The sequence below is a fragment of the Chelon labrosus genome (assembly GCF_963514085.1).
Source record: "Chelon labrosus genome assembly, chromosome: 16".
Taxonomy (NCBI): Eukaryota; Metazoa; Chordata; class Actinopteri; order Mugiliformes; family Mugilidae; genus Chelon; species Chelon labrosus.
Genome location: NC_140349.1, coordinates 16,807,242 through 16,951,420, shown reverse-complemented (window position 1 = coordinate 16,951,420; position 144,179 = coordinate 16,807,242). Strand labels below are relative to the sequence as shown.

Below are 144,179 nucleotides of genomic sequence, written 5' to 3'. Positions count from 1 at the left end.
CTACTTTCAAAGATCCGAGAGGCAAATCCCAAAGTGATAAGAATCTGAGACGAACTTTACAACAAAGTTTCGACACAAACCTTAAGGGCAGTGAGCATATTAATCATGTAGGGTCAAGCTGTTTGCATAGGTGAATTCCTCACTGGGAAATCTCTGATGTCAGGTGCTGGTAGCGCTCCTGGGAACCGGGTGGGAACGTGTTAGTGTCACTAATTATGCAACTGATAGGACAGTTCATTTGCATACATCATAGTGGTTATATTTAAACTTGTCTTCTTGAAATGAAATGGATTTAGATTTTTATTTTTTTTTTATAAAGATGGCTCCCTCTGTCCTCATCAGCCTGCAATTCATGTTTGATGATACTTCAAACAAATGGCAGCTGAAAACAAACCACACCTCAAGCACAGACAGGATGCCAAGGAATTGTCCCTGTGATTGTAGAAATCAGACAAAGGACATGCTCAAGGCCGAAGAACTTGGGAGAGGCAATTGTTCAGGATTTTAAAAGGAATGGAGACGTCCACTGTGTTACCTTGGGCACCAGACATAAGCCCAGTTTTTCTTCTGCTCAAACTCAGGCTGTGGCTATGAGTAGGGAGAGATAGCTCAAAACAGGCAGAGCGCTATATTACTGAAGTCTCCATTAAAATTACTATGGTTGGGTAACCATGAGTAAGTAAAGACCCTTACTTACTCATGGTTACCCAACCATAGTAATGGTAACAAGAGACAGAGACATACAAACTCATTCTTCAAAGGATGAGTCGACATTCCTTCAATAATGCCGTTTTCTCTTGTTTCCCATCTTTCTACTAAACTAATGTACTCGACTAGGTTTGTGTTTACACACAAAGTGGCTACTTTTTGAATGTATAGATCTTTTGGGGACCTTGGCTGGAAGACAGCCTTACTACCCAAGCCTATTTTCTTTTTTTTTCGCCTGCAGAAAATTGGTCTGGAGTCAATCCATTGGGAACTGATTATGCACCGGCAAAGATCTGCCATGGCAATAGTTTTGGCGGGTTTTACAGCAGACAACAAAATAACAGTCTGTCATCTGAGTGCCAAAGAGCTGATTTTGTTTGTAACAAAATGGCTCTAATTGGTTGACGGACTATCCAACTGTATGCAGAGTTTATGTTTCTTTTTTTACCTCTGTATTGGCTGAAACGCTCCATAATCCTATGGCAGGCTACTGGGGAACTATTTCTTTGACATTATTATACTGCAGTCAAACTCACTTTAAGTGCTGCTATTGCTACCTGTAAATGTTACTGAGTTGGTATATGATGTAGCTACAGTGCAGAAAGGTCAGACATCAAGTATATAACCTAATAATAGCCTAGAACACACATTGTAGTGGAGTACCGCAGGGATCCCCACTTGTCCCCAGTTTATTTTTTACAAGTCCATACAAAACAGTAATAGATAAAAGGTGCAGCCACATTCAAGATCCACACTTTTGTGATCAGGGTCTCACCTTCAGGGAAATTGTGTGTGTATGGTTGTACTGGAGGCTGGCCTCTGTATTATCCAGAGCCTCAGCCGGGGGTAAGGTGGGGTAATGTGATAAAAACAGCATGCAATATTAATGGATGCAGGCAGCAGGATATGTTATATCTAAGGCAGCTGTGGATGGTAAGTCAAAGCAGCACTAGCTCAAGTCTGTGAGCCCTCAAACTGAGTGTGTGCGCGTGTCATTGAAGGAAGTAAGTCCTTTTGCGGATGTCTCAAAGAGGATGCAAGCCCGTGTAAGCATGATACAGTCACACACAGCACTTGAAATTAAGAATAATACCAAAAAAAGTAGAAACATACAGACAAACTCACAAATCCGACAGACTAATCCACGAGAAAAAGTGCGTTCATGACGAGGCATGTGGGTGCGGGTGAACACATTCCTATAGCACGTAATATTGTGGCATTTTGACAAACAGCCTGCCAGAACTGGTCTGTCCACAGTGCGACCGCAAAGTGCTCAGAGGCAGCGCTCTCCTCTGGGGATGAAATCGGCTCAATGTCGTGGAAGGCTGCACAACTTCAAGGACAAGCCATGTCTGAGCACAATGAGTACTCGGGCTTGTGCCTGTCAAGCCAAACTTTAATTTTGGATCACGGATTTGTCCAAAACAACGTTTAAAGTTTTCTGTAGAGCAGACGGCGTGATAAGCAGAAGAGGCAGTTATCAGAAAATGGACTCAAATTAGGGCTTTTCATTAAAACTGTGATTTAATATGAGCTGCTAATCGTGAATGAGGGAAGGCTGCAGTGTTTTGCAGAGTCTTGTCAAACTCTGATTATGTGAATGCACATTTTGCGTGTCAGTTTCTACTGATCCAATAAAAGTTTTCTATTTTAATAAGACAGTGAAAAGGAAAAGACACGTCCCATGTGGGAGGGAAATGCATTTAAACATTTTATCCACTTTTTCTGGTGGTTTGACAGTGTGCTTATTGTCATTTGCAAACAATGGACATTGCTTTAATAAAGATATGGCTTTAGATACAAGATGCTGTAATTAACTGGGCCAGATATGGTGAGATGATTTTCAATCAAAACTAACTAATTGAATCTTTTCAAGAGACCGCAAAGCTATTTCGAAGGCATTCAGTACTGGGTAAAACATTTCTTACATTTCAACAATTTTTTAGCTCTGAAAAACCAAATGCGTTTAAAAAAAAAAAAAAAAAAAAAAAAAACCTCAATCAATTTGTGGGTGAATCTAAATAGCAAAAGAAGTTCGGATGGAGTGTGAAAAAGTTGCTTTTTTGAATGTCAAAAAAAAAAAATAAAAATAACAAAATGGTAAACATATTTTTCCCCAAACCCACTCTCCCATCTCCTCGGCCCTCGTCAATGCAGCTCATTCCTGCTGAGTGCAGATATTTGGGCTTGTTTGTTATGGTTGAAGTGTATCACTCACTGAGGCTCTGCTGCGCTGCATCGCATGAATTAATGATGAACGGAGGAAGGGAGAGACGGAGGGAGAGAGAGGGCAGAGAGCTGCAGAGCGACAAAAGAGAGATGGACGGGGAAGAAAATCAGGAGTCGGAGATTACTCAGAGACATTAGCCGAGGCTCATTTTGAGAGGCAAAATGAGAAAAGGGATTGGAAATGAGAATGAGACAAGATAGAGAGGGAAAGAGTGGACAGGACAGAAGGGGCGATAGCGAGGAGAAGGGAGGGACAGCCTCTCTGTAGATTAGACAAGGTCTTATCTTGTTGTTGGCGGAATAATCATGGAACTCATTTGATTACAAGTGTCTCATTGAAAAACATGGGTTTTCATAAGTGGGCATCCAAATGCTTCAATCACAGCTGCATGGCATGTTGTAACTGGGGAGTTTGTAATGAGGACTAACTTCACATCTGGACAGGCTCACCTCGGCCAACATAGTCCCATGATCTGACACTTTCTGGTGATTCGTTCTTTTACACTCCAGGAACTGAATACATTTTTATTTTAGCCTGTGCGGCCCTAGTGACGGAAATGTCAGTCTAACACTGGTGGTCGGCTGCTATAGAGCTCCACCATTTCGGTCTTCACTGAGAAATTCGCCACACTGGTTGGAGGGATTGACATTAGATTTGGTATAAATATCCATGGTTCAAAGAGGTCGAACCCTAATGACTTTCATGTGACGTATTTTTAACATCTACTTCTAGACAGAGTAGATGGTATTTCATTTCGAACGCGAATTTGTCATTTCTAGATGATACATTCCAACAACTTTGAATATCCCAGGAGGAGATTGATACTTGTGTCACTGAATGAAATATTCCAGCAGCGGTTAAAACATTGCCATGAAATCTGATAAAGAACACTTGCATCCCTCTCCGCATTACTTTGAAAAACGCTTGAGGTTTAATCTATTACTGTCAAGTCAAAATGTTTATTTCTCCAAAACATTGCTTTATAGATAAATACCTCTCAAAGGTAACAACTCACTTGAGTACTACTGAGTGGCAAACATTACACCCACTAAATGTGGAACACATGGCAGCCTATTTTGTACATACCCAACAACAAACAAGAGCATTTTAAATAATTACAGGTATTAAACAATTAATTTTTTTGGAAAGAAAGATCATTTTCAAAAAACACTCAAATGCACACTTTACAGACCTAAGTTTTGTGTAATATGCTTCAGCAACTGACCGCCTGCCAAACCCTTATACATGCAGGTGGTTTCAGTACCGCCGTGAAAGAAAGTCTGTTTGACAACTGAGCATGTTGGCTCGGTAGCATGCTCTATAAAGTGTAATCAGAAAATTACACGTGTACAGTACACCGTGTATGCAGAGGTTTGTCACAACACTGCAGAGTACTTTGCTTTATTACTCACTGAGATAGCAATAAATCTGGGACTCAATCGCAGAACCCAGCTGTAATTGTTTCAGCAAAACGTGACTAACTTGTAAGAAATGTGACTATTTCCTGTCTCATTTCGCTGTATAAACCGTCCCCCTTCAAATTGTACCTGATATTTCTTTCTGCTCTCGACAAGTGCAGTCTCCCTCAACGATTCTGAGCAATTTTCTCTTCCAATACTTGTGGAATTCATTTCTTATATTAAATCTTTGACCTTTTGCTGGGATACGTTTGAGTTCTATTACTTTGAGTATTCAACTGGAATAAATCCATTATTGTCACCCATCCTGTGACGTCCCTAAAATAGTTAAGATAACTTATCTGCGACTGATCAAGTTGTCGTTTGGGAAACAAACATTTCAGAGACGGAAAAATCGAGAGAAATTGTTGTTAATTCCATCAGTTAATTCAATTCAATTTCATTTTGATGAAAGCACTAATAACGATCACAACTGTAACACCTGAAACCCCTGGAACAAGACCTGAGGTGACAATGGTAATGAAATATTCCATTTCAAGAGGATGAAACCTTGAGCAGAATTCAGCTCATATGCGGCGACACAAACGCTCGAGGTCAGCCGGGTTGACACCGGAAAACAAACAGAAGTTGGATGGAAGAGGAGGAGGAGGAAGAGGAGAAGAAGAGAGAAGAACCAGCAGATAAATACATGCATGCATCAGGATGAAACATATTTGCATATATGTCGCATGATACAAACATGATTACGTGATACATGTAGGCGGTGCATTACATTTCGTTAGCCTCATAGCATAATTCTTTTGGCCACTGTTACAATATCAATAAAAAATACCAATGTGCTTACTAAAAACTGTGTTGTTTTTTTTTGTTTGTTTTGTTTTCTGAAAACATTCAAATATTATGCTATGAGGCTTACAATTTAGAATTGGACCAAAATATGGAGTCACAGACCACTATATCCATTCTCAACTATGAAACCATGTTCTGAAGTTTAAAGTAAACTCTTTGAATTCTTGAATGACATGACATTTCCAGAATGTCATTCAGTGTGATTGTTTTAAACTCCAGTTAAACACAAACAGTAAAACACCACGTGCGGTAAAGGTCAATCGTGTTGGTAATACTGCAGAGCTTTGGGTTTAAGAATCACACATAATGACTAATTGCAGAAGCCTGTCCTTCTGTGTGTCAGTTTGAAGAAAGTAGTCTTTTTAATGAGGCCTTACACGAGTTCATTTTATTCAGTCAATTATATTAAGAAACCACTAAGAAATAAAAGACAGTGAGAAGGTTAGAAAGAGTTCTTTATTCATGCATATTCATAGTGAGCCTTCACCACTGCAAGTACTGGGGCAGTTGAGAGCTCTTTTCTATTTAGCTTTTATCTAAAAGCATTGAAAGGAAAAATATTGAGACAATATTAACTAAATGAATTCTTAAAATAAAATTAGGGTCGGTCACGCAACTCAATGGTGATTAATAACGTGACTGATTAATCGCAAATTGATTTAATTTTTAATTTTACCCCATTAAAAGATTTGTGCAACAAGGTTATATACTGTAGAAAAGAGCAATACGATTTGAATTATGTTGCACAGAGCTTCATCCTCCACATTGTAAATCAGCCTGCATGCTGTGGCTGCCCATTTAATAAGACCACGCTGGAGGTTGATGCATTCGTTGTTTTTTTTCCTGCCAAAAACACTGTTGAGTCTACTGAATACGCAGTTGTAGTAAGATGTGTGCTTGGCTTCCATGCGATATCATAAGGTGAACGTACTCCAGCAATAACTACACACAGCCTTAGTTTTATAAAGCAAGACATCTGCCAAAGCTTTAAAATCAAACCAGTTAAACTTCAAGAACTCTTGGTTTAGCCTTTAAGATTCACCTAAAGGTTAAAGTGGCACTATGAATGATTCATATGGTCAAATACAACGTGCGTTCTTTTAAAAAAAATTTTGGCGGTTAGCAGACATTATGGTGAATTACCTCAACCAACTGGAAAGGAGTATGCAGTGTTTCCTATCCAACGTTAATAGTATGGCGGCTCACCATAGTATTAACGTTGCATTAACATAGTATGAACTAATACTGTCTCAAACAATGTTGTACTTGCGTTGTGTTTTTCCTATTGCTCCCACCAGACCCTCCAAACACACCAGTCACTCACCTCCTGTGTAATTTAACCTGACAGAGAAAACGTCACTCACATAGCATCTGAAGCTATTTGTGTTGTTCACCGTTACAATTTTACATTACCACTACTTTTTAAAACCCGATGTCTGTGCTCTTGATATTTTAGACTATGGAGATTTACAATTATTTAAAGAGAGTTGGTCAAAACCAGAGGAAACGACTCCAGATGTAACGTGAACTAGCTTTTAAGGGCTGGCTGTTTTCTTAAAATAAGTCTTATTCGCTGATCTTACATACATTTGTCAAACAGTTGAGATAGCATCATAATTTTGTGGGAAACACCGAGTAAGGATCAGGAATCAAACTCTATATTACACAACTACACATTTACAAATTCTACTGATGAATAACGGAAAAGAATAGAACCTGTGTTAATAGGTCTAATTTAATATACCTCATTAAAGTGAGACTGTGTGGGACGATATCCCTTTGCGAGTTGTGACATTACTCCTGATGTTTTCAGAAATAACAAAAATATTGTAATTTAGTCATGAAGCGTTTTCTTGATGATTTTGTAATATGTCTGAATATGAAAGTGTAGATAATCCCAATTGCCTCATCCTTGACATTTTAGTATTAGTTACATTAAGTTACCTGGTTGTTCGCTTGCAAAAACTTTAGTCTTCTAGATGCCAGTCGGTTAGCAGCGGCATATTCAAGACTTATAATTTACTATATGTCACCACTTGAATGCCAAGCAGTTTGTGTGCACAACCCCCCATGTCATTTCCATGAGCTCCATCACAATTACTAAAACTGTTCCAGCTGACAAGAGGTTAAATGAAGAGCTAGTTTTTAGCACAAAGCGTCATCCTGTTTACAACTGACAGACTAAAAAATGCAGGAATAAAAACATCTATTAAGTGAAATAACCATCTGATGACACACATATAACAAAAATTGAAACAATTTTCATGAACACGGATGTGTTTTCGAGAAGTGATATGACCAAACCTGCTTCAATTCTCAGGTGATGGCTGACATTATAAAAGACCAAGAAAACTGCTGGACATTTTTGCCATTATTCAGTTAACAAAATTGTTGCTGAACAATGAGGCTATTTTTAACTTCTTAAACTTTTGCTCTCAGAAAGGTTCGCCTTGTATCCTATTATTCACAGGAAGGATTTCTTTACTTGATTGACCCAGACAGAGGGACAAACATCCAACAGTCAAATGTCAAGACATGTTAAGCCTGAGAAGGTTGTCATTCTTATCTGTGGCATGCTTAGAATAGTATTTTCCACAGGTGAAGTATGTGTGTGCTTGGCTGTGAAGTTTGCCACAAGGCCTTGTCCTTTCCACCAATCATTGCAGCAGGGATCTATTACCTCAAAGCCTGCTGGGGGAAACATCCTGCTGAAAACACACTGCTCATCCGCCAGCATATTTTACTCTACGCCTCTAGAGAGGTCTCATAAGATGACAAAGAAATATGAGAGTAATCAATATCAAAGTGGGGTTTTTTTCTGTCTCGTGAAGAGTAATTACCATGACCACATCTAGAGAAGAGTGTGATTTTTATTACTGGGGAAACATGCTGTAGTCGCTAATGTCTCTATTCACTGTCAGACTTTCCTATAAAAACGTTTTTTTATATTGCAGTGATGGGGGAAAATGAAACAGTGCTAGTATGTGATCTCAACTTGTTGGTGTGAACATGTGTGTTTTTACATTCCCCTAAAGGCTGTGCTGCTTACTAGAATCCTAATTAGACTTCCATGGTCACATAGGGTTGTGCCATTAGACAAATATCTCCGGGGCTGATAATATTTCAGTCAATTTACCATTCATGAATTCAATTATTAGCAGACTTTCATTATTTATATGAAATTGGATTTACCCCACCATAGTTTAATATCAGCATCCGCCACATGTAACACTGACCAATAGACAGACACTCCAACCAAGTGATTTGCATAGACTAGTGCTGTTAAGGAAGCCACACTGAGACATCACGAAACTAGAGAAAACAGATGGTGTGTATTTCTGTCTGTTGGTTTGAGTGAAAAAGAAATGTTTTAATTAGAGCTGAATGCAGAATGTTGTTAGTGGGGAATGTTGTTTGGGTCCTATGGGGTACGGGCAAGGGCCTCTGTGGATCAGGCTTGTTCCAGTGCATCCCATAGATATTTGATCAGTTTGAGATCTAGTGAATTTGGAGGACAGGTCAACACCTTGTGCTGTTTTTCATGTTTTTTTTTTAGTTGTTCCTAAACCATTTTTGTGTGTATGTCTGTGTCAGTCTGCATCCTGCTGGGGATGGCTGCTGTCATCAAGGAGTGTCATTGCTATGGGGTGGGGGTGCCTGGTCTGGTCTAGGTGGGTGGTACATGTCTAAGTAACATCCACACGAATGCCAGGTCCAAACGTTTCCCCAGCAGAACATTGTGAACAAGATGATCAACGTTATTTGCGTCTCCTGTCAGTGGTTTTTAATGTTGTGGCTGATCGGTGTAATTATGTGTTCACGAAGACAAGCGCTTTGCTGCCACATGGTGAAAAATGTTTTGTCCATCAGAACAGATACAGTACAAGTGCACAAACAGCAGGGAATATAAATTGTGTCAGAACTTTAAATTCATACAATGCAATGCCACCAACAACCAGAGTGACACGTTTAAGGAAAAAGAAAAAATGCCATATAGCTTTTTTGTTGACAGTTAGGGAAGACATTTGATACCACTCTTATGTCTGCATGGTAAATATGATGCAGTAGCAGGTTAGGTTAGAGTGGCACAAAAACAGGAAACGGGTACAACGCATAGCCTGGATTTTTCCAAAGGTAACAGTTTAAATTGCATTAACTTGTTTTATCTTTTATTTTTTTTTAGTGTTATTGCACCAAATACCAAGACAAATTTCTTCTGTGTGTGAGCACAAGTGGCAATCAACAGAACTCTGATTCTGATAATAATTATCATTAGTTTGTGTAGTTGTCTGTGTGTTGTTACTGCACTCAAAGTATGAAGCTTCTGCTCAAAAGAAAACAAAAGAAAATACAAGAATAAGAATAAACGCGATATTAAGACTCTACTTCGGTTCAACCAGGGCATTTTTTTCAAGATCTGAAGCATTTCATCACATTTCATTTGAGAAAGTCTCTGGATAATTTTTAAGGCCACTGCACAATAATTCAATTCCAAAATATCACTCGGTATATACACAGCACACAATAATGAAGTCAGTGTTTCTGAACTTGTGAAATGCCATAACTTTCCTCAGTGTCTCGGTGTTACTCCCGGTCAGTACATTTCCATCGGTTCCCGGAGCTTTATTCCAATAACACGTCTTGTGAATCCCTAACAATGCATACTGTATTTTTATCTAGCAGTCTAGCAGTCTGGTGTCTACAGAAGAAATCCTTTTAAAAGCCTGTACTAGAACTATATACAGCTAATGTAGCTGGAATGATTAAACTCTGTCTATGTGTTTGTGGGGTAACGTTTGTGTGTGTCCACGTCCCCTTGTATCCCTCATCCTGAACATTAAATCCTTCCTCCCCTCTGCCACCTCTCCCCATCCCTTCCCCTTCATTCTCTCCAGCGTGTAAGAACAAAATAATATGAGCAATGTCAGATCCACTGAGAAATGCTTACCATTTGCAAAGTAATGAAGGGAAAGACAATGAGAGGGAGCAGGCGGCAGAGCAACCAGAGCGATGGCGAAAACACATGAGGCTCCAGGCAACGTTAGGAGCTCTCCACGTAATCAAAAGTGACAGAACAACACTGGCATTATGGATATTTGATCATGGCCTTAGATGCAATATGCAAGCACACAAGGACATGCAGACGCACATGTACGCACACATCCACTCTTAACTTTTCTGCAACACATTTCAAAAAGTGTTGATTTACCATAACATCTATTTCTGGCATATTCAAAATCTCCAACTTCAAAAAAAAAAAAAAAAAAAAAGTGAAGATGGGGGGAAACACTTCAGGCGCATTTCGGAACATTTTGATACTCATTTTTGCATAGTGTCAGCACCATCCCATCTCCCTCTAATCAAAATATGTCAAACTTAACTTTTCTCAATGCTCGACGGCAGTGTGAGAAGCCTGTAGTTGTATTCTCCTAGCAAGAAAATAGCAACAACAACAAAAATCCCTTGTGACATTTTCCCCTGCAAGCCATCAAGCCTTTGTGGGCTTAAAAATAACGCCTTGGCGTGGAGAATCCACCGGCGGTAAAGTGCATTTTCTCCCATCTCCACCACCAGAAGAAGGAACCTGAAAACAAAATCCAATATGGTTGCTGCTGCCAGCGTCGTATTAGAGCGCGGAGGTAATGCGGACAATACATCATCATTACAGAATCCGTGGAAAAAAAATAAAGTTTGAATAATGAAACTTCTTTTTTGCACTTTGCACTGGAACACCTTATTATAAATCACACCTAACTCATCATAAGATCGCTCATTTCTCTCCCCTCTCTAATTCTCTGCTTCTCTCTGGAGAGTGAGGAAAGAGTAATATATATGGAATCCAGTAGATGCCAAAGGTGTTGTTTTGACAGTGAGGGAACAGGAGAGAACAAGGAGGGGAGGTGGGGGGGGTGGAGGGGGGTGTTTCTGACATGGGATGATAAATGTATGGCAGAGGTGGAAATGACTTCGAGCTGATTTGATATGGAACACTCTGCCTGTCCCTCTTAATCTCACAGACCCGGTAACATATTCATTGGTACTGTCAGACACACTGCATTATAGGCTAAAGGTGGGGAGTGTTGCCACATGGCTCTTATCTGTATAAACCCATATGCAACTTTTGGCATTTCCATGCAGCACACATGTAGCGCTGTATGGGAAGTTAAAATGGAGGCCTTCAATTCACAGTGGACTTTATATAGATTTTTTTTATTATTATTTCAAACAGTGATGAGAGACAACTCTGATGCAGAAACGCTGCGGTAATGTTTATGATGTTCTGCAATATCTCCCATGCAGGACTATTGTTGTCGTCTAACAAAGCAACAGTAACAGGGAGTCAAGACTTGACTGGGGGTGGTCAGCAGACCAACCAGAAGCCCAACAAAGGGTCAATTAAACAACCAAAGGAGCGGATTGGTTCCTGACATGCCCAGGTAAATGAAGGTGGCTGCTGTCTATGTGAACTACAAACCTTGTTTGTCACACATATTTAGGTTTCTTAAAGTTAACATTGAACTCACCACATCTTAGAGGTAAGGATTCAACAAACTATATATTTTTTCAATCAATTAATCTGTTGACTATTTTCCAAGTAGTTAGAAATTCTTTGATTAATCCTTTGGTTAACTTCTCACTAAACAAACATTAATAATGGATAAATCAAGATATACAGTATTAATATGTACTTTTTGAATAGAAACACCATTTCCAAACTTTAACTTTAAATTATAACATTTTTGTAGTGTAGACCTAACGAAGAAAGGTGTTATTTTCTATATTTTGCCATTAATTAGCATCCACTGTGTTAATGACTTAACTTGATTTAGTGATTTGAGCCGATTCTAACTGTAAATGCAGCTGCATCACTTATCTGCAAAAGCTTCCTTACACCCATTTGGGAATGTACGGAACGTTCATGGACATCTATGTTGTTTAGTTTCATACATCTGTATGCACATTATGTATGCAACCATTTACAGCCTGAAAGAGCACCGTAAAGCAGCGCTGTCGTACTAGCCATTCGTTTATGCTCTAGGGAGATAACTGGAGATGCTCTTTGAAATAACAGAAAAGAACACAATGACGGCTTCCAAGAACTGACCACAAACCAACAATGAGACTAAACTTGCTATAATAGTCCAATTTCTGTCACTGCGGTCTCTCTTTTGGAGGTTGGAAAGCCGGCACATCTCTGTTGAAGCGCTTGTGCATGGTGTTTGTGCTGCTGTGGTTATTGGGTTCAAAGAATTCCTACATTTTTGATGATCAGGTTAGGGATTTCTCCATCCTTTTTATCATGCCTGGCAGCAGGAGCCGCCATAATTGGAAATGGTAAATTCCGTGTAAAACGGCATACAGTATCTATGTAATCGACATTACATTGATGCACTGTTGTAGTCCCACTTAAAGCTATAACTAAGAAGCTATCAAGAGAGGATCAGATTCTCATCAGAAAATCTCTATATTTATATCTATATTTCTGTCCGTCATAATAATTTTCTGACATACATGTTCTCTGCCTCTGCATGGAGAGCTGCAGAGGCCCCAACTGACCTGGGCTCCGCTACGCTATGAATCTTTTATCACATCACCTCTCCAACAGTTGCTCTCTCCCTTCCGCCCTCCCCCGCCTTCTCCCCCTTGCCGATTCCTCTCAATCATCACACTGCAAAAAACACCAATATAAATGGGTTGTCAACTTTAGAGAACACTTTAACACTGAGACATCATTACCATAGTAATGATGAGGCATTTGTGTCATTTCCAGAAGACCATCACCTTCTATCAGCCCCTTGAACACTATGAGAAAGCCCTCGCGTTACCTTGTTTCTGCTCGTATTGTGATAGGATCTTAACATGCAAATTCATTTTGTAAATCTCATTTGCACGAGGAGAGTGTAGCCAGCAATCAGCTACTACTTGTGCCTGCACTTTCTTCTATATTTGTATCAGCAGATAGAGTAACGGTACAGAGAAAATATGAATACTATTAAATACAACACTGGAACAAATGTGTGGTGTCCACAGCATGCACATTAATTTGAAAAAGAAAAGTGCTTTACCCTTCTCGAATACACCAATCAGGCATAACATTATGACCACCTGGTGATAATCACTGGTCAAGAGAATAACACTCATTATCTTGCTACAGTGAGTTCTATCAGTGAGTGGGCTACACTAGGCAGGCGAGTGAACATTTTGATGTGTTAGAAGCAGGAAAATGGGCAAGAGGAACAACCTGAGCAACGTTGACAAGGGCCAAATTGTGATGGCAGGACCACTGGGTCAGAGCATCTCCAAAACTGCAGCTCTTGGGGTCAGTATCTATCAAAAACGGTCCAGGGAAGGAAAGCGGTGGACCGGCGACAGGGTCACGGGTGGCCAAGGCTCACAGAAGCACGCGGGGATTGAAGGCTGACCCGCGTGGTCCAATCAGATCAAATTTCTCAAAAGGTAAATGCTGTTTCTGATAGAAAGGTGTCAGAACACACAGTGCAAAACTGTTTGTTTGGAGCCCATGCTAACCTCCATCCACTGCTAAAAGCACCTAAAAAACAATTAGACACTGGACCACGTAGCAATGAAAGAAGGTGACCTGGTCTCATATATCATGTTTTCTTTTACATTACATGAATGGTCAGGTGGCTGGAGAGTTTGGCAACCAGAATGCAAGGAATACCTCCTTGCTGTTGCCATGGGAGCGTGCTTGGTAGTAACAATTGTTGGGTTGTGGAACGTATCAAAGCAACATCCACATAAGGTAAAAACCTTGTAATAAGATCAATTAACTTCACTGGTTGGTGGCTCTAATGTTGCTGGACAAGATGTACACTATTCACATGTTACAGTATGGTGCGTTTTTGTTGCTATGGGAAGTGGCAAACTATCAGAGAGGCAGGGGCACCATCTGAGGGATGTTTTCAAGCTGGACATCTTGACCTGAAAATAAACCTCAACTTTTTCCAGTAGCAAAGACTGGTAGGAGCAGTCCACAAGTTTTGTTGGGTAACATTAATAAATCAAGCCCTCGTGAACCATTTATTAATGAACGGCTTGAAGGTATGATATATCACAACAGAATATGAAATACACACATTCCTTAATGATTTCATTTTTAGGCACACAGTCCTATAGTGTGTTATTGTGCAGGTGCGGATCTATGGTACAGCACATATCACATAGTTAAATTTTAATGAACAGTAGGTGGGATGTTTCACATCTTATTTTGAACAAATGAATAAAAATTCAGCCGTGAGATCACAGGAATAAACTACAATCAGTGCAAGGTTCAACACATCAAAGCTCAGACACTAGCCAACAGCCCTAAAAAAAAAACGACACCATTTGATGCGGCTTTAAATTTAGGGCTGAGGCAGATCAAGGAAAAGAGAGGTACTGGTCTAAAAAAAGAAAAAGACAACATGGATTTCCTTCCCATCCTATAGTCAATTTGTTTTGATTTTCCTGCCAGACTAAAAGAGGAGAAAGATGAAGGAGCAAGAAACAAGAGTTACAGAGAATGAAAAGCGGGATAAAGAGTCACCCTGAGCCCGCGCAAAACAGCGTAAAACACTCGGGCAACTGCAACACATCTCACAGGCCGCATTCAAATTCACATGCCTCCCTTCTTAACCTCGAGTCAATCTGGACTGTGCTGTCACTCCATCCCATGGCAGTCCGGAGAGAAGGTGTGGTGTTCAATTATCCCTCTCTTTACAGAACGAGTGCGGCGACCTTGGCCACCCCGGCTTAACTTTAAATGAACAACAGAGGGGACTTTTATGTGAAATGTGAAACAGTACGGCACATGACAGGCAATTACTCTTGGTGATGTCAGTCTGTCAAGGGGTCACTCCTGCCGCCATTGTTGTTATGCACTGCTCCTCCTGTTCGCCCGACTCTTGATGGACATTTCTTTAGAGTTTAGGCCAAGCATTGCTGGCAGTTTGTGGCCGTGTCTGGACAGAAACTCAATACGGGCAAGTACTAGTATGAATGCACTTGGAGAAAGAGATGGAGAGAGGAGGGAAGAATGCAATGGAGGGTGAGGGAGTGAGACAACAGCGCTAGAAGTGACACAGAGGGAGAGAGAGATTTAAAAAATAACTCCCAAATACTTGAATAATCTTTGTTTGGGGGTTTAGTGAAATAAAGCCATGATTTATTCATGACAGTGTCTTTTAATTTCTATTTACATGCATAACATATTATTCCACAGTAAAACACGTCCAAGTCCTCCGAGACATGTCAGGCAGCATGATGAAATCTTGACTGACAGTGGGACGCCACGGCTGATTTCAAAAGAGCCATGTCATTTTGGGAGAGAACGCAAACAACGGCGTTTTAAAAATACAAACATAAGCAGGCGTTTTATGAAAGTGCGCAGCGTCCTTTTTTTTTTTAGTCAACGTAACTGCATCTCATTTCCCTACTGGGCATCAGATTGCTGCTCTGCTCATCGCTTCCATAAAGAGCAGAGAGAATTTGCAAAAAGGGGAGGAGATCTTTTCCCCAGGGCCCCAATTAAAACTTCCTTTGGCAAAGTGGCAGCTTTTTATCCCTCACTTTCCCAATGTTTTTCTTTTTTTTTTTGCCACATCTCTCAACAAACCGCAGGAAAGAAGCAGCGAAGGCAGGCTTTTAGAAACGGAGAGCCAAGAGAGGGAGAAAAGAAGGGACAAGATACGCTAGAAGACGGAAAGAGCAAGAAAGCTATTAGTCACGCATTAGTCAGAAATTATGGAATAATTTCAAATGTTAAAACTCCATATCTGGTGTTCAGAGTCATTATTATACAGTTTGCTTGAACCTTAGGGAATGAGTGGACTGCTTATGTAGAACAAGAATGACAACTACTGAATTGATTGGACTTTATAATGCCAAGAAACCAAGAGGCAGCTGCAAGAGGTCTTTCAAGTTGAACTACGATTGAGCGTTATGAATATGGTGGCCGTGGGAAGAAAAAGTAATTTCTAAGTTTCTCATATTTCACACACTGTACAGGAGTTTGATACAGATGTAAGATTCATGCCGATATGTTTATATTCACAACAAGACGCTCCAGCTCGGGCTGGAACTGAAATTTCAGCAGATTGATTTAGTGCAGGTATATGCAGAGCTAGTTCATACTTGGTCATGCACACAGATGTTTGCGCATCTCACACAGTTACACTTCCAGTGCAGTTAACTTAAAAATCCCTACATGTTTGTGCTGCTTTGATGCAGCGCAGTATGCAATGATTAGTTATGCTCGTGGGATCTGGATGCCTGGATGGCTGGATGCCCCAATCATTTCTGTAAGCCAACAGCTCAGCTTGTTGTTCCTTACAACACACACAAAGTTTCCATCTGGATCAGACCATCAGATTCAATTACTGAGCACAAAGCCCACAACAGCACAAAACTCACAGCATTCAATAACAGATGAAAATAAATATGATTTTTTTTATAAAAGAAAAGGGAGCTCTGAGACAGCAGAAGTGACTCGTGACGTATTTTGATGAAGGATATCAGCTGCTTGCTTTCCATCAGTCCATCTTGATTAATCCTATTTCATTTCTGTGTAATTCTTAACAGTTTAACAGTTTAAAAACCCGTTAAAATTGGACATAACTGGAATCAAGGATATTACCAATTGGGTTGAAAAGTTTGAACACTTTGTGAACAGCATTGATTAGGGCTTGTTATTATACTTTCTTTATTGTGAATCTCCAGTACAACTGCACCAAATATTACTTTAAAGCAACTTACTCATAGAATCCAGGGTTACGAGATGTAACCAAGAGTTAGCTGTGCAGGTAGGTGGAAAAGGTAATGCACTTCCAACCACCAATAAATCCAAAAGCAGAAGAAGAAGGGAACCATTTCAAATGCAGAGGCATATAATTGGACATTTAAAACAACCCACCTTAGACTACTCCTACAATACATTTAGCCAGAGCTCAGTTAAACTTATCAAAAGACAACAGACAGAGAAATGGCTCTGGGAATATTGGGTACGAATGTGCACTTACGTAAAATCTAACATATCACCAGTGAACTCTTCTAGAAAAGAAGCTGGCTCCATTTGAGAAGTTAAAAGTGAGCTCATGTAATGCAAAGAAACAGACTGGGACCACAACTGCTGCATCATGCCACAATCTCTCATCGAGCAGAAGCAGGCTCTTGGGAGTATCTGGATCAGAATGTGGGCCCCCCACTGCTCACCAGTGGAAACATCAAGAAACTTTGTAATTTGGCTCCAGAAAAATGAGCTCCTGACAAGGACAATGGCATCAAAGCAATGAAGGAAACTTTACATGTATCTGACAAAAGACGCTTCACAGACTCAGAAACTCACATTTCAAAGTTAATTTCCCACCCAAGAATCTAGAGACTTTCGCTTCAAATAGATATAAGCGCAAACAACCCAGGAATCAACACACTACAGAGATCACATAATGTAAATGGACTTGTATTCCAAAATCAGTTTTACACAACATGAATATCCTGTTACATAACCGTAGCTTGCACAGTATGAGATCAAACCTAGAAGTTGCAGCTTCACAGTCTTCAAAAAGACTGAGTGAAAATTAAAATCAGTACGTAAGGACAAGAAACGCCTCAATTTATTTGAAATTTCCTGAATCAAAACAGAATCAATCCAACTGCAGCTCTCTACAGCATGTAAACACTCCATCAGTTTGAGACTGACATATAAACGACACTGATCCACAGCTATTTCACTCCAGCACAGATAAGAGAGCCACCACAGCTCCACATAAATGAAATCAGAGACCATATCTCACACTGGTACATGACACATTATGAAATATAGAGGCAACCATGCAAACTGGCTTGTTGTGTTGGCACTGAGTTGTGTGGATATATGTGCGAGTGTGTGTTGTAGGGAATGTGACAGCAGGGATCAGATAGCAAGGCATCCCAGACTGGATTTAGAGTCAGCCTGATATAAGGGTGAAAAGGGGAGATTGTCTCAGATATTTATTGACTGCAGCGCTTGTGCAAGTAGCAAAGGAAACTTACGTATTCTGCGTTTCTGCAAGTCCAAACTTGTTTTGGCCTTCATTCACACAGTTTGATGAAATTAAGCACTCGTGATGCTCTGCAATGCAACACTACGCAGTACAGAATTTCTGTGGTATAACATATTCGATGCTTGATTTCTGCTCAGAAGTTCCTTAAAGCCACTAATTTGCAGCTTGTCAGCAGATAATTACAGTTGTCAGAGCCACACTTGATCAAGTCAACATCCATGACACCCGTTTATGAAGGTTCTGCAAAGGGCATTTAAGGATGTAAGCCTTCTGAATCCTGTCACTTAAGATTAATACATGCCGCTCTGCCTTCACTAGAGATGGGGCAGGAGGACAGACTGAATGCCACGGGGAGAAAGACCAGTAAAAAGTATGGAGATTTAAGCCTTCTTCAGTGAGATAAGCAAGAAAAGGGGTGGCGTGAGAAAACAGAAAATGAACACCGGTCATGCTGTTGCCTTTTCTGCATGACTGAGTCCACCGCATGCAAACTATGTCTGAATCCGCGCTTGCCAGGGGTAACAACACAGTTTGTCACCAAGATTTTATTTCCCTAACAAGTGTTTGTCTGTAGGGGCAGACTGAAGCAAAGGTCTTTAATGGACAAGCAGACTGGAGACAGAGTCTGATTAGCTACAGGAGGCCGAGCCCCTGACAGACCTTTGCCGAGACCTTTACCGGTCTTCTTCTTCCTCCTCCTGCTATGGAAGACAGCTGACAAGAGAGCCTTATGTGACTGAATGCACACTCTAATAGTTAACACTGGGGAACTATGGAGTTTTATTTAGCAGGGATTACATCACATTGTCCATACATATATGTATGCATACAAAAAGCCCTGCAGGCCCGCACTTGCTGATTTCCCTTTCCCTCTTCAGTTTATTTCCACATCCTGTTTGAAAATTGCCTCCAACTCCAAGCTTGGCCCGTTCGTATTACCATCAAGGTGGTGCTCAGCACATTTGAGGAAGCACACACAGTGAAGTGGACTGACGCATTTGCATGGAAACAAGTTCATCAGTTCCTCAACCTCTCGTCACCCCCCGATTTCCTCCCCGGCTACTCTTATTACTTCCACCAACAGGAAACCTGTTATACATGTCGACCGTGGTGGGTTTTTGCCTGTGTGCCATGCAGTAAATGACTGGAATACTAATTAGGTTTATACGATGCTCCTATATAGGCTCTGCCGCAGAAACACGGTTGAATTATACATGCATTCAGAGATCACTGTGAATGTGTGTGTGGAGAGGACGAGAAGCAAGTGAAAAACAAAGCAGAAAAGGTTGGAGATCCGCTGTGTAGAATCAGCTGTCAATTATACAGGCCTCATATTCACCCTCTTCTCACTGCCTCTGGTGCCCTCTGTCAACTGCACTTGTTGAATTTGGATGCATTATTGTTTGTTCCCTCCCACCACCTCCCTCACTCAGTCCCTCTGATTGCAATCGTGATGTTTCAGCCTTCCGCCATTAAGTATGCAAGCCTTGCTGCATGCAGCGCATTCACTATCGGCAATCAGCAAATGCCACCATCTCTTAACTTTTTTCCTACAGATGGGGTGAAAAGACGAACATGTGTAAACGGAGGAAAAACGTAACCCTGACGAATGCATACGTTAAGGTACTCGACTGCATGCAAGCACAAGTACCTCGTTATATCAGTGCATGGCCTGAATCTGTACCACAGAAACAAGTGGTTTGCACTTATCAGCATTTGATTTTGCCTTACCTGGCTTCCACATTATAAAAACAGTAAAAACGATGATTACAGAAATGCAGAGGCGTGTTTCTTCACGGGTTCAGAAGGTTGCTGTCTAAACCTCTTAAGGAAGAGTAATGCACCCTGAGACTTTCTGGAGGTTTACAGAGATTAAAGGGTTTTTTCCAGACAGATGCAAGTTCTGTGTCACCTAATGAAAACATCAGCACCAATAACTTTATCTCCGGAACGGGTAGACATCGGCAGTGATCATAGCTACATACTGAAAGAAGCTGTGGAGCAATCTGCTACGGTGTGGCAGCTACAGTGGAGCTTCAGAGTTTGCTCCAGAGTTTCACATTTCAGTGGATTAGTGCACTTTGTTCTTTAAATGATTAATTCCCTGAATGCGTTTCTTTTAGACAGAGAACACAACATGAACGTTTTCCAAGCAAAGGAATGACTGTCATTCTTGTGACAACTTAATACCTTAATCCAAGGGAATGTTCAATATTTTGAAAATAGCAAAACAGAAAATTCTTCATTCTTATATACACATTTCCCACATACTGGTTTGTAAAGCCAATAGTTCACACAACTTAGGGTGTGAAAAGAATAGTTTGACAAGTTTGGAAATGCATATCTTCACTTTCTTGCAAAATAGACATCTCTGTACAGTAATTATGACGCTGTAACCAGCAGGCCGTGAACTCAGCTCAGCAGTTTGGAGACTAAAAGTAGAGGAAAACAGCTAGTGAGGAAAACAGGAAAACAGCTAGTGTTTGTTCCAGAGTACCAAAAGTCAGTTATATTTTTGGTTTTATTGGTACAAAAATCCATGTTATGTGCATGGTTTTTCTTTGGTACAATAATTTTCATCAAACCTCATAAAAAAGTTCCCAGGTACTTTGTGTTGTATATGACCCTCCCGGACAGCTTGTTGCTTTTGTGCAGATGGAGTCTATCACAATTTAACCACTGACTGTTTACAAAGATGGACAAACCATCTGTAATGTCACCCATAGGATTCCTGAAGAGTGGTTCTGAAGTTCAGTGTGGTGGCTCCGGCCATCACCATCTCGCAATATGGTAGACTCCTGGCTCCTAACTCCTTGCTAAATTAGCAACAGACAGCTTTAAGACATTTTTTTACCAGGCTGTATACATGTTTATTTCTGCTTTTACATTGGGCCTTTACCATAGAGTTCTGCAGGGATTTACTCACTTTTAGAACCAGCCTCAAGTGCACACTGGAGGAAGTATAGTATATGTTTTCATTTTTCAGCGTTGAAGGGTTTGGCTTGGATTGAATTTGTGACATAAAGAGGCTTCATGAACCAGGTTAGCAGTGTATCTAAGCTTCCAGTCTTTGTGTTAGGCTAAGCTAAGCATCTGCTGCCCACAACTATATATACGGTATGCTGTCCACATCAGTACCATGTCATTTTCAGCAAGTAAGTAATCTTTTTCTTTTACTATGTCTTTAAAATAGAACCATCTTATATGTGTTGCTGATGCATTGCAATGTTAACATTATATTGGTTTGCTTGGGCTTTATTAGCCCTTTTGAACTTCCATCTGATGATTTGGGCCAACAACCTTTCATGCATTAATGGAGAGGCTTTCATATTGCATTTGAGTATCCTTCTCTACAGCACATATCCAGAGGCCTAGCATAAATGCCACTTTGATCTGCCCACAATAGAGGAGTAGCTTAGGGATAATGGTGAGATCACCTCTCCAACCCCCTCTCATCCACTCCCTGGAATATCACCGGCAGTAGTCAATGAGCATTGTATCAAGAGTCAATAGTGGAAAAGGGCAGCAATGAAAAGAAAGCATCATTGAGTCAATGAATTCACCATTACTGTGAGATTAGCATTACGTGGTTCAATGCTGAGTCAAAACAAGTCCTATCCCGGAGACGTGCTCTTGTGAAGTAAGGTTGTAAATTAGCAGGAGGAGCATTTGTTGTACGCTGCGAAAGAATAGCTAATGCCTCTGTTTTGAATAGCAGTTTGACCCCAGAGATGGACTTGGCTCGCTTGTTGTCAGTGAGAGACTAGAGGGGGGTGTTGGCATTCAGACCGGATTCCTTGGCAGCCGTTTCACTCAGCAGGGATCAGCTGTCTGCCAGAACAGATTACACCGGGGATGCTGACGGCGTCTCCGGAGAGTGTTTTGACAGCTGCCCCGGAAAAGGTGATCTCGCGTGGAAACACCAGCGCACCACGGAGGAGTTGAGTTCAAACGTATAAGTTTTAACGCTGATTGAGGTGTGAGGACTGCATCAATACAATGCAAATGGAGCCTGAAACTTCGCCTCAAATAATTACTGAGCACAGACATGAACACGTGATGTTTGAAAGGTAACTTTTTGTCTTTTTTACTTACTTATTGATAAACCTCAATATGATCAGACTGCAGTGTTTGAATATTAAAGGAATGGTAAATAAGATGTGGATGGATCTGCCCCTGTGAAGATTCTTTAATTCACTAGACATATTGCAGCTTGTCTGTGGAGATTCTCAGTTTTAGAACTGAAGAAGCCACTTGGATGAGCAGTGAAACGTTTTAAAAAAAAAAAAAAAATACAAATAAAAACTCAACAAGTCCAGTTTCCTCCGTATAAGCTGTTTTTGGATATACTGTAACATGTGACGGGTGCTAATGATTACTCAAATTACCAAATCGTTGCCTGAAAGAAAATTAAACTAATCTGATATTTACCGAGTCATTTTTAAGTAAAGACGGGAAACGTGATGGTTCCAGGTTCTCAGAAATGAGAGATCTCTGCTTTTCTTTGATAAAATTAACGGTTAGCTGCTGCCTTAAGATATATCCTTCAGTGAATTCCATTTAGCGGATACCTTTTATTTTTATCTGTACACTACATGTGTGGATGTTAGCACGTACTTTCAAGCGAGAATTACCTCTCATTTCTTCACAGATAGGTAAGAAATGAAGAATGATTGCTACGTAGATAGCACTCGTGTGTGTGTGTGTGTGTGTGTGGGTGTGTATGGGTGCATGTGTGGGTGTGTGTGTGTGTGTGTGTGTGTGTGTGCCACATGGCACTGTTTGCACATTGGTTTTCAAAGTTAATCAGGGACCGTGCTGAAGTGGTGGACATGCCCATATGACACCTCCTGAGAGTCACAGAGCGCAACAGAGATAAAGTTAGACAAGTAAAGCAAGGTAGAGAGAGATACGACAGATTACAGATTAAAAACAAAAAAATGGCCATACCTGTCTACTGGAATGGCGTGACCCTAACTGCTAATGAATAGAGAGCTCAAACACAACCAATTAGTGGCAGAGCTTGTTAAAACAGCCACTTAACACATGCTGTGTCAGGATAGATTGGCCTTTCATGGCTGCTTTGGGGGCTATTGATATGGCCGCTGACAAGTGGATTAAAAAAAAAGGGGGGGGGGGGGGGGGGGTGCTCAGGGTGTAACCGAGCCCCCCACCCTTCTCTATTCTCCCAGTTTCTGTGAGCACATAAATGAGGGCCAGCTGGTTAAACGGCAACCAAAAGAAAAGCTGCTTCAGTTTTTGTCTTTCAACAGCTTTATGAAGAACTTAAGTGAACAAAGGGCGTACGGAGGAGTGGATGTGGTTGCTTGAAAAAAGAGAAAGGGACCACTGAATGAGAGATTGGCGCGGTTAGAGGATGATGCTGCGAGGCACTGCGAAGCTGCAAATCCACAGGAAAAGAGAAAATGGGAAGCAACAGCTGGAGATGGAGATGAAAGCTTGGCTGATAAGGAAACAGGTGAATAATGAGAAGAGAAGAGAAGAGAAGAGAAGAGGAGAGAAGAGAAGAATTACATAGAGATAAGCCAAAGGGGTGAACACTATAGGCAAACTAACATGCAGAAGCAGAGTAGGGCAGGCAAGACTTGGCACAGTAAAGTGAGTATGGAGGCAGCGTCGTGGAGAGATGCCTCATGGGAGAATGACACATATCTTATCCCCTGGGGAGTAAAGGAGAGGGGCCAGACAACCCTGCTGATTGACTGGCAGTGTCTCCGTCTGTCATTCACCATCTACTCACGCTGGCTGGGCTCCCTGCGACGGAGCCAAGGGGAGAAAGCTTGCACTGCACAATATAAATCACCCCACATAAAGCTGTTCTATGCCACATAAGAGGACCTCTTTTTTTAAAAAAAATAAAAAAATATGAGGCTCCCCATCCTCAGCTCTTTTTCAATAAGCACCCGTGTTATTCTGGCAAGGCATCTGAGAGCTGTGTCAACCGCTTCTGATATAAACAAACAGCATTAAAGGCACCTCAGTGAAGGTGTGTGAAAGAAATACGCTCACATGTCAAGCTGCAGACAGCTTCTGTTGGTGCAATCACTTGTTCTTGATTCAGGCTTCTAGTCACAGATTTAGATGGTGTTGAGTCACAGAGAAGTAAAAAAAATAAAAAATAAAATAAAAAAGGCACAATTTTTCACCCTCCTCTTGTTACACAAACGTAAATATGTGGATATTAATTACTGCGCGGCCTCTGTTGCTGAATCCAAACATCCTGAATACAGTGGCAGAATGACTCACCAGATTGGCGCTGTCCAAGGTGCTGCCAGAGAGAATGCATCACACTCCTCTACACTGCAGCCCACCAGTAGCATGTGATGTATTAGTACTGCACCCTTGTGGTCATTGCATGTATTACTTTGGCATTCATATAGGCCTACATCACCATCTGGTGGCAAGAGGAGTGACCGCATCAACTCTCACCTATTAACTTCATAATTGCAGCTCATAGATATTGTACCTACGCTGATAAAGGAAGCAAAACAGTACTTTTAGGCTAAAGATATCAAAGAGGTGAATACATTGATTTGCAAGCCTATAAACTGAGAGATCAAGTTCGGTATGAGCTGAAGTGTCAGCGCTGGAGTTAAGTGCGTATGAACAGAGGTAGATGGTGGTTTTAATTGTTTGTCAAACCAGGTGCAAAAGTCTACACTAGTAAAGTGAGCGCAGTTATGGCTCTTTCTTCTTTCCACTTGCATCTTTATTTATTAAAGATCTACAACACTAAAGAGCGTCAGCAAAAGTGCTTCTGGGATACATTTGCTTCATTATTCATACAGCTTTTAATTCAATGTTCCGATTTGATGTCAGCAAATGGAGCCTTGTAATGCCACTGTGCACCTTCTTTATTTGTAGATTCAGTTTATCAATCTTTTTTTATTATTATTATTTAGAAAATGTATTTTCAAAGCAACACGCTACAAGTCATTTTCACTGGAAGCCGGCAATATGAAGCCACAAACTGAGGCCCGACCAGACACGGTGCTTTTATTTCAGCACTCTGATGACAAAGTGTCAACCAGTCATGTTTTTGTTTGATCATTTCATTTTCTAACAGAAGGCAACATTACAACATCAACAATTGACAACATAGCTTGCCACACTTGGCAGGGCTGAGTATCTACTGATTTCCTGAATTGTTACCAAGTCATAAGCTCCCCATTCATGGAGCTTATCCCAGCTGTCATTGCGCGAGAGGCAGGGTACACCCTGGGCAATTTAAAATCACCAGTTAACCTAATGAGCATGTCTCTGGACAGTGGGAGGAAGCCAGAGTACCCAGAGAGAACCCATGGAGGCACACCTTCTTATGTGGTTTCAGTCATGAGGGGGGATTTACTGCAATACTGTTATACCAGAATGCATTCGTTTTAATCAGTGTACCTAATGTTTTTGCAAGCAATCGGATACGCACAGCCTACCATCCCCCCTTAAAATATTCAGTATATTTTTATTTTAATTGTAGGTTGTATCCCCCCTGGTTGCCCAGCATGCCAAAGTCCCTAACCTCATCTGCAGCTACAGCCTTGACTGTAGGCCTTCAAGGCAATACTACTACTCCATCATCACAGCTGCTATCTACCATACCACATTTGTCATCTTTGCATTCCTACGCTTTAATCCTTACAGGAAAAAAAAAAAAAAAAAACACACATCACAAAGTAACAATGGGTGAAAATTGATAATTACGATGAGTGCTCATAGTCATACAAGATGCTAAATCCCACTTTGAAAATTAAATGGTTGTGCTCCGAAGCACCGCAGCATGATATGCACCAGCGTAGCCTGTGGGGAGCTACTGTGCGGAAATACGCGGTCTGCATTCAGACAGAGACAATTGATCAAAACAGACTAATTAATGTATGTGTTTTACATATATTCATTTCCGTGTCAAATATTAATGGATATAAACGTATTTGTTTTTCAAATGAGCACCAGGCTATCAAATATTTCAGACACACCTCATTAAAGATACAAAGCCAAGAGCGAGCATGCATTTTTAAAGGGCCACGATTCACAACGGCATATCGCAGAGGGCTGGCTGCCAAGTAGTGTGGCCTAGATCAGCAATGCACAAGGATGGGAGCGGCGACAGATCAAGGTCTTATTGTCGAAGGATCGAAACCTTTCGGCCTTTTTCTCCTGCATTCTTTAAATCAAACATACACGTAGTCCTTGGGTTCTTGATATGCCGTTAAAAACAATTCAAGAGAAGCTTTGGCTAGGTAAATTTAAATTATATACATTTGGCATTACCACTAAAAAGCTGAAACGGAAGCCTCTTCTCTAATAACTGTCTTCTCTTAATGATGTACATTTTTAAACGTGTTTTTTGATCATATGGAATGGTGCATGTCTTGTAGCGATCCAAACTAACCTGAACTATATTTGCCAGTTTATAACTCTGACCTAGGTAACTATAACAACCTGCCTTGATGAAGGCCATGACGTTTGGTGCCTAATATCTGTCCTACCGGTTTATATCAATGTCTGTGTTTACATGGACAATATCTTCAACCCAAATGATAATTATTCTGATCAAAGATTCTAACTTAACTATTTACAAAATAAAATGAGCCAATAAGACATACATCTACATGCCCCAAAATATTACTCAGACTTTTAGACACGAGCAAAGTGGTTCTGCCCGCTGTGGAGCATCAGATCTGGCTGAAATATAATGGAAGAAGAAGAGGAGACAAAGTTGTTGGGTTTTTTTTCCTTCCATCTTTCCTGCCAACTATGAATTCAAAACTAAAACATGACCAAGATGCATGGAGTCAGGTACAAGTTTTAAGCTGCACTGCTCACACCAATTCAGGACCCACTATATCACCTCTAAAAATAGTGGTTTGTCACTCACTCAAACCCATTTAATACTACATATACACTGTTTTGTACATACGGCAGCAAAATGACTGGAAAAACATCTAAAATAAATTAAAATACAATTCATCTTGGTTAATAAGGAGCTAAAATTTGGTTTAAGAGGTAGGTCTGGAGTTGAGTTACAGCCAGACCTTTCTTTCAGACTGTGTTCACTCCTCTGTTGAATTATAGTAAACCATCCGTAACTCCATTGGCAGGCCTCTCGATACATAGACCGAGAATGAAAATGGCCTGAACGTGTGAGCTAAAGCCAGAAGCACAACTTCACTGAAGTCAGCATCAGTTAAGGCATCAGGGCTGGACGCAAATGTCAGAAAGCATGAACGAAACATATGTAGTTATTTTACTTGTAGGTATGTAAAACTGATCTGTGATCAGAAAATGCCTCGCAATAAATGGGTGTAGATGGTGAAGATGATGAAACATCCACTCCAGAAATAACATTACATTGACAGGATGGCTCTTCTTGAAAGCTCGAACAAAATAGGTGCAATATACACTACAGCAAGAGCTGACTACACAGTAAACTGACTGAGTGTATTAGATTAGTGTTCTATGAGATAGCTTAGCTTAAAGCCACACAAGACTGTGTTTCAAGCGTTTCCTAGCCAATACCCTGTGTACACTCATGTTTCTTGGTACTAATTCATACGGCATACATTTGTATACTGCTATTTTTTGCATACATTATTTGCATGGCTTGGATAGGCCTAATATGTGCAATATTATTACACCTTATGGTGTAATAACACCAGACTGTGCAATATATCTATTATCTGTTCTATCTCTGCCATTTGTACATGCTGTTGCAAACTGCAATTTCCCCATTGTGGGACAAATAAAGGTTTTCTTATTCTTATTCCTATTATTCTTATTCTTATTTTTTACTGTGTTTAATTAATGAATTAATGGATATGATATTATAACATATAACACACTTGGGCAACCGAAACACTTTGCCATCACAGTTTTAAACAAAACAAAAAAAAGACACAAACTACTCCTCAATCAATGCCAAGCATTCAGACAAACAATTCCTAACAAACATGGGCCCAGCTCCAGATATTTAGCCGCACACAAGCCCAACAAGTGTTAATAAACAGCTACAGGCTGTTAGCTAAAACAAGCTAGAAAGACACAAATTCAAAAGGCAGGCTGGCACGGCGGCCCACAAACCACTAACACCACAACACCGTAAATAAAATGGGGTTAGCACTTACTGTTGGTTGATTGAGGCTTTCATGCTAACCGTCGTCCCCGATGCACATTTTTGAAGCGGCGCCCTGAAAGTCCTCCTCGTCTTCCTCGAACTTCATTCGAATTGTATTAAAGTTATCGTTTCCACATTCCAATTTGCATTCTCAGGTCGAAGTTCGAATTTATTCTCCATGTTAGCAAAAAGAAAATGGCGCCGGCGAGCTGCCCCAAAGGTAGAGCTCTACCTGCAGCTCGAGCAAAGTAAAAAAAAAAAAAAAGAAAGAAAAAAAAAGTTATAAATAAAGTTAAATTAAATTGGTATTTGTTTTTAAATTTAGTTCAAGCTAAATATAAACAAGAATTCCAGGCGCTCAAAATAAAACGAAAAGAAGACAACAGAAAACATTAGCGCAACTATTATTTATATATTTTCAAACAAATCACTCATACCAGTTCAGTTCACAAAAAGAAAAAAAAAAAACGACAGGAATAGATTTAATAGAAGAAATAGCCTTGTTATAAGTTATTTATTTAAGAGACTCAACGTACACATCAACGTCTTTTAAAAAATTACCTTAAAGATGGGTTGTCATCGGACATTTGTTTTGTTTTTTTCAAGATGGCTGCCGGAAGTGACAACAAATATGGCGGCTGCTGTCATTGCCGTTTGTCTATAGTATTCTGATTTTCTGTGTTTTCCATGTTCACAACCTTCCCGAATAATCTGACAAGCAAAATATTTGAATAATATTTGAAAATTGTGGGCTGATAGTTAAAAAAAACAATACCAAATTTGTATTTCAAATTATTTTTATGAATGTCGATCTTGAAGGGGAGGCAGTTTATAGCATTGTGTAGAAAACAGATTTATCAATCTTATTCCTTTTAAGATTATAACTGGTAGCTAAATACACTATAGTGGAACCAAGTTGCAGTACTTCCTGTCTCCTTGTATTATGTGACAGGACTATGGCAAGGTCCTGCATCTATATTAAAATGTTGTCTTTTTAAATAAATCACCTTCTTTCCAGGAGACATTTTGATTTCGATGTAGTTTTCCCGTTAACCATGACAATGGGTCCGCATTTGCAAAACTGGGACCGTTAAACTAAATTAAATGAAGCCATTATTGTTATTACTTACTGTACACTTTTACTGTGTCCTGTTTTAAAGGAACTTTTTTAAATTTAATATATCATACCTCTTTATACACCAGATTCCAAAAAGAGATTATGTTGAGCATTCATTTGTTGATAGACTGCATGTGGTCAGATCACAGCAGGAAGATCTCTATATAGACTTGACTTTACTTGCAACCGTGTGGGCGTCCTTCAAGTGTGACCCGCTTCAGGTAGTTTATGGTATCCATAGCAACGCCCATCATTGGACCATACAGTATACAGTGTGTGTCATTAAATGTCAGAGCGAGGTGCATCTTACAGCGCTTACAGATATAGTGCTAATAGCAAAGAGGAACGCTTTCAGGAATAACGCCATTAACAGCCTTTATGTATCATTTCACTTCAGACAGGGCTCAGAAGAAAGAAAAACAACTGGTTTCTTCTTCCCCTCTTGTGCTTCTAATCTGAATCACCATCTTCTCTCTCGTCATGTAATCTCAGACGAAGCAGGACTCCTTGCTCTGAATACAGCTCTTTATGACTCTCAGATGAATTTGGGACTGATCAGACACTTTTCTGGTGGTATTTCATGTTGGGAAACAATCAAAAGTTGAGTTTTAAATCAAAAGTGACACAGTGGAATTACAAAACAGGGCATATAGACCCATGGATGATAAAGTGGACAATTAAAGGAGGAAATACAAGAAGTCTTCTTAACCTGGTGAAGGGCAAACACAGCATTCCTCTGTGTTGTTTGTTGCAACAGGTTTGTGGCTTAGATCGTTGTCTTACCCGGCAATGACCAAATACTGAGTCATCCCATCTATCCAAGAAGCTGTTACACCTCAGTGGCACCCACTGGTGGGGAGCACTTCATGAAGTGGAGGGATGAGAGCATCTCTTGTTCATGTTTCTGTTAACTTCTTGTTCTTTAGTCTAACACCATCTTGTGTTGTCTATTATTTTACAATGAAGCTTTTACACTTCTTAACTGGAACGCTGAGTAAAAATGTGGATTCAAATCAGAGGCTTTGATCGTTATAGATTTCAGAGTAAATTACATTCATATTATTCAAAGCGGGCTTTGTGGCACTGAAGTGGCAAGACAGGCTAATTTGTTTGTGGTTCTGCTGCTTTATTGTAAGCATTAATAACAACCGTCGCATTTCATTCGTGTCAATGCTTATTCAGTCAAATAAGACAAACCTTATTATTAATCTAGTGATTCCTGCCAGCGTGTAATTCATTTAATTTTACAGCACTTGCACAGTTGTGTGCCTACTGTCAACATTCCCTGAATTGCTTTCGCCATGACGGGACTTTAACAGCAGAGGGGGCACTTTCCAAATTGGATTCAGGTGGTGGCCGGAGTCGTGATCACCAGCAGAGGTTGTGAGTCATTTCTAAGTACCACGGTGTCCTGTGCCTTCCACGTGGAGCTGAGTCACTCTCCACTGGGGAAAGGACATGTAGGGCAGCCTTTGACTGACGTGACTAATGAGCACATACTGTCTGCGAATCACAGAGTATGAGTGTCACCATTTGCAAGGTGTCGCAGTTTTCAAAAAAATAATGGATGAAAATGATATTATCACTATGAAGACTGGCACAAGAATTAGGGCTTAAATAGGAAGAGCACCGAAAATATCAAAGCATATGTTGGGAAAAACAGGTTTTTAGCCATCTTGATTTGCGTATATCCCAGTTCCAACCAAAAATCAGCCCAATAAAAAACTACTCACATAAAAGACACACGTATGCTTTTTATTTCAATTTATTTATCTTTAAAGAACCAATACGAATCGGGGATGTTCTCAAAATGGGTACATTGATAAAAAACTGACCATTTTCATTCTTCACCTTGTCTTTCAGATTAGATCTTAGGCTCTGTGTACAAGTTTTAATATGCATATTTAGGGGAGTCCTACTGTTGCCCCTTTAGGGAGAGAATGAAAGCAGGAGAAGTACCTGTCGTAGTAGATGATACGTTGTTGTTTTATTTTTCTGACTGCCTGGATGAGGGTTTGACGTGTAAATGTATGTGCGTGTGTGACTGTGTTTGTAGGATGCTCAGCAGGGTTTGGTGGGCTTATCTGAGGTGGACTGATTATTGCACTCCAACAAGATTAACAAAAAAAAAAGAAAAAAAAAAAAGACATGGCTCTCAAAGGATTAACAAAAAAAACAAACAAAAAAAACTACTGGATAACAAAGTGTCCTTGCCCCTGCCAAACTCATAACTGCCACACATATCATATCTTGTGAATAAATATTGTAGACATATTCAAACTCAGTGACTTTAAGCGAGTGAAGGGTAAAAGGAAAACATTACTGCATCTTCAGGTGAACCTTTGAGTTTTGTGCAAAACAGACGGACAGCCACAATGTGTGTTCAAAGTTTAAAAATGCTTTTTAAAAAGGTACATTATTCTGGCCTGATCATAATGTCAATAATAGGTGGAAATAAAAATCTGAATATTCTACACATTTTCCTCTTTTCATCACCATGTTTGTGTAAAAATAAAAATTCACAAAATGGAAATTGGTATCCCATGATTACAACTGAAATAATATAATAAAAAAAAATAATAATAAAAGGAAAAACAAAAGGATGGACTCAAGTTGAAAAATTCTGACCCGTGGTTGGACAGTATAACCGGGAGGCGGGCCTTTCTGTGTGCTTTGACCTTCCATTCATTGGTTCGGCTGGTGGATCCCCAGATCTGGATTCATTCATTTGATCACTCGCTTTCTCTCTGATCAATTTAACCATGACTCAGTGTTAACAAATCATCACAATAATTACTGATAGCACTCTCTTCATTTTTTTTTTTTTTTTTTAATCTCCCATTGTTGGAAGATTCCCCACTAGATGCGCATAAGAAAGATGCACTGACAGGCAGCCTACTGCACACAGCAGTTGTGGCCGTTGGTATCCTTGAACCGCAGACGCATTTTGGGTCTGTATTTCTCGAGGTAAAGAAGCTGTTTGGAGTTGAAGGCTCCGCGTCTCTTCCTGTGGAAAGGAGAGGGGGTGGGAAAAAAAAAGGAGAGTAAATTAAAATGATGCCATCTACTAAAAGAGAGCAAATGGCACACCAGATTAAAGATGAAGCAGATTACTGTAATAATTAAAGGAATAGTTTGCCATTTTTGGAAGCGCACTTATTTGTTTTCTCATGTGTCCCAGTTAAACATACGGCTACAGTTAGCAGCTGTTAGCCCAAAACAAAGTCTGGCAACAGGAGACTTTCTTAAAAGGGGGACAAAAAAAAAATCACTAATTAAGTTATTTGTTTAATCTGTACCAAGTATAAAAGTGACAATATGTCGTTTTACTGGGTTTATGCATTGGGCTATGCTTTGAGAAGGAGCAGTAGCTTCCTAGCCTAAAAGCCAGCCCAAACTCCTTCCACCCACAAAAATGTTGATCTGCAGTCACCCTGTTGGGAACCGATTATGACTCGGCAAAAAGGTCTGCCAAGCCATGCTTCTGTGATGGACAGAAAAGTAACAGCGGTCTACTGCTCTGGTTGTGGGATTAGCCAATAGTCTGCAGAGTTTCTTTCCTATGAATTAGTTGAAATACATCCCATATACTGATAAGAATTAAGTTTGGCTCCAACAGCCTAGAAACTACCTGAGTATCATTCAGCTGAAAAGTATATTAAAATAATAATAAATTATATGAATATAAAATAGCTGTTCTATTCCTTTAACTTGCACCATTTTGCAGTTATTTATTAGCAAAATCAAGAAAGATCTGATTTAGCTGATAAAAGCTTAAAAAGGCAATAATCAATCTTTATTGAAACAGCCAAGTACAGGAGGTGAGGGAGAGTACTTACTGCCTTATGAACTGCACAGCATCCTCATACTTCATCCCAGACTCAATGAGGGCTAAGGCCACCAAGACTGGAGCTCTGAGAGGTAAAGAAATCCGATGGACCAGTTCAAGTAGGCGGAGAGAGCATGAAAGAGGGAAAGAAGGAGAACAGAAGATTAAATGCCAAGGTTCACATGGTTCTATAGTAATATATGGTGGTGAAGGTGGGAGGAAGGGGGGGGGGGGGGGTTAAACCTGGGAAACAGGCCTGGGAAATCAACAGGGGTGCACAAGTTCACTGTTGCCCTGCTGGGGCACTGTGCTCACACCCTGCGATAAGTTACAGTAAGACGGGCTTCTCTTTTCTCAGCAGTGGAGATACAGTGAGAAAAAATAAATACGTATAAGAACTATCTAGACCACTCGGCAGGTCAGATCTCAGTGAAGTGCTGACAGTGCATTTCCTTTAGCGGTTTTTCTCTCACACACTACTCAAGTGGATAAAAAGAAATGGAAAGAACTGTGTAAAGTGTGGAAGGAGGGGTGAGAATATTTTTATAGAAAGGACAAACAACAACAACGAGGCACATAGCTGCCGCCTCCTACACTGAGGGCCCCCCCCCCTCGGGTGTCAGCCTGCGTAAAACAGATCAGACCATAAGGCTGCGGAGAACCCAGCTGACTGCCATAAACAAGGCGCAGCAAAGAAGAGGAGGTGGATTCAGAAAATGCCAGTCTAACCAATAGTGGGAATTATATAACCTCTGGAATGCCACTGCAACGTAAAACGCTCTAAGCCATTGAGAACTGAATGGCTTACTGCGCACTTGTGGTCAGGAAAGACATTTTCACACTAACTTGCTCATCATGTGCTTCTGCGTTCTTTGTTTTTCACACTTATGAGCATGAGCTGTAATTCAGCATCACTTTTCTGCAAATACTTCTGTGCATATCTGCACATTAAACATGATTAACAGATGGCATACAAATGGAACAGCCTTCTATTCAAAGAGGCAACGACCGATCAGTTTAACTAGCTGATTATGTGAGCTCTGATGGGGGCAGGAAGATGGGTCAGCTATTCAACATAATGAATGAATTACTACTGCATATGCAAGATTAAAGCCAGAAGGGTAAATTCAGACGTAATCAACCTAAGCGGTAATGGAAGGTGTAGTGTAGAGAGGACGATGATAAGGGGAAAACCTACTTCTTTATATATACTAGTGACAGTTAACTGATCAATGCTTTCTGTGGATCTGTGTGTGAGCGGACTCCGACCACATCTCTCTGGAGACAAAATGAACCCTGCTTTAAGCAACAGAACAGCAGCACCACACTAACCAGATAATCCTAACAGGAAGGGGAAACAGGGGATGAGTTAAATGGGCTGAATTACACAAGGGAGAAGCAGATGCCTTGCTGCCTTTGAATTTGGTCCCAGATAAGCACTTTAACAGGAACAGATGGATGGAGAAAATTTGAATAAAAGTTCCGCACACCTTCCATCCTTCAAACATATCTGCCTTTGCATTTCTTGCATCCAAGCATGTATTTTATGCCCTTAGCATATCCGTGAGTTATGTAGCAAATAGCAAAAGAGGTTTAATGCCAGAGGAAAGCATACAGTAGACTGTACGTACCGGCCCAGTCCTGCAACACAGTGCACAGCAATGCAGCAGCCAGGTTCCTCTCGAAACTTGGTGTTGAGCAACTTGAGCCAATCATCCACAATCTGGGTGGGAGGAGGGGCGCCATCATCAAAAGGCCAGTCCTAGAGCAGAGAGAACACAAAACAAAAAGAGTGAGAAAAAAAAAAGCACAAATATTCATCAGTAAAGGCTGATACAAATGTGAAGTCTAAACTCTTACCAGGACCTGTATCCCCTCCTTCTCGACTGGAGCCTTATCATAGGTGGAATCACAAACTCTCACCAGTGTGTTCACCTCGAACTTTTTCAGCTCCTGGCAGATACAGGGAGAGAGGATTTATTTTAGACACGAGCGCTTGAAACCGGGTCACCGAGATAGAAACAAAGACAAATGAGGGCATACCTCTGTGAACTTGTTGAGTGTGGCATTGGTGGGGTTGTGGGTGATGAGGAACCTCATGCACTCGTAGGTGATCTCGACTGCAGCGGGGCGGTTCATGTTGGCGAGACGGCTTAAAAAAACAATTACAATACAATACTCTTACAAAACAAAAGCGACTTTTGGCTCAGAAGTCAGCAAAGACTGCTAGGAGATTTATGCATTCAAGGGTAGAATAAATAAAAATGACAACACGTGGAGAAGGATGGGTCAGGAGGACAACAGGTGTTCACTATGGGATGATGTACACAGAGAAGGGTAACTAAACGGATAAACTAGTCCACAATACTCCGGGATGTTAAAAAAAAAATAAAATAAAAATCAATACAAAACCAAAAATTAAAAAGAATTTAAAAAAACAAAACAAAAAAAAAAAACAAATAGAAAAAGACGAGGAGACTATCCAGGAGTCATCCAATCAGTTTACCCCATTCAGGAGAGCTGTTTGTGATTGGCTGTTCTAGGAGAAAGTGGAAAGCAAAGGGTTTTTTTGTATTGGTTGGGACAGGGTCAGGCAGTCGGGCCAAGGACTACGCAATATCCCAGGGGGGCCTTTGGAAAAGTCAGCAGTTCCTAGTGCGCTGGCAGTCAGGGGGGTTTCTGGGTAGCGTAGTCCCTCGGGGGGCGGCCGATTCACTTCTCCACGGAGGTGAGGTGCTGTGCCTGGCAGAACTCTCCGCTCACACACGCCATATAGGTACGGCTCAAGTCAACACAGAAACCCTGAGAAGAGAAGGGAGAGAGAAGACTTCATCACACGGCTAAACAATTACACTTCTTTATGTTAAAAATCATGATTTAAAAAGATACCCGTGATTTTAATTACATAATCAGTGTCTTAACACAAGCTCTTATCTCACTTACTATAATAACCCTATTAACTAAACTTCATTTGATAAACATTAATCATGGTTAATTAATAACTATAGTTTTGAAAGTTATGATGACATCTGATGAGTACGAGAAGTGATGCAAGCTTGAGTAATGGTAGCCACTGAAGAAAACAAAAGGCTGTCAAATAAATAACCTAGAAGAAGCCGGCCGGATGTTGCCCCTCCCATAAAGTTTTAGTGGAGGGATATCAGTCTGTTGTCGCTTCATTCAGGATTCATTATACCTGGAAAAGATCTGCCTGGCCAATCAAATCAACTGGGCAGGCTTTACGCAGTGACGGTGACACAGTCATACACGTCATCAGCCCTGTTTATTTGATTTGATTTACAACTAAATGGCTGCGATTACAGAAGCAAGATGTTTGAATTCCGCTATCCCGTCTGTTGTAAAAGGTATTGACAATGACCACCATTTGACGATAAGCACACGTCACATAACTTGTTGCTGATTGGTTGCTAGGTTGGTCCAATTGCATGCAGATGTATTTTTTTCTCTGCATCGATTGAAACACGCCCCATAATGAAACTCAAAAAGGTTTGCTGCCAGACTCATATTCTGAAAAGAATTAAGTTGCGTTCCATCAAGCTACCAAATAAAAGTAGTGACGTTATTTAACTAATACGGAATTTCAGGAATGACGGGTACGAAATGGGACGGACTGTTGTGCAGTGTGAAGACGGCAAAATGTTTACCAAAACTAAACATGTCAACAACAACAACCTGTGGCTGCACTTCAAACACCAGCATGCAGAGGAACCAGAATATCGACGAGATTCCAATGCTAGCTGCTCATCTAGTTCCAAAACCACAACTAAAAACCAAATAAGCAAAATTTTGCACCCTCATTTTCCAGTATTACCCCATATGACCAGATACGGAAATGATGAAAGGAAATTACCGAGCCCTAGTATTTTTATTAACGTACACTGTGGAAAAACCAAAGTTAGTAAAGATGCTGAAAACAACTTATCACAATTATGAACCATCGCGTAGCAAATATTTTCCCATTTGTACGATGAAATACGAGCAGAGTGCATCGCAGGTGCAGAAGGTGTTGTTTTACTCAGTAACACCAACGGATCTCTGGAGCAGCAGAATCAAGCGCTGACTGGTCAATTTGCTAAAGAGGAAGAAGAAAGAGCATACTGCAGATGTCCAACCATTATTGACTGAAACATGTTGCACAGCATGTTCTACAATCAAAATTTTAATTAGACCATTGGAAAAAAACAAAAAACAAAAACAAGACAGGGCATCATCAGTGTTTCTACCTTCCAGCCTTGGTTATGTCTGCAATGAAATGACTACACCTTTGGATTACATCCCTCCGTCAATTCACCACCTGTCTCACCAAAATGGAAAACTAATAATATGCACAGCATGGAGCACACACACACACACACACAAACACTCCTCATAAGGGTGTCTTTCAGAACAGGTAATGTCTGGTCTGTAACTAGCCAGGGAGCAGTCGGCTGAACTGTGCCAAGTCCTTGACAGTCTAAACCTAGCCGCCACAAACTGGCTGGAACCGTCTCAGAGCAACGCACGAGGGTGGTGGGGGGAGGAGGAAAACTGGATGACTGGAGCCGGCTATCAATACGTACCTACGTACACATGGTAGTGGGCGGTGAAGGGAGGGAAAGGGCTCGGACTTTAGCACTGTGTCAGAGGCAGTAGTCACAAGGTGAGGATTACAGGGTGGGCAAAGCTTCAAACAGCTCCGGCATTTCAGTCCCACGCTCCCTCCTTTCACCTCTTTGAGAATGACACAAGACTCTCTGTGCTCTTGGCGCTTCTGCTCGACTCAGTCACAATTATACAGGTTATTCAACTTAACCATATGACGGTATATGTCCGCTTTGCTTTGCCTCAAAAACTCAGCCAGCCAGTTAAAGACCTTTAATTTCTGCAACCCAAGGCCCTCTTCAAAAACCACACCAACTCTCCCCTCTTTTACTCCCACCCTCTACCCGACTGTCATTTACCCTCTCAGTTAACTGCCAACCACAGAGCCACTGTCAAAAACATGTATCAACCCACTCTATGTTCTAAATTTCTTTCCTCCCTTCCATCTTTTGTACTTGGCTACAAGAGCACTCAAAACAGCCTTGTTATTGCTTTTTCTCCCTCTGTAGCGTGATGGCCGAGATCCTCCGTGACGCCTCTAATTACCACCTCTGAGCAGTGGAGAACAGAGTGAGGCATAGCTGTATACAGACAAGTGAATCGCGGACAAAGAGTGAGTGGCTTTCTAAGGTTTGTTTTCATCAGGTTCTAATCCTCCAAAAATGAAAAAGGATAGACAAGTGGCAAGAGAAGAGGAATTTAACGTGTGCTTTTCACCTGTAACACCTGGTTGCGGGAGGGAGAAGAAGAAACACGGAGAAAACACTGAAGAACAAAAGAACCACCAGACAACCCAAGGACACCAAAATGACAGCTTGTGCTAAAAGATGAAAAGCAGCTGGACGGTGGACGGTTGCCCGGTTGCACTTAGTGACTTCGTACAGTCTGTGTTTTAAATGCAGCCTGTAGTAGGGTTACATGGGGGCAAAAAGGCGGACTGAAATGTTAACAGTCTAAATAATACAGAATTCTATAACCGTGTATAAAAATGAAAACTACACTGGTCTGTGGGAACTAAGGTTTAGGCAACTGGACAAATACATTGGCTGAATCCATCATCTGCCGCTTCTTGGGGCAGTTTCTGTCTTTTCATTTTGCAAATTTAATGATCTCTTGAGAATTCAAGTCGGGGGAATAATAAACCTGTAAAGCATGCATCACGGTGTGTGGCAATAGGAACTGGTAGTTGGGCTATGTTATTGCTGCACCAATGTCCGTATTTCAAAAAACAGAACAGTGACTAAATGACGTACAAGTCATCTTTAGTGGTTACTTTGAGATCGATCAGGGGTGACAGCAACAGTAATTTATAGATCATATTTCAGAACTATTCCAAAAACTGTATGAGGGATTATTTAATGACAAACGAATTCATCACCGGTTTGACATCTTCCATCTGTTGACAGACGTTTTTTATAGATTTGTCCTGCTTAACTGAACCAGAGAAGCCTGCAGGCTGTAATGTTTCAGTAAAATTACATCTCATTAATCATGGGTGCTTTCACACCTATATTTTAATCAGAATCAGGGAATAATTGATACTGTATTGTTGCAATGTTGCGTTTTACCTGTGTTTGGTTTGCGTTCACAGGGCAATTAAGTCAAAGCAATCTAGATAAGTTCTCACAAGGTTTTTGCAATTGGTCAATATGCAGTGAGAAAATTAGATATCAGAAAATCAGCAGTGAGTGTGGGCTCTGATATTTGTTATTGTACTGTGGTTCATGTGCCAGTGTTCTGTATATAAACTACATGTCAAGTTCATGCACTTAGGCTATGGGTGGAAAATGACACACTCATCAGATGACACACTGCTGCAGCCAGACACCTCAGAAAGACACGTGTTCTGGAGACGTACAGAGACCTATTCAACCACCCGTTTCTCTACTAACGGTGCCTCCGATAAACTTGGTTATCTAATTATAAGCTTATAAATAGTAGCTTGTATCGTCCGGTGCATTCTCTCTGCAGACAAATTGCTCTGGGGGGGAGATTGCAAGCGAGCTCAGACCACCCTCTCTAACCGATCTCAGCTCGGTTGATTTGTTCCTTGACTGAGTGTGAACGCTGTGTTCACACAAGCCTGAACAAACCAACCATAGGGGGTTTTGGAACAACGAACTAGGTGTGAAAGCATTCTTGCTAACTATAATGCATAATGTGGAGCATCTCTTTAAAAACTATGAACAAACATAATAAAGCTGTTTAACATTAATCAATGACTGGAAAAAATATTCAAATATGGCCAACCATAATGTGAACTGAAGCACAGCTGGTTGCACGAGCAACAGCAAAGAAACGTATTGAAAGCAGCCCCAATGGGACCAAAACACTTTCTGTTTTTGCTGCAATCCGTTTACCATGCAAAACTATTGCAACATACTGCTATTCCATTGTTCTCACATAGACAGTAAAAGTACACATTTGCGAGTACTAAATCTGCAATGATTAGACAATTGATTCAGCAACTGGGCAGAAGCTATTTTTCTAACAAAAAAGAATAATTTCCAAGGGTCATATTTTCAGCTGCAAGGTGGAGAAAATAACCAGCTGGTTATTAGCTGCAGCGTTCCAGTCAATTGCATTGCCTGGTTTATAAGTCAACTATTCATAAAGTGTGCATATGAGAAGACAAATACCCAAATTTACTTTGGACGAGCGACATTTTGGTTCATATTCTTGAGCAAGTTTCTCAAAAGAGAAGTGAGTAATCCGCGGCAAGATCAAGGGCTGCCCAGCTGCCGGCCAGTCTGCCATCACAACACTGCCGGGAATGCATGCAAATTACTATTGAAATTTGCAAACTGGTTCTGCAGTTCAACACTGCATAGATGCAGGAAGAACAAAACAAACACACAGATACACACTAAATCTGTTTGAAGAAGCTAAGCATGTTTAACCACACAGGAAGCCAGCAGCAGTGTATACAAAAGCCTTGAAGACTGTAGACTCAGAGCAAGTCAGCTGAGTAGAACATGCATGGATGGGGTATTTTTTTTTTTTTTTTTTTTTTATAGCTTTACTGCATCTCAAATAATTTGCTTCGGATCATTTTCTCCATTAATCAGATGCTCTTAAATGTCAAAAGCAGTGAGATAGCCCACAGTCACAAACATACTTTGCTCCAGTATGGGGTTTTGAGACGGTTATCACATTTGAGAAGCTACAACTACAATTTCTATGACAATTCTCCTCATTGTATTTGACAATCTTGTCATAGATGTAGAAGTCAGAATATCACCTGGGTTTTATTTACCAAGTCCAACTTAAATGATCTTCCTTTCTTTGTCTTTTTTTTTCTTTTTGCACAAATGGACCCCATTTCATTGTCATTTTTGCCAGGCCAAATGCAGATACTAAATGTCAGAGCCAAAAATCCATCCATCAAAAGTCCATCATAGTGAAATTCTGGATAACAAACTTACAGTTGCCATCGAGGCCTCCTTGTCTCTGTGCAGGGTGAGTAACCCAGCTCTGGCACTGGACCAGCCACTTCATCAAAACAAATGTCCCTAACGTAAAGAATATCTGGGCTACAGCCAACGTCTTGTGCTTGCATGTCTGTGTACAAACATATATTCTAAATTGGGAGAAAGGTCACCGAGTAAAGGCAGAGGCCCACGCAGCGGCCCAGAGAAAGCTCCCTTGGTGCCCTGTTCTACATCACGTGTTTCTAGTGTTGGAGTAGAGCTGCACCAGGATGAAGAGAAAGAGAGTCGGGAAGGGGGCTGACTAAGTTGTGTATAGCTTCCCAAATCAGCTGGCCCCTCCCAGAATTCTCCCAACAGTGACTAAAGAGAAAGAACAGAAGGAAACAGTGTCAGATGGTAAGTGTGAGAGAGCAGGGAGTAGTAGTACCAGCTGATAAGGGCTGCAGTATCTCGGAACAGTAAAGAACGTGCAAACCTAAACAGGTGATAAAATAGCAAAAGAATGAGAACCAGGGCAGGGGTTTCCTACATCTGCCCACTCATCGTTTTAGGATGAATCACCAGTCTATCTGAGAAAAGCCGAGTCAGGCTTAATAGCAAAACCTGTTTAAGTGCAAGAGATAAGTATGAACAATGCTAATTTTATCAACAATAGATGAAAGACTGCCAGTGGAGGCTGTAAAGTTATCACAGCTTGGAGAGAATAAATTGCTACAGTGAGAGTGCTAATTGAAAGCCTTTCACTGTGTTAAGGATTTTACTGCCATGGGACTCATAATTGTAAAGCTGAAGCTGTGGGCAGCTCTTGTTGACACCTGATAGCTGTCAGGTGGCCTATCTCGACGATTCTCCCACCACCACTAATATATACATACACTATGTACACCATGGACAGGGAGTAGATAGCCTGGAGCTGAACACTTGCCAGAAGGGCGAGGGGGTTGTTCTAAACTTAGAAAGACAAACACATACACACGTAAGAGCAAGTGAGCTCAAATGTCGGGATGAGGAACATGCAGACTGGACAGGTATGGTGACTTTTTATTAAAAATGTGGAATGTCCGAGTTCTTCTTCCCCTCTCCTGACAGGTGTTAGTATTGCATGCATCCATGTCTGGTGGTCCGGTTGTGCACCTCTCGCTGTTGTTTCGTCTACAGCCAGACTGGGCATGACCAGACTGTACTGAACTGAAGCAGCTGGAGAACTAATTTGCTGGGTGAGATGCAAGTCAAGAGGGAGGAGGAGCTCCCGTCACCCAAGGCAGCATAGAGATTCTAAAGAGGAAGGAGGGCCAGGTAGAGGAAGTTTACCCTGAAGTGAAAACAGCATGTACTGCAAGACAAAAATAAAGGCTCCGACACCAACATGTCTCTTTCAGACTATTTACTCAGGTTACAAGCTTCCATGAACACAAATATACATGTCTGTGAATGCAAGGTGACATGGAGGCATTCTCACTTCACCCTATGAGCCATGATGAGCATTAAAAAGCAAAAGTCACAGAGGCGACACCACTGACAGCGGTGAACAAACTTGCAGAAGCCATGACTCAGAGGGAACAGAACCAGAGCCAAGTGTCACAGAGGCATGTCTTCATTCCTGTGGCCTCTGAGGGTGCCAAATAAAAGATAACGGATATACTTGCAAATGTCAAGGAGGACACGGACAAAGGAACAGCAACAAGAAGAAAGCTGGTAAGACGCAATGCGTAAAATAAATCCGGTTGGAGGACATAACAACGGATTAGCAAAATTAAACAAGATAGAAAGAGAAACAAAAAGTAAAGGCATTAAACAATTAAGTGGCTTCCTACAGTGATGCCAATACTGCCGATAGGCTGTGTGGGCGGACCGCACCTTAAATTTGAGCTGTCCTGAAACAACCCAACACCGTAAATAAGAGAAGGTGAAACCATTACTTGTTCTTGTCAAATCTGGGTTGGGTTGAAGCTGAAAGCCCCCAGTGACTTGGTAAAAGGGGAAAGTTGAGCAGAGGCTGAACACGTGACATAAACACATACTTTTAGGGTGTTTTTCTCACTTATGATGTTCCTAGGGCATGTGTGCAGACTTTGGTACATCTGTTCAAGTGTGAAACTTGGGTGTGGGTGCAGTGTCTGGTCCATCTCAAAAATGTGGTACAGGTCACCAAGAACAAGCTTTGAGGAAGTCCGTTTTGAAAGACAACACACTAGAATCAACATGAAAGGGTAGCGCTAAAGTCAATAGTCACACAGCATGAAATCATTTGGAAAGCCCAGTTGTCGATCACTACCTCCGCTGCAATGAGTTTCACTTTGCAAAACTCATGTTGGGTGAAGCACTGCAGTCTGTTACGAAAAATAAGCAACTAGTGTGTGCAGGTGCAGCTGCCTTATAAAGTGCCATACGCGCACACATGATTGATTTTCAGTGCTGTTTTTGCATGCCAGCTGGGCGACAGTTACAGTATTAAAACAGTATTTAATGACTGTGACATGTACACCGTTGAGCAATCAGTCCACAAGTTAGGAGTCTTGTGCATTAAAGTAAATATTCAGCAACAACTCTCAAATCTATTAAAGTGTTTGGATCTGAGAAATCTGGGACTGCTCTTCATACGACGTTCATATTCCCGCAGTAGCTGAATAGCTAAGGAACACAGTCTGATACTGAAGGGGCCTGTCAATGTGGGGTATGGTCACAGGTCACCAAAGCATTCAGCAAACACTACAAACGCAAAAGGAAGTAGTGTGTATAACCCTCCCTTGCCATCAGTCATGGTTAAAAACACACAAGAGACAAAAGGGCAGGCACGAAAGCAAACACACGCACACAGAACTACAATAACCTAGTTAAGCTTCTATTCCTTTTTTTTTTTTTTTTTTTTTAAACCTCACCAGTTTATCGAGTGTAACAAGCAAAACACTAAAATCCTAACAAGCCTGGACAAGACAGGCTTTCGAGATGGCTGGTATGCAAAACTGAACTCCAAAGGAGATCCCAAACTTTTGTTGTGCCTCCCCTGAGCTGCACACTCCCGGGGATATGCAAACAGGAGGCCCGGGCTGAAAGTGATACTTCCAAGTCAGTAGATCCTGCGTGACTTCATGTTTTGTTGACTGGATTCTGGTTGTGCAGCTGCCCGCGAGTTTCTGAGAATGTAGTCACGGGATCTGGGAAGAACTGGTACATGCCCGTTCAAAATGTTTCTGAGAAACAGCATCTTTACCTCAACCTGCCATGTGGGTAGGGACTGTTTGGAGAGTCAGAGGTTGATTGTAGCGTAGCTGTCTGAGGTGCGTTGCCACTACTACCAGAACAGCAACCCCTGAAGGTTGTTTGCCATTTTTCTTATAAATAGAAAAAAATGCTTTTTGGAAATGTATCAGTTTAAGATTTCACCAATTAATTTCATTGTTTTGTAAAAACAACCGTTGGCAGAAATAGGAAACTACGAGCCTACTGGACATAATCATCTAATCAGGGCTTTATAACTGGTTTCTGAGTCAGAGCTGGTCATGTCTGCGTTTACCTCAGTCAGTGTGACACCCTGCGCAGACAGACACTGTTACCGAAGCTTGCGGCTGTCTCGGTTTGAAATATAATAAAGCTGGGTTTTTTATAGGACTGTTACCACAGGCCCCTAAGATATACAGTCTCCCCACTTTGAGTACAAATATATAAAATTAACTTACATGAAAACTATGGCGTAACTCATCTGCTTTCCTGCCCTCACTTCAAAGTTCAAATATGGTAAAAGAGCTACAAACATTTCCCTTTGATTAGTAACCCATGATTTTAGTGTCAGACTATGACAGTTCATAACACAATGATCTAGGGTTGTAAACAAACAACACAAATAGTACAAAACACTTTTCCTTCACACATTCCTCCTGTTCCAGCCTGCATGTGGGAGGACCGTGTTTGATCAAGCCTACAAATAGGCTGGGGGTAAAGAATGACCCTCTATAAATGTACGGCTCCAAACCAACAGATGCACAAATATCCTCGGGGCTGGCCGCAAGTTGGATGCCTGCAGCCACGGCAGACCTCTTTTACTCTTTGAAGGCTTTATAGATCCACCACCTAGCCTTGCTCGCATGCTTTCAATCCGTCGAAAACAATGGTGAATGTTTGTAAAGACCGTGGAATAAAAGAGGGTAACGTCAAACTTCAGAGGTAATTGACAAATGGCTTAGCACTAATTCACCCACGAATACAACAGGAATGTTGTACTGAGGTGTGTGCAGGTCTTTAAAGAAGAATGCTGTTGTAAGGACTGAGTATTCTGCTTAGGAGGGTAAAAATCATGTTTATTTTTTTTTTAAAGCGAAACTATCTTAATTACTGCCTATTAGTAACAGATCTAAGTATATGAATGAGAAGAAAGACATACGCTGGGATATATCATGGGACCATGACAAGAATAACTCGCCTCTGCTTTTAGCTTGACAAGCATAAAATATTCATACGCTTTGACGTTTGGTGGTAGTTTAACAGCTAGATTGTTTCCCTAAGAATAACTCAGTACTCTGTTGCGTCTGTCTAAACCATAAAAAGGAACTTTCATTTGGAATTTCACAGTTGACAGTGGTGTTATCTTTAGAAACCATTTTGTCAAGTGTAAAATACTGCAGCGCAGACACCACCGCCACCACAACAGCTAAATAAGACACATTTACAGAATCTACAGTAAGTAGCTTCAGCAGATTAAATTTAGCAAGCAAACTTGTGTTAAATGGCACATAACAGGTACAAACTTTAGTTGAGCCCAGTGAAACTTTCCACCTCTGGCAGCATAACTGTAAAACAGCCTTCCAGTACAAACTGTGTACATACGTAAGTCTGTGCAATGAAGTTTAAACATCCAAGAAAACTAAACAAAACTAACTTTAAACTGGAGGGAGCAGTCAAAGTAGTCTGGTCACTCTTCATTACATCTGTCTCTCTCTCTATTATTTTTTTTTAATCAATCCTGGTTGGAGTTCAGCTCCATCATTGTGGCTATCAAAAGGCTCAAAACCGGTTTTGCGACATTTCTTCTTCTTAAAACTTGTCATCTGCAGATCATGCCATGCTTTGCTTGTCAGGACAGCGACAGCAGAAGTGCGTCTACATAAAACAGGATGCTAAATACTGCTATAACATCTTCTTTTTTGCATCTACTTGATTAGATCAATTTATCACTTACTGGTAGCTCAGTGTGTTATGAGCAGGTAGGAACTTAACAGCGCATGTGATATCTTCTTCGGCTTTTTTTATGACTTTATTGATAGTGCCGGTGAAGAGAGACAGGAAGTCATAAGAGTGATAGGGGATGAGAGGCGGTAAAGGGCGCAGGTTGGAACCGAACCAGTGCTACTACAGTGAGGCCCTCTCAGGCTGGTGAGCTCAGTGCTATAGTATTTTCTGCTTTTATCGGGTCATTAGACTATTTGGAGGCAGGATTTCTATGCAAAAACACAAGGGAAAAAAATTAAAAGGCAATTGTCAGCATAGTGTTTAACTGCCCAGCTCAATCTTTATTCTATCCACTGTTCAGCACAACAGGTGTCCTCTCTCTCCTCCCAAAGGACAGGATCTATTGTGATGTACTTGTTGTACTGGTGTCTTGTGAAAACTGGGCTAGAGAAGGGAGGCGAGAGAACATGCAAACCCCCCCTGTATTTTCATGAACAGACAACACCCCCTACACACGCACATGGCAAAGCCCACTTATCGCACGGCTTTGCGGCCTCTGAGTGAGCACAGATAAACAGTGTGACGATCAAAGGCCTCTGATAGCGCTTACAGAGAGAGGGAGGGCGAGGGAGGAGGTGGTGGTGGCGGGGGAGACAAGGACTGATCCGTCTCTGGAAAGGACTGAAAGAGGCCAGGGCTCAGTACCTTAGTAATGGGAATGAAAAAGGGAAAACATCTGAACAAAGGCCTGTTCTGTCCTCGCCTAGCTGACCTAGCTGCACATTTAATCACACTTTTCACAACAAAACTCACTGCAACATCTGAACAATTACATGGACAAGAGAAACTAAGTCAAACAAAATTCTAAGATTTGACTACAATTTGGATAGGGGTGACGCATGCAAAAGCACAAAGGAAAACTGATGTGGTAAGACACAACTAAAAAGTGTTACAAAAACGTGCTTTAACAAAAGGTTGGACCAAAAGATTAAGTACACAACATTCTGGACAAAATGTAAAACTGAACAGCACTCGTTCGACTGTTTCCATTTGGACAGATATTTTATAATCGATCTGTTAATCCTCTGGAAAACTGGACCAGCAAACCAGCTGAAAATCGCTCACTACCACTGTGTGACCATGAGTAATCGCAGCCAGGAAAATTGCAGCCACTGATAAAGACAAACCATCAACTGAAAGAAAAAGGGGAGAAGATTCTGCTCTTAAAAAGTTCTTACTGAGATTTGGAGGAAGCCAAATGTTTGTTTACATTCAAGATTATATATTGAAAAATGTCAAAATGTCACCAAACGATTGAAACATTAACCTGTTTAAATCTAAGTTGTTTGAACATTTCCCCGATGTTTCAATGGATCACTAGATGGCTGTTGAAATGCATTCACTCAGAACAACTATGGATATTATGTTGCAATGAATCCACATTTTTAAATGAGGCCACTAACAGGGGGAAGACACTGCTTATAAAGTCACATTTTGCGAAGTTGAAATTACCATTCTCCCTTTTACCTAGTACATTGTAAAGTTCTAGTACCAGTAATGACATACAACAGGTTCCTATTTTTGTTTGTTTTTCCATCTGAAAAAAAACATCTGTTTTATAAGGAACTGCTTTCGGCTGGTTTCTTTAACCTCACAAAAATGAACGTGAAGTGCGTTTGAGACTGAATGTAAATAGGGCTTGTTTGTTCACAAGAACTCCACCTTTAATGTGCTACAAATATAGCTGTCTGTAATCATTTCTGTCGAAATTATAGTTAGTCAGTAGCACTGTAATCTCCCCATATGGGACAGTAAAGTTTTCTGCTTTGATCTGGATTATGGGTCATCAGACTATATTCGGGCATCTGAGCTCCTCTGATAAGTCATAATCTCATGTCTCAATCCTAAATCTGCTCCGGGATGACATCTCTCAGTTTAGACAGGACACATGGCAGCACTGAGCCACACCTCTGGCTGTCAGAAAACACATTAATTAAGCATGAATAGAGGATAATAAAGATGGGTTTTAACAATAAACAGGGTAGAGCGAAGATGTGCATAGCTATAATGCAGAAGAGGACAACACAAGGTGTTCCTTCCACATTCCAGCCAACAATTATTTCCATTCTAGCAAATGACTGACAGCTGCTCCCTGTAGAGATTAACCGGTTTGTTGTTTAAGAGACAATGGTTCTTGTTTGTGAGTGTGTCTGAGGAGCACATTTACTATGAAATGCAAAAACAATGCAAATTTCCATGACACTCTCAAATTAAAATAGGCTCCAGAGCAGGAGACAAACACTCGGACAACAGACAGAGCCAGACAAGAGAATGTCTGCTCACATTTTAGCCTGGAGGTGCAGAGGGCCACTGCACCATCAATTCTTCTGACATTTGGAAACTAACTTTGCCTTCTGACAACAGCATCAGGGGATGCCTGTTGCCATACCAACGATTATCTCTGTGGTAGCAACAAGTGCTCCTGCTGGGAATTTCCGTGTCCCTTGGGAAGAGATCAGAGGAGAGCTGTGGTGCTCTCTTTAAACATTCACCAGGTAAAGCTTAAGAAGTACTAGAAGATGCTGCACTAAAGAGGGTCAGGGTTCAGAGTAGGTGGTTGCACATATACTCTGAAGGAGGAACTTTTTAACTCATGTACCAACTTCCGTTACCAGAAGCATAACATATACCCTGTGATCTCAGATTAGCTACTGGCAGCAAATCCATAATTTTGAGATTATAGCTACATGTAGTCACAAATATCAAGTGTTTAATAAGCTGCTTAAGGGAGTGAAGAAAAAAACCAAGCTTCGAACAAAACAGTGCCTAGGCAATGGGAAAACACTGCAAGTTTGTTTATGTGCAATAACAACATTTTCTAGACCTCAGCTGCTTCAAAACTAGAATACATTCAGGGGCAGAAAAGGCGAGATCTGTACCGCTCTAATAGCAATAACAACACCCTTGAATGTAGCATGTTTTGGCAAGGCCCCGAGCTCTCCCGTGCTAACTGCAGCATTAGCAAGACAAGGCAGATATAAACACAAATAACAAAGGAAGATCCTATCCCTACCTGTTGCTATAGTTTCAGCAGGCAACCTTGCAGCTGCATCAAGAGTTGTCAATCTGTCAGACACTGCCAGCGCCACTGAGCCTGTGCCTTGGCTTTATGCGAACGCTGTGGCAACAACAGTAAACGAACACCGTGCCGACCGGGGCATGATTACCCAACACGCAAGACATACACAAAAGGTGCCCATGGCTACTAATACATAATTATATATGGTTCTTCACTTAATGCCTACAAAAGAGTAAGAAACAGTGGGCATCTAATCCTAGCTTTCCACTTTGAATAGATTTCAACAGAGCCAAAGATCTTTGTGGGCTAACCCACAGTAAAGCCAAAGCTTGTGTTCCATTTTCTCCACTGCCAGACGTCTAAGAGAATAACTAGGTTCTAAATTGGCCAGATCTGTTAAGCCAGTCAGTGTGGAAGGGGCCTCTTCAACTCTACCTTTCAACACTCACAGTCACCCTGTGGCTAGATGGGCTGGAAGCCAGCAGGCTACAACATAGGTGTTCTTCTCCCCCAGTAACCCTCCTTGGTAAGCTGGCGTCATGTTACTGTACACCAGGTTCACCTTTCACAGTTACGGTAACCAAGGCTGAGAACTTCCCTGCTTGTCAGAGTGAATTTTTATGCAGCCAGTAAATACAAAAAAAAAAAAAAAACAACAACATACTTTTATTGGTTTTAAATCTATTATAAACATCCAGCTACATTTAGCCCAGATATAATTATTTAATCCTAACAAATTTATTCTAGGTGAAGACAGTTAAAATATTATTTTTGCTGATGTTAGAAAAAGACAGTTAAGGTGCTTAAAGTGCAAAAAAAACAACAACAAAAAAAAAAAACCTAGTAGGTATTTTCACCAGAATTAAATATTACCACTTAATGTACACTAGTCAGAGTACTTCATTTGGTACACTTGTGAAAACAAATACATTCTAATACAGTCTTGCACTAAATCTCCTTTCACGACTGTTACATTGCATTTATACCGTAACTGTGTACGAAAGGTGGTAATTCAACTATCTGATCATTTTGGAGGAGGTAGTTTGTGGTGCTGTTAAACTGGATTGAACAACACTCAAAAGTGTTTCTGTTGTTCACCCTTGCACGCCGACTAAAATGGGGTTGTCAAAATAACAGAAATGTGTCACTGCAACACAATACCATTCAACAGTTCAACAAACTGAAGACTCCATGACAGAAACACACTTGAAACAACAGCTCTCAGTTTGAACGGAAGCTGAATATCATAACCTTCATGAAGCACAGTTTCGGTGCAGGACTGTTACATAAGAATGCATTTGTTTTCACAAGTTTACCTAATGAAATGGCCAGTAAATGTATATTTACGATCCAGGCGTTAGCCTTGCAACAGTGAACTTTACAAAGACGAACAAAAATAACTAGAGGCAAGAAATGGTTGACATGCAGTTTGGCATCTCATGAATGAGGCCTCCCCAACTGTATAGGACTGCCATTAGCTGCACAGTGTCCGGTAAGAGGACTGAAGAGAGAGAGAGAGAGAGGCTATTTCTAGACTGGCCAGTGCATCATGTGTCAATTAGCTATAAAATAAAGCAGGCCACCAGTGTGAGTGACCTACTTCCACAGTAAAATGTGAACAGAATATAAAGACATAAAAACTCAAAGTGCGATTAGGCGGAGGTTGTAAAAAGACAGCGTTGCATAAAGAAAGCTTATGTATTTGTTGCTTGCATTAGAGGCAACGGCACAATCACATGACTCATATACAAGGCTTCATATTTCCATTAAGGTCACAATGGCCTCGGTTTGTTTGGATAACGGCAATAAGGTAACTCATCTTTTACACACACTGCAGGAAAATTAGGTCACCTTGCAAGTGACTCATAAGCAGGGATGCATAATGAGCTTACCTGTTACACCGCTTACTCATTGACTGATCCACCCATGTTGGTAGGAAGGTAGGAATGTTCAGAGCTGTTGTATTTGTATTAGCCGCCCACCAGAATTTTACTACCAGCGGGCAGGCTGAAATCATTGGAAGGTCATAAATTGAAAACTGAGAGGCATGGGAATGTGCCGCGGCCTTTAGTGTCACAGCTGCTCGAGTCAACTTCCTCCCCGAGTGCATTTCCTCATTTCACTACAGCCCACATGGGTTAAATGGTCGGGTTGCTGTCCGTTTTAGAAAACCAGGCGAGGCTAAATTACATACCCTCGTAATCCCGGTGTTAGCTACATCTCTAAGTGTGGAAGCCCGGCGAGACTGGCCGAGTCAAAAACCCCAGAAGTTAACAATAAAGCAGACGGCGGGGGAAGAGCACAAACGTGCGCTCCCGGTGTCAAGTCGTGACAGGAAATATGGTTTTGCTCGTATTCTTGTTAAAACGTTAGCCCGACATATGGCTTCAGACAAATGGGTCAAGATTTGTCACAAAGGGCGGAAGGCAGCTGGCTAGCTCAGCCGTTACCCCTTAGCCAAGATTTTCACAACTACCGATGTCTGCGGAGACCACCAGACACCACAGCAATATGAAATGACTGTTTATACCTTTATTCGACGACTAAACAGTACCGCCGTCGTACACATTTGCCCACACAGCTGCTAAAACGTGAAACCAGTCCGTGTAGAGAGATGCTAACATTACCTGCGCTGACAAACCAAGAGCTCATTGTACGTTAACATTAGCTCTTATTATGAAATTCCAGGACGACGTTCACTTTGTACAATAAACATGGTGCTAGTCAACACCAAATGTGTGCCTTTTCAAAATAAACGCCAATTATAACACGGCGATACATGTGGTCGTAAAGATATTTACAAATGTTTCTTTTAGGAAATAGCCATAGCGGCAATAGCAAGCTAGCTTAGCTTAGCAGGGTAGCTGAGCTCCGCACTTTGCCAGCCCAGAGGTACGTCAGTACTCGGCAAGTTAGATTTTAGTGACTCGAGGTCCATAACATCGACCGAGTTAGCAATGAGCATTTGCGTTTAAACGTGTTAACACGCAAATTTCTGTAGCAAACGTTTAAGCCATCGCAGCCTTTCTCTGCAAGCTAGCGTTAACGTGGCTACATATTGGCTCGCTCCTCATGCAACTTACTTAGGCTGCCCCGTGTTGTGGTAATCAGCTAGCAACACACAGCTCAACTTTTAGTCGGGCTCCAGTCGAACAGAGCCGCTACAAACGAATATCAAACACACCAAAGACAAGTTCGGAAAAGCCAGTTTAGATAGTTGGGTCGTTAATTACTTACAAAGAGCAGGCTGAACATTGAAATCCCGTGACTACCCCGGAGAAAGTGGAGGGAGTGCAGAAACCGCTGTCAGGTCGCCTTTTTGTTCCTCTTCAATGTGGCACCAGGGTTGCCAGATACAGCTGAAGGCTTTCCAAAAAGACGCCAGAGCGCGCACAAAACCGCCCAACTATGAGATCGATGTTTTATTTAGCACCATAACCACTCAGGTTGGTTACTCAAGTGCAGCACGTCATAAAAGGCAATGCAGCGGAAGCATATAAATCATACAATAACAAACCGCAGAAGGCAACCACCTCAAATACTCTCATCTACTTACAATATGAAGTCGTTTGATGATGTCACTGATAGGTCTATGGGGTTTCTACAAACACAAACACACACAGGCAAGCATAGTATTTTTGAGAACCTACCTTTGCAGCGTGACTGAGAAGATGCTTCTTATCTTGGAATTAGTAAATGTACTGTTTTTTTTTTGTTTGTTTGTTTTATCAAATCAGTAAAAAAAAAAAAAAAAAGTAACGAGAAAATAAACACTTAAATTATCCAAAACCAGTCCGAATTTTGTACCCCCTCCAAACTATTTTTATTCACAAAACCCAAAATAAAATTCAAAACCGTGAAAATGCCCGATCTGGCAACACTGAGTGGCAGCTTGAATTCTCGTCGGAGGTCGGGAACTGCTGTCGGGGAGGAGCCTCCTCGGTTTGGCGAGACCTTCAGGGACAGTAGGAGATATGTGACACGAGGCATCGCGAGTTATTGGCAAGGTAACTTACAGTGAGAAGTGTTGAGCTCTGTAATTTTGAGATCGCACACAGAGCGAGGTGGAGACAGTAAGTAGATTCAGTGCGATTCTCCGAAGTCAAACATATGAATAAACATTCTACAAACGGTTTGACGTCTAATTAAGTCGATTAATTGATTAAATAATTAGTCTAAGACTGAGTAATAAAAGAAAAACTTGTGATATATTTTATTCATTTTGTACACTGTAGCTTCGTGTCACTCTCGAATTACTAATCACAAAATCTATTAAAGTACACCAGCAACATGAGCATCAACTCGTACGTTGAAGAAACAAGCGCGATGAACGAATTAACCGGTATCACCCGAATGCAACATGGAGGGTCTGGCGTCAGAAGGACGTAAGAAGAATCCGGGTGAATGATGACAGCTCACCATGGTGACGACAGTTCCAGAAAGTAATAGCGGCATATTATCCAAGCGCTCGTGGGCTGTTTCTAATATAGCTCTTATCACGAGTTCTCATCCAAACAGATTGCTGTGCATATTTTGAGATATCACCATTATAGACTACTAGACTGGCCAACGTGGGGGAAAATCAAAGTGAGTCAACTTGTTTTAGTTAATAATTAGCTTATTTGTTTACGCGCACCCTCTATATTTGAACGTCATACAAAGGTGAATTATGTTTACATCTAGTGATCTGACGTGTTTAGCTAACGCCCATTGTTGCATCTCTTTAGAGCTTTAGACCTCGAATTATTCTTCAAATCTGTCCTGAAGGCCTGAAATACTGTTTTTTTCTTATAACTGTATAGCTCCCTCTAGTGTCCATTCCTTTACCTGCAACGTCACATGCGCATTATAAACAGCTTTAAAAATTAAAATTGTTTACTACAGCTACTCTGGTGCTACCAATGTGATTTTCTTTGTAATATGACTGCACAGCAGACAGAAACTCAAGCTCAACACCAACATACAAGAAAGTTTTTATTGATGTGGTATCAATACAATCAAGTACTGTAGATTTTGTATAAGCAGACAAACATTTTCGATCAAAAGGAGTGCATTTTATACCCAAATTCTATTGCATAGAGTGCACGCAATAGCCTTGTATGACAAAAAAAATCCTATACGTTGATACATTGTACATTACACACATAGAAAATAAAAAGTCCACAAATAATCCTTCACAAACAACTCTAGAATGCTAACTACATGTTGTAAATGCTCATCAATGCCGTTAAATACCATATAAACTGCTCTAGGCTTCGGTGGTCGGTTTTGGCATCCCTATTAAATTATCATAAATGTATAAATACATCTTCATTAATTTCATGTGCAAATGGGAACGGCCGTTTGTATTTATTGAAACGAAAACAAACAAATATCCCTTAAGAACCGAAGCAAGGCTTTTGTGAATCTTTTTTTTTCTTTTTCTTTTTTTTAATTGTAAGAAAAACAGAAAACATTTCAGAACTATTCGTGATTGAGGCGGTACGCGGATCTTACTGACACTTGTTAAATGATTTGCACACAGGGCAAACTCAGCAAGCAAGTGACATTGTCTATGAAAACATAAGGACAGAGAGTAATAGCCACATGTAGTTCTCATCACCATTTCATATGTCAAAAAAGAGAAAAACAAGAAAAAGGTGATAAAAAAAAAGGCAACATACAGTACATAACGAGCCCCGGACTGCCTTGTAGACTCACGTAACAACAATGATACATAGCAGTTGTAGGTGTGTTCGTGTTATGAGACCAAAGGGAAAGATTAAGTGCATTACATAGATGTAAAATACTGATTAGGCCTAATCCTCGCACTGCTTTTCCAGAGCAACTTGAAGAATTGTTGTTTATGTGGCACCGTAGATGGTTTAAAAACTGTAGTAAGTCAAACAGTATACATTCAATCTAACTGCTCAATATTTGGCACAATCCTCCTCCTCCACATTGACATTCCTCCATCAGGGTGTAAGGTAGTCATAATTCAGTGTAACAATTGTTTGGGCGGCGTAAGTCAGACTGGAATCCCATCTGACCTGAGACACGTACAAAAGGCACACAAACAGTGATATAAGCACCAACCTTTCTCAACAGTTTTGCCCAGACCTCTTTATCTTTCGCCTTCCTGAACTGCAACCATTGAATCTTGCACATGTCATAGTTTGTCTTTTTTGATTTGGTAGGATTATTGCACGCTGTTATTTCCATTCATCGGACCAATATGCAAAATGGCCTGTTTTACTTTTCTTAGTTTTCCATGCCACGTTCATCACCTATTCCATCGCTCGCTCCCTTACTTTGCATCATTAGTAAAGTTAAACCCTCTTGTGAGATTCTGAATTGTCGTGGCACGCTGACAGGACGGTGAGCTCTTCCTAAGGTTTTGTAACGCCATTCAAGTTTAATATTGTCTCTGCTGAAGTGTTCATGGCCTGAATGCCAAGGGGACAATGTGAAACAGCTACACAAACACACACGTTGACACAATGACAGACACGAGACTACACCTACTAGAACACACAGGCCCACACATACACAGAGTGTATCTTTAATGCTTCATCCAACAGAAATTAGTAAATACACAGATCTCACCTCTGACCTACCACCCCTCTCAGATATCTGGCAGGGGTTTGTTAAATATTACACAGCCTGTATTTCACAACCCATAGGCCTCAGTCGGTCCTTTTACTCATTTATGGAGTAAATGCAAATCGATTTCCATTTCCAGCTGTATCGTTTGACATTATTCAGTTGCAAAATATCCTGTCGTTGTAGCAATGGACCCTCTCTTGAACGCACAATAATTCGGCTATTTGTTTGACAGCAATGCTTGGCAAATGAGCATTATGAACTACAAATGAGTCAAAATTGCTTTCATTTGCCCAGCAACAATCATAAGTCATGCGGAAAATGGCACTGAAGGACGGAATGGGTGTATTTTTATCTGTAATCCACCTGTTTTCTAAGCAGAATCGAGTTTTCAGCCTACTCACAGTTTTTGAAATGTAGGGTGTGTGAGAATGGGGCTTTTCTAAGTGTAGCAGTGCGGATTGCTCCCCTTGGAATATGGTTATGATTTATTAATAGGTAGTATACCATGAGAAATCAGCGAAGTCACGGTCAGAGCATGTGAAGACGATGCCTGCGACATGGTAATGGAAGCTGCAGTGCAAATGAGAAAAAGAAAAAAAAAAATCAGATCGATACAAAGAAACGGGCCATCGATCCAGATATACATGTGTCCTTGATGTCCATTTGCAAGTTGCTTTCGGTATCTGTTCTATGACATGTAAACATTGACTGTATGGATACATATGATTTTAATTAATATTGTCCTGAAGGTTCAAAAAAGGCATGGTAATGTTGATCCTCTTTAAAAGGGCAATTCAGATGTGATCATTCTAATACTGTAAGGCCATTTTGGATTGGTCGGATTGCAAGTTCAGTAAATTAAAAGAAAGACCCATCTTTTGAAATCTCCGGCAACTAAATATGGAAAGCAACACGAAAAAACAGCGCCCAACAGGTGCTTCTGCCAACTAATTGTCAAAATATTTATCTCACTCTAAAAAAAACTATTTAATCCTGTTAACAGTAACGTGATTGTTTAGAGTACCAGAAAGGTCAAGTGAAAGTAATGGTTTTACAACACCAAATGCCTCATTTTGGAATTGTATGAATATACCTTCTGTTCTGTATTGTTGCTCTTTATGTCAGTATTTCCATTCATGGTTTAAATAATGCACAAGGGGGTCGGGTCGTGACTGCAGCCAGGGAGCTGATCACCCCCCCCAGGGGTTTGGTGATGTTGTCCTTATGTCAGAGCATGTGGGCAGGATGTGCAGTCACACGGGAAGGTCTGTTACTAGCACATTACAAAGTAAGGCACTCAATAGTCTGAATCCATGAAACAACAACAACAATGATGACAGGACCAAATAATAACAATAAAATTATGACAAAATAATAATTAAAATATTATAAGCTAAAAAACACCAACATAAAATACAACCCAAAACACACATTTGAAGGACACTGAAATAAAGAACACAGTATTATATTCCTTCCCCTGTCTTTTAAAAACTTTCCATATGTCATTCACAAAGTTTGTCGTTTTCATTCACTGATGTTGCTGCGGGCGAGACAGATAAAGATGATGGCAATACTATTGAGAATTTCATGGGTTTGTGTTACTATTATGGCTGCAGGTATTTTACGTTTAGGGCTGCTCTGAGGTGCCAATACAGGAACATGTTTTTAAGAAAAGGACAGGGTTATGTAGGACAGAGAAGGAATCCTGAGAAGGAGGAGTGGATGTACTCGGTAGAATAGAGGCCATTCGCCTGATCCGAGGGCATCTGAACAAACACCTGGTCACCCTCCTTCAGCTCCAGGACGGCACTACCAGACGCCTGGTCCATGTAGCCTTTCTTGTACTCATCATAGGTGTAAGTGGCTGGTACATTGTTCTTGTACAACGCCACCCACAGGCTAGTTCCCTTTACATGCATGTGGTACGCAAAGTAGTAGACACCAGATAAAGGAGCCGTGAACATGCCAGTAGAAGAGCTGTAGGCATTTTGCCCGTTGTATAGGGTCCTGTCAAATTTGATTGGTATTCCAGATGGAGGGAATGGTGTGGTGAGAATTGCTGTGAAGGCTGGCGCTACTGAGGCAGAGAGTGGAACTTGACTGTATGCAGGCCCCTTCCTGTCCCTTGGTACTTCACCCCCTTCCAACTCTGAATCTGTTGGCCCTGCAACAACTGTTTGACCATTTCCTGGAGGCCCAGGGGGTCCTGGAGGGCCAGGAGGCCCAGGATTACCATTAAGCCCACCAGGGCCTGGTTTCCCCGGAGGACCTTGGGGACCTATAGCTCCCTTTTCACCAAACTTACCCATCCCTGGAGCCCCTGGAAGTCCAGATTCACCCTTTGGGCCAGGAACACCCTGTGGGCCCATGGGACCCATAGGCCCCTGAAGACCAGGAATACCTGACTGCCCCCTGGGGCCTGGAGTCCCCATAAACCCAGGCTCCCCTTTTGGCCCTTGAGATCCTGTCAACCCTGGATTCCCAGGTAGGCCAATATGCCCAGCCTCACCTTTGGGTCCAGGTTTTCCGATGGGACCATTAAGCCCAGGGATACCCTTTTCCCCAGGGATACCAGGTTTTCCATAGGGTCCACTGGGGCCCTGGTCACCTCTAAAGCCAGGCAGTCCCGGAGGGCCTTGTGGCCCCAGCTCTCCTTTCTGTCCAGGCATTCCATGTTTTCCTGGGAGTCCCATTGGACCTTGAAGTCCTGGCGCTCCTGGCAGTCCATCAAGGCCTGGCTCACCAATGAGGCCCACCATTCCTTGCTCTCCTTTGTCCCCTGGAAGACCTGGAGATCCACCATAACCCCTTTCTCCCTTTGGACCACTCAGACCAGGTTTTCCATAGCCAGGAATCCCAGGCATTCCAGAAGCTCCCTTGGGCCCTGGCTCACCTTTTGGGCCTAGTGGACCCGGTGCTCCAGGAAGTCCATCTATCCCAGGCTTCCCTAACCCAGCTGGCCCTGGCAGACCCTGTGAACCTGGGGCTCCAGGCTGTCCTTGTTCTCCTAGATCCCCTGGGAGTCCTTGATCACCTTTAAGACCAGGAAGTCCAGGCAAACCCTTTGGTCCTGGTTTGCCAATACCCGGAAGACCAGGCTGTCCTGTGCTGCCTTTCAGCCCAGGAGGACCCCTTATACCTGTAGGCCCTGGCTTCCCATTTCCATTCTCGCCCTTAAGCCCACGCTCACCTGGTTGACCAGAAATGCCTTTTATTCCTGGTTCACCACGGCTCCCAGGGGGGCCTCTGACACCTGGAAGTCCAGGTTTCCCATTCAGAGACAGACCTGCAGGACCAGGGAGTCCAGGCTGCCCAGGAGGACCACGGGGACCTGGCTCACCACGAGGGCCAACCTCACCATTCAGTCCTGTCATCCCCTTTGGCCCAAGCTTTCCAGGGAGACCTGGAAGTCCTGGTTTACCAATTCCTGGAAAGCCGGGAGGCCCCTGAGGCCCTGGCTGGCCATTGAGACCTGGCTTGCCCAGTCCAGGTTTTCCTGGAAGTCCTGGTGGCCCAGGAGGGCCTCTTGGTCCGGGTTTCCCCTGGGGGCCTGGTTCCCCTTTCACTTCCATCATGGGTGGCATATCTAGAAGAAAGGTGATAGAGTTATTAGTATTGCAGACAGTAAATATAAAAGCTGGCAAGGCATTCCAAAAAGAAAAGAAAAAAAAGAAAATACATGTCTGTTAAGATACACATCCACTGCAAAAGGCCAAAAACTATGACAAGAAATATGTTGAAAAGACAAGAACTTACATCTTTATCTGGGAAAATAAATATTTAAACTGTCATTTCAAATGAAAACATGGAAACTGATCAGTTCTCTTAATGTGCTCATGGAGTGGTTAAATATTACCCAAGCACAGACTGAACAGAAGGCAGAGTACATTCTGGCCAGGTCACAAATCTGATCTAAATATAGCACTGTATATGTTTCTGAACTCAACAGTTGTTATGTATTGACATATTTCAGCAAGGTTTAACTTTTCTGTTTTCCTAACTGACTAACTTGGAGGTCATATCAGGTTTGAGATTCCTTTGATTGTGTAACACATGGAAACTAAACTAAAATGTTTGCTAAATGTTATAAATTATCATTATTCTATCCTGGCATAGTGGAGCGTAATACATCCAGGCCCACAGAACAGAAACACAGGTCTGGTGAACAGGAAAATAACCTGTTTGAGATTGTTCCGCCTTGAAGAGTAATACCTGTGTATTACTCTTCAAGGCCAGCTTATCTTATTATTTTGCCGCACACATGTCAAATATCCATAGCATATTTTGAAAAATGTAGTGTTCAAATCAGCCAGGAAACAACCACTGTTCTGGCACACTGCCCTGAAATTGCGAAGACAATCCAAGCTGGTTGGGACCTTTTGTTGTGTAGATATTACCTCCTAAGAAATCTTCAAGTGATACGGGGCCTCTCAAACAGGGGATTGGCTCATATAATATAGTAAACTGCTAGCTGCTGTTTGTCACAGAAATTTCTTAGGGGGAAGAACTTCAAAATCATTCCCTTTCTTTGCACTGCCAGGGTAACCATGGGCCACTATCGCCCCCTAGTGGCAGTTAATGAGACATGCAGCACTACACGAGTTCACTAACACTAGTTCAGCTATGATAATGATAATTTTATTGTTTTGGTGGTTGTGTGCATTCTTATTATTATTCAGGCTAACCCACCACCTCTATTGCTATTATCATCCAACCGGTTGAACATAAGCGGTCAGAAAATGGTGAACAAACCACATAGATAACCACATTATCTTAAGAAGAATTTGGAGTTTATCTACGCCAGGTGCCATCATCAGGGTAAAGTACCCTTTGCCCTGCGTCTCAACACCCGGTTTTGAATACTGTAAATGCAAGGATTGTCGTCTAATTTAATCATTTGGTCAAAGGTTCAATCAGCATTTGGTAACAGATTGTGATTAAAAAGAAATTCATTGTCATGAAAATCGTAAGGTTGCTACTTTGATGTATCAACAACAATGGAGAAATTAGGTGTTTCACATTTGACAAAGTGCAATTGCTTTTTTTTTTACTTGCTGAAATACTCTCCAGGATTGAAATATTTAAGTTGTGCTTTCTAATACATTTGAACTGAAGAAGCAAAGACATGTAGTGAATGCTGAGTTTCCAGATGGTTCCTTTCAGTGAGCAGAGTTCTGATCAGTCATTTCAGAGGTGATGCAGTGCAGAAATGTGACCAGTAAGTGGCAGCAAAACCATTGCATCCAATGTGAGCCGCACGCATTAGCCTTGCTCTTTCAAGTCTGATGCATGAACGTCTTCCACACTCATTGCAATCCCATTTACGGAGAGCATGGCTTTAGATTGGTTGCACTCTTCCAGCTGGTCTTTTATGTTTCTGAGAGATTTCGTTTGTCTGAATCCAACTCGAATATTTCCGTGCCAAACATCATTTTATGACAGCAGTGCATTTTGCTTTGAAGAAAGGGGTCTCTGATAGTACAAGGCACATCTCATATGATCTAGAGCAGATTTGATAATGAAGGCGGTGACAGCGGACACATTTCACAGAATGATTCCCACCACCTCCTTTTCCTGGTTCCCTTGCCTGGGGCTTTTATTTAATCTATTCTGATTTCCTTCACACTCTCTCCTGAGGAATATGCAATAAATAGTGGGGTAACAGCATCCAGATGGCGAGAGGAGCAACGTGCCATGTGGAGTTCAGCAAACAGTGGGCAATCAGGCCTCCATTAGGCCCCAGCTGAGGGCCTGCTGGGTGTAGGTATGCATGTATGCGAGACACAGTGTTAAACCTTATTGAATCCCTTTAAAGTGACTGTTATCCATGCTTCCAGTGAAGTGTGAGCAGAGCAATTACCCTGCAGAGTTGCTGAACAGTGTACGAAGAGCAAAAGCAACACATACTGTACACCCACAGCGACTACTCACCAACATAATGTCCCTTGCCCTCTCGAAACGGAGGTCCAATAGGCCCTTTCATCATGGGCTGCATGTACTTCATGTGGGGTATGGGGGCGTAGCCTCCAGCAAGAGCACGCCCCCCGAGCATCAGTAGCACACAGACAGGAGCCAACAGCATGGTCACCAGCATCCCAGGCTTCAGGTATCACACGCAAAGAACTGAAAAGAACAGAAAGAGAAGATATTAAACTTTAGAGCCTTTTACACCCACAGTGATAATGGGCTATGAAACCACAGTGGTGTAAGTTTGAAATCTCACTCTTTAGAGCACATTACTTAACACCATGCAATACCACACATTCACAGGAATTTACTGCTGAATTCATTCAAGGAATCTCAAGGAAAAAGACGAGATGCAAACAGATAAATCTAGCTTATGCTTGCTAATTGCTTATGTAGCCCCCTGCTGTCAGGTACAGCATGCGGTTAGCGCTTGGCTTCAGCGGTATTTGGTCTAGATGGCTCCTAGTAACTGTGACAGGCATTTCTGTTGACTTTAATTTACTCCGGGAAGAAGTGACCACATAGCCCTCTGCCAAATATTTTCACACCCATGGTCAGGTGCAAGCAAGAAACCGCCAGAGGACAGCCAGCGTGTTTGCGTATCACATGCAGGGCTTGGCTTTAATCGGAGAAATGATGTGTGACAACGGAATGAATTGCCATGAATTGCATTTTTGGACAGACGACTGTCAGGAGATATTTCGCGATGATGTCGGATGCAACATGCGGTTTCAGGATGGGGCTGCTCACTTTTAAATGCCAAACATGCTTTCATTAAGCATGAAACGACTGGAGAATGTATTGCATAGCCTTGGAAAACTATATGCTCCAAGGCTTTCACCCCCTCATTAACCTGCTATCAAGGTTGCAAGGCAAGCAAACCAAATGAGGCAGATAAGACATACACTTTAATATCTGGCAATTACCTCATACTTACTCTGGGTCATTGATTTAAAGCAGCATTAAGTGCCACTCTAGACATTTCTCAAATAATATTAAGCTCTCAATCTATGCACGGCGGCAGCACCTTGCATCTAATCAAATAAAATACTTGCATGCATCCCTCTCCGCCGATACGGAGTCAGTTTAGATCTCAATAGTAAGACGAGTGTTCATGCTTTATTCAGGTTTATTCTGAGAAGTTACCCGAACAAGAGTTGACATTTGCTAATTTGAAAATTACATCACATTAAACAATGCCGTTAATTGGCAGCAGGATTGGGAGCAATCTGGAAGCTCATAGCTGACGTTAAATCACCAGTACTTAGAAAAAGGTGTGTTCATTGCCACCATATGTGCCGAGTTTAGGCCTGATTTACAGCTTTGCTCTTGCTGTTGTCTGTGATTGTTTAGTGACCGCAAAGCTAGATAGCTGAATTCTTGTTTTAAAGCCATTCACCAAAGCGTTTTTGTGATTAGTCATAACTATGCGTGTCTGTGGTTTTTGCTTGTTTATGCTGCTGTATGTTTTTGTGAGGCTGAAATTTTTTGAAGCCTAATCTATGAAAAAAAATGAAAAAGGAAAAGACAAAGATGTTAAGAGAAATAAACAGGAGAAAGAGGGAAAGGCTTTGGTAGGACAGTGTTTTGGTGGTTGGCCGACTTTCTGGCTGGCTGGCAGGGAAGCTCGTCTGGTATGGGGGTCTGTGGTTTCGGTGCAGACGTAATTTAACAGGCGGTTCTGGATGCCCACCATTCTGCAGGCGTCAAACCCGATCAACAACCGGAGCGACACACAACTCAAACACAGAAGCTGTGCAAGAACGGGGATCAGCCACAGACGGCCGGTTCGCAGACTTCCACAGTCTGTTTATCAAATGTTTTTGTTTGAAAAGCTCTGCAGACGAAAAAAAAAAAAAGTAAAATCTCACGCAATCCACTCCGGCTGGCCATCACGAACCACTGCTGGACCCGGGCTCGCACACAAGAACACCCACATAACCAAGAACACACTCGTGGTATGCATGAGAACTCGACACACCTCTGGTAAGTGCTTATGCAGGGTGTCCTGAAAATACTCGTTAACTTTTTGCCCATTTTCTCATAAAATCCACTGAAAACACACTCCGAGTCTGAAAGGGGAGAAGAGCTAATGATGAATCAAAGCCTCCTTCGGTTATTAAACATGAGCGGCATCCAAAGTTACAGGGAAAAAGCTTCGTCTGGCAGGCTGAGTGACGTTTTATATAAAACAGATTGAACTGATGAAAATCACTGCACACATTAAAGTAACAGAACCAAAAATACACAATGAAAGGAACAGCAGAAGAGAAAAGTACCGCTGATGAAGAAATAATGGAGTCTGACCACGTAAAAGACAAAACACTGTTAGACATCTGATAGGCATCACTTCCAGTAGTCGTTTGTGTTTTGTTGCAGTTGTGCATCCTTTTTTGGTCGTTTTTCTTGTCGTACTAGTTGTTGTAGATTTGCATGTCACTGTTGTTGATTCTTGACTCATTGTTGTTGTTTTTTTGTATCTTTGAGGTTGTTCTGTGTATAGTGTAGTTCCTTTTCATCGGTTTTGGCTGTTTTATATCAACTTGTTATATTTTGCATGTGATTGTAATAGTTTTTTTTGTCAGTTTGTAGTCGGTTTATGACTCTTTGCAGTTGTTTTTTTAATCTTTGTAAAAAACAAAATTGATCTTTTACATGAACATATTGTAGTTTTGCATCTCACTGTAGTTGATTTATGCCAGTTTGTAGCCGGTTTGTGACTCTTTGTAGTTGTTTAATGAATCTTTGTATTTGTTTTTTGTTAATCGTTGTAGTTGTTTTGTGTATAGTGAAGTTCTTTTGCATCTTTTTTGGCTGTTTTATATCTATGTGCTGTAGCTTAGCTTCCTGCTGTGGTTTTTTTTTCTACCAGTTTGTAGTCTCTCATGACTCTGTAGCTGTTTTATGAATCTTTGTAGTTGTTTTGTATTTAGCATAGTTGTCTTGCATGTTTTAATGGTTTTTATACATTTTCTGTTGTAATTTTGCTCTTGCTATAGTTGTTTTGTGCTAATTTGTAGTTGTTTTATGACTCCTTGCAGTTGTTTTGTGTTTAGTATAGTTTTACATCTATGTTTTGTGGTCTTCCATGTTTCTGTTTTTTGAATCTTTGCAGTTGTTATACGGATGCACACTGCCTTCAGAAAAAATAGGAGAAAAGGTAGGTCTTATCTTTTAATGTAAACTTCTACAACTCATAATTGTGACTTAATAAAATAATTATGAAATCCAGATGACACACATTCGAATATGACCATAAATATACATTTTGTTGACGTAGTATTGTATTGTACAAAATGTCCTATTTAACTTGTTAAATTACTCAAGAAAGCTTGAGACCCAGTTTTTTGTTAACTTCTATGAATAAACCATCCGATTGAAACTGCTTTTGCTAATCCTGCGGTGCTTTTAACAAAATGTCATTGTGTTTGTGTGGGAGAGTGCACACAAGGAGCATAGACAGACATCCCATTTCCTCACTTACAGTAAACCTCTCGGATCTGATGGTAATCTGAAGCTTGCAGTCGTCACCTCTCTCGAACATGTGTTGGATGGCACTTAAACAGAACCCAAATCTGCGAAGGCTTCCAAAGCAGGCTCAACGGCTTCCAAACCCGAAATTCAGCAGCATCTCAAGTGGCCTCCTCAGACAAGCAGAAGAGACACAGACAACCCTGCAGAGTGTAAGCCAAGCACACACTTCTCCGTCTGCCTGCTAATGAAATCAACAGCGCTGGGGAGGTGAGGTTTAAAGGTGCTCTGCCTCCATTTCCCTGAAGCTCTACATGTGTGGATCCAGACTGCCAGACGTTTCCTAAACCACGTGCCACAGAGAGATTATAGGTACACCGAGTGTGAGGGTTCGATGTCATGCAGGGAAGAGGAGGCGGTTGTTTTTGTGGTGAACATTCGAGCCGCTGCTTGAGTGGAGGAATCATCACTTCAACATCATGTACAGTGTAATGCCAGTTTTTAGGAAAACACCAAATGGTTCAACACCAGCCGAGGTCCGTGGTGGTTAAATAGTTTGGTTACGACCACAGAGAACTGCACTTAAAACCTGACCAAATTTTTTCGCTGATTCATCCAGTTCTGACAAACCTTGGCCACAACCATGACCATAACTGCTCCTAGCTCCAACCATGAACTTCCATGGCTGGCCAGCATTTAGTCAACCGCAGCCATCTTCCTTTGTGTGAATTTACAAAGCAAATGTTGCAAACTTTCACAAAGAGAATTAACTCCAAGCACTAGAGAGAAAGAAATTTGACACTTTACAAATTAAGTTCACACATTTGTGGTTTATTATTCAATCTGTAGTCTAGACCTGTGAGTATTAACGGATTATACAGACTTCTAGTGAAAGACATGGTCTTGCAGGTGTCAGGAAAACTCTACCTTGTATTGTACATACACAAGAGATTGAGGTAAAGACAGAGGAGAAAGTGAGCACAGCAGTTACACAACACAGCTCTTGTTGAGTCTGAAAGTGTGTGTGTTTGAGAGGGAGGGGGTGAAGAAATTGAGCACGTAGGGGTTTTATGTAAAGAATCACCTTCTTCTGAATGAGGTAATGCCTCCATCAGCCTGTGCGGCACATTGAGGTGTCAGCGTGCAGCATAATATTGAGTACTGGTCACCCTTTCTGGTGCCTTTGAACGCACATTGAATTACTCAGCACAGTGCAAATAAACATTCTGGGGAACAGTGCAGCCGCTCACATAACGCGACCATGTGTGCGTGTATAAAAGCGACCGCGAAGCTAATGCATATATGATGAGGCATTAACATCTGTTACTTAGGTTGCCACCAGCTGGAAAGAGTACTGAAGTTCCTGTTTGGTTGCTTCTCATGAAAAACTGTCCCGCCACAATAAGAGCTCCAATGTTCTCTTACTTCCACTGAATCCTTAGTAAAGTGTAGAAGAGTCACTTGAAATATTGTAAGTTGTAAGTTACATGTATTTGACCAGCTGGTCTGCAGCTGGTCCCATCAGAAATAAAACAAGTGGGGACAAGTAGGGAGAAAATAGAGAATGGGGAATGATCTGCACTTACACTGATGAGCCACAACATTAAAACCAATGGCAGGTAAAGGAAATAACAAATAATTTTGATGCAATGCAATGTTCTCCTAAGAAATCGGGTTTTGGTATACATTAGTTAGTTAGACACATTCCACCCACCTAAACATTGTTGCTGACCAGGTACCCCCACCCCATCACTCCGTAATGGCAGCAGCCATCCACAGCAGGACAATCCGGCCTTCCACACCACAAAAACTGCTTAGGAACAACTCAGATAACGTGAACAGTTCAAGTTGTTGACTGGGCTTCCAAACTCCCCGTACCTCAAACTGATCAAGTATCTGCGGGATGCTCTGGAGCAAACCTGACCCATAGAGGCCCTTCCCCTCAACCCATAGGACCCAAAGACTCCCCTACCGGCTGATGAGTGTATTTTGCGCCTCTACACTGTTTCCAAATGACACACACACCAATGCCAGAAGCGTATACACAAAGTGCTCACCTGTTTTTGGGAGAAATTTGGGAGTTCAATGTCTTTCCCAAGGACACTTTGGCCAGCCTTCAGTTGGCCAGGGATTAAACAGCCAACCCTGCAATCAGTGGACAACAAACTCTACCACCTGAGCCACAGCTGCCTGAAAAATGAAGCCAACGAACCGCAGGAATCAAACCCCAGTCTCTTGTCTGGAAGCTGTGTGTGTTGATGGAACCAACACCGCCACTTCAACTTTCTGTAGGTCTTCCTACCTTCAGATAATGCATCTTTATACAACTCATGGTCAGCGTCACCAAAAAAAAGTGGGAAGCCTGCATCCATGTACATGAAAGTGTTCAAAAGCTGAGTTGTGAGCACAAAGGTCTGCAATATACAGACGCACTGAATCAGACCCCTTAGGAAGCCGTTGACACACAGGCATCCTATATCCTTTCCTCTCTTGGTAGTAGTAATGATGATATAGCCAATGTATGCCCTGCAGTTGACACAAAGAGTGCACAGGTGCACACACGTATTGTTTTCTATCACACCTGCTTGTCTGCCATCTGTCTTGTTGCTTGTTGTCTTCTGAGGATTCCCATTTTTGTCTTTTGTGGGAGGAAACTCAATAGAAGACGGCCATCTATTACAGCGTGATCTGAAGACGGGAGTGAAAAAGGCCTCGCTTTGCTTCAGGAAGGGGAAAAAACTCATAAAGAAAAAGGAGATGGAGGACAAAAGACGAGCCTCATCAATTCAAGGAAATGGTACCTGCGGAGCGGGGATGTGTTTTCCTAACATCCCCGAAGGTTGAGGGCGGGTGAGAATAGAGCCTGGAGGCGTTCAGAGAGGGGTCAGTTTATGTTGATGGAGTGGTTAAAGAGGGAACAAGTAAGAGTTAGAGGAAACGGAGGGTGTAGGTCGTGTTAAGCGTGGGGAGAGAGACAGGTAGCGGGAGAGGGGAAAGGAGCGAAGAGGTCAGAAGGAGGGTTTTCATTTCTTGATGACTTCATTCAGAGGAACATGTTTAATACCCCTGGGTGTGTATCTAAGTGCAGAAGCAGACAGGCTAATCATAAAACAGGGGTGATGTATTGTGCATATGAACGGGGTCTGTGCGTGCGTGTGCTTAGGTAGAAAAGGTGAAGCAGTGAAAGTGAGGTTAATTAGTCATGGAATTATTAAACTGCAGGACCTCACACATGTACAGTTGCGTGTGAGATTTATAGGAGACCTTTATTTGCTCCCCGGCTCCAAGCAGAAACCGGTGTCCATTACAGCGGCTGACCCCCTGCTGATGATTGTGATAAAGCAGAGGGAGATTTTTTAAAAACACCTGACAGGAAGCGGGTTACAGGGGGACTGGCTGTGATAAAAGTCTTTAGGCAGATGCAGACAGCTAAACCTTTCTGCTTGCCCCGCTGCTGCACCTAAACTCAACAGGAGCGCCAGATTAGGTAATCGAGAGGAAGGAGCAAAGAAAAAATACAAAACTCTCATAAAGGTTGAGATCTGCTTCCACCTTTCCAGAGCAATAAATGTTCTGCTTGTCAGTGCAGCAGAACAAGCCACTGAAAGCACACTTCCACTCTTACAAGAAAATGGCATTACTACCTTGATAATATTTTTTCATCATGTGAAAATATAGAGATTTATGGACTGGAATATGTAACCGTAAAGGAAATGCGTACGTTAGAGGCTGTGGAGACAACCTCGCCTCAGAATTATAATTTCGGGGACACCCAGTGATACAATTTCCTGTAAATCAGACTGGTCGTTCCGTCTCTCCCTGCCTCGCAGGTCTCAGCTGGCATACTCGGCTCTTTTCTCCCTCTCTCCCATCCCCCTTATTCTCTCTTCCTTAATCCCCCCTGCTCCCGGCGCCGCTCATTTCGGGTGTGAATGCTCTTATTGTTCGCAGCCAGGCCGAGATGATTCTTTTCCTGCTGCTAATTTGAACCTGACAGTAAAAATGTGGGGAGAAGGACAGGAAAGAGAAAAATGGGGATAGGGAGTGAGTGTTTAGTGAGTGAGATTTAACAATGAAAATTTATGGCAACATTTACATAACAGGTGATTGCTGCCAGCAGATTAGCTGTACCTGAGAGCCTGAAATTGATTTTTAAAATTAGTGTGTTGGCTGACAAATTGAGTTTTTAATGTTTCCGACAGACTTGTTAAACAACAGAGACACCATAGCTGTATTCTGGCCATACCTGGCCACAAAACAGTCTAACTACGGAGTTAATGCAGCATTACAATAAGTAAGTTTGCTAGCTCCAAACTAAAGCGTCAGATCTATGTTTCTGCCTTTTCTCACATTTTAAACTTGAGAGTGTTTCCATCTCAGCCTACACCAATCAGGCATAACATTATGACCACCTTCCTGACTCAACAGAGAATGGACATGGGCCTTCTGAGGGTGTCCTGTGGTGTCTGGCAACAGAATGTTGTTAGTGGGGGCCTTTGGGTCCTTTGGGTTGACGGGAGGGGCCTCTGTGTATCAGCCTTGTTCCAGGGCAAACCCACAGATACTTGATCAGTTTGGGATCTAGTGAATTTGGAGGCCAGGTCAACACCTTGTGCTGTTTTTCATGTTTTTTTGAGTTGTTCCTAAACCGTTTTTCAGTGTGTGCCTGTGTCAGGCTGCATCCTGCTGGGGATCAAGGAGTGTCATTGCAATGGGGTGGGGGTGCCTGGTCTGGTCTAGGTGGGTGGTACATGTCTAAGTAACATCCACATGATCCAGGTCCAAAAGTTTCCCAGCAGAACATTGAATTGACACAAGATGGTCAATGTTTCTGACTTCTCCTGTCAGTGGTTTTAATGTTGTGGCTGATTGGTGTAATTAGAGGCCTGTGCACTTATGTAGAATACTGATACAGTTGCTAACCTTGGACTGTCACATCACTGTTCAAGGGCCAGGTTTAAAGAACAGTCAGTTGTTCAGACAGGATGGTGTTGTGCAGGATCAAGGATTGGACTATGTGTGGCTCTAATGCACTGGGTTGGGCTTGGTCTGTGGTTTGTCTCCTGATTCTGTGCCTTGTCTCCAAGTAGATGTTAACTGGCTCCCTATACTGTGTGGGTGGCTTTGCCTCTGCCAGAACGCCACCTCTGAAATTGTGCAGTAAGCACAGAACACACAGAAACACGTTCAAAACAAGCCACTGTATGAACGATTCATGATTTTCCCCATAACGTGTTTTGCAGCGAGCGTTTTGCAGCAAAGCTCCGTCATTTCCCAACTGTGTGTCAAAATATCCATGGTGGCGGTTCATCCAAAGTCAAAGCTGGTCGTGGCGATGAGTCAAAGCCCGTGTGGAGAGGGAGCACATGGCTCTATTTAAGATTCGGCGCGCTGAAGGTGAGAAATGTTCTGGGGCCCTGAAATAAGGGGGCTAAACCCGGAACAATCACACACCATCAATTGTTCCACTCTTTTTTTGCCAGGACTGGAAAAATCCCAAGCTGCACGTAGCTGGGGCTAACATCCAGGAAGGAAAAGCCCAGAAAAATCCTCTAGTAGTCTGCTTCTATCAAAGGATTCCACAGTTTGACGCTCCGTGGAAACACTGAGCTATTATAGATCACGTTATCAAAGGCTACCACTGACGATGATGGAAAGGGAAAGAAAAAGTACCCAAACAAGATCCAAGCGACGGAAGGAGAGAAGAAAAATGATTCATCATGACAAAATGCAGGAAAAGAAACAGGGAGATAGAGGCGGGGAATGAAAAAGAAGAGCAAAAGGCTTTAGGTCTTCATCTCCCTGCTGACCTACTTCAGATGCGTGCCCCGCCAATCATCTCACACACTCCTTCCGCTGGCAGCCGAAACAGATTCACACGTACACGCACGTGTCGCGCACGCACAACCACACACACCAGCTGGCAGGAAAACAGAGAGGGAGGCCTACTTTTCTGTTGAAAATGGAGGGAAGTGGAGAAAGAAGGAGAGGTAGAGAGGAGATTATAATTTAATAAGGGGCAGGAAATCTTGGTCAAATCCCCCTGAAGGAGTTGAAATGCCTCCGTGCTGGAGGCTACCGCACTCTAGACTGACTGAGCTCCATCTGAATGGGCTTCTCTGGCACAGGCAGCGGGACAGACAACCAAAAAACTAGACAATAGACCAGGAAGAGCGGGATTTCACTATACTGTTGTTTGGAGTCATATTCCAACATTAATTAGCATGTAAGTGAACTGGACACGGCACCAAAATGTTTAAAAAGGAGTGCTTTGCAGTTCATCTATCAGTTTTATTGAAAATCTAACTTATACCTGCTTTAGGGATGCTGTAGGTTATGATGGTCAAACCCACCATGACATCACCCATAGAAGTGTTTTTGAAGCTCAGTGTAGGTGTCCCCGGCCATTGCCATCTTAGCAGTAACCCGACTCCTTCTAACTCCAAGCTAATTCAGAAATGGGCAAAGAGGTGGCGGATAAGTGGAGCCATACCTGTGCAGAGAGCTAGAAACACCCTTAATAATACCATCATTTATTAATTCATTCATTAATCTTCTGTAACCGCTTGTCCTGTAAAGGGTCGCGGGGGTGCTGGAGCCTATCCCAGCTGTCATCGGGCGAGAGGCGGGGAACACCCTGCAGGTTGCCACTCTACCGCAGGGCTAACACAGAGAGACAGACAACCATTCAGACTCACATGCACACCTACAGCCAATTTAGAATCACCAATGAACCGAACGAGCATGTCTTTGGACAGTGGGAGGAAGCCGGAGTCCCCGGAGAGAACCCATGCAGACACGGGGAGAACATGCAAACTCCACACAGAAAGGCCCAGTCGGCCCATGGATTCGAAAATACCATAATTTATTAAGATAAATTGTTCAACTGTCATGGACGGGGAAATTAGCTATAGAGACCATTATTTCGTACCAGTTATGTTTATTTTTGCTCCAAAATTTGACAGTTTTATATGGAGGACTGACTTGCATTTGGAGCTAGCCAGGACATTTGAGAAACTGCAGTTTTTGGCGTTTTCTGCATTGGCTTCAATTTGAGCCCTGGACGTTGCCACAGTATTGTATACTGTGCGATATGTGAGATCAAGCCATTTGACGCCAGCTATTGCAACTTTTCAGCCATTGTAATTGTTAATAAAAAAAATGTTTTATCTTTAAACAAAATAAAACTTTAAAAAGTGTAATCAGTGTGAACGGTCAACTGAAGATAGCAGTACACAACAATGAAATCACAACTCTGGGAAGTGCAGGGCAAAAACAGTGCCATAACTGCCTCTTAACAACTGTAAAGTCAACAGTGGATTGCCTCCTAAGAAGTCAGACTATGTTACCTTTGATAAAAAGCTGCCTCTGTGACCACAGGTCAGTGGCAATAAGGGCAAACTGACTTTCTGTTCTGTTTCTGTTTCCAGTAAAACTGTTCAAGAATCACTCTCCATGAAAAACAAGGTTTTACTGTTCTGGTAAAACTATAAAAGGTGTTACAAGTTATTAGAGCTAATGATGCAATGGTATGTAATGTGATGTAAGTGAATGCAAATTAAAACAGGAATGAATAAATAAAATAACTATATTTGAGTCACTGTAAGTTCTTGGATCTCCTTCAGACCGAAATCTGATCAAAAAGACAGCTTTTTGGTCCGTAATAAAAGCGAAAGCCTAAATGCATTGCGGGCTTAACAAAACAACACCAGGAAATAAGCTAACACAGGGAAATAGCTAACAAATGAACCGCTGTTGCTCAAGGACTCGGATCGCGTGAAGAGACGCCAGCGGACATATGGATGGGAGTGATCTCTTGGGTGAGCGCTTGCACACCATCGCAGTTATGTTTCTGTTAGTGTAGTGCTTTAGCGCTTGGGAGTCTTTGGGTAAGAGACTTGCTAACTGCCAGGTTAAAAGTCACTCACTGAACTGCATTTAGAACTTTAACGTGCAGGGAGAAATCTGCTGAATCCATCAGTGTTCAGAAATGTCCTGCTCACCCACCCACATTGTTTAAATGGATATTCATTAGACGGTTTGAATCCCAGTCTAGGACCATTAACAATTCATTGGCCCCTGGTTGATTGATCACTCACTTAAAACACCGCTGACCCCAGCTGGTAGTTCCAATCTTCAGACCTAGCCAGCTCAAAAGAACCCACAAAGCATTTCACACGCACACACACACATGCATGCATATTAACCAGACCACCAGCATACAGCACATAGCCCCCTCTGACTGTGGTCCTTGGTGAAGCCCACTCCACCCATCAGGATCAATGCAAGTCTTTATTAACTGTTGGCTGAGACTGCTGGCTGTGTAAGAAGACCCTGGCAGCTCTGGCCTCACACCTCCCAAAATCCACTGCTGGTCTGTATAAACATGACTGCGTGTGTGTGTGTGTGTGTGTGTGTGTGTGCGTGTGTGCGTGTGTGCATAGAGTGTATGTGTACACTTTATGTCTCTATTGCTGCATAGATGTTGTAAAACTAAGATTTTAAAAGAGATTATAAAAGTTGGGGTGAGGGGAGGAAGAAACTTTAGCAACTAGTCATCCCTTCGCCATTTTTCAAAACTTTACGAGCACTTTCTAACAAGGTTGTTGAAACAACAGTTCAGTGGCAGCGGCGCAAGCATGTGATAAGTGTGATTTTTACTGTGGCTACATCTGTGCACTCATAATCAGTCTGCTTTTCAGCTATGGAACGCATAAAAGAAGCTATTTGGCAGCTGAAATGCACCCAAAGGGACTATGTAAAACCTGTGAGAAAACCAAGTGATACGTCCCACTGGAGCAGTGTACAGTAGTGGACCCACGGCAGGTCATATGAAGGCCGTAAGAGCCACCAGAGAGCAGCACAGGTCAGAAGAGACGGTACCGGGAGCTCTGGGAAGCGTCAGACACTCAGGAGGGGCGGATGACAAGTGGAGGGCTTGGATCACGGCCAGTCCCTTTTCACACTACTGTGCGTTACTAGATGTCTCATTTAGTTTGAGATTTCACACTGACGCACAGCCTCAAGCGCAGTACACGCATGCCTGCAAGTTGTACATATATACTGAACATAAAACATGTGGCTATACAGTATAAGTAGTTATTGCATATATAAAGCTGTCATGTCCTAGACACTCTAGTTTTAAATAGTGTACTCTTTCAGCAGCCAATGACGACACATTTGATTTCCTAGTGAGTATTTCTTGTGGCTTTTAAATAAACAGAGTCCGTGTTCATTTTAATAAAAGAACGTGTCTTTTAAGGACAGATCTATATAAGGAAATGGCTACACAGAAATACTTTTATTATTTATTTGGGCCTTTCTGTGGCATTTGTTGATAGCAAGAAACAAATTACTCTCCTACTGTTTAAAGACTCAAAGATTGTCTGTTAAGTCTCTATCTATAACACAATGATGTACAAGCCTCGTGTCCACTAATGAAATGATTGCAATATATAAAGGAATATCTGGATATAAATGCACCAACAGATGCTTTCCTGGTGCTGCAGCTTCAAATCAAAGTTGACTTTTATTGCACTTAAAGGGAACGCAATGGTAAGTTTGATGAGTGAGTTTAGCACTTTCCACTATCCTTCATCAAAGATGCGTCTACGAAAGAAGACGACAGCAGATCAGTTTGTCATATTGCAGGGAGTCATGGAACAAGAAGGAGCAGCCAGAGTGAGCTGTTAGATGAAGAGCTGCAGGCGACAGACTGCACACTCCCAGCCTCTCATGCTCGACTCGTGCCAGTGCAGCACAGAAAAAAGTGGAAAATGACCAATTATTTTGTGGCGTCTCTACCAGAATCACAGTAGTTTGTTTTGACGCCTGCACAATTCTACGACATGCTACCCCAGTAACTACAGGTGTCAATAAAAACAACCAGGATAGAAATATGTAAGATTGCAGCCTTCGAACAGTTCAAACCTATTCTGCTCTGTGTTATACAGGACATAATAATAAGGACTGTCAAAAATATTTTTGGGAAATCAGGAAGCCCTCGGTGCGACAGTATTGCTGTGGAAAGCTGAGCCTGAAGTGCGATCATAGTGAATTATTTTACCCTGTGGAGGCCAGTGATACGGCCCCGAGCGTCAAAACTGACAAAAATCCCTAAAGAAGAAGAAAGCAAGCAGAAACAAATGAGGAGAAATGGGCAAAGATATGGATCTTTGGACCGGCAAGTTCTGCCTCACAGCCCTGCCAGATGGTTCTTTAGACAAGTAGTAAGTTATGTGTATTTACATGTGAACAGAATTACCACTGGATCAAGCACACAGCTGAGAGCAGAGAGCTTTCTGAGCAGCTGGGATGTAAAAGAGAGATCCCTTCCAGGTACATTTAAAACAGATTTTGCATTAATCGAGAGTTAACTACAAAGCAGACAATAATATAATAACAACAGATAACAGATGCTGCTGAGGATTCAGTCACCCATGTGAACTAAAAATGCCGTCTCATTGACGTTTAACTGAAGGAGTTCACAGCTCTCTCGGGGTCGGCCAATCAGAAACAGGCTGACCTCCAATATCATGACAACAAACAGCCAGCAACGGCCAATATATTTCGTGTAAATGTCTTTTACTGCATTTTGATTGTTTATAGTCATTAGCTGAAATATGAAATACACCAGAAGACACAGGGGCGTGCAGTTAGCTAATTTCCTGGTGATCTCAATTGATCTCTGCGTCTCCTCTGACGTGTTTGTTAAATGTCGAGGAAGGAGAGGAAACACAGGAGATATGCCATTTTGCCAGAAACGATCTTGTTTAAATAATCACACTTCATGCACCGAACAGGCCGGCCAAGAAAGCAGAAAGATTAGGGCCAATATAACAGCAGCAGACTTTCAAGAATAAGGCAGGGTTTCCGCTCGCATTCGCAAACTAATAAACTTTCTATAAGAACAGATGTTTGATGACACAGTCCAACAGTCCTGGATGTCATCTCGCATGTCGTGTCCTCTGCATTATCCCGTGTGTTGAGCTGAACTTTGGTGAATGAGGGACGCAGTAAAAAAAAAACAAAAAAAAAAAAACAGTGGAGATTGAAACGTGAGAAACAGACGGAAAGGAGGTATAAATCTGCCCGAGCTTGAAGGAGGACAGCCGAAACGTGCCTTGAAGATACAAGCTTTAACTCGATACTTCCTCACTTAAAAACTTACGACACAGATGGGAAGGAGAAAGTCTGTTTTCTCTTTTTTTCTCCCTGCATCTCCCTCCACCTCTCCCCTCTGACCTTCCTTCTCGCACTGTCAACACCCCTCTGCTCTCCTGACACTAATCGCAATCAGGGTGACTCTCTGTTCACTTCCCTCTCGCGTGATTGATTGCCCCTGGGCTTCTTTTTATATTAAAACCAGATCTTCCTCATTCTTCCTCTCTTATCTCCTAGGCCCAGTCATCAGGAGGCGATCAGAGACACACAACGGAATGTTCCAGTGGCCGCGAGACAATATGTGATGGCAAAGATCAAAAGCGGCGTCGGGAAGACATCGTCAATCTGGGACGGTTCAGGGGGACGGAGAGCGTGCTGCAAACTTTGGAAATTGGAAATTTCAAATCTTCGATAATAATCGCAATAAACTAAGCTAGATTTAATTTAGAGGAAAGGAATTGTTTGCACATCTGTTACCGCTGTAAGCATAAAAAACAAATAATAAAAATCAGGAGAAACTCGTAATTAATGGGCTGTAAAAGTGTCTGGTGTGCTCCAGAGAATGTCAAGCTTGAGGACTGCACATCAGGGAGACGGGGGTAAAAAAATAAAAAAATCAGTTAATGACAACAAACTTTCAGATAATTGTGTAGTGTTGAATGAACTCCATTTCCTTGTTTACCTGCCTCATGGAATTCCTGCAGCGCTGCCAAGGGCCAATAAAATGGCACATTCAACCTTTGCGAGGCTAGACGCACTAATAACCTGCTCATTTAGCATTATGTGGCAAATGGTCGAAATTAAGTGGAAATAAAGAAACACTCAAGACGTATTTTCTTTTGTTTCTGAACAGTGGGACCAGTGTTTGGCGCTTTAATCAGATTATATCAGAGTATCTGGCATAATGGAGCCCATTTTGGGAAGTTTTGATAAGATTGACTGAGGCTGCATCAGTCCACACACATCTAATGGTTCATTAAGGGGTGATTCTCAAGATCAGATATGTGTTTATCTCAGACCTGGCAACCAGAAGAAGGGGACATTCTTGAGAGTCTGGAGTTAGTTTAGATTGATGGGCCCTTGCTTAGATAATCACCAGACTAAAGGAGGGCTGAAGCAGCTTCTTTGTCTCCACTTGGCAGCTTGAGGGGACGGGAGGATTGGTGGGAGGAATATGAGAGTTAGAGAGGAATAAAACTTACACCACAGACATGAGAATGAGACACATCCTTGGATAGCGAAAGAGCAGTGGGGGAGGACGGGGCGATGCTGAGAGGCGGCGGAGGCCGGGCTCCTTAAACGGAGCCTGTCCAGAGCAAATAAATCAAAGCAGACGCAGAGACTGGTCCTGTTGTCTTTGCAGGCAGCACAAGGTGCACATGTTCTTTAAAAAATAGTTTCAAACATCTGGATGATGTTGTTCCGTTTGAACTTTACAAGTTTTCCCCCGAGTTTGGAGTTACTCACAGTTCTGCGCAGCTTTCTGGTTAGTCTCAGGTCACAGTGTTGGTTATCCAGCCCGCAGCGGACACGTCATTTGTTCAGAAAGCTCAAAAGATGCCACCGCTACGCAAACGTCCAAGCACCAACAACAGTTATGCGGCGGTTGGACTTGAGTCAGAAATGTTGTTCTCTTCATTTATCAACATCAAAACTACAATAAGTGAACCGTGAACGAGCTGCTGTGTTTAGTATACATTTAGCAACTAACAAGGAGAACAAAGACACAGTTGGAGAGCAAATACTGGAGTCAAAACAAATATAAATGTTGCTCTGTATCCAATGGATGTGTAATTAAGCATGGGTTTACTAAGTAACAATATGTCAATGTTGTTTACAACTTGTTTCTGCTGCCCCCAAGTGGTTAAAAATACTTTAAACCTATTTAAGACGTCACACCAAGATTAATTACAGTACTTGACTCTAACACAAAAACTCTTCTGTGCAGCATGACACATGAAGGGTATAATATGGAACATTAATAAAGAAGAAGGAGTGAAAGGTAAACTATCATGAAGTCATATTCACCACTTCCAGTGAACTAAACCTCTCCAAGCTGTGTTTTTACTCCAAACAAACCTAAATGACCGACCTGCCAAAATAAGAGCTATGAAAGGGCGAATTGACGGAGAAGTGGGTGCTGAGCAGCCTCTTACACCAAGTTTGTTTAGAAGTTGTCAGTGGGTAAACAAGCGTGAAGTGAAGTGAAGCGAAGCGAGGGCGCACCAGCCCAGAGTAACACTGGTCGGCAACAGTGAGTCAGGTTTGCCCGCGTGTGTGATCTGGCTCTGCCCGGGCAGATGCCTCCGATCAACGAGCGAGTGCGTGAGTGAGATCATGGATGAGAAAATGTGTCATTTCCTCTGGGATACACCCATGTTAATGATCTGTCAAATATTACACACAGCAGACTTTATGTCCTGTTAAACACCTGACACTTTAACGGCTATGGGATATGACCGAGACATTCCTTCACTGATGTTTGCTCCCCTTCGATACTTCCCAATTCGGAAATAAAAGGCAGAAGTACAGACCTACACGGCAGATAGGTTTAACACGGTGCAATTTTAACTGTCAGAGCAGGAGATGTCATGTGCATGCCGATTAAGGGACTTGAACTGAAGAGTCCAGACTGACTTCCACCATCTGACTAAAGAGACAGTGGTGAAAGAAGGAAATCGAGGTAGACAGAATGGTAGAAAGAGGGAAAGCTACTCGAGTTCTCGGGATGACAGAGTGCAGGCCGCTGCGGGAAACCTCAACTCCTTCATTCACAGTGGTCTGAGAACATAAAAAGCTCCACATTGTTTGATCTCCAGACTTGAATACGTCTCTCAGCTTTTGTAAAAAAAAAAAAAAAAAAGAAAGAACGAAAGAAAGAAACACACACACAGCTTTGGAACCCATATTCCTCAATTATTCCCCTCCTCTTTTTCTCCCTCCTTCTTCCTTCAATTCCTCCCACATTCTGTCTTTGATATCAAAGTGGAATAAAGATTAAAGTCTGAGTGAGGGGAAGAGTTGTGTGGTACTGGGGCAGCCCGGTACTTTGCCAAAGTTTTAGATGGTGCTTGATCCTCGCAGTTATTCGTACCCCCGTCTGCCCACCGGTAGCTCTGTTCTACTGACCAAAGACGGCAGAGAAAGGAAGAAAGGTTTTTCTTTCCTCTGATCCAAGCTGACAGCGTGAAATGACAGCCCTGCATCGGTATTCTACTCGAGATTTCCCCCATTTTCTGTTCACACCTTGAGCCAACATCTCTGGTAGGATTTAAAAGTCGGTTCGGAGGAATGTGAGCCTGCAAAAGCAAGCAATGCCTAAGCTTTGAAACTTCAGCCCGTTCTCGGCCTCTGCGTTTATCAGCCGCCATCTGCCCACCAGCTAAGCACCTGTCAGTCAAAAGCCACCAGACCATCACTGCCTTCTCGCCTCCAACTGTGCGCACATCGTGACCCTTCGTGGCCCAGGAAATGTAACCAATTATGAAGCACTTGGAAGGTTCAGGAGGTCAACTCTCAAGTCAGCCACTGTTAAAGATCATGTTTGTTACCCTTGTCACTCAGTTGATCTGTGTAGGTTTGTAACCACATTCTGAGAATATTGGATTTCTACAGGACCTGTCTGCACACAGCATTCATTATTTTAACATTTAATTATGCAGAAAACTGTGACCGACACCGCAGGCAACAATGAGTGAAAATGTCTTTGTTCTTTGAATAAGTGTTTGATTTTCAAGATAGTGTTGAACTTTGCCTTTATTGTGTAATGTAAGGTGGAGTTATTGTCACTGAAATAAACGTGGATTGCGCTCCCATATTCAAATGTGGTATGCTTTCAGTGGCCTTGCCCTAATTGGCTACAATAAATCGGAAAGCTGGCTTATAAACATACCAGCAAGACACCCAAAATATACACCAACATGTGCTAATGGTTGGCCAATATGGTACATGATGTCTTGTTTCTAACACAGTGAAAAAAAAAAAGTTGTTTTCTTCTAGTTTTTTATGTTGTCACAGATGTCTCTCACTATTCTTGGGCTGCAAGCTCCAAAAAAGGGATTAAGAAAACCAATACAAACTGTGAAAACCAAAACCCCATATAATTCATGCAGTTTCACACATAAGTAGCTGGTTTCAAGATGAATAGATGATAAACTGAACAATGTAGAAAGTCTACCAACCCCGACCTCAGCAAAATGACTGGATTATGTGTTAAAGAACAACAGCATTGGCTGAGCTAACTGCTAGCTTAGCATCTCAGGGATAGTGTGGGACTTTGAGCTAAATGTTAATGTTAGTGTGTTAATATGCCAAGCAGGTTTAATGTTACAAGTAGTCACAAATCAAAGAACTGGGTCTAGAATTATAGATGGGACCAAAGATGGCATTCAGCTATTGCCAAAGTCACAAACATTAACTTCATTGCCGTGACAAGGGTAAAAGTCAAGGGAATCAGCATTATTAAGATTAACTGTCTGGGAAACATGAGTGTCTGTGCAAAAATATGTCCTAATCAATCACATAGTAAACCTACTACAGGAAAAGTCAGGATTTCATCAGTGTAGTAGGGACACCATGAATAAGTATATGTCTTGATAAAGGCGAGGGATACTTGTGTGTGTGTCTGTTAACCTTCCTTGAAAGCCCTTCATCCAGTCGCCTAAACACATGGCAAGAAGGTGTTGAGGTTGACATTTTTGGCTGAAGTTGTTCTCTATCACGCTTTTACTACAGAGAGACCACTCCATGCAGGACAGGCATGCAACCGCATGGGGCATGAGGCCATCAGGCCATTAGCGGGATCCCGTGGGCTGACAACTTTACTCTTACGCCAGTGTCTCCAAATATGATTACCGCAGTGACCACAACCCCCACACTCTTAAATGGATGATTTGCAATGGTACTTTATGTGTGTTCAGAAGCTCATTCACAGACTGCATCTTATTCTGAGCTCAAACTCTGTGGATACCTATTACTTCCCAACGTGAAGACATTTTGGGCACAGTATTTAGTAACTAGCAATTGCCAGGTGTAATGCTCAGTACCCAAGGACGCACAATGGATGAGTGGGTCTAGTGAAAGCTGCAAGCCACTTCAAACAGGCACATTTTGAATGGGCATTGCAGTAGTCTGTGCCAAGTGTCTTGGCAATCCATCTAGTCCTTGCTGAGACTCTGGAGCGCACTGGTGGACCCACTGACAGACTGGCATTGCCACGTCTCATGGCTTAAAAGGTAGAATATCAAACACAATTTGCCTCAATGAAATGACATAATCAAAGGATCGTCTCTTGAATAGGATTTCAAACACATTTACAAACACATGTAACTAATAAATGACATGCACATTTGAAACCGTAAAAAAAGACCCAGTCGCTTTCACCACAACAACTTGCTCCACACTTGCAAGAGACGAAAAGAACATCCTAATTTGTGATAACTATTACCATCACTGACTTCAAAGAAAGAATGAGAGAGGAACAGAGGGAGTGTTTACATCAGTGGAAAGCCTCAACCAGTCCTCTAATGCTACCAGGCCCATTTCCATACCACATTCTGGCTCCTCATCCTCCCTGACCTTATAAAACCTTTGTAGGGAATATCACAGTTGTCGGGTGAAAACAAAGAGAAGGAAACAATGTTGTTTTTTACATGAAAGCCTTGAATTTTTTAAGTGATTCAACTGGCTATAAACCAAAAGGTTTTGTGCACAGTGGATACACATGTTAATTGAGAGATTTAGATATTTTAGTTAATTTAAAGTAAGCAAATGTTCATTAGGGTATTGACATTTTGTCAAATAGTGACAAAATACTCACACTGAAGTGGTTGTACACACACACCAATCAGGCATAACATTATGACCACCTTCCTAATATTGTGTAGGCCTCGCTTGAGCCTCCAAAACAGTTGTGACTCATTAGAGAATGGACACGGGTCTTCTGAGGGTGTCCTGTGGTGTCTGGCAACAGAATATTGTTAGTGGGGACCTTTGGGTCCTTTGGGTTGAGGGAAGGGGCCTCTGTGGATCAGGTTTGTTCTAATGCATCCCACAGATACTTGATCAGTTTGGGATCTAGTGAATTTGGAGGCCAGGTCAACACCTTGTGCAGTTCTGCATGTTTTTTGAGTCATTCTTAAACTGTCTTTGTGTGTGTGCCTGTGTCAGGCTGTGTCATTGCTATGGGGTGGGGGTGCCTGGTCTGGTCTAGGTGGGTGGTACATGTCTACGTAACATTCACATGTATGCCAGGTCCAAAAGTTCTGGCATTCACCTGTCACTGGTTTTAATGTTGTGGCTGAGCGATGTATAGTGCATACTGCAAGAGATAGTATTCATTTAACCTCTACGAGGAACAAGGACAGAGGAGAAGATGGTGATCTGGAGACTCTGCTGAAGATATTATCTTGTTCCTCAAACCCGTCGTTTATTGGAAATCCAAGGCCCTAGCCAAACTACACGCCTGTCTTTAGGTATGAACCTCCGAAAGGATCCACGCCCCCTTCTCCCCCTCTCTCATTCCACCAAAATATTTTCATAGGACATCTGACTTCGCTGGCTCGCTATTAGTTCCACAGGTGTGGAGAGACAAACCCCATTAAAAGGCTCCAGGACATTCCACTGCTGCACTTGCCATGGCCTCAGTACATGTCACACTCTCTCTCCTTCTGTCCTGTCCTATATCTACGGTTCAAGACATTAATGATTTTCATTTTCTGTCACTCCCCTGAATGTAATCAGTCGGCACATTTCCGAATCGCTTCAGCTTAATCATTAAAACTCTCCTCCGTGTATGAACATGTGTCCGTGTGTATATGTGAGCGAGTATGTTTATTGCTACAGTAGCTTGAAATATGCAACCAGCCTTCTCTGCTGCAAGCTGTTGTTGTTTTAAGCCCCGTGGAGGTCTCTGTATCACTCCCACTCAAACTGGCACAGGGTCCAAACTGCAACCAGATGGAGGATTTCTGCCATTGTTTTTCAGTTGAGCAATACCCTACTAGTGGGCAACGGAGAGGGGGGGAGCTGCATCGTCAACCAAATCTCAAATCTGTCCTCAGAGGGCACAGAAATATGAAGTGTTTCTAGTCTCTCTGTTGTTTCCTTGCTGTTTGTCTCCCCATATTCTTACTCTCTCTGTAAATGCATACATCTTTTATTTAGTTTTCATCTAAAAAACTGTGATTATAATAGCAAGGTAGTAAAAGCAAAGATAAAGGTCATCAAACTCAGATGTGATAGCAAGTTCAGAGCTAAAGGAATGGCTGTCTGCATTCCGCAGTCGACCCAGAAATGACTCAAAGTCCCGTGCATGTAAATTGCCCACAAAGCCTCTCTTTCCTTTCAAATCACTCATCCGCTGCTGAGAAAGCATAACCCTGGGCCCCGTCTGACGCGTCGCTTTAGAGCGACTCTGTATGGTTTGGAAACCAGCCTGTTTGCTTAGGTTTGGAGCAAGAGGAGCGAAAACCCCCAACACTGTGCAAAAACAGAGTGAAGGACAGGAGACATCAACTCACGTTCAAACCATGAGCTTGAACGTGCCAGAGGTGCAGGTGATGCATGTACGCCTTGAGGTTTGGGGTAGCAAGGAGAACAAGCTAATGCGTGTTCTGCAAATCAGGGCTAATGGCTTTTGAATGGTCTGAAAAAATGTCCTGAGGTCTGAGCTACACAGAACATGTGTGCAAGGGTGTCTGTGCATGTGTGGGCACGCTGTGTGATGCTGACTGAAAATGGAGGAGAAGAATGAGTTTAGGTAGTGGGAAAAAGCTTGTAGCTTGTTCAGTTCTAAATGACTGGTGTAGTATGGTGGACAACAGCAAAACAAATTACACAAAGACATATTTTCTCATGAACATGCAGAGATTTCCATCTGGAAAGTTTGGATTTTATGTGAAACTACTTTCAATTTCTCAGGGTTGCTGAGAAACAAACCTGGCCGATGGATATTTGGCTGAAATTCAATTTTAAAGATTTACAAGGATCCGTACGTCTTAAAATCTGACAGAGAGAGTAAAGATCAAGACCCAAAAACAGGGGATGCAAGGCAAGAAGTCAGGGAGCAGCGGTTATCCAACATCTCTCTCGCCCTGCTCCATATTTGCAGTCGCTTGGTTTTGCTAACGCTGGCCAGGATCGCATGGTATGAGAGAGCAGTGTTTAGACGGCTTTTCACAGCTCCTCAGTTGAGAACAGTGCAAATAGACATGATGCCAAAATAACAGTCGTCGGAATGCAACGACGCATATGTGGTTGTTGGCCTTGGATGGAGATTTAAGGTCACGGGGCAGACAGATAAACTCCCCCGGCTTTCCTGTTACACGTTGCTCTCGTTTGTCACATTTTCAGAGGAGAACGTCAGAGAGGAGTGTGCGGTCTCAACGAGAGAGGTGAGCAGGGTCATACAACAGTAGCATACGACTGATGGGTCGCACATGAGGGAACGTAAATAGATATTAGCCCCAAAAGACAAGGTAGCAAAGGGCAAAAAGGCCATACATCTTGGGAAATATTGCCTGGCAACAAGTTGCCATCATGGGGTCAATATTTGAAAACTGTGGACAAAGCTGCATCACTGCCCACAGTGCTACACTCGTGGGAAATATCACACTTTTATCTAAGGGAAGAGCTAAACTGATAACTGATAAGCCTGCCAGCAATACAAAGCTTTCGCACCTTCCTGCTATCACTAAATCATTTTCCCAGACCGGAGAACTCGACTCCCGCTCGGAGTGAAAAGCAGAGCAGAGAACGACATGAAAATGACTCAGAGTGCAGACTTAAAAACAAACATTGTCTGACTTACTTTTCCTGCATTTGCTCTCTATTACCCCTTATCCCCGGTCTGCCCGTGCCATAACTTCGTCTCCCCCCTGTCTCCCCTGGACAAGGTATTATAACGGCGGCGGTTTTTATTGGAATCACTTAAATGGCTCTTAAAAGGCAGTTTGAATGATCGGTGCTTGTGTCTGGTCTGTCCTCTCTATGTGTGTGTTGACGTGCGAGTGTGTGCCGGCTCCAGACCCCGTTTCCATCAGCGATGCCAAATTTCTTTCACCCACCCACCCATCCCCGCCAGGCCTCCACCCCCCAGTTCTTGATGTTCGCCACATCTCCCACATTGGTCGCAGTCATTGTGGCTTGTAGCCCCCCCCCCCCCCCAACCTCTCCCCTTCTGCCTCTGCTTATTTATCCACACTGTGGAGAAAAACACAATTGCCCTCTCACACTCATAAGGTAATGGCTACAATTTGCTTATCGTACAAGCCCACATGTGTAAATAAATGGAGTCTAGACTGATAGTGGAGACAAAACCTTACCATCTGGGTTTGAAACTGGGTTTCCCAAAGAATCAACAGAACAAATATGTTTTCTGTTCTAATACGCTGTCTTAATTTCAATATCTACTGATCGGATTATTTTCACAGCAAACACAAGCCCCCGTGCAATCCTCTGCCTGCCTTTCTGTTCTGTCTCTACCTTCTGTGTCTGCGCTCCCTCCCACCAGAGATGCGTTGTGTTACTGTCTGAGCTCCCCTCTTGTTGCAGAAAAATGCACTGAAAGTGAATACAGACACATTCCAGACGCCCTCTGTGGAGTGAGCGATGCACTAGGGGAGAAACATAGACAGAGGAGATGCAGGGAGTACATAGGATGAAGTGAGTCTGAGGTTACATATGAAGCATGACAACTCTTTCTTCCTTTCAGCTTAGATGAGCAAAGTTTGAGTCTTCGCATATGTGGAAAGTGGTTAATGTGCATTTTGCAGATGATGGATTGGGACAACGGAGCTGCCATGACATCGCTTGACAATAGACAGACAAGTCATGTAGGAAGTGTCAAAAATGTCCCAAGCAAAATGTCATAATGGACTAAACAGAATGCAGAATCAGACAGGCAGAGACTGTGAATATGCTGTTGTGTCTGGCAGGCCTGAGAACTATTTGGACAATTTTGGACCCTGGCAGCATTACAACTAATGCTTTTCTTTCCCCCCTCTGAATTACAGTATTGCGAGCAGTGTAACGGGTAAAGATGAAGGCAGGAGGAGGAGTGTCACATGGAGTAGATTAGCAGATTAATCGATGCAGACTGAGTGGAGTGAATTCCCAAAGATTGTTCTCCCATTTGTTTGATATGCGTCACTGATCAAGAAGGAAAGCAGCAGTAAGAAAGCACCCCAAGCTTCTTGCACAGTGGCTCTTAAGCAACTGATGTGTCCAGCAAAAGTGCTTCACGAGGTACGGAACAGTGGGTTCAGCACTATTGTCCTAGCAACATTTAGAGGAGATGTTCAACAAGTACACCCCTGCAAAAATGCTATCCATATTGCCAACATTCCTTTCTCCAACCATGACAAGAACATTTATGCTGAGCAATTTTGCAAAAAACACACATTCCAAAACTCTGGTGACCTGCATGAAACACACATATCCACCACCCCAACATCCACACCATTATTCACCATCCATTAGTCGCAAAAAGCCTACCCCTCTTTTCCTGTATTGGCACTGTATGTTGATGTAAATTGTTAGGTGTGGAACTGCCCAGAATGGATGTAATTGCAGGGCCTTTTTTTTTGCGATGTAAACGTACAAACACAAAATAATATCCTTGGTTGTTGGTCTGTACATTTACATAGATGCGATATGCCAAGAACTGAATTTTGTGGTCAAACATCAAAGGTCAGTGTGACCCCATAAAACACATCTTTGGTCATCTAATTATGATAAAATAGGTCTACAGTACAGTATACTACCACATGCTGTATATTATATGCGTCTAGACAGACATGGATGTAGACATGGACAGAGACATGATGCAGTCATTGGAATTTGTCTTAGGGAAGAAATCTAGGACACCACTATCTGACTCTATCACTTTCACTGGGAGATGCCTGGTTTTTGGATCGCACACACACACACACACACACACACACATAAAGGCCCTCAAATCATTAGGGCACCGTTAGTGTATTCTGTGTTGACTTGGAGGTGATCTATGCACATTCCCCAAAAGTGTCGAAGGGGTCTGGATTTGTCATTGCCTCCATGTGAGAGCGGCCGGCTCTTGTGGATTTCTGTGTTTCGTCCACCTGGCTTGTCTCATCTGGCCCTTCTTCAGCATCATTCAAGACGAGAAGTCCTGACTTATTCAATCCCAGAGAGGAATGAAGAAGATCTCTGACCCTCCTTATGTTTCTGATATATTAACCATTGCCATATAACCCTGCCTGTTTACAGGAACTTTGAAACTGAACCTGCATGTATCTGAATGGGCTCCTGCAAGATGGTTTTAGGGAATAACAGTGATCATAACAGTCAATTTGATATTTCGTAACCAGTGAAGACTATTCAGGCTGTATTTCCAATCCAAATTACGCTATATGAAGGTCTAACATTGGAGTCCAATGTACTGTATTTATATGTGATGCATTACATCGTATTATTATAAAATATATGATATCATTGAAGAAGTTCTGATTGCATGTCCATGACATTTATGAACTTGAAAAGCACAAAAAAGAAATGAAAAAAGAACAGCCAACATTCATGCAGCTGAGGCCAAGAAATCTTGACCTTTTGCTACTGGAATGATTCAACCGTAGATGGATCCTACGTTTGTCATAATGCAAGCCAAGATCAGCTCTCTGTTAGATACTTCCTACTTACATGTCTTACAGTTTAGTTTTGAATGGACCAAAAAATGGGGCTCACATACAGGAAAAGACCAGCAGCAATATGTCATAAAGAGATCACCAAATTTCAGTTGTAGATTTGTAGAAATGACAGGCATCAAGTGTCTCAACTTTGAAGCAACACAACTGACGAAAATCAAGTTTCACAAGCGGCAATCAAACACCGCCCAAGACTCTGGAGTGCCGGGGCAGGATGCACCAGCTAGGACGCCTAGTCAGGGGTATGTGTAAGGTGTAAAATAAAAAGTCTCAACAGGTTTTGATAGCGAAAATAAAAAACGTTGATCCAACGTTGTCTAATGTCATGTGAAAGAGTAATGAGAGGCACTACTTTCCTAAAACAAGCTGCTGCGGCTGGAAACAACGCTGGTGAGAGTGGTGAGAATGGTGAGAATAACCAGAAACAAGTACAATCTCTAAAAAACAAACAACAATAGAACAACCAGAAAATACTTAAAAAGTCCATTGAGCCAAGGGGAACAGCAGAGCCATGTGATAATTCTCTGTGTCTTTGTGACTGTGAGCGGCCCCTTTCACATTTCATATTCACATTGAAAAGAGAAGCATAAGAAAAAAAAAATTCTCCACGCTCCAAAGCAATCTTACCATAAGCAATCCTCAGAAACTAGTGTCTCTTCCCTGTCTCTCTGGTTCCCACATGAGGTTTGAATCAGCAGGCTGTCATTTGGTGGCAGGGACACAGATTTCAGGACACTGTCTCCCTATAACGATCTGGCGGACAGTTCTGCATCCTCGTCATCCTCCCCTCCTTGTTATCCCTCCCTCTTCCTTCCAGACATCGAGGGATACAGAACATGCCTGGTCTCAATGATGGAAGACAGCACCGGAGTAGAATGAATGGATCCTGTATAACAGGACTACATGAGAAATGACTCTGTTGCTGAATAAACGACGAATATAAAGGCAGCACTGTTAGCACTCAAATGTATCTTTTAAATCTCTGAAACGACCCAGATTTTGCTCCCCTTGGAGATTGATGGCATGTAATATTTAGCTTAATTGCAGGAGTTCTGGAGTACTGCTGAGCTTGTTGCTGAACTTGAGGAATGAGCAGATGGTAAACAAATATTGGAGCAGTGAAGAAGTTGCGGCTAACTGAAGCCGAGTAATTCATGGAGGAATGATCTGCGTCTGGGAGCAAACATGCGGCACCATCGTGTTTCTGTTGACACCGGTTCAAATCCGGATCGAGATCAAAGACACTACATGGTTACGAGAAGATTTGTGCTCCTCGGACCAAACAAATGTTCTCCTCTACTTTTTTACCTCTCCTTACCTCTTTCCTACAACAAGAACACTTTACACTTTCATATCCCCATTTTCATTTCGTCCACTTCGGTCTTCCAAATGGATGCATTGCCATCTCTCTTTCTGAACCCTCGCTGATGTTTCCCATATCACTATCACACTTTCACCACACGTCAGGAAGGCTGGGGTTAGTGTGGTTTCTGCCCAGCGTTGGGAACAGTCCAGCTTAGGCTCCACTGGACCGGTTGACGGTTCAGATTGCAGAGCAGGCCGGGGCCCACTGTTAGGAAATGACCACTTCTCTGGTTCAAATTAGCAATGAGGCAACGCAACAGGGTTTTTTGTCTTTTCTTTTGCTGGCGGCTTGCATAGGAAAGAGCAGAGAAAGTGGGGAGAGAGAATGTGTAGCCATCTGCAAACCACATGAAAGTGTGCGGTAATTGATTCAAAGCCCTGCCTAATTAAGTATTATGTTGGTTGGCCAAGGAACTTCCCCCCCAAAAGTGGTTGTACTTCTGTAGCGTTCACTGTCCAAACAATCACAGGCTTGCATGGTTAGCATCAGGTAGAGGGTGTTTTATTTCCATACCCTTATAGTGTAATCTATCATCCATGGTACGTCCAAGTTTTAACTCAGGTCATGTAAATCTCCGAACTTCCTCAGCTTGTAAAAAAAGACATTTGGTGCATATGATGCCTTATGCAGCTGCAGCTGTTTTCTTGTAGCAATCGGCCACTTCCTAATCGATCTAATCTAGCAATATTATGTGGAAGATAACAACATTGCACCGGATGTATGTGATGTAAGGAAATGTACTTAATGTCATCACAGTCTTGTGATGAGGCAACGATAGTCAATTTTTTAAAAGAAAATCTTTCCATACTCACTTGCATGCTTACTTATGTTACCTACTTAAGTTCACATTGACAGGAGAAACCGCACAAATGCGTGATGGAGAGGCAAACGGTGCGTCTGTCAGGCAATTAATCTGGTGTTTGTTTAGCTTAGTCTTCACTGAACAGCTTCTCAAATGCTCTCCATGAAACTCTACTCTGTGTGTATCCTTTCTAAATTGTTTTCAGTAGACAGAGCCATAACCCTTCCTACCATCCTGAAACTAAATAATTATTCTCCAGCAGCTTCTTTAAGTCCTAAGGAACGCTGCCAAACTTCATCGCCTCTCTTGTCTAACTACAGGAAGCATTACATATATCACGGGGATAAACATAAACAAGAGAACTGTAGACCGTACTCGGTAAAGGCACGCTTGCACTGAACTCACCTCAAACAAGATTGAGTGAGCACAAAGTTGCTTTTTCATTTTATCGTTTCACTGCTTCTCTGCTGATTACAGGAAATGATTAAGACAAAAGCCTTGAAGGACTGGTTGTGTTGTATGCTGCCTAAAGCTTCTGAGCGTTGCATTACGAAACACATGTTGCTCAATGGGCTCAAAGTCTGTACAGAAAGGATTAAGTCTCTAAGCCAGGGCCATTTATACATAAGGTCTGGGAGGAAAAGTACTCTGCCCTGAACAATCATGGGATACTCTTAATAGCTCAAGCAAAAACGTGTGTGTTTTGTCTCATTTCATTTTTTTGACTTGCTGTCTCCACATGGGATTGGAGCCATGGTAAATATTTATCAGTGTACACAAGGATTTTGGGAACCACTGGGGGTGTCATTTGTGCTCCCGAGATGCTTAATATAGTGTGACATAATAAAAAGAAACAACTCCCAAGCTCACGGTGGTCCACTGCAGGGAATAAGTCGTCTTAAATCCATTACTTCGAGGAACACTGTGAGTGAAGCTAAATTTCAGGTGTTTATCTGGGCAGAAGCTGGCAAGGCCCGCCAGTTTGTTTAAGACTGGGAGAGAGAGGGCTCACAGATGTTTGTGGCCATGTGGCGGGCAGCTGTGGTCACCTGCTCGTGGAAGGACCTCGGGAACACTGACAGGCTAATGTGTTTTCATTTCATAGCATGCTGAGCAGCAATTACATCATCATAACATCTTAATAGATCCTTATTATCTGCAGAAATGTCTAGTCGGGTGAAAAAAACAGACATTTTGAAAGAGTTTTGCAACAACAAGTCCTCCAAATTACATAACAAAATGCACTGTGTAATGTGTCTGCATGTAACTACTTTCAGACCACAACAATGAACAGGACACAACACTGTATGCTTGTCTTTGTGACAGAGCTTAGGTGGTTAAGTTACTGTCATTCCTTGATCATGGTAAACATTGTGGTTTGAGATACTATTTGGTTAAGGATATGGAAAGCTTGTGGTTATGGTTACAAGGAGGAAGCAAATGAACGAGGAGCTGTTTTCAGACCAAACTGTTCTAGGGAGTCCCTGAAGGCAACGTCCCCGAGTAACACCCACTGAGAACCATATACACCTTCAAGGGCATTTTTGTCTGTTTGCACAGGACATAAGACATAAGACATTGTTGAAGCTGAAGCCACCACAGAGTCATAAAAAGTCCTGAGTAGTGACCTGCAGACCCCAAAGGACCTCAGCTGCCTCAGCAGGTGAAGACGACTTTGGCCCTTCTTGTAGGGGGCGTTTGTATTGTGTGCTCAGTCCAGTTTGTTGTTGAGGTGAACACCCAAGTATTTGTATTCCTCCACAACCTCAATGTCCAAGCCCTGGATGTTCACCGGTGCAGTGTGAGGTGGTTTCCTACTGAAGTTGATCACCACCTCCTTTGTCTTGATGTGCAGGTGGTTCAGTGCACACCACGCAACAATGTTGGTGATGACCTCCCTTTACTCCAGATCGTTTCCCTGAGATACATGCCCGACAATGGCTGTATCAACAGAAAACTTCTGGAGGTGGCAGCTGTCAGTATTGCACAATACCCTGTGGCGCCCCTGTGCTGCAGATTACCACATCAGACACACAGTCGTGAAGCATCGCATACTGCGGCCTGTTGGAGACGTAGTCGGTGGTCCATGCAAGCAGGCTACTGTCTACTCCAGCTCATTCCAGCTTACCCCTGAGTAGTGATGGTTGAATGGTGTTGAATGCACTAGAGAAGTTAAAGAACATGACCCTCACAGTGCTGCCAGTGTTCTCTAGGTGAGAAAGACATCTGTGCAGCAGGTAGATGACAGCGTCCTACACACCTATGCCTAGTCAAACCGCAGCGGGTCCATCTTGTTGTGCACCAAATGACGGAGGTGCGCCAGGATGATCCTCTCCATCTGGCATGAAGCTCTACCAGCTTTGAAAGTGAATCCAAAGCTGGTAGAGCTCCCCCTGGTGTCTGGCTGCAGTATAGGTCATAAGCTCCACCTCCACTGTCATTTTAGATAATATAATGTTAGTGCATGTTCAAGTGTCAATTTTCTGGATAAGGTCTATTTTAGTTAATTAAACGAAAACACAAGTGAGTCTGGCGGAAGTGTGGTCGGGTCATCGATATCGCAAAATCATGTCATTCTAGGTGACACACAACAACATACAAAATTGTTGCATAAGGACTTGATCTAGCCTGGACTGCACTGTCTGCCCATTTCTTTGTCTTTTGTTCTGTTTTAAGGTATTTTGTTAACTGTGGATGCCAAATTCTGCCTTTGTGTGTTCAACCAATCAATTCTTGAGTCCTGAGTATTATAAAAAAGACTTCCTCCAAATGTTATTAAAAACTATGTTCCTCCTGTCCAAATGCGCCAACAGTCTCCCTTGTGAGTTCAGTGTATAATTACTGACAGACCCCAATCACCTCCATCATTGAACAGTTTAGTTTTACAAAGATGTGAGCAACCTTTTGCCTTGCATCATTTACACAACGGATTTCGTTGCCTCTGTTTGAACAAGTAATAACATTATATTACATCCCTCTTGGCTCCTGTTACCACTATATTGTTTTGTTACCTAAACATATGTTATCGGGCATTTCACTTCTGTTTTTCTTGGGTAACTCGTCTCTTTTAGATGAATTTCTGGGGTATATAGAAATGAACACAAATTACAAGTTTAACTATGAGGTAACTGCTGGAACAAAGCCTGTTGATGGATGGCAGATATGTAGTTGTTATCTGCTACCGAAGAGTGGAGAAAAACTCCACTATGTGTCACTTAGCAAGCATCCATTTCCTACTCCAGAAAATCCAGCTCTGTGAAACAAAATGCTTTTTATTATCCCGCTCCAAGGGGATCATAACACCACAATAACCCCAGTCTCTTTCCTCCTTTTTACAAACACCTACGCACATGTCTAAATCAAGCTCAGACTGAACAATAACAAAGTCTGGAGCTTTTCAAGTAGTCTCACAAGAGCCGTTCCTAACCCCTTACTCACTATTGACCCATCTGAGAGAGATATATCCATCCTGCATCTGAAGTGAAATAATAAAAATAAACAGTTGGCCTGGGAAGTACGTCTGTAACAAGATGAAAAGAGGGATAATGTAAGTTTTATACGAAGGAGTTGACCCCTGTTAAGAGCTGGCCCGTCGTCCTGCTTTTGGAAGCCCCAAACAAAACTCTTGCCAGACGGCGAAGAGAGGGGCGATGAATGAGTCAAAAACCGAAGGCAAATAAACCTACGCACATGCACTGTGCACACATGCTCATTTGTACTGGCTACCTGAACATACAAGCACATGTGCTACACAGCCAGACAAACAAACAGTCTTCATTTGTCTTCACTCAAGTGTTATGGATTCCCCCCCTTTCTTTTACAGGACGAAGACTTTTGAGTCAGGAGGTCAGGAGATGCAGGGAAACTCTCGCTTCCTTGCTTCAAGAGTTAAACCTGGGAAAAAGCTGGCCTCGGTGGCAGAACCGCAGACGTCACATGCCATTAACTAGAAACAGCACTATTACTGGATGAGCGCCGAAGCTCTTGTTCCTGTTTGTTCCTGTTGGATTCTCTTTGAAAACACAAGTCGCCATCGAAAACATCTCAGAAAACACCATTGGAAAAATATAGATCTGAGTCCAGGAAGCATTGCTCAATACGTGTTGCCTGTGCCGTACTTACTGCACCTTGTTCAGGCCTCACTGACCAAAAGCAATGTTTGGCGTTGGAAACCAAGGTTGCTTTACCACAGGAGTTTTAGTTTGAGCCCAGTAAAGAGCTGGAGTTTGACTCAGGAGGATTTGTAGGCTATACCAGCAAAAATGATGGAAAGAAGGGAAAGAGGCAGAGCAGAGAATAATAAAAAGGGGAAAATGTGACAATACAACGTTGACCCTGACTACCTCAAGCACCAGTTTCCTCCTGCAGCTGCCTGCTAAGTGTGTCTGTGATGAGTTCCTTCAGATAGCTGGAGAGGGGTATGTTGTCAAGCCACTCTGAGCTTTCAGGCCTTTTTACAAGCCAACAACTGCTGACAGAGTCAATGGGAGGCGGAGGAAAAATAACAAGGGGCGTCTGCCAAGCCTCCCCAATGCTTGCCTTCCCTGTCTCTCTTTCTCCGTCCCGCTGTTGCTGCCAGCCCAGTGGAAAAACTTCCTTTGGTCCAGACACAGTTATGAGAGAATGAAAGAGCAGGCGGGAGACTGATAAACAGACATAAAGGGAAATGGGTAAATTAATCAGAGAATGATGGTGATAGAAAAATAAGTATGCCAGAGTTGTAATCTTTATAAAACCAATCAGAATCATAGAAATCCCTCTTTCTGTGGTCTAGCCCATAAAGAGCTGAGAGCCAAAACAATGTCCTTCAATACATGGTCCTGATTAATAACATGCTGCTCGTGCAGATTCACTACCTGCCATATAGCTGACTGACTTCCACGTCAATCAGCCGTGCAGATCAAGATGGCTACCGGTGATGTGCAAACACGCGAGGGCAGTGTAAACAAACTGGGCGACAGGAAGTGAAAGCATACAAGATCTTCACGCATCAGCACACACACACACAAAAAAATCTGTTTATGTCCTTTACTGTCTCTGCCTTTTTTCTTATTCGCATTTTAGCTGAAAAACAACATCCAGCCTATTAATCTTGGAAGTTATGGTCCAGGCTCTGATTAAGACCAGGACCTGTATTCTGTTTCCACCACCCCTCGATGTAATCCTTCATTCAGTGCATCAGCGGCACCGGTTAGCAATCCTTGTAATACACGCAGAAAGAGTGTGTATTTGTGCGCGCTTTTAATTACAGCTTCGGGGCAAAAAGAGCACTTTACGAAAACACACAGTGTTTCTGGAAAAGTCCTCAAAGGAGGGTCCTGTTTTTTTGCTCTTTATGCACCCATGAAACAAAAGGCTTGGATATATGCGTGTGTGTGTACATGTGTGTATGTGTGTGAGCTCTGAAGGTGTTTTTTGGGTTCCAGAACAGAAAAGGGGACTATGTGGGCGTTCACTTTCTCTGGAGAATGAGTGGCATTCTCCTTCATTTCCTGTTAGCAGTGAAAGCAACAGAGCCACATGTGCTTGCCTCACCCTCAAACACAAACACTATAGCTAATACTACCATGCACTAAAAGAGGGAGGCCGGTGCAGTAAATGCAACTTATACATAAAACTTTTATTAAAAGTGATTTGACACCACTTTGGATATTATCAATATTATGGGAGAATTTGATGTTAAATAATTTCTTGTCAGATGTAATAACAGTGAAAGAACTACAATAATTAGTCACTAACCAGGTTGCCAATACAGCAACAGGTACCTCTTGAGGATGCCATGTGTTTGTGATTGTGTGTTTGACAGGGAACTGTCTGCTATCCTGCCCCCTTGTGGCCACCACTATTTTACAAGAGAGGGGGGCCACCAATTAAGCGAAAGGTGAGCTAAAATAACTCGGGTTCTTTCTCTCTGATGGCATGCATCCATCCTGCTATAGTCTCTCTCACAGGCATATGAGTGAGATATGTGAAAAAATGTGTGGGAAACAGAAGTACAGTAAGACCGAGAAAGCAGACATTTCTAATGCCTTACAGCTGAGACATCCCAGTAATCCTTTCTTTTCACTCTGTCTCGCTGCTGTGCTGCTCTAATGAAAATGAAAGCTTGCCAAAAAGCTTACAGATCTAAGAAGACTCCTTCACTTTAACATCAGTCGATGTTGTGTTTGAGTTCTAAAAACTCTAAACCTGTTCTGGCCTATAAAGTGAATGCAGTGGGCCATGAGAAACTAACTCTATATGAGCAAAGAGTTTGGCAACGCTGACGCTGAGAGTGCGCTCATCTGTTTGAAACGTGTCCACGAGGAGTGTGAATTCCATGTAGGTGTTTGCGTTGCAAGGGGCGCAGAGTGTGCCGTGTGTGCCGTTGTGCATCCAGCGTGACAGTTGTTTGTGTATGCTTGGTCACGCTTTACCACTTTGTAGCCAAGTCCTGAAGGGGCAGCCGGTTGGAGCCTAGCAATTGTGGTTAAATAATGTACTGCACACACAAACACGCACTCCGGCTGCTCGTGACCACCGACCAGTTGCCACCCACCAGAGGACACAAATCAGTGAAAGTCGGTGGCACATGGTTGGTTACAGCACGAGGTTGCCATCCCCAATGTGCCAAGCATCGTGAGCACATTGCCAAGAGAAAGGTCAGCAACTCTGGGGAGGAGGATAAATCTTTTCACCTACAGGTAATTGAAACAAAGAGAGAAGCGGACTGGAAACCACTAAATCTACACGCGAGGCCCTCAACTTTATGAGCCACTTCGAACAGTAAAGCAGACGCTGCTGCACACCAGCAGCTCCGCAGACCTGAGAGCACCACCAGTTCACGCTTCAGCGTATATCCCTTCACCCACTCGTCTCAGAGATTGTGTAACACACTTAAACACTCGCAGAGGTTCAGTCACCCGTGCATGCGGGGCCACACGTGCACCAGCGCAGACACATATGCAGGTACACATCCAGTCGGCTTTTCTTGCCGTGAGCCAGTGAAATAGGGCGACGCTGCCAAAAGCTTTTGGATTTCAGAACTTCACTCCGCTGTCTTTTCCAGACTCTCTCTCCCCCCTCTCTTTCTTTTACTCTAACTCTACACCTCTCCCTACCAACCTCCTTCCTTTCCAGAGAAAACCTGCGGTTGCTGCAATAAAACACATGTGAGAATGCATTTTGGAATCCTCTCCATATTTTGGATGTTTTCTCAGCTTCACTAATGCACTCTTCTCTCCTTTTCTCCCTCTCAGACATACGCTGTTAGTTTGTCAGGCAGGATACCTGAGAGTCACAACTATCTGTCCATCTTTCTGTTTGTGACGGAGGGATGTCGTTACAAAGGAATGCAGTGTCGCTTGCCAGAGGCGTCACAGTGGATGGACAGAAGGAAGCAACAGGGGGATGTGAAGAAGAGAAGAGAAGAGAAGAGAAGAGAAGAGAAGAGAAGAGAAGAGAAGAGAAGAGAAGAGAAGAGAAGAGAAGAGAACTGAAGACATAAGAGGACCATGTGCCTATTTGTAGTTAGAATACTATACTACGATTAACTAAGACGTCAAATAAGCTGTCCTCCATGCCATATGAGTACCAGTTACATTACATGCAAACACAGGACCCATTCAAATTGGCTTGATCACCCGTCGTACATATCCTGCTACCACAGCGATACACGCTCTCGATACACACCACGCCCACTTCAACATCATCAACAAAAATCGTCTCAGATGTATGGCTATGGATGCACTGACAGTGTCTTATCCTAGACCTGAAATTCCCTCACAATCACCTCTGATGGAATCACTGCAGAGAAACACAGAATCCTGGTGTTTACTCAAACCTGATCAACAGCTACTACTTTAATATTATACGCAGTGTCCACACAGTGTCTATGGCACACTGTGGCGAACAAACTGCTCTTTATAATCCTCACTCTGTGCACGAGCTTACAACTGAGAAGAATTATGCAGGTCCCATGACTAAGATATTGAATCTGTTTTTTTAATCTTTTTTTTTTTCTCCTCTCCTGTTCTCTCCTTCTGTTTCTTTTGGCCAAGTTCACCTCAGACACATGTGATAAAAAACGAAAAGGCAAGAGATGACAGGACATGAGGATGCTAACAGAGCCAGAGGAAACGTAGGGGCAGGCAGGGCTTACCTTTCTCTCTTCAGAGCGTTGAGGGGCAGGGGGGTGCACTGGGTAAGGGCGGCGGTAGGTGTGCGCGTCAGGTGGGAATCTCTTCTACCTCCCTCCTTGCTTCAGCCACGAGTGTCTCCCATGGGATGCGATGGCATCAGATATTCAGTGAACATGCAGCCAAAAATGAGGAGTGGTGTCCTCCCGGGCAAAGAGCTGGTACCCCGAATTGGTCCAGTGCTGCTCAAAAGTGCAGAGGAAGGGGGGAAAAAAAGGACAAAAACAAAAGTTAAAAATGAATAATTTCAACTGCAGGTGGAGCAAATTGTCTGTCAGCTTTTATATTTCTGCCTCCAGCAAAAAACAAAAAAGTCCATCCATGTGCTTTTTGGCAGAGATGGTAAAAGCGAGAGAGGGGATGAAAGCGCGAGTGAGAGAAGAGGGAGAAATCCTCTCTGTGCCGTCTTCAAGCTGTCCAGACGCAGGTCTGAGGAGCACCTTCCCAATCTGTGTGCTCTCGCTCTCCAGGGTGGAAAGTAGGAGGGAAGGAGCAAAGGAGCAGGACAGAGAGGGAGAGAGAGTGAGTAACAGCGGAGTGAAACTCAGTCAGGTCAGTCAGTCAGGCAGGCAGGCAGGCAGGCAGGCAGGCAGCAAGGCAATGTATTTGGAGCTACAGGCTGTGGGTCCAAGCAGGTTGTGCTCCTACTCCCAGGACTTATAACCAGGGCTGTGCACCTCGCTGCTCCAATCTCCCCTGACTTACTCGGCGATCCCTCTCCCACTGACTTATTTTGGGAAAGACAGGCAGGATTGTTCATTGGGTTAACCCCCTTCATACAAAAAGCAAGTGTCTGCGGCTGGCTCGAATGAGGAAGGAGGGGAGTGAGCAGGATGGGGTGGGGTAGCAGCAGCACAGAGAGGGGTGGGGTGGGATGAAGAGAAGGCAAGGCAACGAGAAGGAGACGAGAAGCTGAGAATTTCGGAGGCGTCTCTTGCTCGTGGTCTGCCTCTCTCTGCTCTCCACTTCTTTCCAACTTCACCTCAAGTCTCTCTGTTCTTTATCATTTTTGCTTTTCAAACAACTTCTCGAATGAGCTCACCAAATAAAACCGTACATAAAATTTCCCCAGGGATTTTAATCCTCAAATATGCCACGAAAAAAAGTCCCCTTCTCGCTTCTGTTACCATCCATCCCCAATGGCTAATTAATAAATCTCCATGCATGACATAACACTGGATAAGGGGAGTGAATAAAGGGGCATTGTGCTGTCGCCTCAAACCTGCTGCAGTTTGTGTATAATCATTACATGATACCACTCTCTTGGGGTTAATCACCAAAGCACGGCAGTAAATTACATCGGTTCACATTTCGCCTCTACAGCCCCTTCATTCACTGCTACAAGATGTATTACAAGTAACAAATAGACCTTGCATTTAAAACGTGCCAAGCATTTGCTGGATTATGTGTGAATTCTCATCAGAATGGGTGGTTGAAAACCATGTTGTGAATGTTAGCTAACAACCTGGACCAGCAGCAGTCGTGCCTTATCGCTCGCCGGGTAACATCCAACAGAGCAGAGGGTTACTAGGACCAGCACAGACTTAGCATTCAGTGTTTAATTGGCAGTGAGCTAGCTGGCCCTGTGCTATGGTAGTGGACCTTGAAGAGCATGCTGTTCTGGGCTTATGATTGGACGTGCCGGAGGAAAGCTGGCCTAGCCTTTTCCTGAAAGACCTACTGGGACAGAGCCATTGGCTGAGTTAAAGATCAGATAGAGACTGTGATTCCAAGTAGAGCTTGAAACGCTACAGTGAGAAGAGAGAGAGGTAGAAAGTACAATTTTTATTTTAATTTTTTTGCTTTTGTGGTTTTATTCATCATCAAGCCGTGCCAGTTGGTACTCATTTATTAAAGGCTCTGTCATTTCAGCAATATCCACTGATTCATTTCTTCAGTCGCTGCATAAATTCCAGCTAGTTATCAAAAGCTGGCGGTCCTGCTGTACTTCTCATTTATGTGTTGCTCGTGAAGAGTAATAAACGTCCCCAGACTGTGTAATCTAGCAACCATTAGAACAAAAAGTCGCACTGAACTCAGCTTTTCCTCGCATGGGAACCAGGCAACGTCTCAACGTGGACATATTTGGATAATGTCTAATATATTTAATGGGACCTGCTGTTTGAAGGATGTCATTATGGCAAAATGTACAGTGCAGATGTTGTTTTATGTGTTTCATTTGCCCTCTTTTGGCAAATTCTGCACATATCAAGATAGAAGAGTGATTAAACGTGTACTGGAGGAATAAAAACTTCTATTTGTAGACATCTTTGCTACACTGATTGGAGGTCATAAACTTGGTCGTTGTTAATTGTGCATCAAAATCAACTGAGAAAGTATTTTGTTCCTGACTGGAGCTGGCTAAATTGAATAATCTTTAAAAAATAAGCAGCAGGCGTCACGTCTGTGAAAGGACCATGGTGTAGTTGAAGTTAACTGAATGGCCCTCTGAACATGAAAAGGGTGGAGTGACCAGATGCCCAGCAATGATGTCATCAATAGGAGCCCTGTGCGGTAGTCAGGCCCACCATTCATTCATCACCCAGGTGTATGTTTCTGCATGAACACGCGTGTGCGCTGTTGTTGATCACACCCTAACACAAAAGCAGAGGCTGTCTGTCGGCGAGCCGAGGCAAAATATTGGTCGGCGGAGGCTTGCACACAAACACCAGAAAGCCTCCGCCTCTTCCAGTCATGGCTATGCTACAGTTGCACTGAAGAATTCAGCCTCCCGGCTCCTCAAAAATCTCAGCTCGCCCTCTAATGCTCTCACACAAAACACATTTATGCTCACTCATACCCTTTGGTCAGCACACACTCCTCGAAAAATCCCCAGCCCATTCACTTCAGCGTGGTACAAAAGTCCCCTCCTACTCGCTTGCTTTTACAAGGTGAAACATTCCCGAGAAGAGGGAAAAAACACCTGGTCGTCATGAGCTTCTCTTTTTTTTTTTTTCACTCCACTTTTCCCCTTCGCTCCATTCCATTAGTAAGAGTGAAAACAAACAGTGGCCGTTTACTGAGTGGAAAACCGTTGCGTTGCATCACACAGGCCCGCTTTGCTCTTGATGTTCGTCAAAACCCAAAAATAAGCCGTGAAAGGAAGGCTGGCGTCACAGATACACTCCACCCTTCACCACACCCGGCGTCCCCAAACATAGACCCACTATGTGTCAACGTATGGGGGTCTGTTCTGCTCATAGGTGGTGTGTTTAGGGTGGAGTGAATTTGTTTGGCGGGGTGCAATGAGCATGTATGTTCCTTAAGTGGGTTGTGTGAATGGTCGAAGTGTGTTGTAGGGTGGACTTGTTTGTGAGCTTGATTGGATTTGGCTGTAGTATGACATTGTTTATATGAGTAATAAAGTTGTGATGAGTGAAGCATTGTATGGTAGTAACTGCATTGACTGCATAAGCTAACATGGTTTTAAACCGTGTTTAACCTCGTTACTCTGATGCACAGCGTTCACTCACTTTTCAATACTGGATTAGAAGTTTGCACTTAATGCACTTTCCTTCAGTTAAGCCCCCTTTTATTCAAACAAGCCTTCGATATCAAGTGACAAAGGTCAGAGTTGAAGGTTCATGTGAGGACAGCAGAGGACAGGTGTTCCTCTTTTCCGTCTTGCTCTTTTCTCCCCTGCTTTTATAGTCCTTCTTTTATTCACTATCTCCCTCTCTTTCCCTTGGGCGACAATTCAAAAGGGCCGTTTTCTCTCAGGTGATGTGGTCCACCTTTGTCTGTTCTAACCTTCCAAAGGAATGCCTGGCATTCACCAGGCTGTGCCTACGCAGGGCCGTTAAGAAGAACGAAAGACGCCCTGCAAATGGGTAAGAGAGAGGATAAGAGAAAACGAAGTGGGATTTGAAGAGAGAAACAGTCTAAGAGCACAACAGAGGTGAAGAAAACAGAGTTGAAAAAAAGAGGGATGATGCAGAGATGACAGTCAGAAAGGAAATATTTAAAGAAGGCACGGGACAGAGGCAAGCTGGGAACGGAAAATAAATGCTCGAGGGAGAGTTTCAGCTTTTAACACACTGTGGATAAAACTTGAGGCCTCAGAAATTGATATAAATTTCAACAGGGAAATTCCTCTGAGATGGGCTTGGGGTTCTGCCATCAGCCTCAGCTGGCACAAGGGTGGAGAGCGTAGGTTGAGACAAAGGGAGGGCAGGAGAGAAGAGGGACGCTGGAAGCAGGTAGAGGAGGTTTTGGCCCCTGGCTCACCTGATGCATATTGTTGCCGAGCTCAGTTTCCCCCCGGGTAATCATTTGACACTGATAAAAGGGGGAACAGCGGAGAGAAAAAAGGATGACAGTGTTTCCACCCTGGGAAAAAGCTCTCTGTGTGGAGATTAGAGGACAGCTGGGGTAATTCTTCCATCTCTTGAAGTGGGTGAAGGCAGACCGGGGAAAAGGAGAAAGCGAAGAAGTGAATACCAGGAAGATGTGTTGTCCATTTTCAAAAGGTGTTTGCAGAATAATTCCACTAACTTTATTTACACACACACATTCACACACAAATGATTGAAGACAGGAGGAAGGGGAGGGGGGGTTGCACATTTTTGAGGCATCTTTGAGTGTTTCCACAGTCACTCGGCACAGACACACACCTATGTGCGCACACACAAGCATACGCACACATGCAAGATGCTGCAGCATGTGTAAATAGAAAAGTGGCGAATGAATGGTATTTTACTGCTTCTGTATTTATGGCAGGTTATTTTGACCCTGGGTGGTCCCTGCTGAAAGACTTCTAGGGTCATTAATCATCAGTCAGGAATCAGATGTCAGATGTCAGGTGTGTGTACGTGCACGAGGAAGGAAAGAGAGTAACTAAAGAAGAGCGACAGCACTTACTGTACTGTACTGTATGGTAGGAAAAATGCAAGTGTGTGTATGTGTGTGTGTGTGTGCGTGTTTGAGGTTAGCCTTGCGTACCAGTGGATATCCTAATCAGCTGAGCTGGTGGTGAGATGAAAGAATGTGGAGATTATTGCTTGGTAATTGTTTCCAGAGTGCAACAGCGCTGCCATATCTCAAACAGAAAAACCCTGTGTGTGTGTGCACACACGAACACGCATTGTTGGTACCACAAGTCAAGGTCATAGGATACGTGCATGAGCAGAATGGCCAGCAGTGGGAATGCAGAAAACAGTGATTCTTTGGGTTTAAGCCAGCCTACCAGATTATGAGGTATTGCAAGTCCAAGAACACCAACTTCATTATTCCTGCTTTTCTTTCATTTACTGATCTCAGAGGTGCATCCAAAGACAAACACATTTTGCAACTGAAATTTCCCCGGTCCAGAAACTTCCAACGCACTTGCACGCAAACAGTAAAAACAACACACTCAGAGATCTGTGCTAGGCTGATAAGCTTATGACTCTACCAGTCATTCAGCTGATTTGAATTCCATTATCTCTCTCCCTCTCGATGACAGACTCACCTCGGCTAGCCGGCCCTGGCGGGGCAATGAGGACCCCGATCTTTTGTAAAACAAAGAAACGTTTAAGTTTGTTTTGTTATAGTTTTTAAAACCATTTTCCGTTTCAGAACCAGCAGGCAAGAGAGCAATTTCCTTCACGGCAGGAGCAACAGAATCCCCAAACCCAAACAATCAGGTTAGAATAAATAAAGTCGACTGCCGGAGTTTAGAGATCCCGGCGGCAAATCCAGAAACTCCACCCAAGTTGGATATGAGGGGATGGCATCGCGGTCCAAGGATGAGCAAAGTTTATTCATGCGTGTCTTAAGCCTCATTATTCTAAGGAGGAAAACGGAAGCCTAAGCCTTATTTAAGGTAGAATCCCAGAGTGGCAAGATTGACTCCAAATGTAATTAGCCTCTTTATCTGGGATTACATGTTAATTAGGAGAATCTGTGTCCTATCAAACCGCTTTAAATCATCATCATGCCTCCATTATCCCATTTTGTTGTAAGATAAGATTTTATAGTTTGTTTGTTTTTTTAGCCTTGGAAGCTATGGATAAGAGAAAGAGGAGACGACATGCAGCAAAGGGCAAAGGCTGGACTGTAGCATTTGCCACATTTTTAAGGCCATTAATTAGCAGACAGGATTGCAATCATGATTACAACCCAAACATACAGACAGGATAAATTCTATGATCATCTGAATAATTCAGTATGACATTTTTATGGTGTCATCTAGACAAAATTGAATACATTATGGGCAAGGGTTTCGTTATTCCTACTCAACGGAGCAGTGATCACTGGTGGTCTTTCTCCCTCAGACAGCATTAGTTCTACATAAATGGTGTGATGACACATTAAGCCATAATCATGAGAAACATTTATGTTTGGTATTTCAACATAGCTGTTGTCAACGGATAAGTGGCAGCACCAGATGCATATTTATTATGTCTAGGTAATTAGATAATTACAACCAGAAAAAAAAAGTCTGATATGAAAATGACATGATCTTGAGATAGCAGGCTTAGCAAACAGGATAAGTACTCATGGCAGTCTTCCTAGTTTGAAAAGAAAAGCAGGATAAGCAGATTGAGAAGACGTCACAGTCAGCTGTCAGAGTTTAAGAAGGGTGAAATGTGCTAAGGCTGTCTGTCTTACAACATCTAGTTCATGTCCATAAAAAACTGCTTGCACTTGGATATTTACTATATTGCCAAAAGTATTCACTCATCTGCCTTTACATGCATATGAAGTGACATCCCATTCTAAATCCATAGGGTTTAATATGACATCGGCCCACCCTTTGCAGCTTTAACAGCTTTAACTCTTCTGGGGAGGCTTTATGGGAATTTTTGACCATTCTTCCATTTGTGAGGTCAGAGACTGATGTTGGACGAGAAGGCCTGGCTCTCAGTCTTTGCTCTAATTCATCCCAAAGGTGTCCTATCAGGTTGAGGTCAGGACTCCGTGCAGGTCAGTCAAGTTCTTCCACACCAAACTCACTCATCCCTGTCTTTATGGACCTTGCTTTGTGCACTGGTGCGCAGTCATGTTGGAACAGGAAGGGGCCATCCCTAAACTGTTCTCACAAAGTTGGGAGCATGGAATTGTCCAAAATCTCTTGGTATGCTGAAGCATTCAGAGTTCCTTTCACTGGAACTAAGGGGCCAAGCCCAGCTCCTGAAAAACAACCCCACACCATAATCCCCCCTCCACCAAACTTCACACTTGGCACAATGCAGTCAGACAAGTACCATTCTCCTGGCAACCACCAAACCCAGATTCGTCCATCAGATTGCCAGATGGAGAAGCATGATTCGTCACTCCAGAGAACATATCTCCACTGCTTTAAAGTCTACTGGCGGCGTGCTTTACACCACTGCATCCGACGCTTTGCATTGTACTTGGTGATGTATGGCTTGGATGCAGCTGCTCAGCCATGGAAACCCATTCCATGAAGCTCTCTACACTGTGCTTGAGCTAATCTGAATCTGCTGAGTTTGCTGTCACTCCCAATCACTTCCACTTCGTTCTAACACAGTTGACTGTGGAATATTCAGAAGCGAGGAAATTTCACGATTGGACTTGTTTCACAGGTGGCATCCTATCACAGTACCACGCTGGAATTCACTGAGCTCCTGAGAGCGACCCATTCTTTCACAAATGTTTGTAGAAGCAGTCTGCATGCCTCGGTGCGAGATTTTTACACACCTGTGGCCATGGAAGTGATTGGATCACTTGAATTCAATTATTTGGATGGGTGAGTGAATATTTTTGGCAATACAGTGTACCTCTGGCCTCAGTTACTCTTTGAAACATGTCATTCTCCATTCCATACTGGACCGTTTACTTTGCTTGTTAAAGACACACACACCTAAGTTACGTTTAACCATCTGTCTTCTCAGGCTAAAATGCCTTTGTAGTTGTCCTCGATAAACTGTCCCTTGTCCTTCAGGTGTAGATGGACGCTAAGTCCTGACCTCAAAGGCTGGCTCTCCAGTGTTGGGCCATGAATGTTAATGGGCTGTCTTGTTTCGCTAGTGTACAAGTCTGTACACTCCATGAGCTGCATTGCTCTGTTTTTGCCTAGGTGTTTTGTCTTTCAGGTAAACAGGTTTCTCCTCCATTGTGTTTCTGGGTTTGAAGTCTAAAGGGATGTGGTGATTACTCAAAATTTCTGAGTTTCTCTGACACTCCAGCCACGTAATGGTGCGTTCACACGAGCAGTGAGAGAGCGACAAGCTACAACACATTTTCAGCTGATGTTCAACACTTGTCACTACGTGTCAAGCGAGTCAACTGACAAGAACTGGCTTCAACCGTTTTGCCTCTGACGTAGTGACGCATCAATCAGCCATATGCGTTTGCTTCACCCGTTGCCATTGTATGTTCCAGTCAATGCCTGTTCCAAAACCCCCCGTTGTCACCGAGTGATTGAGTGACACAGCAACAGCATCAATGTCCCTGGCAATGCTTACAGAGTTGGACGTTATGTTGACCGCAGTGTGAACACATCATAAGAGGTGACAATGGACAACCTCTTCACAAACACATGAGAGCAACACAGCAGAGCCAGGTCTTCAGGTCAGGTCTCAGCAACCCTGAATGACAAGGGTTGTCGATGTCAACAACTAGCACATTTTAGCCAGAGAAGACAGACGGCTTGAAAGAGGAGCAAACGAAGTCATCTTGATAAAATTGGAAACCCTTCATCGAATAAGAGAGGTGGTCCAAGATATAATTTGCTATCCATTCACAAAAAGTTTCACCCCTGCTCACACCTTGAGTCTTGAGTCTCTGGCCATCAATGCAGTACCATTCACTGGGGGAAAAGGGATCAAAACAAATTCTTTCAATTACAGGTGAGTATCTGGTCGTTACAGACCTTAATCATGAGGGCACCACCCACAGATGTTCCTAATAAAAACTTAAACTCCCCACCAGTTATTTCCGACTGAAGAAGCCACTTGGATAAGTGGTGAAATGGTTTCAAGAAACCCACAAATTCCAGCTTTGTTTTTTGGATATACAGTACCATGATCTGGATGACTGGGAATCTTTGAAAAGTCAAGACTCCGTCAGCACTTGTAGTATATGGAACAAAATTATTAGACCTGGGAATGACTGAGAATCTTCCCAGACACATGTGTGGGTTGTGATCAGAAATTGGGTTTACAGAAATGTGTGTTTCTCTCTTCTCAGCCAACACAAATCACCGATCTCAACTAAAATAATTTATTTATAGCGCAGTTATGAAATGTTGAAAGCTAGAAAGATTTCATAAATTGATAAGCAGATATGACAGTGGATGCAGATACAATAAAATGCTAGTGTACTCTCAAATTGCACCCCCATGAGACAACAACCCTCTGAGCAATATTGTGTTTGGAGGTCTTGCTCTCCCAGGCATTACAACATCCTAGGTTGTGACCCCTTGAGCAATCCTTTCCCTGACCTCTACCCTCTGTGTTCACACCCAGTAGATTCTGTGTTCCTGTTGCAAATGCCTTAGTAGGTCACCACGGCACTCTCAAACCCGCTGTTGTGAGTTTAGTCCTATTATAACCACCTCATTTACTCCCTTGACCACTTGCTGACCCTGGAGGAGCTTTGATTATCTTTGTTTTGTGTTTCAACCCCTTTAGAGCCTTCTTCTGTGAAGCTCGTAGTAGTGCTGTCTGTAAAAAAAGAAAAGCACATGCACACACACCTACATCCTAAATGCACACATACTCACATCCATATTCTGTATACTGGTGCCCTGTCTCACCTGGCTTCCTATCTAGCTTTGTGAATGTGTCCTGACCTCAGTACTCACAGGAACCTCCTCCCTAAACAGCTGCTTCCACGTGTCTCACCACCCAGCGTCCTCCGTACACGAGGAAACGGAGCAATTGCACTGCGGTCACAGTCTCGGAGCTCAGTTCACACACAATCCGTGGATATCACATCATGAATTTCAAATTGTGTGTGGGTAATATGTCCCGATAAATGCATCTGGGAAAAGGGTTTGAATAGCACAAAATTGGTTCTCAGAGAGACATTTAGAAATATTAACTGTCGGAAGGGATCGTTTTTCAACTTTGATCATTCTGGGAGTATACATAGTGAACAATATGACCTTGTTCAGTGCGGGGGGAATTAGCCATAAAGTACCGGTGACTGAGTGACTGTTTGATCCATAGTGCACCCTTTGGGGAAGCACTGTTTTTTCATGCAAAATTCATTACGTTGACTTATTCCTGCGAAACTGAGAAGACAGGGCGGGGCGAGGATGGAAATATGTGTGTGTATATTACACAAAACAAGCTGTCAAAATGGAGTATAAATAATGGGGCTGTCAACATGTGTGCCAGGCGTTTGCCATCAAACCACAGTTTATGTCAGGGTGAACACTAGCTCTCACATACACCTACGAGAGAAAGTGGCAAGTCGGTTTTGAAGGCTGAGTAGTGTTTGTGTTTTTCAGCCTTTCTGCCTCTCCGCCCTCCTTCTGTTTTCCTGCTTTTTGCCTGGTTTCTCCTCGAAAGCCTGCAGATGTGTAGATATGCGAAAGAAAACAGGTAGCAGGCCTCCGGCTTTGGTTAGCATGGAGAGAAAAAACAAAGACCTCTGAACTGCACAAACACCACAGCAGAAAAACTGCCGCTGAGACCACCCATGGAGGTGGCAAGTGAGCAACCAAGAACTAAATCAGTTTCTTGGATGAGAGTGGTACTAGATAAAGAGCATGACATGCATGGATGGAGACGGAGGCAGACACAGATGTGCCACAAAAACAGTTACACGAGAAAAGAGGAAGACAAAGGGGGAGTAAACAGCCATGTGGTTATGTTATAATGCGTCCCAGTGTCCCTAGGAATTAAGTTCACATGGAGAAAATACGCACCTCTCAATTTACACTGAGGATTCAGTACAACTGAGGTAAGTAGTGTAGGCATGAAATAATGATGGAGAGAGTTGGTGCCCAATGTAGGAAAACCAAATTTGCATCTACCTTCAGGGACCTGCAACTAATGTTTACCACAAGCACAAGTTTAATCATTTCTAAACTAAGCTAGGGTTTCACTGAGCTGTGGTCTAGTGGTTGAAGAAGCAGCTTTGGGAGCATGAGGTCACTGGTTTGATCCGTTCTATGCCCATTGCCAAGGTGCCTTAAGTCTTAAGTGCCTGAACAACCCGAACTCCTTTCCAGGCGCCTTGCATGGCTGCCCACTGTGGTGCTCGCTTGGATGGGTTGTATGCAGAGAACAAATTCCTTGTATGTGTGTACATATATATAACTATATACTATATAACTATAACTACTTAGCATCGTAGTTAACACGGAGTCGCACAGACTGCGTGCAATATATCCTTAACTCGAATGAAATCATATTTATCTGACCCACTCGCTTTGTCATAATACAATCTACAACTCAATGTTTTGAGACTTTTGACCTTCAAGGTTTTCAACATGTGCATTATAAAGTTTCCAACAAAAAGGTTGTGCCAGGTGCTGATAATATTTTCCAAGAGAAAGGTTTACATCCTCCCTCTCAATCCATTGTATGTATTCCAACCAGGAACAGTTTTTATTCTGACTGGGCTATCATTCTGATTATTAGTGGAATATATGCAATTTCTTCTGACTACTTTGTTTGTGCCTTAAGGTAATTCACCTGTTACTGTTCTGTTGTAAGCCTGATAAAGTAGCTCGTCAGCAAGAGTTTGAGGATTCTAACTTTAAGGCCTGACTTGTGATAGGGTTGCGCAGTGAGGATGCGACCTGGAAAAGGTATTTTTTCTAATCCCTCCTCACACTTTGTGTGTTTGAACACCTCGGAGTGTTTATGTGCAAGAGATGTAGGGTTGGATATGTGTGGAACATCTACATTTTCTCTCGTAGATTTCCTGCTTTGACTAGCTTCTGCCGGCAGGCGTGTCTTCTCTTTCCTGAGACGGACGAATAAACATTATTGTTGGAGCTAAGGCCAGTAGCTTGCATAGGACAAGGTTGTGACTCCTGTCAGCTGTCCGTACTCAGGAAAGACACAAAGAGGGTGGGTTGTCTGAATGCATGGAAAAGAAAAAAACAAGCGGAAGGAGACATTAAATTCAGTATCAACTGCACCTGTAAGGTTAAGGCTGTGCATTTGCTTTTTTATAGCATATAATTTTTTTTTATTTAAGCTGCCAAATAAATGTTCTTTACAACTGTTTCTCTCCGTGAGTCTTATTTCTGCTGCTATCTGCTGCTTGTTTCTGCACAGCGTGCACAGGGACTGCAGCCAGTCCCAACAAAACCACTGATATCATGTTGTTAATGCGGCTAAAATCCAGAATAATCCAGCCCAGAAGAAATTCCAGGGCAAACAAACATTCACACTTTACGTCCAACATCGTGCTACTCTTGAACTGTAAAATGCTAAAATCACTCGCACAGGGACGAAGCAGGGCTTGTGCTCGCTCCGGGGCCAATTTCTCGTGGGAAGAGAAACTAACTCGAGTAGGAGCACTTTGAAAAACACATTAATGATTTGTTAGTGGTGCAATTACAGTTAAATTGCGTAAAATTGTCACTAACACAGTTGGTGCAATTTACGAAGTCTCAAATTCAAACACAGACGGCGTGCTGGGCTTTTATGAAGTTGTTTAATGTCTGAGTATATTTTAATGTTTGCTCTTGATTTCGGGGTGATAGAAGGGCATGATAAAAAAAAAAGTCAAACAAAATCAGTCCATATTTGCTTTACAACCTCCGGATCGGATTTATACAGATGTTCCAGTAAATCATGCCTTATACAGTATCATTTTAACACATATAAACAATATATCTGATGATCTCATCAACAAAACTTTTCGTATAAATAAGATTGCTTTCCTTGCTTGGGGCTAACATCTCTTTGGTCCCTTCTTACTGCCTCATAAAGATTAAGTCACGCTAGACTGGAAAATGTATTAGCCTGTGTTTTGTATGAAACCAAAAGCCACATCACAAACTTTATTTGAATCACCGCTACCACTTAATACTGTATACTTGTGACATTTATTCCATGTTCAAAGCAGCTGTAAGGAACAGGTACAAAATGTGGACTACATATAGAGCAGTATATATATGTGTGTGTATATATAAAATATAAAATCCCTCCACTCATTTCTGACCTTTCGTTCATTCTCCTCTTGCCCTCCATCCTACATATTTCTTCTTTGGTGTGTGTTTTAAAGGCTGAGCCTTCAACCCAACCAGTGGGCTGTGGTTCCCTCCTAAACCATTCACATGGAACTGGTTAGGAAGACATTCCTTCCATGGAGGGAATGTCTGGCACCAAGCGCCTGTAATACAGAAATCATAAACGGGAGGTCCAGCCTAATCACATCCCATGGCACTCTCACCCTCTCTGAGCTCCCTCTTCCTCCTTCATCTTCCTCTCATCCTCTCCAAGGAGTTATTTAGGAGGGGATGGGGAGACCAAGAGCATTAGCTGATCCTATCTTTTCCTTTCCTGTGTAATATAAGGGTGTAAAACTGTTGTGGACATCGAGCAGATCAGATTCTGGGGGTTGGCAAATTCTTCAGCTTGTGTGAAAATGTTTTATATTTCAAGAAAAGAGTAGATACAAAAAAAACTGCATAGTGAAGGTAGAAAGGCTGTTCTTTTTACTGGTCAACACAATAATTTCTATCAATAACAAGGGTGTAACAGGGGCCATGTTCAAAATCAGTTATGACTGAACATAGCTGATGATTAATCAAGGTTAGCTGGCAGTCTGATATAAATCTGAGATAAACCTGTTTCACTGTAAATGCACTGAAAAGAGAACTCTGCAAGCACTACGTAAACTGAAAACACATCATCCCTTAAAACAAGAGCGTATGTGATATATATACAGAAAATAGCAGACAGGTGTTGGAAACTCAGAATCCCTTTGGTCTGTTTCTACTCTCCATTCTATTTTCTCCTTTTTTTCAGACAAAGAGAAAACGTATTCTTGTATTCTGAGAAAACAAGAATTATGAATGAATTTTGGAAACTTCAGTACTTCACCGACTGGCTATTTCTAGGCCAAGCAAACTGCAGGCAGGTATACAATACAGTAAAGCAGTCAGATACTGCCATAAAGTTCAAGTAAAGTGTTAGTAAATAGCAAACCAGGGCTAAAATGAAAGTTGATAGACAAGATAGACCTATTTCCTGGGTGGGAAGATGACAATAGCTTGCTACTACGTTGTACATCACAATTACATTATACAATAATAACGTGTCAGAGGTCTGGTCTGGAATCCCACCGCTGGGAACTGAAAATGCTCCAACAAAGTCTGCTGGTCCAGTCAAATTATTTGGTCAGGCTTTACGTGGTGATGGTCAGAAGACTAACAGAGTCATGCTCGTCAGTTGAGCAATACGTTATTTACAACAAAATGGCTTCAAGTCGAGAAGTGAGCTGCTTAGAGTCAGCTATTGCTACTGTTTAAAAGTTACTGACAGAGATAGTAATAAAAGGATGAATAATTCACAGTGATTAAGGCATCTCTGAAGAATGCTTTAATGTAAAACTTTGTAGCTTTGACTGGTTGTACAAATATACAATTGCAAGTTAAGGTTTTTCTTTTTTCTGCATCAGCTGTCCCATAATGGAATCCTAAGAAGTGTTAACAGACTCACAATATGATAAGAATTACATCATGCTATGCCAGGCTACAGCCTGCCAGCAGCCAAGGTCCATTAATATTGCTTTAAATGTTAGTTTCTGCCCCCGTCCAATCTGTCATTCTTCATCCACCCTCCAGATGTGCTCTGACATTTTTCCCCATCCTGACTCCTTCTTGCCCTACAGTGATCCCTGGTCTCCTAAATCGCTTATTCTCATTTCCAGTTACTCGACTATCCCAGCTGGTATTTTTATTAGCCAGCGTTGTGGACTCCCGGTCTTACCACCTTGCCTGTTACCAGCGTCTGTATCTGCAGATACCTTCCAATGGAATTCGTAAACTTGCAGTTGCATCGCTTGCCTGCGCGTTTGGTCAGCCATGCTGCTGTCTACAAAATCTAATGCAACACAAAAAGTATTAAACCAGACACAATGAACCTCTTAGTCAAAACTGGAGATTAAAAAGGAACCGCTATAACATAACTAGTGTTAGCATGCTACAGTCTATGATTTCATGTGTCAACGTAGAAACAACACATGCTTAAGATTGCTACACTTAATTTTTTGCCTGATTTCATGTGGAAATGTTACTGGGGACTGTTGTTTGTATATTGCCTGTTAATGCTGTTTTGGATAGTACCACTGGCATCACCAAAGCCAGAGAAACAATATTTGAAGTAAGAATTCTTGAGTAAAAACTGTATGTATGTAGAAGTGATGTAAAAAAATGTAAAACTGATATCTGTTTCTATTAATACAATTTCGGATTGTTATAACAAATCAGGTCCACATTTTTCAAACTATAAAAAAATCAAAATGGGTTAGTTTTCGCTTTTTGGGCTCCATTTGAGGAAACTACTGATGTCCCTGCCTCTGTTTCCTCCTCCTGTTTCTCCGCTGCTGCACTTGGCCCTGATTTGTCTTGTTGGATAGAGGCAACAGGGAACGGGGCGGCAGAGAACTGCCTCTGTCCCAGTGCCTCACTCAAGGGCCAAGTAGAAGCAGTGGGTTTTCCACTTGGTGTTCCCACTCCTGACCTTTTGCAAATCCTAAAATAGAGAAAAATCAACCCCAGGCCCATTTTTAGCTGATAACGTTTGAGTTTGCTGGCTGAAAAGCCAGCTGGCAGGGGTAGATTTAATTAGCTGTAGGTAATTAATTAATTACATGAAGCGTGTAATATTTCTAAAGAAACTAACACCCCTCTGTAGAATTATGTGAGGCAAAACCATTATTCTTCCATGGTAATTAAGCCCATTCACCTGCTCATTAATTCTCAGCAAGAGAAAAGGGGCTCTGACATTGCGTATGTGTATGAGAATGCTATGTAGAAGGCAATCACTTCATCAGGCTCTAATTTCCAAGTGTACCAGCGTGCTTCTCTGTCGTATCTGTTCCCTTCTGTCCCACTGATTTTAAGTCTTCATTTTGCTCCAAGGCTGAGAGGAAACAATGGTGCCCTTGAATTTCTCCCGCTCGTTTTGCATGTAATCATATCTAGATTAAGCAAAATATTATTGTTGGCTCATTCGAGCCAATCATGAAATTCTCTCACCAATGCATCAGAGTATGGTCAGTGTGGAAATAGGCCTTATTTCAAAAAAACTGTTTTACTTGCCACTTCCTGATGGTAGTTTTGAGGAGCGGGGTAGGGAAAAGGGAGAGCGTAATTACAGTGTAGAGCAGAAACAAATATTGAAGCACCAAGGGAACAAAAAAATGCATATCCAAGATCAACTGGAAAACGGAATAAAAAGCCAACATGCCTACATGCTGGTTCGGCCTTGCATCAGTGCAAACTCTTTAAGGTTCAACATGACCATGACATCAGTAGCAGTAGGTTGAAAGCAAAGTGCATATTTAATTTCTTGCCAAGAGCGAGACAAGTTTTATTTTTTTTTTTTTTTTGCCTTTTCATACAATACATAATTTGAACAGTTGTGTATCAGGCTCTGCAAAGTCCTAAAATGCAAGTGACCTGCACGTCAATACTGTGCCTGAATGCATCTTAGCACATAGCAAAGCACCACCGCTCTGCTAAGGTGCCATCTCAGGCGATGTATTTTTTGCAGTGCAGACTGATTTTCATCATCATAATACATCTTGAACATTGACCATCTTGTGACAATACAATGTTCTGCTATGAAACTTTTGGGAGCCATCCCCAGCAGGATGGCGGCTGATACAGGCGCGCACACAAAAACGGTTTAGGAACAATTCAAGGTGTTGACCTGGCCTCCAAATTCACTAGATCCCAAAGTGATCAAGTATCTATGGGATGCACTGGAATAAGCCTGATCAACAGAGGCTCCTCCCCTCAACCCATAGGATCCAAAGGCCCCCACTAACAACATTCCGTTGCCAGACACCACAGGACACCCTCAGAAGGCCCATGTCCACTCTCTGATGAGTCACAACTGTTTTGGAGGAACAAGAGACCTACACAATATTAGGAAGGTGGTCATAATGTTATGCTTGATCAGTGTACATGTGCCATACATTTAGATGTGTGTATGAGGTTAGCTAGCAGGATGACTGAGAAGGAGACAAACAAGTAAAATGTGGCCACACTTTGTCATGGCAATATTGCCACAACCCCAGTGACCTTCTAATCTAAATCCCTGAACAAATCAACATACTGCATTTGAACTCTGTCCACCGGTGACTGCCATTTTCAGCTTGCTGCTTCTGTAGAACTAACTCTGTCTACTCCACTCACTGGTCAGATGTGTCTGGGCAGGGGTAAGAAAGTGAATATAGGAATAAGGTCCTGTGTTCTCGACCTTTAGATATATCTGTGAGAGAAACATTGCAACATTGGTTCCGGTTTTTTGCTTCTAACCACTGTTAATTATCTTGCCAAAGTACAGTTCCAGGAAATACTGAATGCACTTTGTGGAAATGTCTCACAAATACTATACTTCTTCACACTTTGCAAAGCAGACAAGCTGGCTTCAGGCGACTGAGCAAAACAATGGAGTTAAAGGCCACGGGAGCTGATTAGCTCAAACTTGAGGAGTACACCCGGTAGTTGGATTGGACTGAATGTGGGTCATGTTCCCACCATAAATTAACTGCTCCAGAGTTGGTTTGGAACCTGCCTGTCACCATTTCTTCTCAAGGCTCTCAGTGCAATTGTTTTGGTTCATACCCAAATGATTACTGTATTCACACCTGCCCAAACAAACCAAACCAAACCAAGGAGTCTAACGCTCTAAGGCTCAATTTAAATAGACCAAATGCTGCAGGTGTGACAGCACCCGAAAACTGCCACAAACTAAACATGCTTGGAATCCAAAATTCCAAAACAAAAACCCAAGTAGCAACCACAGGAATTTGACAACTTACTGCATTTTGACTTGTACTGTAATGCAATTTAAACAGAACAAAACTGTTTAAATTAGAGATTCATGATGTCCAACACTAACTTGTCTTAAATGCAGTCAGTCCAAGAACCATTGCGTCTACAACAACAAATCTTGAATCCAGCAGGATGGCCTGTATTACTGAGAAAAGAGACACATCAGCATAATTTCCAAACAAGACATTTAAAAGCAATAGGAGCCAGTGGTTTCATCCTCATCTATAACAAATGTGTCCTCTCCAACAACACCAACTTAGCAAAATTCTTTCCTTAATTTCTCCCCTCTCATCTGTCTCTTCAACTGGGTGCCCTAAAAAACAGGAGTGCATAGAAACATAGGATAATCTGTCTGGGTCAGTGTGCTGGGCTCACGTTGAGGCCAGCCTAATCACCTTTCGGATCAGCGAGGAGAACTGTACCTTTTATCCCAAACCAAAGTCAACAAGCCAGGATTCTTGAGAAGCATTTCAGACATTCTTGAAAGCAAAAAGGAGGGGTAAAAAAAGAAAGCCATTGACCTCTCTCTTCCAAATTTAAGAAAGGTATTAAGTGAGGAGAGTATGTGAGAAATACCGCTAGCTTGTTGTGCAAGATGTTCCCAATACTCCAGTGATTCCTCTTATAAGCTGCCCGTAACTGTTTCTGAACTGAATTTAAAAACACAGCTCCTAAAATCATGGACTTCTTCACTACCCCCTCTCCAACTCTCCCCTTCTTCTTTCCAATCTTTATTATTTAATGTCAATCACCAACAGCCACAGCTACACACACACGCACACACACACTCCTAGACCAAAATTTGGTCTGTGACCTGGGGTAATTAATAACTCCCTTAACTAGGTGCTGTTTGCACAGATGGACCTCCTCCTTCCGAACTGGCCACCCTTTTGGCCAATGCTATTTCCTCTCTCCAGTTAGCCACAGCTATCACATGCTGTGTAAACACTGACGCTCGCTGAACATGCCAAGCACAGCAGCGCTCCGGTGTGAGTTTGAATGTGTGAGTTGTCTAAGCGTTGCCCATGTAGGATTTGTGTGCTAACATTTTCTATTTGTGCGTCTCATGCTAGAAGAGCATGTAGTCTCTGAGTCATAGCAGCAACTCCAACCACATTTAAGAAGAGAAAATACGAGAAAGCTGAAGAAAATGAACAGAGAACGAAAGATGGGGGTGAGTGGTAGAGAGAAAGTCAAGAGTGGTGGCAGTAGGAGGATGGGATTGGAGACATTTTGGCCAGGGATGTCAGAAAGGAATCAGTGAATAACTTGGCTTGTTTCTTTGTGGTGAGAACAGCATGGGCTGGAGGCTGGAGCCAGAGCCCACAATGTCTAGCCTGGAAGGTTCTCTCATTAGAGAGATTAGAGTGCGCAACCTCCTGGGAACTGCAGCGCCAGAACAGAACACTCATGAGAGCCCCAGGAACGCTCACCCTCACGGTCATCACAGGTATAATGTAATGGAGTTTGGAGATTTTTGCTTTTATTTTAATGAGTTGTCACTCTCGTCTTTTGTCTCCGTGCACCATGTGTCTGGAGTTTGTGGTGATGATTGGAGCTGCCATGCGAATATCCCAGCCCTCTGTGTTTGTCAATTGAGAATGTGTCTGCAAGTATCCAACAAGACATGAGCCGAGTCTCTGTACTGTCTCCAATGCCAGAAAAGTCCCCTTTGAAGGAACACGAAAGCACGCCAGTGTTTTTTGTTTAAACACTCATTTTATAGCTTTCAGGGAGCTGAGCTGAGCTGGTTGGCAGGAGAAATGACAAAACGCAGGGTAAGGAGCACAAGAGGAAAGGGGAGAAGAAAAGGAAAGGGTACAAATATTCCAGTGTGGGGTCCTCGGCGCACAGATCATCAGACCATCTGCGGCGAGGCCTCGGAGGCGGCCTTTAATGTTCCCCTATAAATGAGGAGAAAAGAAATATTTGAACCTGTGTACTCAGCCGTAAACTATAAACAGTCAGAAGCTTTAACAAGAGCCATGCACATGGAACTGTAACAATCAAAAAGTTGTAGGGATACACATTTAGAAGTGTGTTCTTTCCCAAATTAACCCTGGCATGTGGCTCCAACAGCAGGCCATAAAATACCTGTATATTTTTACTTCTTCGCTGGGATGCCCGCTTGTTCTAAGGATAATGAGATTTTTTGGAGGTCATTATTGAGTTAGCTAGTGAGTTTAACTTGTGGTCTGATGTGTGTCTGTGCCTGTGGGTGTGTGCATATGTGTGGGTGTGTGTTTGCCTGAATGACTGGCCGTCTGACGGTCTGATTTCTGTGAGACGCTCTGTCTGAGCTTCTCCTGAACTTGTACTTAAGCATGTGTGTGGCTTGCCAGTGGTTATATTCAAAAATGTTTTCAGAAATACTTTCACATTATTAGGGCATGACTATGACCTCAACTCTAGAGTTTCTTCACAGAAGCTATGTATACAATACATGATCTGTACATGTGGCTATTAAAAGACCTCAAATGGAGCTTTCAAACTTAAACATGTTCAAATGAAACATTTCCAACTTAAAGATGTGCTCTCTTTGAGTAAAATCAGAAGAGTCTGTGATGCTTTTACAGTTTGTGTAGGAATAAATGGGTATAAATGGTATAAAAGGTATCAATAATAAATGCATTGCAATGGTGCTTCTGATGTGGGTGTAAAACCTTGTAAATATCTAGCTTTGCATTCGTTATGCCTGTCCTAGGTGACAAGCTTATTGTCCTAGGTGAGTATGTTGACAGTGCAGGATTTTGCCAGTGGCTCCGTCCATGTCTCCAACCTTAATGTTGACTAGCCTACAAGCCTACTAAGTTTCCACTCTAAAAGGTAAAGTAGAGGAGATAATTACAGAAAGACATGTATCAATATTGACACGTATATTATCAAAAGTTTCCTGAAGGCATAAAGTAACACAGGCAGTGATAGTCTGCTTGATATTTAGCTGATTTGGGCCTGAAATCGAATGGTGTGTTATCCATTACCTTACCTCCTAGTCAGCATATAGTATGTAGGGATATATAGGGATTCCTGGGCCCTGAGCAGGATAAGCCAGAATAGTTTTGGGAAGGTATTTGGTCCAAAATGGCCTCATTTTGATTTCCTCAACCTTTGGGAATTTAAAGAATGTACATTACCTTTGGCTGACTTTTCTGTTTGTGCATCCAGGTATGACATGCTTTTGCTGCTTTCCCTAGTGATTGCTAGGAATACAAGCTAAGTTTGACTTTAGAGAGATCATGAAAGGGACTAAATAGCTATGTTTGATGCCAGCTTTGGGAGAAGTTAATGAAAATGTAGGGCTGTGTTATCAACCTTGCCAATTTAATCTGCATTAATGAAAAAAAAGCTAGGAGTTGCTCGCTGATGACATTTCAACACCAGACCTGGCTGTTTTAACATATGTTTAATGCATTAAACATACGTATAAGACTATAAGCAATATTTAAATTTCAGCCAATAAATATGCAAACAGCGCTGTCTGCATGTTTTTAGGGTGGCTCCAGTCCTCAGCAGAAACAGCAGGCAGCTATGCAGTTGGGTCTAGTAAAGCATGTTCATTCTTTATTTTAACAAAGTTTTGTGGCTTGGTGTGAGTTTTCAGACATGCAGACAGCTGGATATGATTGAGTATAAGTGTCGAGTTTGGGACCTCCTACGTTCCACAGGTGGATGAGGAATTTTTTTTCTCCTTTAACAGAGTTTGAGAAACCTTAAAGCCATGACTCAACACTTCTACTCCTACCTGACTTTCACACCTGACGTGGAAAAACAGCAGTCACCATGTTCAGCAGTCAGAGCTGTTGCTGAAATTAAGAGCAAACACAAGCAGCTTTGGCGGAACACCACTCGTGGCTCCACTCAGGCCACCTCACCTTAATACTACTGTTTTTCAAAATAACAACTCGGCAAAGTGTGCAGTTGCTACCCTCGTAATTTTCTTTTACGTCAATTCTCAAAGGTTAGAAGGTTGTTCTTTCCCAAAATATCCAGCCAGAGTTGTGTGAATGAAAGCCTTCTTGTGTGGAAAACCTGGTGATTAATTTTGCCCTTGGCATCATAACTGTGTTGATTGTTTTCACCCTGTAGGGACACGTGTCCAAGCGGGCCATGTCTAACTAAAAATGGCATTTGAGGTTTCTGAGTAAGGACAGGTCCTCCTTAGTAAATACCCAAACACTACAGAAATCATCTTTTGAATTAAATGACTTTGACATCAGAGAGGCCGGGTACTATTTTAAGGCCATGTGCTAAATCGGGACTCCTGTATTAAAACAGAAGACATCTCCAATACCACAAAAATCTTCTTCATGACATCTCTTTTCGCTAGGGTCTCAAGCACTCTTTACTGTATGCTTTATTTAAAAAAACTACTCTTCACATGGTCAACATTCGCTGGGTGATCTTGGCACACAATGTGGCACTATACCTCAGTTCCTAATTGAGCCTTTAAATACACCGTCTCAAACAGAGTACGCGTCTGGAAGCATTTACGTCAAATTAACTGCATCTGGCAGAACTAATCTAAAGAAATAATCAGCTAAAATCACATGTCATTACACTGCATATACAGTATGTTTATGAACCAATCCATAGTTGGGAGTAATATGGCCAGTCAAAGCCCTAAAGTCAAGATTATTTCTTTCAGGATTTTGAAACATAGTTGGTAATTCCCCTTGATGTAGATTATGTGCACTAACCACATTGACTGGCTTGGGTGCAGTATTTTTTGGGAGGGTCAATGCTTGGGCATAAACAAAATCCTACACTAAATCCACAAGGTCACAGTGTGTCATGAAGAAAACCACCCAAAGGTCATCAGGTAACAAGGCGGAAAACTTTACAATAGCTAGCTGCTTCATTGCAAAGGAACAGTACAACAGAAAGCTAAGACAGTTATAGCAGACACTCTTGCCTAATAGAAACTTAATCTTAATGTGACACATACAAATATTACTAGGTCTCTTCACTGTGCATTAGGTTGTTTCAGCTGGGTCGGTGGTACTGTGTTCTTTTAGGTACCAGAGAGAAACAGGATCCAGAAGTCTGAACAACAGACCCATGAGTATGAAAGCTTATCACAGTAGAAGTCAAAATACTGCTAGTTTAAATGCTTAAATGTTCTGAAGTTATCAAGGCAGCATTATATTTTATCTGTCCTCAACAGGTGAAACATAGAAATACTATATTTGTCTTGAATGTCCTTTACTTTACAATGTATTGTTTATTGTGCAGTTGGGGCAAATTTAAACTTGCAGCCCTAGTAGGTTTGATGTCAGTAAGCAAGTGCAATCTATACCCAGGCTACTGCACCACATACAAGATACTGGGTGGTTACCTATCATGTTAAGGCATACAATGATGGTTAAACATGATGGGTAATATCATCATAGGCCATTATTTAATACTTAGATTGCTTTGGAGGAGATGGGGAAAGCAGCATGTTGCAGTTTTATTGTTAATATTGATCTATTGACTGTCTTTGTTGTGTAGAGAGACAAACAAAGTCATTTTCTCCTGATTTGTGTGTATGAAAAATTCCATGTTAGCATCAGAATGTTCGAAAGACAAATGGCTTGTGGAAAAATTATAAATTATTTTTGTTTTTGTGACAAAAGAATCTGTCAGAATCTGTACACCCATTCACTTCTCCCATTGGAGAGAATAGACCCAGGACCTGGTGCTAATCTCCTAAAGGGGCGGGGCAATGGTCTAACCCACACGACACATATATAGGAAATGATTCCTAAGTGCACCGTTTAGTTTCTGCGCTGTCTCCGACGGAGTCTCTAGTTCCCACTTGTGTGTGTGATCAGGTGCGTGTATCCAAATTTGCCTGGCCATGCACACACCTCACAGAGAGTACGTCCTGATAAATCAATTCCTCTGATCTCGCAGCCAGGAATTCCAGCCTGCATGGGCCACACCATTCAGATCCGTGAAATACGGAAACAGCGGCTCCACGGACCAAGAATTCAAAGAATGCCATTAGTGTCCATTTGTATTCTGTGGAGGTGACTAGAAGAGGGAGGGTGAGAGTGATAAAGCCATTTTCTGATTCTGAACCAGTGAACTAATCCACTTTTAACCATGGCCACATGTTGTGCTTTGGGGAGACCGCACACGAACACTAAGATATGCATAAATTAACACTCAGCTGCATACAAAAACACAAGTGTAACGCATACAACTGCTGTAAAGATGAATGAATCACACGAAGATATACAGCCGCAAGTGTATATATATTACACAATGTATCATGTGAATGAAAACAGAAAATATCCCACTCTTGATTATGCTGCGCCACAACTGATTTATCCAAGCTAGCCGCCATATGATCATGCTGCCTTCAGCCAGCTTATTATTAGGAAGAGTGTACTGTTACATGAGGAAGGACAAGGTGGGTGGAACACACGGGGAACTGCACAGTATCTCAGCAGGAGAACCAGCCCGCAGCTGTAGCCCCTGTTACCTTCAGCCGTCTACATGTCTTCTGATCATGCATAGTTTCTAAGGAATGTTCCAGGTGTTTCATGACTTAGAATCGAGGTGAAATCACAAAGGAAATGTAAAGTGTTCACAACTACGTGCCGAAAACATGCTGAAAACGTGACTTGTAGGTTTGAGCTTACAGTGTTTTGATGTGGCAACTAAATGCTGCAGAGGAGGAACATCCTTTCACGCGTAAGTTAGATTTATGCGTCTGTGTCGGATCCACGCCATAGCCTGACATGCACCTCCCCAGAGATGTAACTACGTGTCAAGCCAACGCAGACCGCAACAGCTGTGATTGGTCCAAAATACTTTTCCTCAGTGGCCGGACAAGTACAGAAAATTCTCCCTCCTTCTGCCTTCTAAACACCATCTTCTCAGATGTTTTCTCTTATTTGTGCACTGCAGTGATTTCAGTAAAAGTAACTGCTCAACATTTATTAACTCGAACTGCTCATTTCTTATTGCAACTGTTCGAAGCACATAAAGGAACACAGGTGACTAGCCGCTGACTAGCTTTTTCTGTGACCTAACATTAGAATGATGCAGACACACCAGTTTTAGTTTTAAATGATGAAAATTGATATTTGTTTCCATCCCTCTACACTGAATAACTCATATTGTCAAAGTAAAATTATGTTTTTGATTATTTTCTTTCTGAATACCTTCTGAAGTGACAGTACAGTACATAATGCTAAAAGCCGACAGTACACCTAATGTGCAATGCGTGCCTGTGTGTGTGGAAATATTAAAGGAGACACCACAGGCAGAGTCACATAACTGGAATTTGGAAAAAGAGGAGGTAAAAGTATAATACAGTGTCCCAGATCAAAAAATTTTCAAAAGAACACTTGACATCATAATTTGAGTTAGAAGCCCAAACATTTAGATTCGTGGCGTGAGCACTCCTCTTAGATCATAGATTTTAAGTGATGAAAAGCAGCATTTACACAAGAAAAACTGCAAGGCAATTCCACTGCCAAGGCCCTGCGAGGTGAGAAAAAGGCTTATCAGTGGTTTGAAATGGAAACAGTCTGGGTGCCAGTGAACTGTTAGTGTAGGTGGTATTTTGCATGTTGTGTAAGTTTCCTTTTCCACGCCAGCAGTTGAGCTTGTCCTGATCAACATAATGCAAAAGAAAGAGGCTTTGTAAAAGCCAAGTCACAATAAAGGAAAATGGGATTGTCCTCTCACATCCTCCCTATTCTTTCCGTACGTGTGTTTAATTACAAAAGCGGAACAGGAAAATATCTTCAAATTGCATTGAGAGTTGGCGTCCGAAGCAAAACTCCCAATCCTGTTCATGCTTTTCATGCTTGTCAGGTCGCTGCAAAAGGCCAGCGCTGAATGAAAACATTTGCCACAGGAGTATATCATAGCCTCACAACATGAGAAGGCGCTGGAAGCTCATCAAACAGCAGCTGTTGGGAAAGCATGTCAGATTTTACTGACACACATATCACCACTTTAAACTCAGCAAAAGGTAAAACGATGGATATCTGAAAGAAATGGGCTGGGGGGGGATTTGAAGGCCTCTTGAGTAAAACGTGTAAAGTTCATTGCGAGGGCTGTTGAGTGAACTTCTCAGATATAAAAATGGAAGTTTTTCTATTTCTGACACTTTCACTTGGTTCGGTTGCACTTTGAGAAACAGAAAAGACTGGCAAATAGTGGATCTTAACTTAAAACTACTGTAAATTTAAGATCACCCATTATAAAATAGAAAATAGAAACAGTGTATTTGAGAATAACAATAATGTATCTGCGTTGACCCACAGGGCATAAACTTGGTTGAGTTAACAGACTTTGCACACATTATTTACATAAAAACTCTCTATTCGTTGGTTCTTCGTTTTTATTCCTGAAACTGTGAAATTAACAAAACATTAAAGCCAGTTCAAGCAAAGAACAGACTGAAAAATAGATGTAACTTTACTTACTTTTGAATGGGACCACTGTACTGACAAAAGGACTGCCTGGCAAAAATGTTTAATGCATATTCATATACAGTATTTTTTATTTACCCGTTCCCATTCTTTCTTTAAGTTTAATGTTGTTTGAAGATATTCCTGAACGTTAGCAACAGCTCTTCCCGGGAAGTATTAGCATTTGAAAATCCCAGTTTACCATTAGCACAAGCCTCGGATAGCTAGCCACTAGACACATTTTTCTAAACTTCATGTTGTCCCTCAACACGACTATCACAGTTACTGTTTCAGAGGCAGGCAGGTGACTTTAGTCTAACTTGAACATTTTACATTATCTGTGACCCTTAAGCTTGGCTCATACTTCAGTATCTGCCTTTAACACCACAAAAATGCTGGGAAGCGACTAGTTAGCTGTGTTGAGTTTCATTCTATACTTCACACAATGGCGAGTGGAATAAATATGGATCAACAACTACCATTACTGAAACCACTGCAGCAGAGAACATGGAGGGGACATCTGAGTAGTTGGTGTGGAGGAGGCTGAGCAAGACACGTGACCAAGTAAATGTATATTGGACCAATCCAGGCGTTGTGATCTATATCGCCAGAAAACAATACTTGCAAGTCCAACACACGACTGTCAATTAGGCTTTACAGGCGGTCAGTAAATGCACATGAAACTCTGTTTGATGGCACAGCCTGGTACTGGCAAGTCAAAAAACAGCTGCATGTCCCTCATCTTCTACCTTATCAGGTATTACATTCTAATAGATTAATTCATTAAGAATTATTTATTGGGATCTCAAGAAGAGAGAGAGGAATTTGTGCAACAAAGGGTTTCCAGCCGGAACCAAAATGAGGTTGTTACTATTACTTGGTTCAGTGCATCGCCAGGAGGATCAATAGGTTCGTTTCATTGTTGTAATTGTCTTGTTATGGCAGTTGCACATGTTAACAAAAATATATTTTTAGTTGAATGAGTGGATGTATGTTGGAACTTGCCAGAGAATTTACCCTTTATGCTTTTTGAGTATTCAACAGTAACAGCTGCTCTGCTGAAAAGCTTCAGGTTAAACCACAGGCAGAGGCAACGACTGTGTCTTGTGAACTTCACTGCAGTTTTGACTAACTTTTGCTTTAATGCTCTTTTAATGAAGTGTGGCTGGGAGCCTGGTCTCACTAAGGGGTGATTAGTTTTAATGTCAAAATGTCAAAACTGAGACTAAACTGACACCACGTCCTGAATTAGCCACGGCAGCTCGAACACAAGCAAAACAAAATTAACAAAAATACATTAGGTCTGCTACAGACACACACACACACTTGGCAGGGGCACATGCAAAAATCCAGCCAGGTGTATCCACTCAGGAGGTATAATGCAGCAGAGGCCACATTTTATAGGTCCTTAAAGCTTGAATAAGCTGTGAACCTTTCTATGGCAAGAACTTTCCTGCTCCGAGGCAGAAAATTACATGCAAGAGATTAGATCATTTTGAAACAATGTCTATATTTTTATACTTTTATTTGAGGTCTGTGGCTTATAAGTCTGAGCCTGTGCATTAAGGGTCTCGTATAACCTGCGTTTTAACACACCATTATGTTGTAATATTCAGACGCCCTGCTTCTGATGAATATCGCGCTTGTCTTTCTCTGCTTTTGGATGACCATTCGTTGGCCTTTCCCCTCGCTGTCAGTGTCAAAGGGACAAGTTTCACAAGGTATGCCAGTGTGGGCAAAGAATGCTGAAAATGTGGAGGAATTGCTAAGATTGTATCGGTGTATCAGTGTAGGGGGTGAGACTGGAATTCGTCGCTATTGATAGCATCTTGCTCGGAGCACAGTGGGGGATTACACTTAATGTGATTCAGGCAGTAAGGCCATCTATAGTACAGTGTATCAGCACTGTTTGATCTTAATTTTACAATTGTACAATAGGATGTGGCTATGCAGTTGTGGAAACTGGATCTTCTCTTTCATTTTCACTCTGACTGACTCTATCTCAATGTCCTCTGGACTACCTGTAACGCCTGATACCCATGACACACCAACAGCCGTTTGAAAGTGGTGGGCTGTTAATGGCAAGCCACTGCTGTGCGTCTGTGGGCCTAGTTTTGGAGGTGTGTACTGTACCCTTGCCGGACCCCCAATTCAACATGTTGAACAAAACGAGTCATTGTGAGATATCACTCTGATTGACTAATCAACCAGTGACCAAGAAGGGAAACTGAAGTGATGAAGGTGCACCAAAAGATCAAGCTCAGAGGGCACACATAGAATCTAATTCTTCATCTTCATGTCCTCTGAACATTCAAATACACAAATATTTTCACAAGGAGGTCATCAAGAATGTATAAACTGTAGATCAACTGATCAACATGATTCAGTGAAAAGGCTAGTTTCCTAGCCTTACAGCTTCAATAACTCTTCTTGTCTCCTCTTTTGAAGGACGAATACAAACTATTGTGCCATGCTGGGATGAAGAGTAAGTTCCTTTCACATACACGTGGAAAGGCTGTAGTCTTTGCGGTGAGTCCAAGCGAAACTTTTTCGTCCAGACGCATGGGGCAACGTCATTGTCAGACTTCATTACTGGTACTTCTTTGATGCTGGTTTGGTGTGTCTGTGCCTTAAGTGTCCTCCACTAAAGGCTGCAGGTGAAACAGTCTGCCGATCAAAGATCACTGAGGGTGCGGTTCAACCCTGTTCAAATTTTCTTTAAGAGCTGCCCCGGGTTACCTAAATATATCTGACCTCCAACGTGTATTTGACCTGGCAGTTAAAACAAACTCCCTGCACAGCTTCCCCCTCTTCTCTCTCGCTGGGCTAAATAAACTAAAGAGATAGTCCACGTGACTATTTCATGCAGGATTTAGGTAGGTTTATTGAAGGTGCCACAGCAACCCACAGACATTGGTTTACTGCATTATTCAGCAGAGAAAAAGCAGAAACCAGATGAATTGTGGCAGGGGAATCATCATTGCAGAATCCCCTGGTGTCTGGCCATATATACACTCAGCAATGCTAAGTATTCCAGCTGCCTCATTGCCCATCCCTTTCAAGACAGAGTAATTCATAGTCAATCAACAATATTCCTTTCCACGTCGTCTACTCGAGCTCATCTCCACTGGATTTATTTTGACTGCTATCTCCTAACAGAAGTCTAGACATGCACCTCGACACCGCTGATTCTTTTCTAAATGAAAGGAGGTGGAAAAAGAAGAAGAGACAGAAGGATAGGAGCATTCCTTCCTATTCCTAAAAAGGCAACCCACAGACACATTTTTGCCATAGTTCAGAATGGAGGAAAGAAACCTGAAAGACTATGATGGATCGTTTTTGCAAAGGGCAGGATTATAGGTGAATGTGCCCTGGCACATGACTAGACAAGTGTAAAGAGAGACTAAAGAATGCAGTGTTTGACTGATGAAATTAACTTAATCATTCATCCGTCTTGATTTGGCTGCTGCGAAGTATAGAGGGGGGGTTTTACTTGGGCCATACCCAGATCAGTGATGAAGCGATCCTAAGAGAGCAATTCACAGCTTATCACCGCAATAATGTCATTCAAGTTTCCCTACAGCTCCTAGTGAATGCTGGGAGTGAGATAGCTAATGTGTTTCTATGTCTGTGAATAAGGACCTACTGTAAATCTCAGCAATCACACATAATTTGTTAGAAGAATTTATAAAGTCATTTAACCTTGAATGTGTAGCATATAGTTAGATGTAGCTACAGAGATGTCATACATTTGTGTGTGGACTACTGTTTTTGAAGCCTTGAGTTTGGACGTCCGCCATCGCCATCTTGTTTTTTTTTTTGTTTTTTGTTTTTTTTTATTATAAGTTGTTTTCGCTTTTGCTTTTTTTTGTTTTGTTTTGTCCAAAGACAAAATCCAAAGATGGCTTGTTAATCACTCAGTCTAGGTTTATTGCGAAAAAAAAACACGAGTTGGCATTTTTTCTATATAATTCAAGCCAAGTAAATCTGAAGCAAGCCTTTGAAACGCTGCAACAAAACTAGTCAACACAAAAATGGAGAGGATTTTTTTCAATCTTTCAACTTGTAAGTATGTGTCATGTCTTGTTGCTTAGTTGGCCATGGTTCTTGAGGTCTGGAGACAAAGAGAAAGACGTTTGATTGATGATTTTAAATCCATGCAGCAATGGTCATATGACAAACATGTCAAACATTCTGCTTTACATTTTCTCCTTTGCTGCGCCAGTTCTAACAACACATGCCAACATTTTATTCACTCGCACCAGACAAAACATATACGGTCGTTGCCACTCCTGTCCTCTCCCAGCATGTCTGATCAAAGCCTGTTGCTGAGAAGCATTTCACCAGATCTTTTGAAACCCTTCAACAGACAATTCCAAGACCCTGTGGAAACCCTGACCATGGCATTGTTCCGAGTTTCTTCCGGATATATCAATCAAACCATGTGGATGGAAAACATTTCCAAAGCTGTGAGCTGTGAGCTACCCACCTGCGACCACTTCTCGAAAAAAAATAGTAAGACATGGTGGGACACAAGGTTGGAACCGGGAAATGCGAAATATGTATCTTAGTTCCCCAGAGAGAAGATTGAAAGGAAATTTCATTTGTGGGGTTGAGAAAGATTTTTTAAAAATGGAATAAAAGAAAGAGAACTCAAAACATGAGAGCTTGTCCTTGAACGACAAAAAAAGTGAAAACTTATTTCATATTTGCAACCATTGCACAACTGAAATGTGCAACTGAATTCACTGTTTGTTTTCTCACTTTCATTTTCCCCTCCTCTATTTTGGCTTAAACGAATTTTCTCATCCTTGCCCAAATACACAACTGTCACCTCTCCAAATATTCAAAGTCTCTGGGAGAAGAAATGTTGATAATCTGCCCGAGACCTCTCCAACAGCAGCAACCCCATCCCTTTCATCCGTCATTTCCCATTTATACAGGAATCCACGGCTATGGGTTTAACTGGGCCTGTTTAAACACATTGGAGAGGGTTGTATTGTACCATTCCTTTGGGTAAAATAAACATATTTAGTGATTTTTTTTTCTTCAGTTAGGAATTGTCTTTAACACAAAAGCCATTTCAGAAATGTTTAAAGAGTCAGGGTAGAAGTAATCTGCATTCACGTTTCCCTCCAGCTGTGATCTTACATAAACATGAAACAAAACAACGTAATGCAAATTAGGTGTGCTTTGACTGGCAAAGAAAATAGAAACAACAAAAAGAGCTTAGCTGCATCAGGAAACACTTTGCAGTAAATGCTGCATCATTACTTATACGTGAAATGTGTTTCCGTTGTTATTTAATGTAGGAAACATAACATGGCTTTTCATTCAAGGACATTTTAAACATTGCATTGATTACCTCCAAGTTTGCTGATCAGGAGAATCATGTGAAACAAGCGGCAAGGGGAAAATGGAAACAAAAGGCTCACTGCTATATACACTGCCTGGCCAAAAAAAAAAAGTCGCCACCTGGATTTAACTAAGCAAATAGGTAAGAGCTTCCTTTTGGATAATTACTGCGTGGGCGATTATTTTTCAGCTGGCAACAAGTTATGTAACCCCAAACTGATACAATGAGTAGCTTCTCATTTCTTAAACAACCATGTCGAAAGACACATCCCGTGGTCATGGAAAAGATGTTAGTCTGTTTGAAAAGGTCAAATGATTTGAGAAAACATTTAAGAAGATTGCAGAAATTACTAAAATTAGGTTAAGAACTGTCCAACGCATTATTAAAAACTGGAAGGATAGTGGGGAACCATCGTCTTCCAGTAAAAAAAAAATCCTGATTGATTGTGATCGGCCATCACTTACAATGTGAAGGGAACTCAAGGGATTGGGACTGAACAGCTGTGTAGACTAAAGAAAACCACTAATCAGTGAGGCAAACCTTCAGTTTGCTAGGGAGCATGAAGATTGGACTCTGGGGCAATGGAAGAAGGTCATGTGGTCTGATGAGTCCAGATTTACCCTGTTCCAGAGTGATGGGGGCATCAGGGTAAGAAGAGAGGCAGATGAAGTGATGCACCCATCATGCCTAGTGTCTACTGTACAAGCCTGTGGGGGCAGTGATATGATCTGGGGTTGCTGCAGTTGGTCAGGTCTAGGTTCAGCTACATTATGTGTCCAAAGAATGAGGTCAGCTGACTACCTGAATATACTGAATGACCAGGTTATTCCATCAATGGATTTTTTATTCCCGTTGGCACGGGCATATTCCAAGATGACAATGCCAGGATTAATCAGGCTCAAATTGTGAAAGAGTGGCTCAGGGAGCATGAAACATCATTTTCACACATAGATTGGCCACCACAGAGTCCAGACCTTAACCCCATTGAGAATCTTTGGGATGAGAAGGCTTTGCGCAGTGGTCAGACTCTGCCATCATCAATACAAGATCTTGGAGAAAAGTGAATGCAACACTGGATGGAATTAAATCTCTAAACAATGCCACAGCGAATGCGTGCTGTAATCAAAGCTAAAGGCAATCCAACGAAATATTACAGTGTGTGGTTTTTAGCCAGGCAGTGTAGTACTGTAGTATTGATACCATGGGGTATTATTAAGTTAACTTAATTTTGCTTTTGTCCATTTATTTATTTTAAGGAGTAACTTCACAGATATTGTTCTCTGTACTACTCCCAAACTTGTACTTGCTACATGATTTGAAAATAAATAAATAAATAAAAATAGCGCAACACACACATGACAGGATCAGGGAGCCTTGAATGCAGCACCCCAGAGATGTAAAGAAAGTAGAGATAGTGGTGAAACAGCTTGATCGAGATGTACTGATCTACACTGCAGTCCGGTATGCAAGCTGTTTTTTTTTTTGTAACAAGCGATATAACCAGAAAAAGAAGACAAACAACAACAACAACAGGATGATGGTCTGGGTTAGGGTTAGGTAATGCAGATTACATGCATTACAATAATGCTCATTCAACAGCTAAATGTGGTTAAAAGGGTTATTCAGGTATTTCCAAGTGAATGTTTGTGGCAAAAGTGAAGATATTCAATCAAGTTGTTCCTGAGGTATCGCATTCACAAGAAAAGGCTGGTTGGACATTTTTACAGCTCAAAAATATCATACCTCCAGCCAAGACTGTTGCCATGGTGGAGGCCTAATAAATAAATGAATAAACACCCTCGTGATAGTTATCTGGGCTGCGGTGATGCAGACTTATCCATGGGTGTAGGACATTGCAATTTGAGAAGGTCATCCTGTTTGCGAGTGGTTGATATAGTGTGATGTAAGCCTGCATACATACGTACTCTGTGCGTCTGTTTAATGGCCTAAGCTGTGCACGGTGCACATCAGGTTTTACACTTACACTATGAGCCTGTTCTCATACTGTCCTGCGCCATATTGGAAAATATGAGGGCGACTTTATTGCTCTGCGGGCTTCAGGGACTTACAGTGCAGCTTCCTGCTGTGTAACTGGACAGTGATTGATGACAGGGCTGATAGAATAGTGGCTGGACCCCGAGACCTCCAGGTGCTGTGGAGTCTGGGGCCCACTGATCTACAGTCTGCTCCACTGCATGTGGCAGCCTTAAATCTCTCAACTTCATATTACACAGCGACACACACAAACATAAACACAAGCACACAAATATCCCCAGCGCACTTGATTCTGAGGGGCTGCATGTACTTTGGATACTCTCCTCTGGTGAAGAATTAATATCAACAGAGAACAGTGTTTCACACAGTTTAGCATAGCTGCTGTTGGAGCTGTGTGCAAATCTGCTTGGCACAACAGTTCTTGTATCCTCCCTCTGCATTTATTTTTTTATGTCAACATAAGGGAAAAGATCTCACCTGTAGGTATGCAGTGGGGATAGTTTTGGCAAGTTTGTGTTGAGTGTTGAGCAAATTTCTCTAAAGATGTTATGAATATTTGCAGCTATCAAAGGCAAATCAAGACATTTTGTGTTTGTAGTGTTTGTTTGTATTAGATTAGTCTGTATTTAGGAGTTATGGGGCTTTTTCTCTGCTTTTAGTTCACAGGGTTTTTGTTTCAAAACTCGAACTCTCCCCGTCTTCCTCGCAGACTCGGTCCGTGGGTAGCAGGGAGAAGCAGTGGGCCAGCTAATCATTTGCGGAATGTGGCGTGGATATAAGATAGGGCCAGATTGGGAATGCACGGAGCCAGAGGAATGGTAATTACTGTGGAAATCAAACACCATCAATTGTGAGGTTTTTCAACATTTCACAGTGTCCCTCTCTCCCGTTCCCCTCCCAAAGCCCCTTCTCCACTCGCTCCAACTCAAACGACCCTCGCTGCCACTCCCTCCGGCCCTCAGCCCTCCCTCCTTGTTTTTTTTCCTACTATTTTCCACCCTACACCACTCCTCTACTTCTACTTGCCTCTCAGCCCTCCCATTTATTTTCCTTTAATTTTCTCCACCTCACTCCACCCTCTCGCTTTATCTATCTTCACTTTGTTTTTCCTGTCTTTCGCAGTACACCCATTTATACCTAATCCCTGGGCCAAATTCGCTTTGTTTCCCATCCTATGCGCGCCGCCTGTGCTCATTTGCACACACACAAATGACCACATAAGACAAATGACCCTCATCACTGAATGTCCGGAATGTAAAAACACTGAAAAACTGTTCCTGAAACATTTGTTATAGATTCCAAATGCTTTTAGAGACCTTTACTCCATTGTCTATGACCACAGACTGTATAAATATGGACATATCGCCACTTAGTTGCACTGGCCAAACTGACGCCATTATCTCGGGGATACGGGCAGCGCCATCTTGAGATTTTGCAGAGTTGCGATATTGATGACCCGACCACACTATTGCCAGACTCATTCATGTTTTTGTTTAATTAATACTACGCTCTGCTCTACCTCGACCAGTTACAAGGAATTGTTGGATTATACTCTGTACTTATTTTGTTTTAATTTTCACGGGACCGTTTTACAGAGCGGTTGATGTGACAACTAGTAATCGCCATTATGTCACATCCGGTTTCTATAGTGTCAAATAACTAACTAAAACGAAACTTATCCAAAAAATTGACACATGAACATGCATCAACATTATATCAACTACCTAAAATGAAATCTTTTAAATGTCTGCCTTGTTCATCAGAGAAATAAATGCTTGTGTGACCTCAGAGGGACTTAGAGGATTGTGGGTTGACAGGTGATTACAGGTCAGGTACAAGGTCTCTGCTCCTCTCTGCTCTTTTTCAATCAAAGGCACTTTTTGACAGTCTTGAGTACGCCAACCACACAAACTGCTGTTGTTACACACACTCACTTTGTCCTGTTCTTCATCCAATCATTCTTTTTACTTTATGACAAAAAGCGAATGTGAATTGGACAAATAGAGCCTGAGGTGACTTCCAGCGATAAGGAGGAGAGGCCCTTGAGAGAGAACTAAGGCAGTGGTCGGGGCCCATACTTTATCCATCTTTTGATGCCTGTAACTCACCACAGCAACCTCCTTATGCCAGCTGCAGTTGGCTGTGTCATGTAGCAGAACACAGCTGACATCACACTTGACAGTTAAGATGCACATCCTTACTACTGGCATCAAGGATTAAACTTGTCCAAGCCGGAGTTGTCCAAAAGACATCTTTCTTTTTTAAAACAGCTGGAATAATATTTGTTGACGTAAAGGTCTAGAGAGGTTTTTAAAATGTCAGACAGGCTGGTCAATGAGAAGCTTTATGGGGGCTCCATGACTTCTGAATCCGACAGGCAGCTGCAGAGTCAGCTGTCTGCCTGTGAGAAGACAAATAGGCGTAGGAGGCGACGCATTAAAGTGGCAGGAAAACTCGCACAGACAGACACACGCACGCGCGTCTGCGCATTCGCAGGGCGGCCCAGACGGCAGCAAGCGCTCCTTGCCAAGTGTCACTGGGCCGTGTTTGTCAGAACATAACGTTCACGCTGCGCCATGGCAACAAGCACTTCCTGCTTCCTGTTCTCGCTGTGTGATGAGACAATCCGAGGAAATCAATTTTGCTGTAATGGTGCAAAGCAGAACAGAAACAACAACACGTACGAGCACGAAATGCACGGGTGTAAGCATGAATTATAGCGATAAGGAAGTCCCACATGGACGACACAGAAAGAGGGAGCAATATAATGTTATAAATGCACAATATCTGTACGGAGTGCCAAATTCTGCATGTGGATTTCAGTTTCCATAGGCACAAAGACTCTTTGAAGATTGTTCGTCAGCACTCAACTTCACTGTATCACAGCTGACATTTTTATATGGAAAAGGTCATCCTAATTTCAAACATGAATTTCAAAGATTTTCATGTTTTCTGAGACTAAACCAAAGGGAATCAGTTCCAGCAGTGTCACAGTGTTCCTAAACAATGAACTTCTCCAAACCGAGTACAAACGACAAAAACCCAAACATCGTACGATAAAGAAACTTTATTTTTCTTTAAAAGAGCTTTCATCACATTAAATGGATCCAGCATCCATGTTTCATCACTTGGAGGAGAACGCAAGTGTATCAAAATAAATCCTGCATTTACATACAATACCAATTGGGGCAGGGGGGGATGTTGCTAGGGTCTAAACAAATCATAATCAAAATAAACCGTCCTGTCGCTTGGGTTAAAATGCTTCCTGTATGTGAAAGCGTGCTTATCATAATATCCTGTCGGTGCTCAGGCACAAACAGCAGACTGGGCATTAAATTAAACAAACATCTCAGAGGCAATGCTGCCCCTGAGGGAAAGGTGATCACACCGGTTAGATTTATATCCCAACAACTGGAGCCAGAGAAAACAGGAAATAAACAGGAAGAGGGAAAAAGAAAGTAATTCCATGGATAAGATTAATCGAATCTAATTAGAAATCAAAGTGCTGCTGATCTTGGAAAACAGGCATGACAGTAAGGGGTAAACTCAACTGAACTGCAGTGTTCTTTGTTTTTCAGTTCGCAGAAACAATTTAAGAGTTCATCAATTTTGCTAACACCCTTTTACCAACCATTTTGTGCAGTGAGCCCTGGTCTTTCAGTCATTCGGTGCAGCTAATGATTGACAAAGCAGATATACTTAGTATCTAAATTTAAATTACTGAGCGGCCTGGACAGCCTTCCCATCTTAGCCTGGTGAGAAATCTAATTTTTGTCGTCCTCCTAAGCTCGGCAGCTGGCCGAGGCCACGGTCAGTGAGAGAAGAATGTGCATATTCAAATAATGTAACTGACATACTTAATGGTAAAGCAAGAACGTGAATGTTGACTGTGAAAACATTTAGAAGCCGAGGGCCTTATTGCAGCCGCTGCTCAAATCTTTCAGTATGGCTTCCCACAGCTCGGTTGCAAGTGACTTTTTAATTTTGTGCTTCATGCCTTCATGACATGGAAGTTGACCTGCGAGCTGAAGTTTGACAGGTTCCAAAAACATGGTCAGTAGTTGAGCAGGGAAATATAAACCAATATTTCCTGTTATTTTTTGGCTGAATGGTGTGACACAATATATATATATAATATTTTCTTTTATTAAAACAGAATGTGGTAAAAACTAAATCCAGACGCAAGACTTCCTTCTGTGTTTTAAAGCGTAATGTCTCCCTCCATGTTGCAGAAGTTTTATGTGCCACTTAGGATATTTGCGACATTTATTTGCATCTATTTGCATTAGCCTTGTGTCAGCACTTTGCATCTGCTTGCTCTCTCCTCCTCCTCCTCCTGTAAGCACATACATTATATTGTCGTCAGCTGAACCCCCCCCCCAAAAAATTTTCTCATTGACATATTATTCTGTTTGTGTTGTTAAATAACAGAAATAGTGATTGAAATACAGCTTGTAGCCATGACTACAAGCTAAACAGAATTCATATCCAAGCCATTTCCAAGCTGTTGCTCCACACTGATTTTATATCCGCAACGTCAGAAAGAAACTAAATCTCTGTACACATAAGTTAGTTCACGTGTGCAATTCGTCATGTGGTCAAATGCATGTGCTGTTAACACTTAATAGAAAAGATTTAGAGAAAGATGGGCTGGCACAAAAAAGTAAGACCTCACTCCACTCTAATCGGGCAGTTGTTGGGGCAGCAAAGGGAGAATGCGGAGAGGTGTATTGAGGGTGAGTGGGGACACAGCAAACACAAATAAATGGATAATGTAATCCAACATCAAGCTATATCAAGAAAAGCGGGTTGCTTTCATCTTTTATCTTAACTGAAAATATATCAATATGTTTAAAATAGTCGATATGGTGCACAGCTCTACTCGGTATGCTTTCTCTGCAACCATCAAGGAGTGAATCATTGCTATGGGGGTAGGGGTACCTGGCGTGGTCTAGGTGGGTGGGACATGTCTAAGTAACATCCACACATGCTGGGAAACGTTTGGCCTTCCAAACGTTTCCCAGCAGAACATTGTACTGTGACAAGATGGTCAATGTTATTTACTTCTCCTGTCATAATGTTATGGCTGATCGGTGTATATTTATAATTGTTGCAATCTTGAATTGGGCTGGAAAAACATTCTCAGCAATCGGCAAGTCCAAAAAGACACATTCACTGCCCAAATGTAAAAGTGATAAGTGATACGGTAATTTAATCTATGTTGGAAGTTATTTACGATTTTCATAAATGTCAAGGTCTGAAATTCATTAACAATGCAAACTTGCATGAAAATTATTCACTTTAGTTCAACTCTGCAGGAAAGAATATGCATAGTTTTGATCCAGTATTAGGAAACAGTTTAAAGGTCTGAGCGATTTGGCCTTTTAGTAACAGGCTCTAAAGTAGCCATGTTGAGTACTAACCACAGCATGCAGTGTATTGAGTTTCTTTAACTGAGTGCCTACGTTGTTATGATTGTGTGGCCCTGATAAAGAAACCTGCGGTGTTTAAAAAAGCTTACCAACTCCAATATGTCACTCAACGTTTAGGGATAAAGGTCCACTGTTAATCATCAAGGACGCAAGTGAAGTGGATAGACTGCGACACGCACGTGGACATAACGCGCACAGAGACAGAAGCAAACGTAAAGGAGCCAATAAAGGTAATCAAAGCAGAGAGCTGCACTTGGTGATGACAGAGTGCCCCAGGCTGTCGTCATACAACCCCTGGATGGTCTGTCTGCTCCCATGGAAACCCCCGTGTTCTGATCTCATCTCGCCCATAAACAGCATTCGATATCCCAGTAAATACAAACACTGCAGCCTGCATCCATCATCCAGTGGTCAGAACGCACTCTTGATTTACAGTTTATTGCTTTGTTGGCTTGTTTTCCCTGTTGTTCCCAGAATTCCTCCTTTTCGTTTGGTTTTGCATTCCCGTTGTGACCACTTGCTCTGTTGAAAGTTTTGTGTGTGTTTATGTGTGCATGAGGCCCTGTGTGAATGTCTGTGACATTCATTGTGATGAATGCCTGACACCTGGGACTGACTGATATGATTAAAGTAAACCCAGCGTGTCGTAAATTTTGGCCTGATTTACGCTAGAGTTCAGTGATGTATTGTTTGACCCCAGCAGCATGTTTTCAACACAAATGCCGACAGTGATAAGGAAAAATATCAGTGTGTGTGTCTGTGTGTGTGCCTGCCTCACTCCAGCATACAGCAGCTGCCTTTGCGGTCAGGAGTTAATAATTTCAATCATCAATCTTCAGCTTCCCTCAGTTTTTAAAAGACTGAACAAATACATCATATTGTATGTTTTGCTATGAAAAAAATGTGCAGAAGGTATCTATGAAATGGACCATTTAGAGATCCTGTGCATGTTTAAGTTAGAGCCGAGAATACATTTGAAAAATAGACCAAACTGGGAGTCAGAGGAATTTAAATTACTCTAAGTAAATGAGAAAAGTGACCACTTGGAAAAAACTTCATATGATTACTACACAATATATTTCCACAAAATAAAAGTCTAGAATTCAGCCATGTCAAGCATGCACAAATGAATTGTGCAATTAAGCCCACAATATACCATAAAAAACAGTATGTACTTCATTTCTTACAGAATCTTGGCAAGCTGTCCATCCACCGTATGAGGTACTGTAGAACACAAACTTCTCTCCATTAATCTCAATTTGAATGTATAGTGGACCAATCTCTGCCACCTCGATTACACCAAATCACTGTGCTCTCCGACTATTAATCACTGGACTCGTGTGCAGAAAGCGTGAGGGATCATTTAAGGAAATTCTGGACACTTTTCCCCCTCGGCTCTGTCTCTTGTTTTTCTGTCTGTGTTTCACTCACATGTGTCGCTACACGGTTTGTTTTTGCCACAGGAGCAAGAAATGTTAGACTGAGGAAAAACAGTCAACATGACATGTTAGAAACATACACACAGATGATGGAAAACACGCACGTGGTGAAAAAAGTGTCCTGCCATGTGCAAAGCTCCCTGCCAATGATGGAGTTTTAAACTTTATTTTAACTCAGTTTCTTGATGTATGGGGCAATCTTTGCACTGCTATTGCTAATGGTCTTTAGCGGTGAACCGTGACTTGTGGAAGTTAATTTCTTAAAGTCCAACATTGTTGTAAGGCAATTTAAAAATACTACAGCTTATTCATTTTAGAACATATCTGTTTAAACTGGATTTGAGCTGCAAGCCTCCAGATTGGCTTTCACTGACTTGTCATTTTGTATAGACTGCAAACATTAATAAAATATGTCATACACATATTGCTGGTTATGCACTGTGTTAAAATATTTGTCCTTTACAGCATAAATATATGGACAAAACGTCTGTTCCGTCGCATACAAGAATTTGAAGCTCAGTGCAGGTGGCACCGATTGTCGCCATCTTGGCTGTGCCTGACTCCTCCCAACTCCCGGCTTCAATCGTGGGAAAAGAGGCGGATCATGAGTGGAGCTGAGGGAGGTGAGGACAGCTAGCAACCTGCACCCTCCTGTCACTCACAGCGACCGCACCGTAAATTATGCACAACAAGCCTTTAAGCCTTGATATCATTTAAAACAGGTGAGTCATATAAAAAAAAATTCACCCCTTGGACAGTTGTTGGGGGCAAAACTGTTGTAGGGTACCAGGATGTAAACATGTATTTCTGCTATGAAGTTGGGCATTTTCACATGGAGGTCTGCAGGGAATGACTCACTTTTAGAGGCAGCCTCAAGAGACCAATCAGTTTTTGGCTTCACTTTTCAGCTGCTTGGGGTGGACTCATTGGGGATCTGTCAATACGTGGTCTCATCTGTACTTGTGTTCTTGTGGATTAGTGAAACACAGTCCAAATTCCCGGATGTGTACTCGCCCTGCCCACTTTATCGAGGATGCATCAGGAGGTAATTTCTGTGGACTTACAGTACAGCCAGCTATCCCAATGCTTTCCGCGCACATAATCAAGTACACTGTTGTTCCAATCACAGAAAGACCATACTGCTTCCTAACATCTGTACTTCAGAGTCAAATTTGTCAAGTTGGAGCTACCAAGTACTCAAGTCCTGAGTTCACATCCCTGGTATTGATAAACACCCCTTGTGTAACCAATATCCAGTGTGCACGAGTTAGTGACATCTAGTGGTGAGATTGGCAATTGCTGAGTTTTAACTTGGTTAAAGAATACCCACTCCCCTTCAATACGAAGGGCTCATTCTAAGCTAACCAAAACACAGTCAGTCTTATTTTCAGGTGATTATAGACTAATTAAAATATAAATATGAATATTGCATTCCATATCTGCCAATAGGTCTTCATAAGTCCTATAAACTGAAAAATAAATCCAACTCCAAATGGACACTAAGCAAACCTGTCTCTGCTCTAACACTAGAAGTGTGTGCACACCCACAACAGATATTCCACTAATCAATTTACAAATTCAGTTTGATTTTATTACCGGTTGTTTAAACACAAACAGGAAAACTAATGGGCCCCAGGGGAATTATGCTGAAAAAGAGTTTGCATACTTCGCCCAGGCAAGTTGAAATTATTACCACACAATAATGTGTATACTTGCTGCAGTTTTGTTCTGTTCTTAATTTGTACTTTAAACAAGAAAAAGGCCAACAATTGTAGCTATTTATTCAAACAGGAAAAACAAAAGTGTGAAAATTGAGACAAATCACAGAAAATCACGCAGCGCACGCCATCTTACTCGTTCAGCCAGGAAGTTTGAATTTCCCACCGCGCACGTGTTTGAACGAACTAGCCAAATATTCGAAGCTAAATCCCAAATAAACACAAATTTACGATATTTTTAACAATCTCATCAGTAACAAACACAAAGCAAAGCTCCATGTCCTGCACGGCTACCATTATTTTAAAGTTGTGTTAACAAATCCAAATTAACGAGCAAAATCCATAGCACGTGAATAAAGGAAATCATCTGGTCTCCGAGGTTATGAACACAAACAACTTCTTCTGTTTCGTTTCGCCCTATAATAAATATTTATACCTGAATGCAGAGAAAATACACAGGCAAAAAGACATTCACCTGGCTCGGCTCACACAGGCCTCAACGCCTGCCAAAGACTCAGCGCTTGCATGAGAGTCCTGAGGGTGCAGTGTGTATAAGACGTTCTCTTAAAGCGATCAGCCGCTGCCTGTGGTCTGATCCTTGGGCTAAAAATAAAAGAGACTGCAATATCTGCATGTACAGATCACACATATTGGCTATGAGTATTGAAGCTGTGTAGCAATAGGGGCGACTGGGTTCATAAGGAGTGACTTCTATACTCTACAACCAGTGCAAAGCAAGATTTACAAACACATTCAAACATACTCTAATTACACTTGAAGAAGACACAGGTAGACCTGGAAAGACATAAAAGACATCCATCCATCCTTTTCAAACAGTTTATCCTGTCCAGGGTCATCTTTTCTTATATAGCCTACATAAACATACACATCCCTCACACACACACATATACAAAATGTTGAAAACCAAACAGTGCAGACATTGCCCGAAGGAGCGTTCAGCTGCGGTGCAGATGTGCCGCATACAATAGATAGGTGGACTACAACATACACACGTGCTCCATCACTTGCACACACTTGTTTGCCACGGGAGTTGAAGAGGGCAGGTTTTAGACAAGGCAAAGTGACTGGTAAGCGATAAGCATCACAAACCCTCTTTGACCAGGTGAAGAACTGTGATCAAATGGAGAACGAAAGAGACGAAGAGGGATTATTCCTCAATAACAGCTGCGGGGTCAGGAAGAGTGAGTGAGAGGAAGTTGGAATGAAAGAGGAAAGGAATGAGGATGGCAGCGTAAGGAGCCGAGACTCCGACATGCGGTTCAGATTATGACTTCGCTGCCATGAACATCCTAAAAGGAGAAGCTTGTGCGTTTATCCAAGAAAACCGTCAATATGGTGGAGCATAAGTGTTTTGCACCATTGGCAGAGTAGTACAAAGGTGAGCAAAAAGTGCACAGGTTCAGTTATTAAAAGCAACACAATCACTCCACCTCAGTCAAGCGTTCTTTGTGTCCCGTGGCCACTCCTTCTTGCTTGTTGTGTTGCATGAGATCAGTATCCATCTATCTGACTTTGAAGAAACTGTTTGGAAAAGCCAGCTGTCATTTGCAAACAGCTTACACAAACAACATGAAATTATTCCTGATTTCAACATCTAATCATGTGTAATCAAGTCAATTAGGCAACGGAAAGGTTGCTTTCATGGCTTTTGGTAACCTCAAAAACTGTAACGACTTGGGCACACCTCTTCCTGGACAAATGCTGTGTGTTTTTGTTTCTGCGGTCCTAATGCACCTCTGATAAACAGGTAACAGTGATTAGGCACAAATTCGCATCTTGAAGCAATCAAGTAGTCTCTGAATTTGTTCCTAATAGGGTCCAGGGTGTAGGCGGACTATTACAAGGCCTGTTTCTGATCTGCATGAAAACAAAACATAAAATTCCAAGCAAAGAACTCCAAGCAAAAAGGAGGCGCCTGCATCCAAAAGTACCACCAGCATCACGTGGCCAAACGGACAAGAGGTTAGTGTGTGTCAGAATGAAGGACATGCACATAAACCCTGCACTTAGTAACTCAATTATGGCAACAGTTTCATTTATTTTAGTATCAGATTTCCTGTCAATATAGTTAGCCTCTATTTCCTCAGATTTCGATAACCTTGATTCTAAAGTAATTTTATGATTTCTGCTCGAGAGCTTTTCGATATTTTGCTTTCCTTGGCACAGTTAGGTACAAATAATCTGTGCTTAGAAGTAATGTATCTGAGCAGATTACCAAAGAGCAAAAGAAACGGCATGTAAGGACCAGGATGGTGGAAGCGGTGCAGGTATTGTATTAAGTTCGACCCCACCGCCACCAGTCTCAAACTCACCCGTGAGTGGCATTAGTGGACCAGGCAAAGACAAAGAAGCCACACACATTTGGACGGACCCCACAATCCCACAGATATAATCATCCCTGGAACAGTCTCTGCTGGTCTGTTTCCCATTTCAAACCTCAATGAATCCCATCCTCATCCTTTAAAAGCACACAGGCGCGCACACACACACACACACAAACACCACGGCCTGGAGAGATAGTTACCCTTGATGACGACTCAGTGGAAAATTTCAGAACCACAGAAACAAAGGCATTTGGTAGAATTGGGGAACTTATACATATCAAGTGATTAGTCCTTGAATAATAATAATTATTATTTATGTAGTGGTTTTATATATCACATTGCTGTTTTCAAATGGCTGTTACATGCAAAATTTAGAAGGATGTACTTGACTTTATTGAACAGTTACTGTTCAATAAAAAAGTTTTCAATGCCTGCATCATGTGCAATGTGGAAAACAATAAATGTTAGAAGCAAAAGTTTTGCAGTGTTCTCATGGTGTTGTTTTCCTGACAGCGGATCCTGAGCCTCCTGTGAGTTGGACTATTTAAAGACAGCCATTAGTAGAAAGTTCTAAAGATTTCAGCCCTTTCCTTTTCCATTCTGTATGTTGCAAAAAGGAAAACGCATTTGTAAATTGTAACATTCACTCTTATGCGCTTGTTTCAAAAGTGGTCTTGGCCAGAGCTGTGTGTTTCCAGTGTGGGTTGAGGATCAAAATGGAAACACATTGAAACATCGTTGCAGATC

General features: G+C 42.2%; 2 protein-coding genes across 2 annotated transcripts; both read right to left on the bottom strand.

Moving 5' to 3' along the window:
- Positions 1-31,213: 31,213 nt before the first annotated feature.
- ptp4a2b (protein tyrosine phosphatase 4A2b) lies at positions 31,214-52,946 on the bottom strand. Its single transcript, XM_084563389.1, has 7 exons — positions 52,833-52,946; positions 35,827-36,122; positions 35,364-35,472; positions 35,181-35,273; positions 34,952-35,082; positions 33,331-33,405; positions 31,214-32,498 (listed from the first exon to the last, which is right to left on the bottom strand). Exons 2-7 carry the CDS (start codon positions 35,829-35,831, stop codon positions 32,387-32,389), a joined length of 525 nt encoding a protein of 174 aa, XP_084419515.1. The 5' UTR covers positions 35,832-36,122; positions 52,833-52,946; the 3' UTR covers positions 31,214-32,386.
- A 1,610-nt stretch (positions 52,947-54,556) lies between these two features.
- col8a2 (collagen, type VIII, alpha 2) lies at positions 54,557-99,581 on the bottom strand. The gene is made up of 3 exons (XM_084563386.1): positions 98,771-99,581; positions 62,112-62,303; positions 54,557-59,766 (listed from the first exon to the last, which is right to left on the bottom strand). Exons 2-3 carry the CDS (start codon positions 62,272-62,274, stop codon positions 57,863-57,865), a joined length of 2,067 nt encoding a protein of 688 aa, XP_084419512.1. The 5' UTR covers positions 62,275-62,303; positions 98,771-99,581; the 3' UTR covers positions 54,557-57,862.
- Between the last annotated feature and the right edge of the window lie 44,598 nt (positions 99,582-144,179).

What these genes read in the sequence shown, in the direction of transcription:
- col8a2 (XM_084563386.1), bottom strand. Translation starts at nt 62,274, where the DNA reads ATGCTGGTGACCATGCTGTTGGCTCCTGTCTGTGTGCTACTGATGCTC. An exon ending in GGGCAAGGGACATTATGTTG is followed by an intron (nt 59,767 to 62,111) that starts GTGAGTAGTCGC and finishes CCTTTCTTCTAG; the next exon opens with ATATGCCACCCATGATGGAA.
- ptp4a2b (XM_084563389.1), bottom strand. An exon ending in TGTGTTGCAGGACTGGGCCG is followed by an intron (nt 33,406 to 34,951) that starts GTACGTACAGTC and finishes TTTACCTCTCAG; the next exon opens with AGCTCCAGTCTTGGTGGCCT. An exon ending in GCTGTGCAGTTCATAAGGCA is followed by an intron (nt 32,499 to 33,330) that starts GTAAGTACTCTC and finishes TCCTTTCCACAG; the next exon opens with GAAGAGACGCGGAGCCTTCA.